The following is a 133,677-nucleotide window of genomic DNA, read 5'->3' as shown; positions in this document are numbered from 1 at the left end:
AGACACTGCGGTGAATCCTGTCTCCCACCTCTCCTCCATCAGCCACCCCCATCTGGAAAAGGGCCGCTTCTCGGGAATCATCGGAACCAAGGTTGCTAGTCCTCACGTGGTGTCATGAGGTCATGACCTCCTGGACCACCATCCATGTGCTTCCTCCTTCTTTGGTGATGTGCTCTGCAACTGACTGCTTCTCCCTTGGGGATCAGTTCTGGCCTGGTACTCTTGCCTGGAAAACCCCATGGACAGAGGAGCCTGGTGGGCTGCAGTCCATGGGGTCGCAACAAGTCAGACACCACTGAACGACTTCACTTTCACTTTTCACTTTCATGCACTGGAGAAGAACATGGCAACCCACTCCATTGTTCTTGCCTGGAGAATCCCAGGGACAGGGGAGCCTGGTGGGCTGCCATCTATGGGGTCGCGCAGAGTCGGACACGACTGAAGTGACTTAGCAGCAGCAGCAGCAGCCTGTGAGTGAAACCTGCCTTGTCTGGGTGCAGGCAGTCCATGAAACGAGCTATTTCAGGGCTTGACACATAGGCAGTCAATAAGTGGTCCTTGAGCTTCTGTCCCCATTCAACTGGGATGAATGGAGCAGCAGCTCCTGCTGGGGTGTGAGGGGGTGGGCAAGGGCATTAGACAGCTTTGTGGGTGCCCCCTGTTCTTGGGGTGCCCCTTGAGGGATACAGAAACCCACAAGACTCCATCCATCAGGCTGAGCCGTGGCTCACAAGGAGCTGTGGCTTTCTCTTTGACCTGGACACTCAGCCGCTCCTGCATGGTTGTCCATGAAGCTGCGTCTACCTGGAAGACTGCCCCTGGCCCCAAGAAGCCCCCTCCCATGTGGCCCTTTTCCTGTTCCAGGTGACTACACTACCCATGAGAGGTTATTTCTGAGCAGGAGACAGAGATGCTACACCACAAGTCTCATGTCCCAGATGAGAGGATCAATATATTCATCTCCAAGCCTGGTACCGAGGCCCTTACAAAGATACAGATGCCACCTTCAGGAAGGGTCCTTGAGTACACGAAGCAGCCCAGGGGAAGGGCACCCCCCTGGGGTCCCCACAGGGACTGTCCACCCAGATGTAGTGTTCCCTTTGCTCAAGACCTCACTCGGTGAGCCTGTGAGCTGCCTGGGGGAGGATGTTAATAGGCACCTCTGGAGGGGACATCCCTGCTGGGGGGTGACTCAGAGCTGCTCCGACACCGCCCTCTGAAGGGCAGTCACCTGGGCCGTGAGATGACTCACTTGGGTCCACTGAGAAGGCCTTCTATGTGCTTCAGCCATCATTCACTCGTGTTCCAGTCTTCTTGTTTGTTGCAGTGTGCTCAGTCGTGTCTGACTCTTTGTGACCCCACAGACTATAGCCTGCCAGGCTCCTCTGTCCGTGGAATTTTCCAGGCAAGAATGCTGGAGTGGGTTGCCATTTCCTTCTCCAGGGGATCTTCCCGACCTGGGGATAGATCCCACGTCTTTTGCTTCTCCTGAATTGCAGGCGGATTCTTTACCACTTGCATCACCTGGGAAGTAAGACTGCAAAGTTCCAGTCTTGCTCTTCCAATTAACAGAGGATGGGTAAAGCTCACTTGGATTACAACTGGAGGAAGGTTGGGGAGGATCACAACCCTTCACAGGGATGGCTGGAAAGGCAGTGGACAGGACACAGAGCCAAAATCATGCCCAGAGCAGGACTGGCTGAGGTCAGTGTCTCTACCACGCCTGAGAGGTTAACGTCTCCGATGGCCTGATGACCTCTGTCAGTTGCCTTGTTCAGCATCTCAAAGGAGCGAATTGGGCGGATCCTCCACCCAACCCAGTTTTGCCATTCTAAGTGCTTCTTCTCTTCCAGGATAGCAACACTTGCAATTATTTTTCCACATCTCTTGGAATTAAAACTTTGGAATCATGTTGGATTTTTAAATTTATCTTATCCTTCATCTCTGATTGAGTCTATTCCCCTTCTGCATCTTTGCTGACTCCACGATGATATGTACCTGGTTCACCTTGTCATCCCTGTGGATGACTTACAGGAAATCATCTCCTGGACCTGGGATCTCCAGGGTGGGGTCCATGAAAGAAATGGGGTGCAGGAAAAACATACTAGAACTTCTATGAACATGTATTTTAAACTAAGCATGTTATATATCGAATGTTAATATTTGATCTATAACGTCACTGTAAGTGGTTGCAGGCCATGTCACAATGTATTCTGAGGCCCTTCTCTCTCATTAGATCACTTTCAGAACATTTTAATACATTTGCATGAACAAGATTAAATGGATTTATGGGTTATGTAATCTAGTTTCAACTAAAACTCAAAAGTGGACAGATGGCCTTAAAGAATTTAAAAGCTTCTCAAAAAAGTAATTCCCCTAAATCACAGACAAACTAGAAGACTAGAGACATATTCCTAATTTGGAGGGGCTCTTCATTTTCCTCATTATCAATCTGTTAGCTATGATAAGAGCAATTAATAATCATCCCAAATAATTTGAAACATTAATTAAATTTCCTATTATTAATGATTGACCTCATTTTAAGTGGGTATTGTGCCCTTGTATGTTAATAGATGCCAATAGATTATGAACATAATTTGTGGATAAGTAAATAAAATTTGGGGGATATTTTAAAATATTTGGTGATTGAGTTCACAGTAAAAAAGTCTGGTTTCTAGGATCAATAATTCTTAAAGCTGGGGAGATTATGAACTCCTTTGAAAATCTGATGAAGGCTGGAGTCCTCTCTCCCATCAAAAAAAGAAAGAAAAAGACATCTAAGTCGGAAATCTGAGCACCGTTTTATAGCGTGATACTTTGAAGTCCATCCATGGGCCATCTGAGTTCCCATTCAGAGCTGTCCCCATTTGAGTCCTTCTAACCACCAAAGCCAGAATAACCATTCAGATTACACTTTTATCGGGTGGCACACTCCAAACTCAAGAATGGCTCCATTGTGGCAACTGCAGCAGTTCTGGAGAGTCTCAGTGGTTGTCAAATGAGTTACTGATGATTTGTGATTAATGATAGTTAAAATGCTGAAATTTGTGAAATTATTAGCAATAAATATTCCTACCACCTGATGTGAATAGCCAACTCATTGGGAAAGAAACTGATACTGGGAAAGATTGAAGGCAGAAGGAAAAGAGGGCGACAGAGGATGAGATGGTTGGACGGCATCACCGACACCCTGGACATGAACCTGGGCAAACTCCGGGAGATGGTGATGGACAGGGAGTACTGCATGGGGCTGCGAAGAGTCAGACGTGATTTGGCAACTGAACAACAACAACAACAATTCTTACCATAATAATTTCATCTCCACTGAGTGCTACTGAGTGGCAGGAATTTTGCACAAATAAGGTGCTTCGGCAGGAGGATGTCACATGTGGGATAATTACATGCCATGTTTGTCTCCTGGGAGAAAAGCTGAGGGTGGCTGTCCTCTTGCACACAGAGCCAATCCTCAGCCGGCCCCCTCAGTCAGCTCTCAGCAGCTCTCCCCTGAGACCCCCAAACCAAGATTGCATTTCATCCCCCAGAGAATGCTGATCAGGATCGTGGGCCCATAGGTGTTTGAAAAATGTCTGTGGCTTGACTGACTAGAGTCCTTTCATTTGGTGAAAATATATAAAATAGGATGTGAATAACAATTTTCTTTTTTATCTTTTTCCTTGTGAAAGAGAAATGCTACCAATACTCACTGACTGGCAATAATATCGTTTTTTCCCTCACATCAGATTTATTAACTATTAACTCGGTTTTAAAAATAAGTGACAGAGGGCTTTTCACTTCTAGCGATGGGGAGGAAGCTTACATCAAACTAATCCTCCTGTCAATAGCAATTATAAACCTCAAAAAAAAAAAAATTGCCCACTGATGAGTAATCAAAGAAGATACAGTCTGGAATGGATACAACCTTTGAATTCAGGGAAGTAAAAAAGGAAACATCTTCTTTCCCAGAGGACATTCTCCAGGCCTTAGGGTGCACTGGGAGTGGAATTCAAGAGTTACTGGACTGGGAATAGATGTGAGGGCCTGAGACTACAAGAACACCTGGCAAGTGAGGAGGAGATTCCAGAAAGCAGGATGCAGAGAAAGTGGAGCCTCAAGATCTGCATACTGACTTATGCAGAGTCCATGTCTGAGTCCTGAAGAATGTGTGTGTGGACTGAAACTCCAGGAAACCCACAGGGAGCTGGAAGCCTGGAAGAGCGGGCAGAGAGCAGCTGTGCAGTGCTGGGAAGACAAAGGTAGGAATTGAAGTCCCATCAACTAGAGGGCTTGGCGAACACTAGGAACCTTCCGCTGAAACTCCAGAAAGACCATGCCTTCAGAGTAAGATAACATTAGAGAACTAAGGGCTATGACAGGAGAATCAAAATACATGAATTGTAACAAAACCCAGAACCAAGTCTCTACAAGATCAAGGTGCTATGCAGGGTGCAGGTAACTTCACTACCTGATAGAACCAACTCAACACTCTCCAAAAGAAGACAACAGATGTGGAAATTAGCAAGGAGTGGTGTACAATGACTATGATAAAGACAGGCTGCCCAGGTGGTACTAGTGGTAAAAAGCCCACCCGCCAGTGCAGGAGACACAAGAGACACCAGCTAGATCCCTGGGTGGGGAAGATCCCTGGAGAAGGAAGTGGCTACCCACTCCAGTATTCTTGCCTGGAGAACCCCATGGACAGAGGAGCCTGGCGGGCTGGAGGCCATGGGGTTGCAAAGAGTTGGACAGGACTGAAGCAACTGAGGATGCACGCACACATGATAAAGATGAATATAATGGATGAAGAGATAGGGAATTAAAAAAGATCTGGGGATCCTAAAAATGAACACAATGGAAATTGTAGACCTGAAAAACACAATGCTTGCTAGTTAAAAAATCATTGAATAGTACTAGCAACATGTTGGATAATGCAGAAGAAAGGATTATTGAGCTTGAGGAATGGTCAATAAAATTGCCTAAACTGAAGGAAAGAGTGAAAAAGATATTTTAAGAAACCCAGGTTCCAGGGATCCAGGCTACCACAGAGGTCACTCGATGTTAACCAGGGCACCAAGGTAATGCAATGGAGAAAGGAAAATCTATTCTTTAGCAAGTGGAGCTGAAACAGCTGAATATCAATAGAGAAAATAAAGTTTTACCCTTAACTAACACCTTACAGAATAATTAAATTGTGAAAGATTTTAGACCTAAACTTAAAAGCTGAAACTGTAAGCTTTCTAGAAGAGAATGCAGAAGAACGTTGTGAAACCTGACAGTAGGGAAAGACTTCTTGGACAGGATATAAAAAGCTCAGTCGTGCCAGACTCTTTGCAGCCTCATGGACTGTAGCCTACCAGGCTCCTCCATCCATGGGATTTTCCAGGCAAGAGTACTGGAGTGGGATGCCATTTCCTTCTTCAGGGGATCCTCCTGACCTAGGGATTGAACCCAGGTCTCCCGCATTGCAGGCAGATGCTTTACTGTCTGAGCCAGCAGAGAAGCCCTTATAGAAAAGCACTAATCATCAAATAAGAAATTGATAGATTAGATTTTGTCACAATTAAAAATGTCTGCTTATTAAAAAACTTGATTACAAAAATGAAACACAAGCCACAGATGGGAGAAAATGTTCCTAATTCATGGATATGACAAAGCACTTCATCCAGAATGATGAAAGACATCCTACAACTCAGCAAGAAAAGATAAATGAGTCATCTAAATAATGGACAAGAGATCTGAAGACTGAACAGACACTTCATATAAGAAGGTTTACAGAGGGTGTGGAGACAAGGGAGTACTCCTATACTGCTGATGGGAAAGTGAAATGGTGCAGCCACTATGGAGAATGAAGTTTCCTTAAAAAACTGAAAGTAGAGCTACCATATGACCCAGCAATCCCACTCCAGGGTATATTTCCAGGAAAAAACAAACTCTAATTAGAAAAGACACAGGCATCCCAATGCTTGTAGCAGCACGATTTCCAGTAGTCAAGACACAGAAGGAACCTAAAAATGTCTATGGACAAATGAATGGATAAAGAAGATGTGGTGTATCTATACAATGGAATATTACTCAGCCACCAAAAAGAATGAAATAATGCCATTTGTAGCAATGTGGATGGACCTAGAGATTATCATACTGAGTAAAGCAAGACAGAGAAAGACAAATGTCATATATCACTTATATGTAGAATCTTAAGGTCATACAAATGAACTTACTTACAAAACAGAAATAGACTCACAGACATAGAAAACAAATTTATGTTTACCAAGGGGGAATGGGAGGAGAGGGGTAAATTAGTTTGGGGTTAACAGATACACACTACTATATATAAAATAAACAGCAAGGACATACTGTATGGCCCAGGGAACTATATTCAATATCTTGTAATAACTTGTAATGGAAAAGTATGGGAAAGGAATATATATATATATGCACACACATATTTATATACATCATATAAAAACTGAATTACTTAACTGTACACCTAAAACTAACACAATGCTGTAAATCACCTATACTTCAGTAAAAGTTCTTTGAAAAAATATACATAAATGACCAAAAAGTGCAGGAAAGATGTTCAACATCCTTGTCATTAGGAATATGTAAAGTGAAACCGCAGTGAGATCCGTTTGCATCTGCCAGATTGTCCACCATTGGAAAGATGGACAAGACCAAATGTGGGTAATGTGTAGCAGCTGGGACTCTCGCACAAGGCTGGTGGGAGTATGGCATTGTACAGCCAGTTTGGAATGCTGTTTGGGAGTTTCTTAGAGACGTAACCTACCCTGTGATCTGGTCATTAGACTCAGTGGTATTTGCCCAAAAGAAATGAAAAACATGTCCACAAAAAGACATGTGCAAGAATGTTCAGTGTAGCCCAAAGCCAAAAGCAACCCAATGTCCATCAATAGGTGCATGGATAAGCAAATTATAGTTATAGGGCAATAGTACTTGGGAATATAAACTAACAAACCCCTAAGACAGACAATAATGTGGATGAATCGCTGAAAAACGATGGTGAGTGAAAGAAGTCAGACACAAAAATGTGTGTATTGAATAGTTCTATTTATATGAAACTCTAGAATAGGCAACTCTAAGCTGTGAAGATAGACATGGAATAGTGATGGCCTCTGAAGGACTCATCTAACATGCTGGCAGAGTAATGCTCAACTTCTCCAAGCCAAACAGAACCATGAACAGCAAACTTCCAGATGTTCAAGTTGGGTTTAGAAAAGGCAGAGGAACCAGAGACCAAATTGTCAACATCCACTGGATCATCAAGAAAGCAAGAGAGTTCCAGAAAAAACATCCACTTCTGCTTTATTGACTATGCCAAAGTCTTTGACTGTGGATCACAACAAACTGTGGAAAATTCTTCAAGAGATGGGAATACCAGACCACCTGACCTGCCTCCTGAGAAACCTGTATGCAGGTCAAGAAGCAACAGTTAGAACTGGACATGGAAAAACAGACTGGTTCCAAATAGGGAAAGGAGTATGTCAAGGCTATATATTGTCACCTTGCTTATCTAACTTACATGCAGAGTACATCATGTGAAATGCTGGGCTGGAAGAAGCACAAACTGGAATCAAGATTGCCGGGAGAAATATCGATAACCTCAGATATGCAGATGACACCACCCTTACAGTAGAAAGCAAAGAAGAACTAAAGAGCCTCTTGTTGAAAGTGAAAGAGGAGAGTGAAAAAGTTGGCTTAAAACTCAACATTCAGAAAACTAAGATCATGGTATCCTGTTCCATCACTTCATGGCAAATAGATGGGGAAACAGTGGAAACAGTGAAAGACTTATTTTGGGGGGCTCCAAAATCACTGCAGATGGTGATTGCAGCCATGAAATTAAAAGACGCTTGCTCCTTGGAAGAAAAGTTATGACCAACCTAGACAGCATATTAAAAAGCAGAGACATTACTTTGCCAACAAAGGTCTGTCTGGTCAAAGCTATGATTTTTCCAGTAGTCATGTATGGATGTGAGAGTTGGACTATAAAGAAAGCTGAGGGCTTAAGAACTGATGCTTTTGAACTGTGGTGTTGGAGAAGACTCTTGAGAGTCCCTTGGACTGCAAGGAGATCCAACCAGTCCATCCTAAAGGAGATCAGATCAGTCCTGGGTATTCATTGGAAGGACTGATGCTGAAGCTGAAACTCCAATACTTTGGCCACCTGATGTGAAGAATCGACTCCTTAGAAAAGACTCTGATGTTGGGAAAGATTGAGGGCAGGAGGAGAAGGGGACAACAGAGGATGAGATGGCTGGATGGCATCACTGACTCAATGGACATGAGTTTGAGCAAACTCCGGGAGTTGGTGATGGACAGGGAAGCCTGGTGTGCTGCAGTCCATGGGGTTGCAAAGAGTCGGACACGACTGAGCGACTGGGCAACAACAACAAAGGGCTTTCTGTGACCTACTACTTTTAGATGAAGAGGGATAGTCCCAGAAAAGTGGAGCCAGTTGGTCACAGTACAAGGACGCATGTACACACTGGTCACAGTTCACAGAAATTTTGCATGCATATCCACATGCATGTCCAAGTGCACGCACACTATTATGTATAAATTATACAATTTTTTAAAAAAGTACTTAAAAATGAGGATGAAGGCCTTCCTTGAAGGTCCGTTGGGTAAAACTCCGGGCTCCCAATGCAGGGCACCCGAGTTAGACCCCTGGTAGGGGAAGGTAGATCCCACATGGGTGCTGTACCTGAGAGTCCTCCTGCCACAGCTAAGAAGTTCATGTGCTGCAGTGAAGGCTCCCTGAGCTGCAAATAAGACCCGGCTCAGCCAAAATAATAAATAGATAAGTGTATTTTTTTAAATGATGATGAGAAAACTAAACCAATGAAAACATAAGGAGGCGACAGAACAGAGCATTGGCCCCCTCTAAGTGTCGTATTAGACTTACGGTTACAGTGTAATGACTTTTGAAAACCCATAACCTGACTCATGGCTGACTACACACCACCTCGTCCAGGATAAGGAGGCCTGGACACATAGATGCCATGAAGGGGTATTTGGTGTCAGCCAGTTTGACCTCCATTTCCTGGGATTGTCAAGAGGTTGGAGTGGTTCCACCTACTTTTCCCCTATCATTTGGGGTGGGGTCTCAGATAGCCATTGGCATGCTGCTTTGCTGCAGAAGGGCCACAGGGAGCATCAGGACATGGAAACAACGAGGTGATTTTCCCACAATCCAGTTCAGCCCACTGTGGCTGTTGTGAAAGGAATCCCAAAGCTCACTTCCTTTCTTCCCCTCCTGCTAGTTCATCATGTTTCCTGTGGTCCTGTCTCCCTGTGAGCTTTTCTGTCCTTGTGGTCACTGAGCATCTGTAACCTGGGAGCAGGGCCAGGGAGACTCTGGCTGTGTTTGATCTGCCCTGTTTTCTGTCCCGTACTGCAAGGTGATCTGAGTTGTGGGCTGGTTCCTGTGGCGTATTTGACAGTTTGTATACATCGGTGCATCTGGTGAGGCTTTTTCTTTTCTGGTTTGCAGCCAAGTTTATTTTTTTAACTGAAGCACGTGGCAACCCTGGGCTTCCCAGGAGGCACTAGTGGTAAAGAATCCACCTGCCAATGCAGGAGACGTAAGAGACGTAGGCTCAATCCCTGGGTCAGGAAGATCCCTGGAGGAGGAAGTGGCAAACCACTCCAGTGTTCTTGCCTGGAGAATCCCATGGACAAAGGAGCCTGATGGGCTATGGTCCATAGGGTCGCAAAGAGTTGGACATGTCTGAAGCAACTGAGCATGCATGGTTGATTTACAATATTAGATTAGCTTCCGGTATACAACATAGTGCATCAACGTTTTTATAGGTTATACTCCATTTAATGTTATTAAAACACATTGGCTCTATACTCCTTACTGTACAACATATCCTTGTAGATTATCTTTGCTGAGTGTGGACTCCTGCCCCAAGGTCACAGGGGCAAGGCTGTGAACCAGAGCCCAGAGCCAAGGTCACCTCGGAAAGTGGCTGAGCCCCGTTATAACCATTGCCAGATCTTCACCAGCAGGCTTCCTGAATCTAAATTTGGCAGAAATGCCCACCTCAGTGATCACCACATGGCTCCCTAACCAATCACCTAATGCCAACCTTCTGGCAGGAATTTCCTTTCTCTTGAGGCTATAAAAATTGGCTACGAACCCACAAAAAGTGTTGCCTCTCCCTGGCCTGTTAGAAGGTTGGCCCACTGTACTTGCTGCACCCTGAATTATCTCTGCTCTTTGTTCTTAATAAACTCACCCCCTTCGGAAACTGTGTTGGGAGATTCTTTTCCAACCCGCGCTGGGACGGCAGGACAGGGAGGCACCTTGAGTAGGTCACTGGGTTTCTCCAGCCCTTACACGGACCAGTTAGCAAATGGAGCTTTTCCTCTTGAGGAATCACTGTATTTATGAGCAAACAGCATCCTTATCAGCTGCTCAACACCACTCCTCCCAGGTGGGGACTGAATGCACATGTTTCAGGTCTTTCTCATTATTTTAGGAAGATGCTCGCCGTATTTTTGGCAGTAGCTTTGAAGAGCGCTCTGTGTGCTGAATTTGCCAATTTTAAAATAGCACAAACATTTCCCCACGTTTTGGTTCTATTGAAGAGCGCTCTGAAGACTTTCTCGTGAGAAATTCACTGGAAATTTTGTCTACTTTAAGATAGCGCCAAACAATTGAGAACAGCCTGGAGCGGCCTGAGCTTTGCCTCGTGTGACCGTCTACCGTGACAGCGCTCAAGGGTTCCGGGCTAAGATGAAGCGCTCAGTGCCAGCACTCAGGCTATTTTAGGAACATAATAGAAAAATAGTTCGCCACTTACTCATTTGCAGTCTGTGCTCAAGTTGGAGTTCTTGATATCCACACCCCCAGACAAAGAGCGGTTTGTAAAATTTGTTACAAGCAGTGTCTAAAATTCAGCTTTGCCTCAAGCAGAACAAAGGTTATATGGTTTTATTCTTAGGAAACTTTTTTTTTTTTGGTTTGTTTATTCACAGTAAAATCTAATCACTATGCAAGTTAGCATCACTGGGATGATTAAATGAAATCACAACCTTGCCAAGTGCCCGGCAGAGTCCAGCCCACTGGAAATGTACATTAGTGCATCTACTGTGTGCAAGGCAACCAGGAAGAAAGGAGGATGAGCAAGACCCTGTTCCTGTCCCCTGTGGGTCTCAAGGCAGCAAAAGGAGGCCTAGACTAGCTCTGCTCCAGTGGAGCTTCTCACTGGGACAATCAGGCAGGAGCAGCACAGTCCTGTGGAGGCACTGGACTTATTCCCACAGGAAGAAGTGGAAACCTCGGAAAGCCCAGGCAGCGAGGTGATGAGCTGCAGCCTTGCATTTACACGGGCATCACGGTCACAGCAGGCTTCCCTAGAGGCTCAGACGGTAAAGCGTCCGCCTGCAATGTGGGAGACCTGGATTCTGTCCCTGGGTTGGGAAGATCCTCTGGAGAAGGAAATGGCACCCCACTCCAGTACTCTTGCCTGTAGAATCCCATGGACAGAGGCGCATGGCAGGCTACAGTCCATGGGGTTGCAAACAGTCAAACATGACTGAGCGACTTCACTCTTCACTTCACAGCCACAGTTTCACGGCCCAAAGGGCACAAGTGTTAAGCCCCTAAAGGTAGCAGGATGTGCTATCCCAAAATATGCCTTTTTGGTGTGAGGCTTATTCTGAGCTGATTGTTTTGAGAGACGGCAGACACAGGCTTCCCAGGTGGCTCAGTGGTAAAGAATCCACCTGTCAATGCAGGAGATGGAAGAGACGAAGGTTCGATCCCTGGGTCTGGAAGATCCCCTGGAGGACGAAATGGCAACCCACTCCAGTATTCTTGCCTGGAGAATCCCATGGACAGAGGAACCTGGTGGGCTACAGTCCATGGGGTCTCAAAGAGTCAGACTGAGCGCGCATGCATACAAACCCAGGAAAAGCCCAGCAAGCAGAGTAGGAGTTGCCCTCCTCCTTTCTTAAAATACTTGGATTGCTCAATTTTTTTAATATTTATTTTTATTTATTTGGCTGCACCAGGCCTTAGTCGCAGCATGTAGGATCATTAGTTGCGGCGTGTAAACTCTTAGCTGTCTCATGTGGGATCTAGTTCCCTGACCAGGGATTGAACCTGGGGCCCCTGCACTGGGAGCGCAGAGTCTTAGCCACTGGACCACTAGGGAAGTCCCAAAGTTGCCCTTTGGTAAGATAAATCTGCACATCTTAAGGGTGTCTCCATATATAAGGGGGGTCTCCCTCTCTGAACCAGGAAGAGAAGACGGCTGTAAATCACAAGAAACCCTTATCAGTGGTGAAGGCACCATTTAGATCTGCAAGCAAACCTCACCCCTGTTTACTTGCTAACATCCCACGACTGAATCCCCACCTTTCTGTTTTGTCATTAGTTAAGATGGGATTTGGAACTTCCCAGTTGGTGCTAGTGGTAAAGGACCTGTCTGTCAATGCAGGAGACATAAGAGATGTGGATTCGATCCCTGGGTCAGGAAGATCCCCTGGAGGAAGGCACCGACCCACTCCAGTGTTCTTGCCTGGAGGATCGCCATGGACAGAGGAGCCTGGCAGGCTACAGGCCACGGGGTCAGAAGGAGTCAGACATGACTGAGCAACTAAACACAGCACAGCACAAATATGTTACTAAACTTCAGTTTGCTTTTCTCCTGTTACTCTTTTATTTCAGGGGTCTCAGCCAAGAACTGGGAAGGAACCATCTGTCTCTCTCCAGGGAACCCCCCATCCTGTTACGCTGAGAAGGGGGCTCAGGATCCTTGCTCAGCCCCAGACCTTAGCTGCTGACCAAAGCCGCTGTCTGTCCTGACAGGACAGAGATGAGCTGCCCGCTCCCGGGAGGAGGGCCTCTGGCCTTGAGGAGGAGGAGGACGTGGGAGGCAGGGACAGGGCTGAGGTTGGGCTGGGGCCAGTCCCGGAAGGACGGACGGACAGCCTCCAGAACAAGCCCAGATAAGGGGACAAAGACATGTCTGTGCGCGGCTGAGAGCGAGCAAAGACGGGACCGACAGGGCCAGCATGCTCAGGTCTGCTCGTGTGAGTACAAGTGTATATATGTTTGTGTGTGTGCTTGTGTGAAGTACATCCCTAACTCTCCACTTCCCAGTCTAGAGCAAGACCTTGCTTTTGTCTGATGGTTGATAATTGTGTTGTAGGGAAAACCGTCCATTCAGATTACTGCAGCATATTCCATATTCGAATGATTTCAGTTCCTAAAGGAAACGGGGCGTCTATTCGCTCACTGATTCATTCATTCACGCGGCGCTTTCATTCTGAGCGAGGCCTTGCTTCAGATGAAAAGCCTGACTTTGCTTCTGTGGTTTTCATTCACCCGCTGGTCACTCGCTCACTCACCAGCTCAGTGAGCGTTTCCTGAGTGTCCTGCGGGAACAAGGTGAGTGGGCCTCCTCCACCCTTTGGAAGTGTCCGGGGCGAAGCCTTTTCTGGTGTCCTCGAGACACCCTCTCTCACGTTTGATCACAGCGCTTCCTGCGCTTGTTGCGGCTTCCCAGTTTCCATTCTTGCTGCAAAGAATCTCCCCGCAGACTTGCCCCCCGTTCGGGTCCTGGGAAGGCGACTTGCACCCTGCTGTGTTTGGGGAGGGCCACCGTGTGCTCAGGCCGCAGGACGTAGGGAGAAGGGCCCCCCACAGCGCACCTGGAGAAGCGAGACGGGGTCAGATCAGACACCTGTCGTCACCGGCGGGCCTTCCAGGCCGGCGGCTCTTCAGTGCACTGGCTGCCCGTCTCTGGGTGGGCGAGGGCGGGCGCTACGTGTTTTTGATGATTCTGAGTGTCTTTCATACTCTTGGGGGCTGACCCGTATACTCTTATTGTGCAGCTGACACGAATCATTTAATGTTTATATTGGTACTGAATTTGTGACATTTTCTTTGGCGTTCCTCATTCTGCAGTAAGCTCCCCGAGGGCATTTCTAGAGGCCCTTGTAGGTCTTGGCACAGTTCTGGGGACACGGGATGGGTTGTGATAGGAGCCGAATGGAGAATAAGTTTTGAGATCTATTGTGTAAGAGAAAAGATGTGTCCGCTGCATCTCGTGCTGGTCAGCCTGCTCTCAGGAGTCTATCTGGCTCTGGGAGGAAATGTGGGTGGGACACGGGCACAGCATCCAGAAGGGCTACTGGGAGGCCTGGGTGCTGTGGGGGAACCAAGCAGAGGGGACCGTGGGGGCGGCAAGGGCCGGGGGCAGGCGTGGGTGCAGGTCACAGGGCAAGCGGAGGAAAGGGCTTCTCGGGGTCAGCCCCTGAGGGAGGCTGGGACGCCGTGGCAGAAGCAGAGAGCCTCAGATGAACCTCCTGCCAAAGAGACCCCTGAGGAGGTGCTGGCCTCAAGCTGGGTGGGTTTCCCCCCATGTCCATTTCCTGGACCACTAATTCCAGAACATGCTAACAGGCAGTCCATGAAAAATGTGTCTGGGCCCCAGCAAATGGGGGACGTGCTGGTGTCAATGTGGGGGCTTCTGTGTGCCAATGTGCCTTGACTCTCCAAGAAGGGATCACAAGGAACCATCACTTCAGACCCATCTGACCTCAGATCTTGTCCTGGAAACACATCACACATCTAGAATCCACAGAGCCCACTTTGGAGATAACAGAGAACAGTGTGTCTGATAAGGCCGAGGCCAAGGGCCCTTTCGGCTGTGAGATTGCAACAGGGAGGTTCATCCACTGAGATGGGTGCTTTGCATGGCTGCCCTGTCCGCTCGGGCTGTAACAGAGCACGCAGATTGGGTGACTTATAGCAACGGCAATTTACTCCTCACTGTCCTGGTGGCTGGGAAGGCCAAGATCATGGGCAGCTTCAGTGTCTGGTGGGGTCTGCTTCCCGGTTCACTGTGTGCTCTCAGGGTGCAGGCGATGGGATATCTCTCTGCAGCCCCTTTTACAAGAACTGGAATCCTATTCGTAAGGGTGCTGCCCTCATCCCCTAGTCTCTTCCCAAAGACCGCACTCCTAAAACTATCACATTGAGGATTAGATTTCAACATGTGAATTTTTGGGGAGTACAAATATTTTAAAAAGTTAAGATTATTGCATCCAGTCCCATCACTTCATGGCAAATAGAAGGGGAAAAGGTGGAAGCAGTGACAGACTTTATTCTCTTGGGCTCCATAATCACTGCAGATGGTGACTGCAGCCATGAAATTAAAAGGCACTTGCTCCTTGGAAGGAAAGCTATGACCAACCTAGACAGCATTAAAAAGCAGAGACATCACTTTGCTGACAAATTTGCATATAGTCAAAGCTATGATTTTTCCAGCAGTCATGTAGGGATGTGAGAGTTGGACCATTAACAAGACTGAACACTGAAGAATTGATGCTTTTAAACTGTGGTGTTGGAGAAGACTCTTGAGAGTCCCTTGGATTGCAGGAGATCAAACCGGTCAATCCTCAAGGAAATCAACCCTGAATATTCATTGGAAGGACTGATGCTGAAGCTGAAGGTCCAATACTTTGGCCATTTGATGTGAAGCACTGAATCCTTGGAAAAGACCCTGATACTGAGAAAGATTGAAGGCAGGAGGAGAAGGGGACGACAGAGGATGAGATGGCTAGATGGCATCACCGATGCGATGGACATGAACTTGGGAAAACTCTGGGAGATGGTGAAGGACAGGGAAGCCTGGTGTGTGCAGCCCTTGGGGCTGCAAAGAGTTGGACACGACTGAGCGACTGAACAAGAAGAAGAAGAAGCATTCAGTCCATCAGAGCGGCTTTCTGAACAATCTGGAATCAGGATGCATTTTAGGTACATCTACCCTGAAGTGCTGAAACAATACAAGACAGATTGATTGACGAGCTCTGGAGTCTGCAGGCAGCTTAACGATAGTTATTAAAGTAACAGGCTGGAATGATTTCAATTTTTTTGAATTTTCCAAGACCAGATTTATGGCCCAGGATGTGATCTATTCTGGAGAAGGTTCCATGTGCGCTTGAGAAAAAGGTGAAGTTGATTGTTTTGGGGTGAAATGTCCTATAACACTCTCTGACATAAATCACAGCAAGATCTTCTATGACTCACCTCCCAGAATATTGGAAATAAAAGCAAAAATAAACAAATGGGACCTAATGAAACTTAAAAGCTTTTGCACAACAAAGGAAACTATAAGTAAGGTGAAAAGACAGCCCTCAGATTGGGAGAAAATAATAGCAAATGAGGAAACAGACAAAGGATTAATCTCAAAAATATACAAGCAACTCCTGAAGCTCAATTCCAGAAAAATAAATGACCCAATCAAAAAATGGGCCAAAGAACTAAACAGACATTTCTCCAAAGAAGACATACAGATGGCTAACAAACACATGAAAAGATGCTCCACATCGCTCATTATCAGAGAAATGCAAATCAAAACCACAATGAGGTACCATTACACGCCAGTCAGGATGGCTGCTTTCCAAAAGTCTACAAGCAATAAATGCTGGAGAGGGTGTGGAGAAAAGGGAACCCTCTTACACTGTTGGTGGGAATGCAAACTAGTACAGCCACTATGGAAAACAGTGTGGAGATTTCTTAAAAAACTGGAAATAGAACTACCATATGACCCAGCAATACCACTTCTGGGCATACACACTGAGGAATCCAGATCTGAAAGAGACACGTGCACCCCAATGTTCATCGCAGCACTGTTTATAATAGCCAGGACATGGAAGCAACCTAGATGCCCATCAGCAGACGAATGGATAAGGAAGCTGTGGTACATATACACCATGGAATATTACTCAGCCGTTAAAAAGAATTCATTTGAATCAGTTCTAATGAGATGGATGAAACTGGAGCCCATTATACAGAGTGAGGTGAGCCAGAAAGATAAAGAACATTACAGTATACTAATACATATATACGGAATTTAGAAAGATGGTAATGATGGCCCTATATGCAGGGCAGAAGAAGAGACGCAGAAGTACAGAACAGACTTTTGAACTCTGTGGGAGAAGGGGAGGGTGGGATGTTTCGAAAGAACAGCATGTATATTATCTGTGGTGAAACAGACCACCAGCCCAGGTGGGAGGCATGGGTCAAGTGCTCTGGCCTGTTGGGCTGGGAGGATCCGGAGGAGTCGGGTGGAGAGGGAGGTGGGATGGGAGACCGGGATGGGGAATTCGTGTAACTCTATGGCTGATTCACATCAATGTATGACAAAACCCACTGAAAAATAAAAAAAAAAAGAAAAAAAAATAAAGTAACAGGCACCGCTCTGCAGGGTAGCTGCACAGCTCAGGAGGCGCCCTTCTGCTCAGAGCCTCCTCTTTCCACCATGTTTGTCATGGTCCCCCCATCCCCCCCACCTCCTCCAGCTTCCTCAGCAGCTGACGGGTCGTGGGTGACCGTATGGGGAGTCAGGCTGGGGCAGGGGAGGGACTGACGGTCAGGCAGGGCTGCCCCCTTGTCAGTCCCAGAGCCATGGGCTGCTGTGAGTGCTGAGAGGTAGAGCAGCAGACAAGAGATGGGGGACACTCAGAGGACCCCTGAAGCTGACAGCTCTTCCCTTCCAGGTCTGGCTGCCCTCTGTTTTGTCAGACATGAGTAGATGTCTAACAAAATCCCTTTTATTCCAATAAGCTTGAGTTGGTTTGGTGACTTGGAACCAAAAGAGTGTTTTCAAAGTCTCCTTGTGAGTGCCTGCCGTTTCAGGCTCCGTGCTGGGTCTTGTCCACACCTGACATGTTAGCACTCACATCTTCACGTGGCTAAGGTCCAACTTTATTCATCGTTTACAGATGAATTGAGGTTCAGGGAGGTCGTGTGACCTGCGAAAGTCACACAGCCAGCAAAGGTCAGGGCCTCTGACGCCGGGGCTGTGGCTCAGCCTCTCTGCACTTGCCGAGCTGCACTCCCCTCTGCAGTGGGCAGGGCAGGGTGGGGGCCCGGTGGCCCCCAGACTGGCCCCCAGGGGGAGCAGGTGATGGGGGGCTCCAGCTTCAGGCAAGAGCCCCATTGCTCCGAGGGCTCCCCCAGACGGCATCCTGTCTGCAGAGCGGGTGGCCGTGAGGAGCCCCGCCCCGCTGGGGGGTGGGAAGGTGATCTCCAGGTGAGGACTCTTGCCTGGTCTCTGGGCTCTGTCACCCAGGAGGTGACAGCACCAGCTCAGCCCCTCGTTCCCCGCTGCAGCTCCCCCATCTCCACTGCCCCCTCCCCCTTCCCCCCTCCCCCTCTTCCCCTCCCCCACCCCCTTCCCACCAGCCCTCCCCCTCCCCCGCTTCCACTCCCCACCCTCTTCCCCTCCCCCATCCCCTCCCCACCACCCCTCCTCCTTCCCCCTCCCCCCACCACCCCTCCCCCTTCCCCCTTCCCCCTCCCCACCAGCCCTCCCCCTTCCCCCTCCCCCCTTCCCACCAGCCCTCCACCTCCCCCACTTCCACTCCCCACCACCCCTCCCCCTTCCCCCCCCTCCGGCCCCGCCCCGTCCCAGTCCAGCCACAGGGCATCTCCCCACAGTCCTGCCTGGCTCCCTCTGAACGTCACTGACAGCATCCTGGCTGGCCCCCTTGCCGCCTACTCCCTTGTCCTGGCTGAGAACATGGACACAATGGTCTGCAGCCTCTGTGGTGCTCATGCCACCCAAGGCTTCTCAGGTGTGGACTGTGACCCCTCTGATGAGCCTTGGCACTGGGGAAGGTCCGGGTGGGTGGGTGCTGGGGGAGGTCTATTCCAGAGCCTCGTCCTTAGGGAGGGCAGCCAGGGAATCTCAGCGGAAGCTGAGGAACCGCCGGGAAAGGAGGGAATCCAATGGTCTGTGGTTCAGACAACTCTTAGATTTAAGAATCCCACATCCCAGTCTCAGAAGGTAATCTAAATCGAGCTGAAGTCCCCGCTCCCGCCATCGTCCCAGTTTTGCATTTCCCCAAGGCTGCCTTGTGTGCCCCACGGCCGGCTGGGCAGGAGGCTGAGTAATTTCACCATCAGCATGAAGTGTAGCTAAAAGCAGCCGATGAGCTCAAGAACTGAGTAATTTCCTCAGTTCTGCCCTCTGGATTCTAGGTGCTTTCTGCATGTGGGTCTGCAGCTGAGTCAAAGGCTGTATTATCATCAAGCCCATTGAGAAGTATTCCCAGTTTGTCCTCCAGAAAAACAAACATTCTCAGCAGCAGTTTCTAGAAGTGTCTCGACTCTCCTTAAGTGAAGGAGCCTGTGTATGGAGCCAAGCTCCTAAGTGATAAACTGATGTTGAACCTATGTTAACTCCAGCACCCCAAGGCCCAGCCTCAGCTAGGCTTCACCCTTAAACAAACACAGTTCAACAACTGAAGGTAAAAAGTTATTCCAGGGGTGTTTGAGTTTTAGTAAAGGTGCAGGAGCTTGTCCTGGACTAACCTTCCCACCAAGAACAAGGATAAAATGTAAAACGGGCTTCCCTGGTGGCTCGGATGGTAAAGAACCTGCCTGCAATGCAGGAGACCTCGGTTTGACCTGGGTCAGGAAGATCCCCTGGAGAAGGAAGTGGCAACTCACTGCAGTATTCTTGCCTGGGAAATCCCATGGATGGAGAAATCTGGCAGGCTACAGTCCAGGGGGTCGCCAAGAGTCAGGCTTGACAGAGCCAGTGACAACCCAGAATGTCAAACATTGCTTCAGGACACTGGAGAGTGACTTGAGAAGCAACAAGTGGAGGGGACTTGACCCTTGAAAGCAGGGGAACTGCTCTGAATGAAATGCCCATGAGTGTGAGCCCTCGGAGGGCTCAGGGCGGGGCAGCTAGAACTTACAGGTCTGAGAAGTCAGAGGATGGAGTTTGGTGGCCAGGGTGGCTGAAAAGGAGTGGTGAAATTTTAGTTGCCGAGGGTTTTTGTTATGAATGGGTGTTGGCTTTTGCAAATGCTTTTTCTGCATCTACTGATACAATCGTGTGATTTTCCTTTCTTAGCTTCTTGATGTGGTGGATTGCGTTAACTAATTCTTGAATATTGACCAGCCTTGCATACATGGGATAAATCCCACTTGGTCATTGTGTACAACTCTTTTTATACATTGTTGGATTTGACTTGAGAATATTTTGTGGAGGATTTCTGCATCCATGTTCAGAAGCATTATTGGTCTGTAGTTTTCTTATAATGTCTTTTGTTTTGGTGTTAGGATAATGCTGGCCCCATAGGAAATATATTTCCATTAGGAAATATTTCCTCTGATTCTATCCTGATTCTATCCTCTGAAAGAGATTGTAGAAAACTGGTGTAATTTCTTTCTTAAATGTTTGGTAGAATTTACAAGTGAACTCATTTAGGCCTGGAGCTTTCTGTTTTGGAAGATTATTAATTATGGATGCAATTTTAAAAATAATAAATATAGTTTTATTCAGATTGTCTATTACTTCTCATGCAAGTTTTGGCAAATCATGTCTTTCAAGGAATTGGTCCTTTTCATCTAGGTTACCAAATGTGTGGGCAAAGAGTTGTTCATAGCAGCAATTATTATTGTTTAATGCCCATGAAATCTCAGTGATGTCCCTGTTTTCATTTCCAATATTAGTAATTTGCTTCTTCTTTCCATTTTTCTTAGCCCAGCTAGAGGTTTATTAATTTTATTAATCTTTTCAAAGAACCAGCTTTTGGTTTCTTTGACTTTTTCTACTGATTTCTTATTTTCAATTGCATTGACTTCCACTCTAATTCTTACTAATTTTTCTGCTAACTTTGGTTTTAATTTGTTCTTTTTCTAGTTTCCTAAGGTGGAAACTTAAGGTTATTGATTTTAGATCTTCTTTTCTAACATATATATTCAATGCTACAAATTTTCCTCTAAGCACTGCTTTTACCACATCCCACAATTTTGATAAGTTGTGTTTTCATTTTCATTTAGTTAAAAATATTTTCAAATTTCTCTTGAGAGTTCTATTTGACACATGTGTTATTTACAAGTGTTGTTTAATCTTCATAAATCTGGAGATTTTCCAGTTATCTTTCTGTTACTGATCTCCAGTGTAATTCCATGTGGTCAGAGAGCAGACATTGTACAATTTCTACCATTTTAAATCTGTTAAGGTGTGTCTTATGGCCACGAAAGTGGTCTGTCTCAGTGAATGCTCCATGTGAGCTTGAGAAACGCGTGCTTGCTGTTGTTGAATGGAGAGGTGAAATCTTGAAAAGCAAGGGAGCCCCCAAACACTGTACATTAATGCTCCTCACATCCACAGCAGTCCCCTCAAGAGCTCATGCGCAGGTGAGGTTGCCAGAAGCCCAGAGGAAGGCAATGCCTGATGGTTTAAAGAGCTGAGCAGTGATTTTCTCTGCTGCCCACTCACTGCAGGGAACAGTGAGCTTGGACTCTAATTTCTGCTCAATAGAGGGGCCTGGTGGACCCCTCAGACTTTCCACTTGAAACCCCAGAAGTTCTTGAGTTTAGGGGCAAAGACTGTGTCCCAGGACTAAGGTTCACCTTAGGACTGAAGGCAAACAAAAACAGTTTCCATCCCAACAAAGTGTAAAGCACAGCTTCTGCAGTTTAAAGAGGAACCACCAGTAATTTAACTGCCTTCTAGAATCAACTCAATACTTTTCACAGGGAAAGAATCCAGAGTCTCAGCAACACACCATTCACAATGTCTGATTCACAGTCATCCCCAGACAAATGGAGAATCAGGAAAATGTGACCGATGGTGAAGAAAAACACAGAAAAGTCAGTCATTAGAAACAGACCCACAAACCAGAACTGGTAAATAAGGAGCTTAAAATACTATGATAAATGCAACAGACAGTCTGTAGGGAAAGATGCATATCATGGGCAAAGAAATGGCAAATTTCAGGACACAGTCAGAGATTCTAAAACAACCAAATGGAAATCATAGAACTGAAACATACAATAAGGTACTTAAAAAAACAGTGAAGAAGAGAGACTAGAAAACATTAATAGTACTTCATTAATTCAAAAGGAGAATGACAGAGGAACAGAGAGAACAAATAGAAAACAAACAGCAAGGTGGTAGACTTAAGCAGAACTGTATCAATAATTGTATTAACGGTAAACAGGCCAGAGGCTAAACTGGAAGGCAGATAGGATGAAAAAGTTAACACTCAACTTTACGAGAGACACATTAAGCATAAAGGCAGGCTGAAAATTAAAGTATGGATGAGATATATTGGCTCATTTTCCCTGGTGGGGGATCCTTACCCATTTCCTTCCTGTCCAGTTGCATACCTCACCATCCACTTCCCAGGTCAGCCCCACGAGGCTGGCCTTGAGAGATGCCCGGTGGATGGCTGGGGGGATGGGAGGAGGCAGACAAGGTGAAGACTTCAGAAGGTATATGGTGGAAAGATGGGACAGGAAATGTGCTCACATCATAAATATTCCCCCATCAGAGACCGCACTCAAAACACTTATTTGTTTTTAAAGTAGATTCTGCTGTGTTGGCATTTGTATCATTTAAAAAATCATTTATTTATTTCTTTGGCTGCGCGGGTCTTTGTTCTGCACATGGACTTTCTCTAGTTGTAGCCAGTGGGGGCTGCTCTCTAGTTACTGTGCTTGGGCTTCTCACTGCAGTGGCTGCCCTTTCGACTCCAAAGCTCGGGCTTCATAGTTGCTCTGCAGCACGTATGATCTTCCTGGACTAGGGATCAAATCCATATCACCTGCATTGGTAGGTGAATTCTTAACCTCTGAACTACCAGAGAAGTCCCCAAATGTTTATTAATAAGTGGTGTAAGTGGAAGTAAAAACATTGTCCCCCTGAGACAAGAAATGAGGCCTTGGTTCTTAAGCCAGGTGACAACAACCTATGTTGTACAGGTGAATTTTGTATGTTTTATCAGGCATATTCATGACATGGCAACTCCTTGAACTGAATGAAGTGAGGTGAAGGGCAGTGCTGGTGAGGGGCAGTGTTTATCTCTGGTATGGGAACAGACAGCTCTTCATTTATCAAGCTTTCTTGTGTCTCTGCCTTCCTTGGTGGCTCAGCTGTTAAAGAATCTGCCTGCAATACAGGAGACCTGGGTTTGATCCCTGGGTTGGGAAGATCCCCTGGAGAAGGGAATGACTACCCAGTCCAGTATTCTTGCCTAGAGAATTCCATGGACTGTATAGTCATTGGACTCGTAAAGAGTTGGACATGACAGAGCGACTTTCACTTTCAGTGGTAAAGAACCCACCTACCAATCTAGGAGATGTGAGTTCAGTCCCTGGGTCAGGCAGATCTCCTGGAGGAGGAAATGGCAACTCACTCCAGTATTCTTGCCTGGAGAGTTCCACACACTATATAGTCCATGGGGTCGCGAAGAGCCAGACATGACTGAGCGACTTTCACTTTCACGTGTCTCCAGCCACACTGCCTCCTGGCCTGGGCGCACACACTGGTGGCATGGATCGCTTTGGTGGGGGTGGGGGGTACAGGCCCCTCAGAGGCCTGCAGGGAGGTAGGCTTGGGGCTACTGGGGAATTCTCAGGATCTAGAAGTCGGGGCTGGCACAGGTTTTAAGTAGTCGCATCCCTTGGCCCCATGGACTCTTCCTCTTTGACGGTGGGCACAGCCAGAAGAAGGCCAGAAGAAGGCCCTTGGGGAGTCACCCACAATCTGGGGTAGCTGCGGATAGGGGTGAAAATAAAGATTTCAAGTTAAGGGCTTAGCAGAGAGCCTGGTGAATAGTAGGTGCTCAGTAAAAACAAGCTACGTTGGTTTGTTACGTCTTCTAGTCTTTGTGGAATTGGACAAGGACTCTCCCCACTCATCCAGCCAACCATAGCAGACCCTGCACTCACTGGCGCCCCCTAGCGCACAGTTCCAGGCCCTCACGGTGACCCTGCACTCACCGGCGCCCCCTAGCGCACAGTTCCAGGCCCTCACGGTGACCTGCACTCACCGGCGCCCCCTAGTGCACAGTTCCAGGCCCTCACAGTGGCCCTGCACTCACCAGCGCCCGCTAGCGCACAGTTCCAGGCCCTCACGATGTGTGTACAATACTCCTGGAGCTCAGAAAGCCCTTCCTTCTCTTGGCTGTAAGTTTCTCATCCATCTGTCCATCCATGTGTCTGTATTTCCTCCTGCAGATACCCTTCCCGCTTTGCTCTGGCCAAGCGAGGGGCTCTCCTCTGCCTCCGCCCTCTTCCCCTCTCGGGCCTGGTCTGAGCCAGGGCGACCTCTCTCTGGATGCCGCCTTCCTCCCGTCCTGCAGCCCAGGGCGCCCCAGGGCAGCGCTTTGCTTCATCTGCGCCTCTCCCCTCTGCTCTGCCCAGCCTGGCAGGTGGCCACATGCCGAGCTGATTGTTGAGCTGAGGAATTTAACTTGGTGCTCAGAAACCCCTGTTGGAATTTTCCACTGAGATAAGCGAGGGTGAAGGTTTCAAGGTGAGGCTGGAGGTCATGCCTGCTTATCTCAAGGTCCTTAGGAGGAAAGAACAGTCTGGAAGATCTGTGTCTCAGATCTCTATCACACTATGAGGTTGATTCTTACCTATAGCCCTGCCAGGAGGCTCCACGGAAGAACGGGAGGCTCGCCTCCCCCACAGACGCCTAGGCACCTCTACCACAAAGCTGTGTGGATAATCTGGGCCATGGGGTTCTTTCACAAGGAGCAGGGGCTGGGGCAGGCAGTTGGCAGTGTTGGCTACAAGCCCTGATAGCTTCTTCAAAAATCTCACAAATGTTTATTCGGAAGTGGGTCAGGTATTTGCCAAGTGACCCCAGGAGGACACATAGGTGGAAAGTTACAAAAAGCTGATGTTTGAACCATCTCAGGATGTCAAATCCTAGAACCTAGAATCCACATGGATATTTGAGCAGAGACTGGAAAGTCAGTGGGCAGTGCTAATGGCATGTTCTTCAGTCAGTGGGTGGTTGGGCTAGATGGTCCTCAGGGGCCCTTTCAACTCCAAAATCCTGTAATTTTGCATTTCTTTTTGAAAGGGGAATATGCCTGTGTATGCCTGTATCTGTGGCCTGATTAATCGGCATGGCAGAAAATTTCCCTGTTAATGTCCATACAAGAAAGTTGATAAATGCAAAAACAGAAAATTAAAAGTCTGTATGGCCATATAAAAATAATATTAATTATGGTCACACAAGTAAATTGCTTAGACTTCCCAGGTGGCTCAGTGGGTTAAGAATCCACCTACAATGCAGCAGATGTGAGTTTGATCCCTGGGTTGGGAAGATCCCCTGGAGGAGGGCATGGTAACCCACCCCAGGATTCTTGCCTGGTGAATCCCATGGACAGAGGAGCCTGGAGGGCTATAGTCCATGGGGTCACATAGAGTCGGACATGACAAGCGATTGAGCATGCACGCATGCCATTGCTTATGTACAAGTTTTGACTAATTTCTACCACAAGCAGTGATGACTGGCGTGCAGGTCCCGGTGAGGTTCGCAGTCAGAAGGTCTGTGTTCTAAGTCTCCATCTGCCCACCAGGGACTTTGTTTGTGCCTAGGCCTGACTCCCCACACCCTCACAGGAAGGGCACCCCTGGTTTAAGTGTGGGTGCCTGGGGCTGAGATCAAGTCACTGAGGCTGGAGGGGAAGGGAGCTCTGGAGCCATCTGCTCCAACCCCTCACCTTAGAGATGAGGAATCGGGTGTCGGGAGCGGAAGTGACTTGCCGAGGTCTATGTGCAAGGAAACCACGGTTTTAGGGAAAAGACCCACCCGAATGGCAGCCGTGCAGGGTGACCCCAAGACCACAGAAGCGATGAGCCCCCAGGCCCTCCTGAGCATCTGAGTCTTGGCCTCTCGTGGCCTCTCGAGGTGAGAACAGGTGGGTTGTTTGGGGCTGGCCTGAGTCCAGGCCCCGGGGGAGGTTCTTTGACACCCACCAGTGGCTCGCTTTCGCTCAGCGTCACCTGGGGGGTGGGGGTGGGATGGGGGCGCCCCACCCTGTGTGCTTTAGCTCAAGTCCTGAGACAGCCAGGACTCCAGGTGGTTCCTGAGATTCCCACCCCAGGTGTCCACACCCCGGATAATCCCCTGTCCTTAAGGGTGCCCAGGACCTGGATGTAATGAGGCCACCCTGGAGATTAGGTTGCACTACATGGCAAAGGTGAAGAAGGCATTTTCACTGGTATAACTAGGGTCCCTCAGCAACTGACTCCAAGTTGAGGGAAGGGAGATTGTGCCAGGTGGGCCTGGCCTAATCGGATGAGACGGGGTGGGGGTCTGGAAGTCAGAGAGAGGTCCTGATGGCCTTGAGCAAGCAGCCACGTGTGAGAGGGCCTGGGGGTTCTGGCCAGGAGCCTTCTGTGGGGGCTTCTGAGAGGTGAGACTGGCTCCGACAGGGAGCTAGTAGCAAAAGGGGACCCCAGTTCTGCACCAGGAAAGACTGGATTTCACCAAGACTACATGAGCATGGGGGACCTTGAGTTTCAGAAAGGACAGCATCTTAACCGCAGCCTGTGAGACTCTGGGCAGAGGACCCCAGAGGCTGCGTCCAGACTCCTGACCCTTGGAACCTGTGAGGCTATAAAAGTGTGCTGCAACCCTCCGAGGTGGCAGTTGCTTGTTACCCAGCGACAGACGGGCACACAGGCCCTGAGCCCCCATCCACCCGGAGGTGCTGCGCTGGCCCCACTCCAGTCTGTGGTGGGAGCATTGTGGATTTGGGGCTGTTCCCTCTGCTCCCGGGGCAGTCGCTGGGGGTTCTAGGGCCATAGGTCACAGAATTCTAAATGCAGTTTTATTTTGTATTGATCATCCATGAGGCCTCCTCTGATGGGAAACGGAGGCAGGGATTCTCGAAATCAGTCCCATCCAGGGAACTTGCTCTCCGCGGGCCTGGAAAGACACAGGTCCCCATCCCCACCCCGGCGCTGGCTCCCGGCTGTCTGTGGCAGCGGTGAATTCTTCTGACCCAAATACTTCCTGCTTTTCTGGGCTACTAGTTTCAAGCACAACAAAGATACCCACAGCTCTGCAGCGCTGAAATGAGACTCACAACAAAGCTGAGAAACTCCGCGGAGGCCTGGGGCCAGGGAGGAGCGGGACTTCCGGGAGGTGCTCCAGCAGGTGCTCAGAGGCTCTTGCAGCGCCCGCGCCAAGGGCCAGGCCCCCTGCCCCAGGTGACCACGTGACCACGGCGCACCTTGCCCCCGGAGCGTCTCTGGAAGGGAGGAGGCCTGACCTTGGGGGAGGCTGCCTCTCACCTGTTTTCTGTTGGAGCCGAGCCTCTACCTGGCCCCCGGGACATGGCCACGCCCAGCCTGCCCGGGGAGGGGGCAGGCCTTCCCCATGACCAGAAGTGGGGGGGAAAGGGGGACCCAGGTCGGGGCCCTGGGGGACCCCGTGACGACTGGCTGTCAGGCTTGCTGGAAGTGACCAGGCCTGGGGAGCACGTGAGTCGGGGTTTAAACTCTTGAGTGGTTTGTAAGCTGTGTGCATGTGTGAGTCTGTGTGTGTTTGTACATGTGTGTGTCTGTGTGCACATGTGTGTGTCTGTCTGTGTTGTAATGTGTATCAGTGTCTGGGTGCATGTGTGTGTGTGAGTCTGTGTGTGTTTGTACATGTGTGTGTCTGTGTTGTCATGTGTATCAGTGTCTGGGTGCATGTGTGTGTCTGAGTGTGTGTTTGTACCTGTGTGTGTCTGTGTGTGCATGTGTGTGTCTGTCTGTGTTGTCATGTGTATCAGTGTCTGGGTGCATGTGTGTGTGTGAGTCTCTGTGTGTTTGTACCTCTGTGTGTCTGTGTGCACATGTGTGTGTCTGTCTGTGTTGTCATGTGTATCAGTGTCTGGGTGCATGTGTGTGTGTGAGTCTGTGTGTGTTTGTACATGTGTGTGTCTGTGTTGTCATGTGTATCAGTGTCTGGGTGCATGTGTGTGTGTGAGTCTATGTGTGTTTGCACATGTGTGTGTCTGTGTGCGCATGTGTGTGTCTGTGTTGTCATGTGTATCAGTGTCTGGGTGCATGTGTGTGTGAGTCTGTGTGTGTTTGCACATGTGTGTGACTGTGTGTGCATGTGTGTGTCTGTCTGTGTTGTCATGTGTATCAGCGTCTAGGTGCATGTGTGTGGGCGTGTGTATATCTGTGTGTGTTTGTACCTGTGTGTCTGTGTGCGCATGTGTGTGTCTGTCTGTGTTGTCATGTGTATCAGTGTCTGGGTGCATGTGTGTGTGTGAGTCTGTGTGTGTTTGCACATGTGTGTGTCTGTGTTGTCATGTGTATCAGTGTCTGGGTGCATGTGTGTGTGTGAGTCTGTGTGTGTTTGTACCTCTGTGTGTCTGTGTGCACATGTGTGTGTCTGTGTTGTCATGTGTATCAGTGTCTGGGTGTATGTGTGTGGGTGTGTGTATATCTGTGTGTCACGTGGGTTTGCAACTCTGTGTCTGTGTGTCTGTGCCTGGGCTCCCGTGCACAGAATCAGACGTGGAACCTGAGGGGCCAGGAGTGTGTGCTCCTGAGCGCCAGAGGTGTCCTTGCTCGTCTCCTGCGGCTTGCTAGGTCAGGGTTCCGGCAGGAGATTCCTGTTGAAAGAATCTCCTTTCATCTCTTTGTTGTTGTTTAGCCAGTGAGTCGTCTCTGATTCTTTCGTGACCCCCATGGACTGTAGCCTGCCGGGTTCCTCTGTCCATGGGATTTCCCAGGCAAGAACACTGGAGTGGGTTGCTCTTTCCTTCTCCAGGGGATCTTGCCAACCCAGGGATGGAACCCGTGTCTCCTGCTTGACAGGCGGGTTCTTTACTGCTGGGCCAGCAGGGCAGCTGGTTTAAAGAGTAGCCTCTGGGAAAATCCAGTTCAAGTCATGAATCCATTTCCAACGGATGACGGATCAGGACACCGACTGACCTCAGGGTAGACAGCTGCGCTGTAATCCTGGCACGCGGGGCGGGGCCAGCCAGGGAGAAGGTTGTGGGCAGACAGCAGACCGACCGTCCCTGGGACGGCCCCTCCCCAGGGAGGCTGGTTTGGATTTCCCATCCTCTTCTTTCTCCCTCGGTGGAGGGATGTGAGCTTGTAAGAAAGAAAAGCCCCAAATTGAAAGGTTCCAGAGGGTGTCCCTGTTGGCCTCAAGCATGAGCGTGGCCTTCTTGAGAATGCCTCTGCGTTTAGAGAGACTTCAGTCTCCCCAGTTCAGTTGACTTGCTCAGTCGTGTCTGACTCTTTGTGACCCCACGGACTGCAGCACGCCAGGCTTCCCTGTCCATCATCCCACCTTCATGAAATTCCAGAGGCTGAGTCAGCAGTCACATTTTCAATTCTGTCCCTGAACAGAGGGCTCCAACTTCTGCTAATCGAATGCTTATGATGTGTAATCACACAAAAAATCATACAGGAAAATGCTTGCTGCAGTCTTCTTTATTACAGAAAAAAAAAAAAAAAGAAATTCAGGTAAACACCTGGTAACAGAGAAATAGTTTAACGAACTGGAATCATTATAGCGATGTTATGTGGTCATTAAACACATTAAACATAAAAGCCATGTGGAAAACTACCCTTGATACAGGGGTAGCTTATTATTATTTTTTTAAATGTAGGATACTTAATTTTATGTTAAAACCATGGTTTGTTTGTAAGATTCTGAGAAACAAACTAGAAGAAAGTAGGCAACATCCTGTCCCTTGTATAAAGGGAATAGGATTACAGGTAAATTCATTTGTTCCTGTGGACAATTATGTGTTTATGTTTATAGCAAAATAATGTTTGTAGATAAAGAGGTGTGTCACTTGTATGTTTATTTATACTCCACCGATTTTGGTTAATTCAGACATGTTTTGGACTAAAGATTTTCTTGACTTGAGTTTTATTAATTTGTGCACATAAATAGAAAAGAAAACTCAAAGAGGTATCTTTTAATGCCTTTTAAAATTTTTTTCTTTATTTATTTTAATTGGAGTATAACCGCTTGACGATGTGATATTGGCTTCTGACGCTGGTTTCAGCTATGTGCACACATATATCCCCTCCCAGTAGCGCCTCCCTCCCCGTCACCCCCTAGGTCATCACAGAGCTGCGCTCCCCGTGCTGGACGCAGGTTCCCTCTACTGTCTGTCTCACACATGGTGGTGTCAATATGCTGGGGCTCCTCTCCCCGTTCATCCTCTCCTCTCCTTTCCCTCACTGTGTCCATGTGTCCATTCTCTCCATGGAGGTCTCTCTTCCTGCCTTGGAAATAGCTTCATCTGTACCATTTTTCTAGACTTCACATATATGCATTAATATATATTTGTTTTTCTCTTTTTGACTTACTTCACTCTGTATAACAGGCTCTAGGTCCAGCCACATCTCTACAAATGACCCTGTTTCGTTCAGCCTTTTAATGGCTGAGTAATGTTCCGTTGTACCAGGTGGGAACATTTAAGATCTCTCTCTTGGCAGTTTTCAAGTGTATGATACAGTATCAGCTCTAATCATTATGCTGCACACGAGGTCCCCAGAACTCACGAATCTCACAGCTGATGTTTGCACCCTTTGACCCACATCTCTCTGTTTCCCCCACCCCAGTCCCTGGTCACCACCACCCTACACCATTTCGCTGCATTTGGCCAAAGAACAGGTGGTTAATGAGTGAGGGCTTGCTACTGAGCTGACCCTCTTTAGGATGGTGAGCTCAGGTTGGTGGCTCCCCGGCAGGCTAATTGCACCAGCGGTTCTAGACGTGGATGGAACACGGGACCTGCTCCCTCTGAACGTGGTTGAAATGATGCTCGTGCCTGGTGAATACGGTGTGGACATGAAGGCAGCCTGCTCTGGCTTAAAAATTTTTTTTCTTTTAAAAAAAACTTTGTTTTATTGAAGGTGATCTACAATGTTGCATTCATTTCTTCTTTATAATAGAGTACTTCATTTATTTATATATATTCTCACACTCTTTTCCATCATAATGTGTCCCAGGATAGCAAATATAATTCTCTGTGCTATATGGTAGGACCTTCTTGTTTATCCTTCCTATATATACCAGCTGGCATCTGCTAATCCCAAACTCCCGATCCATCCCTCCCCCTTGAGCCTGCTCTGACTTTGAATCCCAAACCTTTGTCTTAGAAAAGCTTCTCGTCTCTCTGTAAGGTGAGGTGACGCTGGGCCCTGGAGGCTTCCTGCTCGGCTCCGGCAGAAGCCTGTGTGCATCTGAACTGTGCAGAGGCTCCGAGCCTGCTGCCCCTGTTCTTGATGGACACGGCCTGTCCCTTAGCCTCGGTCTCCTCCTCCCCTGCCATCTTCTGGGGCAAGCACTCCCTGCCCCACACACAGAGAAGCCAACACCATGGCACTGGATTTTGAGAAAAGACAGAGCTTTAATTAGAGGTTGACCAGCGAGGAGACAGAAGACAAGGCCCTCTCTCTGCAGTCCAGGGTTGGGGCCACATTTAAGGGGTTCGGGGAATTTTAAACTCAGAAACTAATTAGTTCATCTTAGATCAGTCCATTTAAGTGTTCATTGGAAGGACTGATGTTGAAGCTGAAACTCCAATACTTTGGCCACCTGATTCGAAGAGCTGACTCATTAGAAATGACCCTGATGCTGGGAAAGATTGAAGGTGGGAGGAGAAGGGGACGACAGAGGATGAGGTGGTTGGATGGCATCACCAACTCAATGGATGTGAGTTTGGGTAACCTCTGGGTGTTGGTGATGGACAGGGAGGCCTGGCGTGCTGCAGTCCACGGGGTCGCAAAGAGTTGGACACAACTGAACGACTGAACTGAACTGAAATCAGTCCATGTAAGTGACTTGTGCCCCTGGAAGTCGTGTTTTCCTCATTAAAGGACTTCTCACACAGTAAAGGGCTCTGATGCCAACACTGCTATTCTTTGCTTTCCATAGTCTGACGCTTCTTGGTTCAGGGTCATCCTGGAGACGGGGCTTCTGTCCCTCCCGTGCACGGTACTGTCTCTGCACAGTGACTCCAGGTTTGATTAGTCAGCCAACCTGTTTAAGGAGGCAAGACCCGTTCAGGTCAGTCAAGGTTTTACGTGCTGTTTTAGCAGCTTCATCTGAATGTAGGGTGATCCTAAAGGCAGTTCAGTTCAGTTCAGTTGCTCAGTCGTTTCCAACTCTTTGGAACCCCATGGACTGCAGCATGCCAGGCTTCCCTGTCTATCACCGACTCCTGGAGCTTGCTCAAACTCATGTCCATCGAGTCAGTGACCCAACTGTCAGTAACTTTCTGCTTTTCTTGCTCTCAGGCTGAGCTGCCTGGCAGAAGCTAGTCTCAGGGCCTGCTGGAGGCCCCGTCCTCTGGTTCTCTTTTTGCAGAGACTCCAGCCCACTGCTTGACAAGCCGCCTGGGGTAGGGCTGGCTATACAAGCTATGTCTGACATGCTGGCTTCTTGTAAGCCAATCCCAGGTTCACTTATGAGATCTTTATCAGGCACCTACTGTAATCTCAGTGCTTAGATAGAATCACCAACCCAATGAACATGAGTTTGAGCAAACTCCGGGAGATGGTGAAGGACAGGGAAGCCTGGTGTGCTGCAGTCCACGGGGTCACAAAGAGTCAGACATGATGTAGCAACTGAACAACAACAACAGCAATCTCAGTGACCGCTCTGCATTCAGGAGAGGTTACAGCCCAGCGAGAGAGAGAGACGATTACCATCAAAGTAACTGAATTAAGGTAGAGTTGGACACTGAGATCATTTCAATCAAGAAGAGGAACAGGAGCTGCAGGCCGGACGATGGCAGGGAGTGTTGTCTCTTTTATGAGCTGCTATTTACGGGGACTGGACGCACGATGGGGTGGGGGCAGTGGGTATCGGGGTGGGGGTGATGCAGGAGTGGCAGTTGTGAGAACAGACAGGACACTGCAGCTGGAGAGGGATCTGCGTCAACGTGAATGAAGAGCAGATGTAGCTGCTCCCGTCAGGCAAATCCCCCAGGTTATTTGGCGATATGGTTGCCAGATAAGCGGCTCTAGCAACCCCTGACCTTTGAACCTGTGTCTGTTTGTTATCTCTCCTGGGGCTTCAGGCTGCTTTCCAGACTCTGGTTTGCCCTTTGACCTGCAGAGCGGAGTTACAGGCATCATTTTAACCCTGGAAGGCCAGCCAGGTCGGGGGGCTCCCTGTTTGTCCTTAGTGTTTATTTTACTGTGTCTTTTTTGGGAAAAGTGTTTTAACTTATTTATTTATTTTTTTTGACCGTGGCACTTGGCATGTGGAATCTTAGTTCCTCCACCAGGGATCAAACCCATGTTCCCCGTCATGGTAGCTCAGAGTTTTAACCACTGGACCACCAGGGAAGTCCCTATTTTACTTTGCCTTTGAGTTACATTTCTACCCGTGGGTCAGGAGTCTGTAGCAGGACAGCTTTGAGTTCTTGCATGGGTGTGGGTTCTGGAGAGAGGGCTGGCCCTTGTAGAACCCGTCCCCTAATCTCAGACAGCTGTGAGTCTGGGGGCCACAGAAGAAGCTGCAGGGTGCCCTGGTGGGACGTCACCCACTGACACCAATAAGTATCCCGAGGAAGATGGGGTTCCAGACACGGTCTCCGAGAACGACTCAGCTCTGCTGAGTCCCTTTCCCCGGGGAGCTGATGGGCCTGTGAGCCCTTGTCTGCCAGGCATGGTAACTCCAGGCACTTTCTGCTTAGAAAGTCTTACTGGTATTTAGGACTCGCTCCTGTTTGTTTTGAAACTTTTATTCCAAATTCGATTGTTTTCCTCTTGTCCCCATGGGGCAGAGCAGGCCAGCCTGTGACCCTGGCTGCTTGCTGGGGACTTTGGGGGTTTGGGGTTGGGGGTTGCTTCCTACTGATCTCTGTGTCTTCCTTCCCTCTTCAGAATCCCTTCCCTTCCTACATCGAGATGGGAGAGGCTCTGCTCACAAGATGGGCTGGCTCTGAGGCGGATTTGGCCAATTTTCAGGGAAAGATTTTTCTAGAAGCAATGCAGACAATTGTTGTTGTTATTTAGTTGCTAAGTCATGTCCAACTCTTTTGTAACCCCATGGCCTGTAGCTCTCCAGGCTCCTCTGTCCATCGGATTTTCCAAGAATACTGGAGTGGGTTGCCGTTTCCCTCTCCAGAGGATCTTCCTGACCCAGCGTCTGAACCCATGTCTCTTGCATTGGCAGGAGAGTTCTTTACCACTGAGTCACCAGGGAAGCCCCAATTCAGACAATTTTGTTGTTGTTCAGTCACTAAATCATGTCCAACTCTTTGAGACCCCATGGACTGCAGCACGCCAGGTTCCTCTGTTCTTTGCTATCTTCTGGAGTTTGCTTAAACTCATGTCCTATGACGAGCTATGATGACATCCAACCATCTCATCCTCTGTTGTCCCCTTCTCCTCCTGCCTTCAATCTTTCCCAGCATCAGGGTCTTTTCCAATGAGTCACCTCTTCTCATCAGGTGGCCAAAGTATCGGAGCTTCAACTTCAGCATCAGTCCTTCCAATGAATATTCAGGGTTGATTTCCTTTAGGATTGACTGTATGATCTCCTTGATTTCCAAGGAACTCTCAAGAGTTTTCTCCAGCACCACAGTTCAAAAGCATCAATTCTTCAGTGCTCAGCTTTCTTTATAGTCCAACTCTCACATCTATACATGACTACTGGAAAAACCATAGCTTTGACTATATGGATCTTTGTTGGCAAAGTGATGTCTCTGCTTTTAAATATGCCGTCTAGCTTTGTCATAGCTTTTCTTCCAAGGAGCAAGTGTCTTTGGATTTCATGGCTGCAGTCATAATCCACAGTAATTTTGGAGCCCAAGAAAATAAAGTTTGTCACTGTTTCCATTGTTTCCCCATCTATTTGCCATGAAGTGATGGAACTGTATGCCATGATCTTTGTGTTTTGAATGTTGAGTTTTAAGCCAGCTTTTTCACTTTCCTCTTTCACTTTCATCAAGAGGCTCTTTAGTTTTTCTTCACTTTTCCCCATAAGGGTGGTGTCATCTGCATATCTGAGGTTATTGATATTTCTCCTGGCAATCTTGATTCCAGCTTGTGCTTCATCCAGCCTGGCACTTCTTATGATGTACTCTGCATATGAGTTAAATAAGCAGGGTGACAATATACAGCCTTTATGTACTCCTTTCCCAATTTGGAACCAGTCTATTGTTCCATGTCCAGTTCTAACTGTTGCTTCTTCACCTGCATACAGATTTCTCAGGAGGCAGGTAAGGTGGTCTGGCATTCGCATCTCTTTCAGGATTTTCCAGTTTGTTGTGATCTACACAGTCAAAGGCTTAGGCATAATCAATAAAGCAGAAGTAGATGTTTTTTTCTGGAACTCTTTTGCTTTTTCTATCATCCAACAGATGATGGCAATTTGATCTCTGGTTCCTCTTCCTTTTCTAAATCCAGCTTGAACATCTGGAAGTTCACAGTTCACATGCTGTTTAACCCTGACTTGGAAAATTTTGAGCATTACATTGCTAGTGTGTGAGATGAGTGCAACTGTGGGGTAGTTTGAGCATTCTTTGGCATTGCCCTTCTTTGGAATTGGAATGAAAACTGACTTTTTCCAGTCCTGTGGCCACTGCTGAGCTTTCCAAATTTGCTGGCATAGTGAGTGCAGCACTTTCACAGCATCATCTTTCAGGATTTGAAACAGCTCAACTGGAATTCCATCACCTCCACTAGCTTTGTTCGTAGTGATGCTTCCTAAGGCCCACTTGACTTCACATTCCAGGATGTCTGACTCTAGGTGAGTGATCACACCATCGTGATTATCTGGGTCATGAAGATCTTTTTTGCATAGTTCTTATGTGTATTCTTGCCACCTCTTCTTAATACCTTCCACTTCTGTTAGGTCCATACCGTTTCTGTCCTTTATTGTGCCCATCTTTGCATGAAATGTTCCCCTGATATCTCTAATTTTCTTGAAGAGATCTCTAATCTTTCCCTTTCAATTGTTTTCCTCTATTTCTTTGCACAGATCACTGAGGAAGGCTTTCTTATCTCTCCTTGCTATTCTTTGGAACTCTGCATTCAAATGGGTATATCTTTCCTTTTCTCCTTTGCCTCACACTTCTCTTCTTTTCTCAGCTATTTGTAAGACCTCCTCAGACAATCATTTTGTCTTTTTGCATTTCTTTTTCTTGGGTATGGTCTTGATCCCTGCTTCCTGTACAGTGTCACAAACTTCCATCCATAGTTCTTCAGGCACTCTGTCTATCAGATCTGATCCCTTGAATGTATTTGTTACTTCCACTGTATAATCCTAAGGGATTTGATTTAGGTCATATCTGAATGCTCTAATGGTTTTCCCTACTTTCTTTAATTTAAGTCTGAATTTGGCAGTAAGGAGTTCATGATCTGAGTCACAGTCAGCTCCCAGTCTTGTTTTTGCTGACTGTGTAGAGCTTCTCCATCTTTGGCTGCAAAGAATATAATCCATCTGATTTCGGTGTTGACCATCTGGTGATGCCCATGTGCAGAGTCTTTTCTTGTGTTGTTGGAAGAGGGTGCTTGTTATGACTGTATGTTTTAAGGCTTTCAATACAGTGTGAAATGCTAAAATGCTTTGAGATCCTTGAAACACTAAACATTTTTGTAAATAGGTTTTCTGGAAACTGTTTACCAACCAGTTTTAATCCATGAACCACACTGAGAGAGTGCTGTATCTCTCGGGCTTTTCAGAACATTTTTGGAGTAGCTATGGATTTTGCAAAAGTGAGAGGTGACAGAAGGAGGAAAGTGGGTCGGTACGATGACTGGCACACAAAGGCTGCTTTGCAGGGTCTGAGGATGTTCGTGCACATTGGCCCTGCGGGGCATTGGGGACATGCTTTCCCAGAACATCACAACAGACCTGTGTCACAGCTGTCGATCACTCCGATTTCCAGACGGCAGGTGGGTGCATAGTGGCCCAGGACTGGCAAGCCAGCTGCCTCCGACTTAGAACTCCATTCCGTTCAGGGCTGTCCATGTTTGGTCAGTGTCCCGGGGGTGGGCTTGCTGAGGTCATTTGGCATCAGACATTCAACCTCCTTGCATCACTGTCTCTCTGCAGGGCATGGCGCAGGTGAATGGGGTCCCTCGTCCTGGGGCCGCCCCGGGCCAGCCCTGCATCTTCAAGTTGGTTCTCCTGGGCAGTGGCTCTGTGGGCAAGTCCAGCTTGGCTCTCCGCTATGTGAAGAACGACTTCAAGAGTATCCTGCCCACTGTGGGATGTAAGTGATGGGACAGGGCACCCCTTCCTCAGCCTCCTAGTGGAGAAGCTAGAGCTGCTGGCCTGGGTGTGGGGCACATGGGAACCAGCCACCTGGGAATTTCTCATGCCCTCCTGGAGCCTCAGGAAGTGCCTGGTGCGTGCCAGGCACAAGGTCCTCTGTGGGCCGGCGGGCACGCACACGGAATCCAGAACTCAACCAGGCTTCAGCTCAGCTGGAGTCTGCAGGGAGGGAGTGAAGATTCCAGGGCTGAGTCTGGCCCTGAAGGGTTGGGTATGTGAGAGATTTTGTTGGTGGAGGGCGAGCCCAGATGAAGCATCTGCCCCCACGCTCTGCCACCCGGCCCCCTAGACAAGTCAGCCTCTCACTCTGGCTGGTTGCCCTCCCACTAAAGCTATTCCTTTTCTGCCCAGACTCAGTTTACCCTCCTGGCTTGGATTGGAGGGGGAAATGGGTGCTGTTGGAAGGGTTGTCAGGGAGGGAGGCCCCTCTCTCTGTGCTGCTTAAAGAGGCTAACAAGTCACAGCCTTCAGAGGGGAAGGACTTTGGAGCGTCTGTGGGCAATCAGCCTCCTGCACACCCTGTCTAGGGGTGAACCCCCCCCACTTCCCATCTGAAATAGGGAAACCCAACATGTACTTTGTGTCAATTCGCTTGGGAGGCAGCCCAACGTGTGGGAAAGACACCTAATTTGGAATTAAAGCTTTGGTTTGAAATTTGGACTCTGTTATGGAGAGTCCCTTGGACTGCAAGGAGATCCAACCAGTCCATCTTAAAGGAAATCAGTCCTGAATATTCATTGGAAGGACTGATGCTGAAGTTGAAAGTCCAATACTTTGGCTACCTGATGTGAAAAGACCCTGATGCTGGGAAAGATTGAAGGCAGGAGGAGAAGGGGACGACCGAGGATGAGATGGTTGGATGGCATCACAGACTCAATGGACATGAGTTTGGGTAAACTCTGGCAGTTGGTGATGGACAGGGAGGCCTGGCGTGCTGCAGTCCATGGGGTCACAAAGAGTTGGACATGGCTGAGCGACTGAACTGATACAAATACTGATGGATAAGCCTTCCATTTCTCTGCATCCATTCATTTATTCACTCATCTATTCACTCATTCATTCACTCCCTCTCTCACTTAGTAAGTACCTGCTGAGTGTGGCCTCTGCCCCAGGCCCCTAATAGGCATGGAGGATTTTCTAAATGTCAAGCAGGTACACCGACATAGAAACTTAACACAAAATTCAGTGCACAGTCTTTGGGGGCCCTCAGTCTTCTCAGGAGGGTGGTTCCTGCATCCCTGAGGCATACAGGGCGGAGCAGAGCGAGGGGCTGGTCATGGGATGGAGCCGTGGGGACAGGACTGGGGATTCAGACCCGCCGAGGGTGCACAGGGCAACCTCTTCTCCTTCAGCAGGCAAGCTGACACCACTCACCTGTGATACTGGACTGGGCCTTAAAAGAAAAAATACAACGAAGTGCTAAGTCTGGCCTCCAGGTGGGTTTTAGTCCAGAGTAGAGACCACAGAAGGAGCCCTGCCGAGCTGGGATATGGGGGGTCGTGTGCCTGGGTGTGAACCTGGATCTGGACAAGCCTTCCAGGCTGGTCCTTGCTGTCTCCGTCCCCTGAATCCGGATCCAGGTTCACACCCAGGCACACAGCCCTCCGTATCCCAGCCCAGCCGGAGGGTTGAGATCCGACCTGTGAACTCACAGGGCTCTGCCTGTTTATGTGAATAAGGTTATTTGGAAACAGAGCCCCGCCCACACCTGTGTATTCTCAGTGGCCCACAACCCTCTGGCTGAGGGGTGTGTGTGCGTGTGTGTGTGTGTGTGTGTGTGCGCGCGTATATTAAGTTGCTTCAGTCGTGTCCGACTCTTTGCAACCCCATGGACTGTAGCCCACCAGGCTCCTCTGTCCAAGAGATTCTCCAGGCGAGAACACTGGAGTGGGTTGCCATCTCCTCCTCCAGGGGATCTTCCCGACCCAGAGATCAAACCCATGTCTCTTTAATATCTCCGCCCTGGCAGATGGGTTCTTTACCCACACGTTTCAGTGAGGTCTCTGGAGGGGTGGTGACATCTAGCGCTTGTGTGCGGATTTGCCGGTGGAACCAGCTGGACCAGCTGGGCTTTGTGTGAAGCAGGGGAGCGGCCAAGGGTGCTGGGTTTCTCCCCGCCCCTCCCTGCTGAAGGAAACTTTGCTGGAGCCCAGGCGCCCCGAGGAGTCACCCACGTCCTGTTCCCTGCAACCCGGAGGCGGTTCATGACTTTGACAGAAAAAGGGAAGGCTGCAGAGAGGGCTTGAGTGAGCCGGAGTGGCTGTTTAATTAAATTAAAAGGTCAAAAAGCAAAACTTTTCCTTGTGTTAGCGTTTAGCTGAGGCTCCTTTGTATTGGGGGGCCACAATATGCAAGTTGAAGGAAAAACCCCAGTGAGTTCTTCAGTCACGCAGTGTCCACAGGGGGTCCGTTCAGCTCAGCAAGTGGAAGGCACGCCTGCTCCCAGGGGCTGGGGAGGGGCCGGAAGCGTCCCCGCCAGCCTCCTTGCTGAACCTGCGGTGGGGCCAGAGGAGGTCGGAGCCCCGCTTTGCGTCGCCATGAAGAGCAGCGTGCCAGGCGGCCCCGGTTCAGATTATCATCTGGTGAAAACGCGCCAGTGTGTCTTCTCCCCCTGCATGCCCCAAAAACGTGAACGGTTCCTGGTTCTTGGTCTGATCCTGCCTGCAGGCCCCGGCTTGTTGCCAATATCATTTTAGGCAAAATCTCCAAGTCTGCTTGCATATCTTGGGAGTTTATCTCTTAATCACTCTTAGTCTTTGCCTGTGAACAGGTAGAAAATGTGGTCAGCAGTTTTCTGAACAAGGTAGGTAATCCATGTGGGGTCTTTCTGGAGCCAGAGAGTCTGCAGGACAGGGGGTGGAATTTGGCATCAGTTACCAGCCCAGAGGGCCCCCTAGGGGCCCACATCTCTCTCTCTGTCTCCCTGGAGGCGAGGCGCTGTGGTCTGTAAACAGCCAGCAGCCTCTTGTACCACATCATTGCTCCACTGAAAACCCTGCCCACCCTGGAAATTTGTTAGGATTTTATTAAACACATTGATTTACACTCAACTATGAGTCGTCAATTTCAGAGTAGAAAAGGAAAATGTCAGAAGCTTAGACAGCTAAACAGAGGAAACAAACGTGAGTTTTATGCCCACCTGCCACCCGGCAGTGAGGGTTTTTAGGATGAGACCAAAATGGAACTCAGAAGTGTGATGTGACCTGACACAAACATGTGGGCAAAAGACTGCTGCTCCCGCCAAGGTGCTGAGGAGCCGGGAGAGGCGAGAGGGAGGCGCGGGAAGGGACGTCAGGTGCCAGACAGGCGCCTCCTCCCTTTTCTCATGGGTTTGACATCACGCTGGGAAGAGGACAGTGTTGACTCGTGGCAAAGGAGGAAGCTGGGCCTTCGAAGGTTTAAGGAAATCAGCAGAGTTCTTGCAGCGGATAGGCCTCCTTACGAGGCCCGAGCGCAGCCCTCACCCTCATGACGTCAACCGTCCTAGTGGAATTTCGTCCTACTCAGGTTTCCCTGGTGGCTCAGAGGGTAAAGCATCTGCCTGCAATGCGGGAAGATTCCTGGGTCGGAGAGGGCCCCTGGAGAAGGAAATGGCAACCCACTCCAGCTGGCAAAGTAGGTTTCACTCTGAGCCCTCTTCTCTTCGCTTATGGGTTGCTGCCATCCTGGTAAGTGGCTGTGTGTCTGCATGGCCTCTTCTTGTGTTTGCAAGGGATAGAGAAGGAGAGACAGAGAGAGAGACACACACACAGAAAAACAGAGAGACAGAACATGATGGGGGTGCATTCTTACAAGGGCACTAACCCTGTTTTGGGGGCCCCACCCTCAGGCAGACTTTCCTTGTAGCTCAGCCATTATAAAGAGTCTGCCTGCAATGCAGGAGACCTAGGTTCAATCCCTGGACCGGGAAGATCCCTTGGAGAAGGAAATGGCAACCCACTCCAGTATTCTTGCCTGGAGAATCCCACGGACAGAGGAGTCTGGCAGGCTACACAGTCCATGGGGTCGCTAGAGTCGGACATGACTGAGCACCTAGACCACCACCCTCAGGACCTCATCTAAGCCTAATCACCTCACGAAGGCTCCATCTCCAAATACCATCACGCTGAGGGTTAGGGCTTCAACCCACTGACTTTGGGAGAACACAGTCATTCAGTCCATAGCACCTAACAAGTGTATATGACTCCAGGCTTGTGGGTGAGCAGAATACAGGCCATGCAGGCAGAGGCCCCGTCGGCGGCTTCCGTTTAGGAGCCGACCCAAACTAGATTCCCGTGAGAAAGGTTATCTTCCCCTTTCAGTGCTAGAATCTGAGCCCAGACGTATCTCTTACCCTCCATCTGTAGTGGATTGAATTGTGTCTGCAACGATACATCCATGTCCTAATCCCCCGTACCTATGGCTTTACTGGGGAAGAGGGTGTTTGCAGACACAGCTAGTTAAGGCTATTCCTGGATTTCGGGTGCACCCTGAATCTCATGACCAGTGTCCCTGGAACAGGAGAGCACAGAGATGCAGAGGGGACAGCCCTGTTTTGGGGGCCTTATAGACAGCGGCGGGGGGGGGAGCACCTACAAGCCAGGATCACCCATCACTGCTGTCCCTACCAGGAGTCGGGAGGGGGCGTGAAGCAGAGTCCCTCCCAGAACTTCTGGAAGGAACCAGCTCTGGCGACATCTTGATTTTGGACCCCTGACCCCCACAACTGAAATAATACATTTCTGTCATTTTAGGCCATGCATCTTGTGGTCATTTGTTCTGGCAACCCCAGGACACTCACACGCTGCCCTTGGAGTGAAAATTTTCATTTCAAGCATGCGGCCACATCTGCCAGAATCTCCCAACAAGCCCCCGACCCAGCCCGGGTCTGGGCAGAGCAGCAGCTTCACCTGGAGCACCCCACTGGCTCCCCCGCAGTCTCTGGTTTAGTTCTGTATGTGACACACCCCATATGCTACGGGGCCAGAACATCTTTTTAAAAATAACATTTATTTCATTGAAGTATGGTCGATTTGCAATGTTGTCTTAACTTCTTCTGTACAGATAAGTGATTCAGTTGTGCACACGGATACATTCCTGTTCGTTTCTTTTCCATTATGGTTTATCACGCCACACTGAACATAGTTCCCTGCGCCTGCAGTGGGACCTTGTTGTTTCTCCATCCTGTATGTAAGGGCTTGTATCTGCTAATTCCAGACTCCAGATCCATCCCTTCCCATCCCCTCCCCCGGCACCCACAAGTCTGTTGTGTGTGTCTTTCTCTTTCATAGATGAGTTCATCTGTGTCATAGTTTAGATTCTGCATTAAGTGATGCCATGTGGCATTGGTCTTTCTCTTTCTGACTTACTTCGCTTAGTATAATAATCTCTAGGTTCATCCATGTTGCTGCAGATGGTATTATTCCATTCTTTTTTATGGCTGAGTAATATTCCATTGCATATATGTACCACATCTTCTTTATCCATTCATCTGTTGATGGACATCTAGGTTGCTTCCAGGCCCTATTGTAAATAATGCCTCTATGAACATTGGGATGCACATATCTTTTCTAATTAGAGCTCTTTTCTTTTCTGGATACATGCCCAGGAGTGGGATTGCTGGACCATATGGTAGCTCTATTTTTGCTTTTTTGAGGAACCTTCACACTGTTTTCCATAGTGGCTGCACCAATTTACATTCTGGGGACAAAACGTCTTGGTGTTACTAATTAGCTCCCTTAAAGTCACATCACTTGGAAAAGCTCTGTGAAGGGGAAAAGCAATCTTCACGTGAAAGGTAGATTGCCCGCGATGTCAAATGGAAGGTTTGGGGTAGCTCTTTCATTGTGTGTGATCATTAAGCAGAGACATGGATGCATAAAAGCCCAGGTGCTCACTGCCCCCAGGGGTGACAGGTGAGAACACAGACGTCTACCTGCAGTGAGTGTGTGCAAAGCACAGGATAGGCTACCACAGACTGCCCCCTGAGGCAGGGGCCCAAGGGCTGACACTCAAAGACCCCAGTGGGCTTGCTGGGAGCTGGGGAAGAGGAAGGTTTCTAAACAGGGATGTCAGTGGAGACGGGAGGTCGGGAGGCAGAGGTGTGGATGAGGCTGGGAGGTTAGTAGGAGGCCAGGAAGGATTTGGGGGAGGAGCTGGGTGACTGTCAGATGCATTGCTGGACACTCATGGGGACGTGCGGACCCCTGGTTGCCAGAGACCCTTCCATGCCACACATAGTCCAGAGGATTTGAGTAGGACCCTGGAGTCTATCTTCCTACACAAACCTCTGTGTAATCTACAAGCAAGTTCCTTGTAACTCTGCTTCTTCTGGAAACTGCCACCTTCCAGAAGAGGTGTTTGCTGAGCCTTGCCCACAGAGGGTGCCAGGGAGCTGTTTCCCACTGCTGAGCTGAGCCCAGGCTGAGCTGCGGATAAAGACCTGTTCTGCAGGCAAAGCTCACTCTGGGCTTGGGTTTCAGGTGCGTTCTTCACCAAGGTGGTGGACTTGGGGGCTGCATCTTTGAAGTTTGAGATCTGGGATACGGCTGGTCAGGAGAAGTACCACAGCGTCTGCCGCCTCTACTTCAGGGGCGCCAACGCTGCGCTTTTGGTGTATGACGTCACCAGGAAGGTGAGGCTCCCCTGGGCATGTCCCCGCCCTCCCAGGCATGAGGAGGCTACCTTCTGGAGGCATCATGTGACTGGCCTGTGCTGGTCCTTTATATTGAAATCGTGACAACTAGTGGAGAACCCTTCAGCGAGAGTTGGCCACCTCCTCCAGGAAGCCCTCACTGACCACCCCTCTTCCTGCTGCACAGTTGGGTTTGTGCCCCTCCGTGGTCCTCTTTCTGGAGCATCAGCACCCATCACTCATGATTCCTTGGGTGGGTCAGTTGGACCATATTTTACACAGGGTGGCCACCGACACCTGCCTTGTCTTTTCTGGGACGGCTGAGGAAGAACACCAGGTCTGCCTGACGGCCCTGTTTTCCTTTTTCAGGATTCCTTCTGCAAAGCGCAGCAGTGGCTGAAGGACCTGGAGGAGGAGTTCCACTCTGGAGAAGTCGTGGTGATGCTGGTCGGCAACAAGACAGACCTGGAAGAGGAGCGGGAGGTGACCTTGGAGGTGGGCCTGGAGACTGTCCTTATGTCTCAGGAGGGGAGATGGGAGGGACCCCAAACACACCTGACCATCTACTCACACAGCCACGCGTGCATACACAATTCCCAATTCAATTTCCTTTCTGCGCCAAGGTTTCGGGTCTCTCTTGGGAAGGTCAGACCCAGAGGTGGTGGCTCCCAGCTGCAGCGAGAGCCCTGAGCATCACCATAGGCCCCACACCCACCCTGGGCACCGAGGGCCAGCAGGGGCAGGCAGCCCTAGGAACGAGGAAGCCATGGCCCTCCCCGCCCTCTCCCCCTTTGCATAATGTGGGTTTCAGGTCTTCATCTTCGTGTTCAACACACTGTTCAAGAAGTACGTGCTAAGTTGCTCAGTCGTGTCTGACTCATTGAGACCCCCTAGACTGTAGCCTGCCAGGCTCCTCTGTCCATGGGATTCTCCAGGCAAGAATCCTGGAGTGGGTTGCCCTTTCCACCTCCAGGTTCAAGAAGGGGCAAATCCAAATTTATTCACTAGGAAATGAGCAAGGAACAGAGGACCCAGAAGCTGTAGTTCTTCTGTAAAATGGCCAGGAGCAGAAAATACGCTCAGGGAGGTGCCTGAGAAGTGCTGGGAGCCTGGAGCAGGGAGCACGGGGCTGTGTGTGTGTACGGGAGGTACAGGTGGTGTCTGTGTGTACAGGCGTGTGTCTCTGTGTGTGTGTATAGGAGGTATCTGTGTATGTATGGGAGAGTGTGTGTGAACAGGAGGTAAGGTGGTGTCTGTGTGTATAGGTGTGTGTGTCTGTGTGTGAACAGATGTGTGTCTCTCTGTATGAACAGGTGTGTGTGTGTCTAGAAGGTAAGATGCTGTCTGTGTACAGGTGTGTCTCTGTGTGTGAACAGGTGTGTCTCTGTGTGTGCACAGGTGTGTGTGTGAACAGGTGTGTGTGTGAACAGATGTATGTGTGTCCGTGTACACAGGTGTGTGTGTGTACAGGTGTGTATCTGTGTGTGCACAGGTGTGTGTCTGTGTGTGTACAGGTGTGTGTGTGTGAACAGGTGTGTGTGTCTCCATGTACACAGGTGTGTGTACAGGTGTGTGTCTGTGTGAACAGGTGTGTGTGTCTCTGTGTGTGCACAGGCGTGTGTCTCTGCGTGAACAGGTGTGTGTCTGTGTGCACAGGCGTGTGTCTCTGTGTGCACAGGTGTGTGTGTCTCTGTGTGTGCACAGGTGTGTGTCTCTGTGTGCACAGGTGTGTGTGTCTGTGTGCACAGGTGTGTGTCTCTGTGTGTACGGGTGTGTCTCTGTTTGCACAGGTGTGTGTGTCTCCATGTACACAGGTGTGTGTGTGTACAGGTGTGTGTCTATGTGAACAGGTGTGTGTGTCTCTGTGTGTGCACAGGCGTGTGTCTCTGCGTGAACAGGTGTGTGTCTGTGTGCACAGGCGTGTGTCTCTGTGTGCACAGGTGTGTGTGTCTCTGTGTGTGCACAGGTGTGTGTCTCTGTGTGCACAGGTGTGTGTGTCTGTGTGCACAGGTGTGTGTCTCTGTGTGTACGGGTGTGTCTCTGTTTGCACAGGTGTGTGTGTCTCCATGTACACAGGTGTGTGTGTGTACAGGTGTGTGTCTGTGTGAACAGGTGTGTGTGTCTCCGTGTACACAGGTGTGTGTGTACAGGTGTGTGTCTGTGTGAACAGGTGTGTGTGTCTCTGTGTGTGCACAGGTGTGTGGGTGTCTCTGTGTGTGCAGATGTGTGCGTGTAGGAGGTGAGGTGGTGTCTGTGTGTGGATGGGGGGTGTGGGGTTGGGTTCAGGAGAGGCTCTGGGTGGAGGGGCAGATGAGGGAAGAGGGTGCTGGGTGGCAGGGGGTAGGGAGGGGAGGGAGGCTGGAGGCAGGGGGCTGCCGGAGAAGCCCCATGCTGCCGTGGGGCTCGGTGGCAGAGACCCCCACGGTGGTGGTGGGCTCGGGGGTGGATCTGATGGGTGACTTAGGAAGAGTGCGGAGGCCAGGTCAGGCTGTGGGGGAGATGGGACTTGGGTTGGGAGATCCTGGGAAATCCAGGGAGGCCAGGGGTCCAGCTCTGGGGTGGACGGGGCCTCCTCCCTGCTCCACTGGGACCTCTGCCCTGGGCTCGGCCTGCTTGTGGGTGGGGGACCCCACGACTTAGACTGCACGGCACCCTGGGGCCTGGGCTGTTGACCCCGGGACCCCGGACCCCACCCTGGCCTCTTCCTCACTCCGAGCTCCCACTTGGCTGGGCCTTGGGGTAGGGGTCGGGGGGACAGATTGCACAGACCCCTGAGCTACAGGTGCCTCGGCCGGGCAGAGGCCAGGCTGACCAGCGGGTGGTGAAGCTTTCACAGTAACTTGGGGGCTTTTCATCTTAAAATAATTTCAGCATTACAAAACTTGTTGCAGAAATAGCACAGATAGCTACTGTCTGCCCTTCTCCCAGCTTTCCCAGGTATGAACGGCTTACTTAGATAAGCACAGAAAGTGAGAGTGAGTTTCTCAGTCGTGTCCGACTCTTTGCAACCCCGGGGACTATACAGTCTGTGGAATTCTCCAGGCCAGAACACTGGATGGGCAGTCTTTCCCTTCTCCAGGGGATCTTCCCAGTCCAGGAATCAAACCCAGGTCTCCCGCATTGCAGGTGGATTCTTTACGCTGAACCACAAGGAAAGCCCAGAATGCTGGAGTGGGTAGCCTATCCCTTCTCCAGGGGATAAACCGGGGTGCCCTGCATTGCAGGCGGATTCTTTACCAGCTGAGCTCTCAGGGAAGCCCTTAAGCACAGAATGACGAGCCAATCAGGAAACGAACAGCCACACAATGCTCTTAGCTCAGATTATATCACTTTTCCCGCTATGATCCTTTCCCTGGTTCAGGGACCTCTGCTCCTGGATCTGGTCACTGAGAAGTTCCCCACCCCAGTGGGCCTTGTCCCTCCTGCCCCGTTATTCTTTGAGGTCTTCCTTCCTGGCTGGCCAAGTTGTTCCTGGTTCATCTTGCCCTTTCCTGGCCCCAGCCCTGAAATCCATCATTTCCTGGAGGAGCTCTGGTTCCTTGTTTGGGGGAATGAATTTAGGAGCTAAGATCTATGCACTGGATGTTCTCATTCCATGGGCAGTGAGATAACCATGAACCCCATCCTGGGGGACCTCAAGGACAAACTGGCAGACAGAAGGCTGGGGACATGCAGTTTAGGGGCTAGAAGCCCACTGGACCAAGAAAAAACCCTCAGAGTGACCCACCTGGAACCCTCAAGCCAGTGGGGGAAAGGCAGATATTTGGGTTTCATTCAGATGACCAGGGGCTTCCCAGGTGGCACAGTGATGGAAGAATCCCCCTGACAATGCAGGTGACGCAGGAGAAGAGGGTTTGATCCCTGTTGGGAAGATCCCCTGGAGGAGGAAATGGCAACCCACTCCAGTATTCTTGTCTGGGAAGTCAAGCACAGACAGAGGAGCCTGGCGGGCCACAGTTGATGAGATTGCAAAGATTTGGACATGACTGAGCGACTTGGGCATGCATGCAGATATGACCAGATATGAGCCACCTGAAGTCACAAGTCTTCATTTGTACCAGGTCACGTTGTCCTTTAAAACACAAATGATAATGACCATCTCTGTGTCTGGGAAGGGGCTGAGAAGCTTGGGGCGGGGGAAGTGTAGCTCTGTGGGCCAGGTGAGGAGGGGTGGACACTGCTAGGTGCGATGCTGCAGGCCTGGCCGGCCCAGCCCCCGGGGCCCACTCAGCCTCAGGCAGGACCATCTGGGGCCCAGGCTTCTTCTGGGAGGGTCCGGAGGTGAGGGTCCTGCTCGGGGAGCCCCCCAGGTCCTCCTTCATGCTGTGTTCCCGTGAACACTCCTCCCCTTCTTGGCCACACAGGCAGCCCCTGGAGTTTCCCAGCCTCCCTTGCTCCACACAGCATCACTCCACGCAGGCCTGACCCCTGTGACACAGCAAGGAGGGGGAGCAGAGAAGGGCCCAGGGGGCTCCCACCAGGCTGGCCTCATCCCCCGTCCACGTCTCCTCTGTTCTCGCTTGCTTTCGGAGCCCCCACCCCAGATTCCATGGTGGGAGGGGAGCCTCCCTGCAGACCCCCCTGGGGGTGCCAGGCTCCCCTCCAGTGAGCACCACACCCCCTCCTGGCCCCACTGCCCGGTCCTGGCCGCCCTCCCCAGGAACCCCAGTAACAGGGCGGGAGGAATGGGGTTCTCCACTGGTGCAACTGTCCTGTGGCCTTTCTGGGTCTTCTCGGGACATTTCTGATGATTAATGTGGACTTTCCACGGTCACTTCCTCCAGGAAGGGAAGGAGTTTGCAGAGAGCAAGGGGCTGCTGTTCATGGAAACCTCGGCCAAACTGAACTACCAGGTGACCGAGGTCTTCAACGCCGTCGGTGAGTGACCAGCCCCGGAGTCGGGGGTGGGGGGGGGGCGCCTTCTTCACATGGGTCTTCTCTGGCCTCCTGGGGCCCAGCCGAATGTTGCCAGGGGCCCGGAAGGGGGACAGGAGTCAAGAGCGCCTGTTTCCTGGTTCCCGGAGAGCATGAGGCAGGGCGGGTCTCCAGGGGCTGCCAAGGGTGCAGGGTCTGCGCTGGGCTGGGGGGTTCCCTCCCAGCCGGGCTTCCCCCTCCTGTCGTCCGCAGCCCGGGAGCTTTCACGGAGAGAAGAGAGCAAGGAGGGCCAGAGGCGGCGAAGAGACGCTCCACTGACCCTGAGCGAGCGGCCCTCGCTGCGGGGCCGATGCTGCGCCCACTAGAAGCGGCCGCTCCCGGGGCAGCCGCGGGGAGCGGGTACTCCCAGCCCGCGCCCCAGCGGTCCTCCGAGCGAGCCACGGCCAGCTCCGTGGTGACGGCGGTGCTGACCCCGGTCCACCTTCGAGCCCGGCGGGTGCCTGAGTCCTCGAGGCGCAGGAAGCCGGCATTCCTTAGAATAATTGCCTCCTAAGCTCACGGGCATCGTTCGGGAGATGGTTGCGTGTCCGGGGGCACTCCGGAGGGCGCGGGCTCCGCTTCCCCAGTCGCCAGATTCTGCCTAAATGCCGGATGTCCTGGGGGTGGGCACGCTGACCCTGCCTGGAGGTGACCCCCTCAGCTGCTTGGCCACCAGGCACCGCAGAAGGAGATGATCAGAGGGCAAATCAGCCACGGGCACTTGGTGGGCAGGAGGCTGCCCTGGGTTAGGCTGGGGGGGTTCACCTGCTCCTGGGACAGGAGAGTGGGGTCAGCCAGCCCCACTGGAGCGGGCCCCGTCGTCACCGGACCTCTGCGAGGGTCCCTGAGGGGGGCGGCTGGGGGCGGGGTGGGGGCCCCACTGTCCGCTTCTGGGGTGAATATGGGGACAAGACGCTTGGGCCCATAGGCTTGAGGACTCGGATTTCCAGCGAAGGGATACCTTGTTCTGCTCCAGTGAGATTTTCTCCTAAAAGTAAACCCCTTTCTTGCACGTGGTCTCTGATGAGTTTGTAGGTGGGGGTTGTGACGCACGTCCCCCGAGGCGGGGCTGCGGCTGAGGTGGGCACAGGGCATCTTTCGGGTGCAGACACGTCTCGGGCTCGCCTGGCTCCTCCCTTTGGAGAGGCCCCCACGGCCCTTCTGGGAGGTGAACCTGCGGCCATGTGAAGGTGGTTCAAAGGCGGCTACTTGCTGGGGAGGTGGTGACGCTGCTTTCCCCTCTGAGACTGTGATAAGCAGGCGTGAAATTTTAAATAAGACGTCACCGTCCTCCTCCCCCCCCCCCAAAAAAAAAGTGGCTTCACTTTGTCAACTGTAAGGACCAACAGGACAAACATAAAGCGGCCTTCCCTGGTGATGCCGAGCCGCTGGACGTCCCCCAAACACGTGTTTCTTTCCTAGACAATTTCCCCATGGAACCTGGCAGCTTGCTGCTGCGGGCCCTGCGCTTTCTGACTGCAGTGAAGGTTTTTATACGACCGTTCGCTTGCAGATGGAGCGCGTGAGATGTGAGCCCTTGCGGGGTCAGACTGTCCTTGTGCTCTCTGTTTCCTCACTCAGGGTAGCAGGGCTGGGTGGTTTAGTTGCTACGTCGTGTCGGACTCTCGAGACCCCATGGACTGTAGCCCACCAGGCTCCTCTGTCCTTGAGATTTCCCAGGCAAGATCACTGGAGGGGGTTGCCATTTCCTCCTCCAGGGGATCCTCTGATCCAGGGATTGAACCCGAGTCTCCTGCGCTGCAGGTAGTCTCCTGCGTTGCAGGCAGGTTCTTTACTGACCGAGCCATCGGGGAAGCCGGCTGGCCCGGGACTTCCCACCAAAGGACGAGACCACTTTGAAGGTGGCGGGAGGCTGAGGTTGGCTCGGCCACTAGATGGCACTCCAGCCTCGAGGAAGCAAACCCCACTGCTCCAGGTCTAGAGAGTTGCTTTGCTGAACAATAGATGTCTTTCAGAGGAGTATCTGACCCATCCATGATGAAATAGGAAGTGGGGAAATCATGCTAGTTGTAGGATGCCCATATATGTGATTGCTTTCCTCCTATCTTCTCAGGCTAGAATTTATTGTTAAAGCACACTCTTTGACTCCTCACCACCTCCCTCCTTCATGCCCCCCCCTCCCCACGGGATGGGATGGGGTGCATGGTGACCCTGGAGCCTGGGGTCCCCATTGCCGGGTGTGATTGCCCCTTCCCCTCTCCTCCTCCCCCACGGGGAAGGTGGGGCTCAGCCCTGGGATCACCTGGAAGCCTCTGTAGACAGTATCCCTGAGCCCACCAGCTCCGTGTTAGATCTGTCTGCAGGGTGGCATGGGCCCTGGAAGGTCTAGACCCGCCCAGTGACCTGATATTCAGACACGGGGAGCTCTGTGGTGAGGGCAGGGGTTCTGTCCGTCTGTCTTTGCATGGGGCTCCCAGTGCCTGGTACGATTCTGGCATATGCCAAGCACTCAGCAAATGTGTCCCAGGAGAGGACTGAAGCTGTTTTCCCCAGCATTGTGAAGAAAAGGCAGGGTTTTTCTAGAAACAGCCTCTGCCACACCCAGGTCCAGGTGTTTCTGGAGCCTCTCTGTGTCTGCTTCACACACCTGAGCTCAGCCCGCCCTGGACCGTGAGGTCGTGGTGGGTGTGGAACCTGGAGGGAGATGAGTCCATGGGGTTGCGGGTGTTCCGGGCACAGATTCACTGGGGTAAACGGTCCTGGGGGAGGCCAGTCGGTGAGCTCTGTCCTGTCTGCAGCTGGGGAAGCCGCTCCAGCCTTTCTCACAAGCCAGGGTGTGTGTGTGTGTGTGTGTGTGTGTGTGTGTGTGCGCGTGCGCGTGATGTGTGCAAGCACGCATGTGTGCTCGTGGTGGAGGCAGGAGGCACAGCAGAGCTGAGAAGCAGCCTCCGGGAGCAACCCTGCTTCCTGCCTGTGGTCCTGACCTTTCCCCTCCCGCTCTGTTTCTAGCTCCTCCTCCATCTCCCCTGGAAGATTCCCCTGTGCCTGGAAGGGCTGACTCAGGAATCCATTCTTTTCCTTTTAAAATAGTCCCTTTTGGGAGGCCAAATTTAGAATAACTTGAAATCATCTTACCATTTGTAAGATGTTGAATGAAAAGAAAAAAAAAAAAGGAGGAAGGGGAAAAAAGGAGAAATACCTCCTTTAGAAGAATCCGCTCAGGAGGAAAGAATCAGAGACTCAGCATTGTGCAGCCCACGAAGGACAGCTGGTCTCAGCAAGGGTACCCCGGGGGCCCGAGTCCCTGGCTGGGAGCTCTTTAGGAGACAGGCTGCTGTCACCGGGTCCCAGGACTTCCGAAGAGCGTTTATGAGCAGACGGGAAACTGAGAGGGTCTTACAGCCCGCAAAGGGTCAGGCTCGGGTCCTGTCGGAGTGGGGCCCGGAGCCCACCGTCAGATACCATGCCGTAAGTCAGACACAGAGCGTTCATGCTTCAGCAATGGCCGAGTCCCACTCTGCCCTTGGACCCAACTGCTCAGATGACAGGAAATACAGGGCAGGATGGAAGGAGGAGGTCAGAGCACTTGGGTGAGCAGGAGCCACGTGCTGCCTGTGGATCAGCCTACCAGGTAACACGCCTGGGCTCTTGTAAGAGTCGCTGTCGTGACAAAATCAGATGACGGGGGACTAGCAGGAAATAACTAACCGTGACCCTGAATCTACACTGGAGTCAAAAAAAAGGGGGGGCAGCTAAGAGTTCCTTGCCTTATTTGGGGAGTTTTGAGTATGGATGAAAAACTCTATGATATTATGGAATTCTTACAAAATCTTAGAGGCATGATGATAATTTTGTGGTTATGGTGGAGATTGTCCTTCGTTTGAGGAGAAAGATGCAGAAGTGTCTAGGGGAAATGTGATATCTACAACTCACTTCCAAGGGGTAGAGAGAACAGGGGAGAGTGCAGGAGAGAAAGTAAATGCAGTGATAATCGTGGAAGCTATTAGTATTTTTATTGATTAACTCTAGTAATTTTCTGGTGGAACCGTTAGGGTTTTCTTTGTATAGTGTCATGTCGTCTGCAGACAGTGCGGGTTTTACTTCTTCTTTTCTGATCTGGATTCCTTGCCCTTCCATCTTAAAACAAGCGGAACCAAGCCCTTTCCTCATCCCTTTCCTTCACTTCTATCTCCCTCTCCTTTCCCTTGACAGACAAGCCTTTGAAACAATCGTCTTTACGGACTCACTCGCTATGTGATTCTCAGGCGGCTGGAATCGCCCACCATGATCCCAACATTGGATCATTATGATCCCCTCATCAGAATATTACTCTTGACCCACTTCCTCCTTTTTACATGTTCTTTCCTAAGGATTGTGGGCTTCCCTGATAGCTCAGTTGGTAAAGAATCCGCCTGCAATGCCGGAGACCCTGGTTTGATTCCTGGGTCGGGAAGATCCCCTGGAGAAGGGATAGGCTACCCACTCCAGTATTCTGGCCTGGAGAATTCCATGGACTGTATAGTCCATGGGGTCGCAGAATCAGACACACTGAGCGACTTTCACTGTCACTTCTAAGGGCTTGTTACATTTTCTCAGATTCCAGCTATTATAAGTGGAGGGTAGGGACTTTTCTGGTGGTCCAGTGGTTAGGATTCTGTGCTTCCAATGAGCAGTTTGATTCCTGGTAAGGGAATTAAGATACAACATGACTTGCAGCCAAAAAAAAAAAATTAAGTGGAGGGTACTAGGTATCATCAGAATATTTTTGAGCTTTCTTGTGTGTTTAAAACTTCCGTAGTAGGAGTTTGGAGAATACATAAAATCTCCCGTCTCCCCGACTCTCTGGGCTCAGAAGATGAGTTGCAGGGGCTGCCCTGACTGGGTACCAGGTGCTGCGTGGCTGGAATCTGGAGCCCTTTGCCACACTGATGTTTCCACGTCTGCAGCACCCGGGGTTGTGAGCTCTTCTATTTAAACTGCACAGCTGAGTGGCGTTTAGCACGGTTACCACCTTGGCCAAGTTCCCAGACACTTTCAGCCCCCAAGGAAGCCCTGTGTCCGTGGAGCCGTCCCCAGCCCCTGGCAGCCACCAAACCACTTTCCGTCTGTGGACTTGCCTCCCTGGACCTCTCTTACCAATGGAATCACACACGAGGGGACCTTTGGTGCCTGGCTGCTGTCCTGTTGCATCCTGTTTTCATGGTTCCTCCACGTGGTAGTGTTAGGAAGAGCATCACTCCTTTCCACGGCTGAGTAATAAGCCGTGGTACGTATGCATAGACCACGTTTTGATATCCATTCATCTGTTGATGGGAGTTGGAGTTGTTTCTACTATTTTTGGCTGTTGTGCTACTGGGAACTTTCCTACATAAGTGTGTGGTTGAACAGCGGTTCTCCGCTCTTTGGGGTGTGTCCCTATGGGTGGGAGGGGGCCATGTGGTCACTTTGGGTTGATCTGCTTTCCTGGGTTCTCCGTGCTTCCGGGCCAGGCCCAGCACCTGCCTGCCCTGGGAGGGGACTGGCCGCACTCCTGTTCCTTCCTGCACATGCAGCCTGGGGCGCTGCTGACCAGGTAGGAGCTCTCCTTGGGAGGAGACTGGCCTCTGCCCTCCCTCCGGCCTCCCTGTGGCTGGGGAGGGGGCAGCCCTGACCCAGCCCCATCCGGGCGGTCTGGGCCGGTTCAGCCTCCTCCAGCTGACCAGTGAGCGTGGACCCCCGCCTTCCTCATCGGGCAGGGTGGCCAGGCCGGGGTCCTGCAGGCTGGCTTTGTGTCCCGGCCCCTGCTCAGTGTGCACGGGAGTCCCAAGGCCCGGGGGGTTCCTGGGACCCTGCAGGCAGGGTGCAGGCAGGGGCCTGACGGGCCCGAGCTCTGGGTTCAGAAGCAACTGCCCACCCGCTCCTGGCTCCAGCGCTGGAGGGGCGGGCACACCTCGGGGAAGGGAGTTTACGCTCAAGGAGCATCCACACCTGTCGGCTGGTACGCAGGGGCTGTGCCGCCCAAGCTCAGGACTGAGGTGGGTGTTCCCAGACCCAGGTTCATGTGGGAACCGGGGCTCCCAGAAGGTGGGGACGGAGCTCAGTTGTCCAGTCAGTGGGCGTGTGCCCTGACACCAAAGCGAGCTCCGCCTGAGACAGGACACGGGACATTCCCGTGCGATTCGAAAGGGACGCAGGTGGGGTTGAAGTACTCAGACCTGGGAGTACTGGGCACAAGCACCCCGTTTCTTTTTCTTCCACAAGTACCAACAGGGAGGCAAAAAGAACTGCGGCAGAGAGGGGGCAGGTGAGGCCGAGGGGCCGTGATGCCCTCCCTGGGGTCCCTGCACGGCGGCCTTGTGCAGTGCGCAGCCTGAGCAACCGTTCAGGGCGGCTTCTGGGGGGGAACGTGGTATGGGCTGCACGTGACCACGGCCGTCCTAGCCCCCTGCTCACTGCCGGGTGCCCTTGGGCGAGTCCCGGAGCCTCTGGGCTGCTGGGCTCGGAGGATCCTTCTAGGCTAACATCCCGCGAGGGAAAGTACCGCCCGTTCTGTCACCACACAGACACGTATGAACAAGCCAGCTGCTTTTATTAGGACTGGAGGGAGGGTCGCTGGTGGTGGAGGAGGGGTCCGGGGCAGGCTCCTGCCATTACTCCTGGATGAGCTGGGCCATCAGCCGCCCCAGGAGGTCTCGGGAGGGCTCAGCGCCGCCTTCCAGAGGGAAGCAGGCTGGCACGCGCCGGGGGCCAGGCCTGGGTCCGTCCCCCGGGGCAGCTCTTCGCCGGCCGAAGCGGCCCACAGGCCGGATCCCGCGGCCTGCGTACCAGGCAGGGTTGATGTCGGGGGCTGCAAAGAGCGAGAACAGCGTGTGGAGGCCTGTGCCCTGGTGCGTGCAGCGCTGGTGGCCGGGCTGGGTGTGTGCTCGGCTCACGGCTGCCCGTCGCCCAGGCCGTGCCGGGACCACCACCCGCACTGGAGGGCTGCCTGGAGCGCCCATTTCTGGTGCTGGAATGGCTTCGGGAAACAGGATTTCAGACTCACACCAGGACACACTTCCCTTCCCTTCCTGTTCCCTCAACCCCGTTCTCGTGGGCATGGTGCACTCAGCCCCAGGTCACCCTGTGGTGAGAAGTGACCCTCCCTCGTGTGCTGGGCCGGGACCCTTGGGAGCAGGTCTCGGGGCCAGCTGGGGGAGGGGTCTGGGAAACAGGAGGCCAAGCCCCCAGCTCTGGGATGCTTAGCAAGGATGCCCCAGCTCGGGAAGTGGCCAGGCCCCCCTCTGACCCCTGGGGGCGGGGGCGGGTCGGGACACTCACTGCGGATCTCCATGGAGTGCTGGTGGGCTCGGCTGGCAGCCCCTCGCAGGGCCGGGCCCAGCAGCAGCAGGCAGAGGAGCCAGGCGCCCGCCACCTTCATCCCACTGGCTCCTCGCAGAGGCCCCACTCGCGAGGGTGCAGCCTGGGGGCACAGGTGAGCGCGCGTGAGAGCTCGTGTGCACAAAGTGGGGCGCCTCGGATAACGCCTCACACACTGTGTGTGTCAGAGTGGATGTGTGTGAGTGCGTGCACACATGCCTGTACACGGACACGGGTGTGCACAGGTGTATGGCAGGCGTGCATGGGGTTACACGCGTGTGCACGCCCAGCCGGGCTCCAGTGTGCGCGTCTCTGCTCTGCTGGGGTGGCAGTGAGCCCGGAACAGCAGGCGCGCCTGGCTCTGTGCACAGTCCCTCGCTCCCCCGGGGACCCAGGATCTGCTCTGTACAGTGAGCGTTCGATGAGGGGACCGTGTGTGTTGGCCTCTCCTGGGCTCCGTCGTGTTTACCAGGAGCCTCTGTCATCAGAAGGAACCTGGAGGGAACATGAGCTGTGGGTGCAGAGAGCTGGGCTGTGTTGGTCGTGCCTCGGTCTCTCTGTCTGTCCATCTGTGTCAGGGAGCCAGGAGTGTGGGAGGCCTCTGCTCACGGTGGGTGTGTACACTTGGCCTCGGCGGAGTTGGGGGGGATGGCAGAGGCGAGCAGGTTGGTGGGTCCCTGCCAGGAGGAGCCGGGTGGCTGCCAAGTGGAGGGACTGTGGCCCAACCTCAGATGTGACCCGGGGGCGGGGCCGGGGGCTGCCGAGCTGACCGTGCTCTGGGCGGGGGGGTGGGGTGGCGCCGAGCCCGACCATGCTCTGGGCGGGGCTGGGGGGCGCCAGGCCTGACAGCGCTCAGGGCCGGGCCCCGGTGCAGGGCTCTTTCCCTCCCTCAGCCCGGTTCCACCCTGCTCCCTGCCCACTGGAGAACGTCAGCTGACAGCCGGGCACTGTGGAAGGGTCTTCAGCCCCCCGTCCCTGCCAGGAGCGTTCACCACCCCCCGCGATCCCAGGTCCAAGCCGCTGAGTCTCCAAGATCAACCAGCAGCCCGAGGGGACCTGCCCTCACGCAGCAGGACAGCCCCGTACAGGTGGGGGAGAGCTGTGGGCAACAGAGGCACCCGGAAATCCACTTCTCACCCTGCTGGGCTGCGCCCGAAACAGCGTCCACCCGGCAAACCTGGCAACTCCTTCCGCAGGAGCCCGCACCTCTTAGAGCTGGCTCCTTTCCCCGCTCCCCCCTCCCCTGGCACTTAAGGAACCAGCCCAAGACACCAGAGAGCTTTTCTGTTTCGGGGAAGACCCCTCTGCTGACCTTGGCTTTCCAGCCTGTCCCTGGGCCCAGCAGAAAGTGAAAGCGTTAGTCCCTCAGTCATGTCCGACTCTATAACACCATGGACTGTATGCCACCAGGCTCCTCTGTCCCTGGGATTCTCCAGGCAAGAATATTGGAGGGTATTCTTAGGGTTAGGTTAGGGTAGGTAGCCATTTCCCCCTCTGGGGGATCTTCCCTACCCAGGGATCGAACCTGTGTCTCCCACATTGCAGGTAGATTCTTTACCGTCTGAGCCACCCGGGAAGCCCTAGCCCCAAGGAACGTGCTCTCCAACTGAGAGATTTAAAATGTCCACCCCTTCCTTTTTTAGAGACCCGTTGGCAGGAGGACTCCAACTTAGAGGAAATGGAGGTGTCGTCATGAAAGTGCAGTGATAAAGAGATGCTCCCAGACGGGCGGGGCTGTCTGCTCTCCCCCTGGCTGGGAGCCCCGCTGGGTGCAGGGCATCTTAGGAGAACCCTGGCGGAGCCTGTCTCCTGACCCTCAAGGTCCTGCCTCCTGAGAGCCCGGGGCTTGCTGTCTCCTGGCTGGTGGGACTCCTGGTCTGTGTCCCCAGCGGAGTTGCCTGGACGGCTTCACCTTTCGTTTCTACCATGATAGCCAAGTGGACAGGGGGCCAGAACAAGCAGGGTGGCCCTTGGATGCACAAATGGGGTGGGGTCCCCCCCAGAGCTGGTCCTGGCTGCCAGGACTGAGCCCTGTCCCGACGGGGAGGGAAGGGTGGCAGGGGCAGAGGGTGGAGCGTCAGGGACCCCCACCCTCTCCAGTGCCCCTCAAGCAACTCACCGAGGTTCCCAGCGGCTGGCGAGTGCCGTGGACTGGAGCGGGGACCCAGGTGGGGTGCGCTTGCCCCTTTTATGCGCCTGGGAGGAAGCAGCTGACCCGACCCCCTCCCTCCCTCTCCACCCGCCTCCCTCACTGGGCCACATCAGTAGAGTCATTTTCTTTTTTCTTCTAATTTTTTTTTAAAACTCTCATCACCGATGTGATGTGTCCTTTCCTGGGTTATATAATTTCATTTGGGCTGAGTGGTTTTAAAACACATTAGCTTTCCTTCTGCACGCTTTGGGCAGACTGCAGAGCCAGGCACCGCCGGCCTGGGTGCTCCGAGCTGCAAGACGGCTGACACAGAGCTGACCCTCCAGCCACCTCCCTCCCCCTTTAAGTCCCGCTTCCCATGCAGGGTCACCCGAGGAGGCCCGTCACAGCTGAACCACACCCTGATAATCCTTCCCTGGCCGGTCTGTCACCCACGTGCCTTTTACAGCTGCATTTATTACATACAGACCACTTTCGTCCTGTTTCTACCACTGAAAAACTATGTTTATTCCAGCTCTTTCCAGAGTCGTCATAATTACACTTTAAAGAAGTTTATTATGATTATGTGGTGAAGGGAATGGCAACCCACTTCAGTATTCTTGCCTGGAAAATCCCAAGGGCAGAGGAGCCTGGTGGGCTACAGTCCATAGGATCGCAAAGAATCAGACACGACTGAGCAATGAACACACACACACACACACACACACATTATGATTATAAAACAAATGTGTACATTTTTATAAAATAAATAACATATGCTAAGCTGCTTCAGTTGTGTCTGACTCTTTGCGATCCTATGGAGCGTAGCCCGCCAGGCTTCTCTGTCCATGAGATTCTGTAGGCAAGAATACTGGAGGCGGTTGCTGTGCCCTTCTCTAGGGGAATCTTCTTGACCCAGGGATTGAACCCGTGTCTCTTATGTCTCCTGCATTGGCAGGAGGGTTTTTTACCACTAGCACCACCTGGAAAGCTATGATTATAAAACAAAGACTTGTATTTCTATTATGAAATAAATAATGAAGAGGCTTATTTTTATTATAAAAGCAATTTACATATACTTGGATAGAATTTAGCACATACAGAAAAATAGGAATAAAAGAACACCCATGTTTCAGAGAAGTCAATCATTTATTCCATGTGATGTACTTCCTTCTCATAGGCTTTTCACCTGTATTCTGGGTAGGTTCATCGGATTAATGCATTTTTGAATCTCATTATTTCCATTTAACCATCATATCCTCAAGTAGTGAAAAAAATCTCTACACTTAAGGCTATTTTAAATAACTACACATTGTTTTCCATTTCACTTGGGCCTCATATTCTGAATAATGATAGGAGACCAACCAGTCCATCCTAAAGGAAATCAACCTTGAATTTTCATTGGAAGGACTGATGCTGAAGCTGAAGCTCCAATCCTTTGATCTCCTGATGCAAAGAACTGACTCACTGGAAAAGACCCTGATGCTGGGAAAGATTGAAGGCGGGAGGAGAAGGGGATGACAGAGGATGAGATGGCTGGACGGCATCACCAACTCAATAGACGTGAGTCTGAGTAAACTCTGGGAGTTGGTGACGAACAGGGAGGCCTGGCGTGCTGTGGTTCATGGGGTCACAGAGTCGGACACGATTGAGCGACTGAACAACATAGCAAAGGTCATTTACACGCCCCTGAGCATCATCCCGAAGAGCCCATGCTGGGGGGACCCCTCCCGGCTGCTCCCCTGGGATGTGAGCAGGGGCTCCGTGGCCTTTCCCCAGCCTCCATCGGACTTTGAGGAAAGTTCCAGAGCAGCTCCGGACCCTCAGAGGGTCAGGCGTGCTTCTCCTTCCCATGGCTGCGCATTCCTGGTGATGAAGGTTTTGTGGGAGGTGGGTGGGCTCCCTGGGAGTCTGGAGTGGAGCTTGGGGAGACAGGTGCTGGTGAGGGGTGTGTCTACGGAGTGTGAGGGGCATAGGAGGGGCCCGGCCCACACTCTGGCTGCAAGCTGAGGCCCCTGGGATGGAGTCCGTCCAGATCCCTGGGGAGCGCGGGGTGAGCGGGGGTCAGAGCGGCTCTGCTGAGGAGTGCTGCTGGAAGCACTGCTGGGGCCAGCCCCGGTCTGGAGGGGGCCTCTCCTCCTCTCCCTGCAGGGCTGCCCGGCACCAGGCCCTCGGGGGAGCGGACCCCGTGAGACCAGGGCAGCTGCAGGCAGCTTCCTGGGCAGAGCGTTGGGGGAGCGTGTGTGTGTGTGTGTGTGTGTGTGTGTGTGTGTGTGTGTGTGTGTGTGTGTGTGTGTGTGTGTGTGTGGCAGCTTCCTGGGCAGAGCGTTGGGGGAGCGTGTGTGTGTGTGTGTGTGTGTGTGTGTGTGTGTGTGTGTGTGTGTGTGTGTGTGTGTGTGTTCCTGAAAGCCTGCTTCTCTGGAGCGGATTCTGAGCAATCTGAGAGGCCATGTCTCGGGCTGTAGCCCTCGGTTTGGCTCAGATAGAGCCCCTTCCTATTCCTGTTGTAGACCGTCTATTGATTGCTTTACTTGGGGGTCCACCAGCGGGTGATGGCACCGCTCCAGCCTCTCCTGCCTCATCCCAGAGCAGAGCGCGCGGCCCTGCTGACAGAGCGGAATGATGCCCCCCACCCCGTGGTCTCTGGGGGCGGTCATCAGAGGACCCAGAGTGACTGAGCGGCCCTTGGGGAGCTGCAGGTGTCGTGGCAGCTGGTGGGGCACATGCAGGTGAGATGCTCTGCTGCTCTTGCTGGGACCCATGAGCCCCAGGGAATGCCTGCAAGATGCTTTGTGTTTGGAGGGGGAGTGTTCACGGGGCACTTGGGATCTTAGTTCACCGACCAGAGATGGAACCTGTGTTCCCTGTATTGGAAGCAGGGAATCTTAACCACTAGACTGCCAGGGAAGTCCACACATGACCTTTTCCAGAACAGGGTCTTTGCTTGTGTGATCGGGGTAAAGATCTTGAGATGAGGGGACTGTCCTGGAGAATCCAGATGGGCCTTAAATCTAACAATGAGGATCCTTGTAAGAGACGGGCAGACGGACGTTTGGGACAGACAGACAGGAGACACAGGGAAAGGGCCTGGGTGGTGGTGGAGTGCAAGACTAGAGGGAGGAGGCCGCCGGTGGGGGACAGCAGGAGTCTCCAGAGCCGGGCAGAGACCTCGGACAGCCTCCCGGAGCCTCTGCGGGGAGCCCCTCGATTCTGGACTTCCGGCCTCTGCCAGAGGATACACTTCTGCCATTCTAAGCTGCCCAGTTTGTAGCAATCTGTTTGAGCTGCTGGGGGCCCATCGAGGTCAGGCTGTGTGTGGTGTGTTTTCCAAGACACAATGTATTCGGTTTTTTGCTGAGATGGTGAGTGAATGGGAGATGCTGGCTCCTTCCTCCTCCCCTCATTCTGGCTCCTTTGGGCTTTCCTGGTGGCTCAGATGGTAAAAGAATCTGCCTGCCAATGGGTTGGGAGGGTCCCCTGGAGAAGGAAATGGCAACCCACTCCAGTACTTGCCTGGAGAATTCCAAGGACAGAGGAGCCTGGTGGGCTACAGCCCATGGGGTTGCAAAGAGTCAGACACAACTGAGCGACTAACTCATCACTTATTCCTCGATTCTGGCTCCTTCACCAAACAAAACTTGCAGTAATTATAGAACAAGAGAACAAACAAGGCCAGACTTTGAGAAGAGCCTCGGGAGGTGGGGGGCAGACAACCACCTGGGATGGATGGTTTGGGTGATGGTGGCAGTACCTGGGGTACGCAGGGAGGCTGGGATGAAGATGCAGAAGGTAAACACGGTCTGGTCCTTCCTCCCTACTTGGCGCTGCCTGGGATGATGCTTGCCAGCCCCCGCTGCCCAGGTCAATGCCACGGGCCCTGACCAGGGGTCAGCGCAGATTTCTTATATGTACTCAGCTCTGATTTTGTAGCACAGAAACCACCACAGACACAAGAAGCATAGGGATGTGGCCAGATCTGCTGGCCTGACCCAGACCACTGCAGTGGACAGCCTCAGGACAGAACAGGAGCAGAGGGGCTCTGGAGAAAAGGGAAGAGCTGATCCGCCTTGGACATCGTCCCTCCAAACTGACAGGACTGTGGGGCCCAGGCCAGGGGGCTGCCTCCTCTCAAGGCTGCCCGGGGCTGGAAAGGCAAGGTGCAGGGGGCTGGCAGTGGGGTGCTGGTGACCTTCCTGACGCCCCGGGCTGCCCCAAGTGTGGCAGCCAGCAGCCAGTGGTCCCGGGAAACTGGGTCCACAAGTCACAAGGATGCTCTCGAGAGGACAATCATACGCTGGACCACAGGTCACCCTGGAAATGAAAGCACAGCATCCATGCAACACATCCTGGTATAAAATAAACACAGGACGGCACTGAAGGGAGAGGGCTAGGAGGCCCGTGAAACCAGAGCTGCCATCCTGGAGTCAGCAGAGAGCACGTCTTTGGCATAAAAACATATCCCAGGGATGTCCCTGGGGGCCCAGGGGTTAAGGCTTCACCTTCTAATGCAGGAGGAGCAGGTTTGATACCTGGTCGGGGAACTAACATCCCACATGTCTCGCAGCCACAAAAAACCAAAACATAAAACAGAAGCAATAGTGTAACAAACCCAATAAAGACTTTAAAAGTGGTCCACATAAAAAATAAACCTGAAAGAAAAATCCCGAATCAGTGACACGGCTGCTGACGAAGTGGGAGGGCGGAGGTGTATGCAGAAGGCAGAGGCCAGCTTTTCCGACAGAACGTGAGGGAAGAGAGGGCAGAGCCTTGCCCGGAGCCCCGGGGAGGTTGGAGGTGACCTGAATGGGCGCAGCAGGGTGTGGGGGTGAGATCTGGGGTCAGCAGGACGGGCTGACGTTGAGATGCCGGAGGAAGGGGTGGCTGGTCTGTGCAGGGGACCTTGGGGCGTCTGGGCGGCAGACCATGGGCCACAGGCCCCAAAAGCCATGGTCCTGACAGGGAAGGAGAGGAGGCAGGAAGGGCCGAGGAGCCAGCACGGGACTGGGAGCACTCACATCCCTGATGACCTGGCCACGGCCACGGATGAACACAGATCCCTGGGCCGTGCGCACCATCAGGTGAATGAATGAATGAGTGAGTACAGCTGTGGACCTAATCAGAGACCCCTGCAAGGGGCCTTTGGAAAGAGGCACCAGTGTGTTTCCAGGTCGGAAGCTCTCTGCACTCAAGTTAGCCGTGGAGCGAAGTGGCCACTCTGGTCCTCGGTGGGCCTGTTACCCTCACCTCCAGGGCAGGGCTCCAGGCCAGCCAGGACTGCCTCCCCTGAAGGCTAGGAGCTCACGTCGACCTCGTTTTCTTTGTGAATAAGGAGGACTGCACATCACAAAGAACTGATCCTCTTCCACGTGCAGGCATCTTGAACCATTTCCAGCACTGAATTTAGGAGCTGCCTACGTGCAGCAGCTTTCATTTGGAGAAGGAGGATCAGCTCCATCTTTTCCACAAACCCCAGCACACTGCCAAAGCCCAGGTCACCTGGATCAATGCAGACACCGATTCTGAAAATCGCCCTGGAGCGGCCGTGGGCCAGCTTGTGGGCAACGTGGCCCCTGCAGGGACTGAGACACTGCGGAGTCAGTGGGGTGGGTTTGGAGCTCGTGGTGCAGAATCTGTAAGCTGTGGGGAGACAGTCAGGTCGGAAAAACATCTTAGTAGGCAAGGCTCTTGGGCATCACAGGTTCACCATCTCCTTTCAGTTACCATTGAACACAAGCACTGAGCCGCCGCGAGAGGGAAGTGAGGGCAGACCCGAAGTCACCTCGGAAGGCATTAGAGGGTCATGAGGTGGCATCCGGCCCAGCGGGAGGCTGCTTCACCCTCAGGGCCCCACTCTGCAGAATGTGCTGCTCTGACGTTCAAATAACCAGGTCCCCGTGAGGCCCCCAGCCATGCCAGGCAGGGGGAGATGCAGTTACTGTGCCCTAGGTAGCTGCAGAGGGTCCCAGTGGGCTCCCCTTAAAGCTGGACCGCACCCTGACTCCCAGACTGTCCGAGGTGGATGACTCGGAGCTCGTCTACGGATGGATGGCACGTGGCTGGCGGGTGTCACCAGCTGGTCCTCTGCCCCACTGGATCCCACCGCAGTGAGTGGCAGTGTTGGGTTGCCAGCCTTCTGCCCGCCCGTCCAGCGTGCCACCGGGGCCTCCCAGCAGGTGGTGTGCCCCGACACCCGGGCTGTGAGCGGACGCCCACCTGCTCCCCCCGCACGCTCTGTCCTGGACCACGGGGTCCTCTCTCCCAGCCTGTGAAGCACGGGTGAACTCGAAGACGAGGTGTGTGTGTGGAGATCTGACAGCCCTCCCTCCTTCTTATTCAGAGAAACAAGAGTCCAGTCACTTGTCCCGATGTCCAGGAGTGCTCACACATCCGCCCACGACCCGGCAGACACACTCAGGAGTACACAGACGGCTGGGGCGGTCACCGCGTCCTCTCCTGTCCATGCCGGTCATGAAAGCAGCATCAGGAAGCCAGCAGGGAGGGGGTAAAGGATCACACTGAGAAAGATCTTTGTGCTCTTCAGAAAGCTTAAACCACAGCGCCCTAAGGGAAAGACATACAGCCTAGATGCCTCTTATGAATCAGAGCAGCCACGGACCAGGTGGCCTTGGAGGTTGTCCATGAACTTGGGCGAAGAGCTGACAGTCTGAGAACTGCTGACTGCTCGCGGGTGGGTTTCCAACACGGGCTAGGGTCTCTTCTTCTTCCTCCACTGGGCTGTGTGCAGCGGAAAGTGCGGGGCAGAAGGCGGGACGCGGTGACCGAGGTGGAGGGGAAGAGGGTGGGTGTCCCGTCCTGGCAAACCTCTCCTCTTAGGGCTGGTGGGTCATCACGGGTTTCTGTGGAGCACACACACACATGGACACACCATATGCACAAGTGGGTGTGAGATACACAGCCGTACACACAGGCACACACAGGCAGAGAAACTCACAGGCAAGGGCAGAGGGGCACGGAAACACACAGGCGTGCACACAAGTAAAGACGCACTTAAGACACGTGAGTGTGTGCACACAGAAACACACGGGCATGCACACGGACACACACGCACGCACACGGGAGGGCACACAGCTGCTCACACAAACCCATGGACCTGCTGGTCAGACCCCGCTGGTTTTTCACTCAACCTCTCTCTGCCTCAGTCTCCCCACCTATGAATTTGGGTCCATGACACTGGCCCTCATCAAACAGGCTGTGAAGATGGAACGTATCTGACAGCTGAAAGCGCTGAAACACAGGAAGGTGTGTTCCCATTTGGAAGCACTTAGATTTTCAAGCCCCCACTGGCGATTTCATTATCAGTCTCCTGCAGGGAATGGCCCTGCTCTTGCCACGGCCCAGGCGGCCTTTGCCCGGCCCACGTGGGGCCGGGCGGGGAGCCTCGTCTGGGGTGGGCTGACGCTGGCTGTGTCGGACCCGTGGGCCCCACCTGCCTGCCCGTCTCCTAGCCGCAGGCATCAGCAGTGAGTGTTGTGAAATCCCTTGAAATGTGTTTAAAGATGGAGTCCATGGAAATAACAGAGCGGTCACTTTGTCTTCTTGGACAGCCAAGGCATCGGCTCAGACTTGCATAACCGGGATGAAGTCAGAATTGTTGCTGGGTGGTTGCAGCCGGCAGGTGGGGTGTGGGTGTGGACGGCGGTGGGGATCCAGGGTGTTCGGACCCTGATGGTGGCCACTGAGGGCTCCTGCCCACCCCTGGGCTGTGGGCGTGACTCTGGTCCGTGGGCTTGGGGGGGAGCCCCAGGTTCCTTCTGCACCGAGGTCCCTCCCAGGGAAGCTGGGGGACAGCGCCGATCCCGGCATCTGCACAGGTGGCTCAACTGCACGACCTTTACTGCTCAGGGAAGTCGTGCGGGGCTGGGTGGGGGTCCCCACTGCCTCGTGGGCCGTCCCCGATCCCAAGCCCAGACCCCCAGGGTGAGGCGATCCGCCCCCCATCAACCTGACACTCGGGTACCTTTAGAAATGTTTTACATTTTCCTTTAGATCTTCCGTTGATCTTACTTTTCTTGTGAGTTTATCCCAATTCTTTGAAGACTTCATGTATCAGCCTGACAGGTCACAGAAGCCGCCCAGGTGAACCGAGAAAACTTACCGCAAAGCTGTGGTTGGCGGCTCTCTTCCTGCCGTTGGGGTTTCTCTGGGTCAGGGATCCGCGGTACACGGACTTCCGACTGAAGGAGTCATCATCTTTGTCTTTGGGGAAAACAGAAGGGGGCTTGTTTATTAATCACATACTTAGCTCAAACAAGTGTGTTTGCCTCCTAAGAAATTTTAAAAGGAGCATGAAAACAAACGCACCATCCAGGATGAATGCTGTCATTGTCCTTGATGTCCAAGACATCAAGAAACTAACTGTGTCCCACGCTCTGTGTGAGAAGGTCTGGAGCTGTGCACCGTGCATGCGTGTGCGTGCTCAGCAGTGTCCGACTCTGCTACCTCACGGACTGCAGCCTGCCAGGCTCATCTGTCCATGGGACTTTCCAGGCAAGAGTACTGGAGGGTTGCCATTTCCTTCTCCAGGGCATCTTCCCAACCCAGGGATCGAACCTGTGTCTCTTGTGTCTCCTGACTGGCAGGCAGGTTCTTTACCACTAGTGCCATACTGTATATGTACAAATTATATCACAAGACACAGACACCACCACGTCCACCTTTACGTGCTTAAAGCAGAAAATCCCAGGGATCCAGGCATCAGCTCACTGCAACAGCCGCTGGGGGTGGCCAGGGGACACTGGGGTGTCCTGTGGGTGTCAGGGCATGAGACGTTGGGTCCCACGGCTCTTGTAGAAATCCCGAGCCCTGATTGGTCATTTTCACGCTCTCTTAGACCTGGGTAACGAGGGGAGCAAGTGACTCTTACCTTGGCTTTTGGGGTGATTGCTGAGCTTCCTCTTCACGAGACGGGGCACAGCCTCCACCTAGAAGAATGACACGTCTCTGGGTGTCACTATGTCCCTCTAATTGTTAGGGGCACCAAGAGGTAAATGCAAATTTCTCATCATTCAAGCAAATTCTGATAAATGAAGGTAACTGTCTTCCGTTCTTTGGCAATGTTAGAACTTTAAACAGTACTAAAATACATGTTATCAATAAATTACCAAATATAGAGAACATAAAAGAGATGTTTGTCTTTTGGAGAACTGCCAGTTTTGGGAAGGGACTCTCAAGAGTCTGTGATGTTGGAGAAGACTCTTGAGAGTCCCTTGGACTGCAAGGAGATGACACCAGTCAATCCTAAAGGAAATTAGCCCTGAATGTTCATTGGAAGGACTGATGCTGAAGCTGAAACTCCAATACTTTGGCCACCTGATATGAAGAACTGACTCATTTGAAAAGACCCTGATGCTGGGAAAGATTGAAGGCGGGAGGAGAAGGGGACGACAGAGGATGAGATGGTTGGATGGCATCACTGACTCAATGGACATGAGTGTGAGCAAGCTCCGGGAGATAGTGAAGGACAGAGAAGGCTGCTGTGCTGCAGTCCATGGGGTCGCAAAGAGTCGGACATGACTCAGCGACTGAACAACGATAACGCCCAGCACCCATGGCTGCTGGCCCGCACCTTCCCTTTCCTCGCCCTCTCCTGTTGCTTGGCTCTCTACTCTGGGATAATTCTTTCTGTTTTGCCTCCTCAGGGGGAAGCGAGAAGCAAACAGCCTGACTTCCCTGGAAGTCCTGCCAACCCCGGCCTCCTGGGGTTTCAGCCCGGCTGCTCTGGGGCTGTACCGGCAGGCTGGGGCGTCCCGCAACGCATCAGGGAGGTCACGGCCCTGAGAAGAGGGTGGGGTCGGGGCCAGGGGGCCTGCCTGAGACCCTCTAGCTCGGTGGTCTGTGTGATCTCCTCCCATCACTGCAACGGGGGTGGTGTCTTCCCCGGCTCACCACGTGCTGTAAACCTCAGATGGAAGGGATGGTAAAAATACCATCTTTACTGGGAAGAGTGACCCAGTGCCGCTGTCATGAGAAGCAGAAGCGACTAGATGGTTACTCGAGATCTCAGGGAGCTGGCAGGACGTGGGGCAGATGCCGCTCTCCGTGGGGCCCTGGGGCTGGCGCCGCCCCCCTCCCTCCCACCCCCACCCCGTGTCTTCCTGATGGGCAGGCTGAGGGGTGTCCCCACGCCCCCAATGTCTACCCTCTTGCTGCTTCCTGCACGGAGGCTCAGTGCTTCCCTCCCACAGCCTGGACGCGCGGCTCCCAGAGCAGGGCCATCCCAGACCCTGTGCCTGTGAATATGCATCCCCCCGTGACAAGTGAGCACGCGGGGGATATACGTCCAGCACGTGGTCCAGGCACAGGACGACTCCCCTGTGACCTGCGGTGTCTCCGGGGTTCCGTGTTACCCTGAGCCGGTTACCCTGCCGGGGGTTCTTCTCGCCGCCCCCCCAGCCCCTACCCCAGCCCTGCCCTCTGTCCCACCCTCCCACTCCCCTGCTGGGTTTTCCCGGCTTTTTTCCCTCCTACAGACACCCTACATCAAGCCTTGCCTCTGCGGGAAGCCAGCCTGTGAGACTCGCCAGGCTTCTTAAAGTCTGCATACTTCAGCTCCACCACCCACTGGCTTGTCCCGCTGCTAGAAAAGTCAGGCCAGTCGTTTACCCTCTCCCACCCCCTCGAGCCTGGGTGCAGTGAACACATACCTCGGCCTCATTCAAAGGGTCTGCATTTGGATCCATCAGACTCTGGCTAGATTTCCTGACAAGCCGGGGGAGAAAGATCTGGAGAACAAGGAAGGCGTCTGTGCGTCATGACAGCCTGTCTGACCTCCAGCCGCAGGGCGGGTGAGCAGGACTAAGGATGGATGTTCTTTCTACTACGCAGCCTGAAAGGCTGGGATGACCTGTCAGTCCTCCAAACACGCCACTCCAGGGCTCTGGGTTCAGCAGATTAAAACACGGAATGCCCAGCTGGCTTTGAGTTGCAGATCCACCACAAGCGAACAGTACCGTATGCACGCCCGGAAGAGTGCCCAGGGTGTGCTTATAGGGGGAAATGACTTGTTGCGCCCCTGAAGTGCAGGTTCAACTGGGGCATCCTCGCAGTTGCCCCTGGGCCAGCACCTGCCCCTGGGAGCACCTGCCATTCTTCTGCCAGATTTCCTCAGTGTGGTCTGTCTGGGGATCCCCGACTTGAATTGGGATGGATGCCACTCTCAGGTGTCTGTTGTGGGCGGATCTCCACCCTGCCCCTCGATCACAACCGCTGTGAAGCGGAGCTCTATTAAGCCCGTCCAGGCCCCCCCTCCCCGTAAAGCGCTCTTTATGTTAGAATCAGCAGGAACAGATGAAAAAGAATCCCACCCAGGTCACTGACATCAGGGGAGGGAAGAGGGAGGCAGCCGGTGGGGGCTCTCGCTGCCCAAGGCCACCCCGTGCCCCCCTCCCAGGGCTCCGGGCACGACCTCCCAGGGCCCCGAAGTCCCTCCACTCACCGGGAGGTTAGACTTCCTCTGGGGCTTTCCTGAGGGCTGCACGGTGAGCCCCGCTGCCCGCAAGGCTGCAATCCTGGACTCGATATTCGAAACCTGGAGGAAGGACAGATAGACGTCACTTGGAAGGCCCTTCTCAATGTTGCGGACCAGAAAGAGCAGCTGCTCCGGCTTCATCAAATTGACTAATATGACACTTCCCCTAAGATGGGTGTCCCGACCAGGGGCACTTCCTGGGGGACCTCATTTTCACCCATCTTTCATGGTCATCAGAAGGAGGTCATCGGGAGGTCACCCACTCCCAGGAGTGAGGAGAGTGGTTCCCACGGAAACCCCCAAAGTCCTGCTCTGGAGCCGACAGCGTGGGCTGCGCTACGCGAGCTCTCAGGGCCCTTCCCAGGCTTTTGGGGCCCCCACCATCTGTCTGGGGTGCCCTTCTGTCCCCGAGGAGAGTGGCGTGTCTCCAGGCCGCGCACGTTCCGGGTGGCAGGCCAGCCTGGGGACTCCGGGTTCACTTATTCCTTCTCATGAAGCAAACAAGTCTTGTCTCCCGAGCGGGGCGGGCATCGCGCGGCCACCCGCCTACCTGGCTCTCTGTCCGCTGCACCTCACAGGCCGTGGTGGCCACTCGGCCCTCCAGCTCCGCCAGCTCCGCCTCCGTGGTCCTGCTGGGCTGCTTGGGGTCCCCAGGACTCAGCGGGTCCTTTTCCCGGCTGGGCGTTTGGCCTGCAGCCGTCCACGCCTAGGACAGGGAAGCCCCAAGCGTGACCGCAAGCCGGACAGGCCGCGGGGCTCTCACTGACGCACGTCCCGTCCTGACGCTGCTTCTCTCTGCACTGCGGGGGCGGCCGGGCACCCGGGGCCTTCAGGGCCCACCAGGGGTTGTGGCTGGGCTGGTGGCTGAGTCACAAGCCGCTGGTCCCTGGCCCTGCCTCCCCGTGTCTCCTGCCGAGACCGCTCGGGGGACCTCACCTCCCGTGTGGCCCCGGGGTGGTCCTCGGCGGGCTTGCTTCTGCCCATCCCAGGCCCTGCGTCCGTGCCCTCCTCCTCCGTGGATGAGGCCCCTTGGTCACTGACGTGGCTGGTCAGCTCCTCCAGCTTTCTCTTGAGGGCCGCCTCTTCCGCGTCGGCATCGGTGGGCTCGTCGCCACCTGGATGCTGAAATGGACAAGCGAGTGGGCCTCACTCAGCGGGTCACTGGAATCACCGCGCTCAGAGGCAGGGCTCCAGGAGGCGCCGCATTCCCCGGCCCCCTGGGACTCGGCTGGAGCTGTGGTCTTGTCCATGCCCCAGGTGAGTGTGGACAAGGTGCTGCCCACCCCACTCCAGAACCAGGCAGATGGGGTGTCCTGAGGTCCTAACAGCATCCAGGTCATCGGAGAGGCACCGTTTTGAATATCTCTCTGTCCCCAAACTGGGCCCCCAAGCCATTTCCTAGGGCTTAGCATCACTGCTAAGGTGCCAAACCAAGACTTCAGCCTGGACTGTTTGCAACTGGTCAGCTGAGGCTCAGCGAGTTGGCACATCTGTTCTCTGGGTTTTCCTCTATCCCCTTCATGTTTAGACTGAAGCCCATGATGGCCGTGTGGCCTCAGCATCCCCCGAGGGCTCGGGGGTGGGGCCTGAACTTGCATAAGGACAGCGGCATTCATGTCTACCATCCACAGCACGTCTCTGCCTGCCAGGCTCTGTGCCCACGCCTCCTGTCGGCTTTGCAAGGGGAGTCAGAGTCGCAGATGCCCGCCTGGAGCTGAGACGTGTCCACAGCATATTTGTGACTCTTGTGTGAATATTGCAGGCATGTTTTCTATGAGACAGTCAGCAGCACCCTCGCCACGTGTCCCTTCTTGAATCTAGAGCCAGGGACGTTTGTCACCTGGCTTGGATGAGATTCATACAACCCAGAATGTCTACTTCTCTGCCTCAGCTGCTAAGAAACACCGAGGGAAATAGTGCTTATATCTGGCAGTCTCTGCTCCAGGCTCTTATCTGTGTATGTGCTTCTCAAAGCTAATTTTCATGGTGGGATTATTTGGTCATAATTGCTAAAGTCTCTGTTATAACTGCAGTTGTGGTTAGAGCATAAACAGGGGCTGGAAAAGAAGGGAACCAACACGTATGGATGTGAGAGTTGGACCATAAAGAAGGCTGAGCCCCGAAGAGTTCATGCTTTCAAACTGTGGTGCTGGAGAAGATTCTTGAGAGTCCCTTGAACAACAAAGAGATCAAACTAGTCCATCCCAAAGGAAATCAACCTGGAATATTCATTGGAAAGACTGATGCTGAAGCTGAAGCTCTAATACTTTAGCCACCTGATGTGAAGAGCCGACTCACTAGAAAAGACTGGGAAAGACTGAAGGCAGGAGGAGAAGGGGATGACAGAGGATGAGATGGTTGGATGGCATCACCAACTCCATTGACATGAGTTTCAGTAAGCTCTGGGAGTTGGAGATGGACAGGGAAGATTGGCGTGCTGCAGTCCATGGGGTCACAGAGAGTTTGACAGGCCTGAGTGACTGAAGTGAACTAAGGCTGCACCCCTGCATGCCTCTGAGTCTCCTGCACCATCTGCTGGGCCCACTGAGGCACAGGCTCTAGGTACAGCTGATGGCGGGGGGCCTGGATGGGGCAGGGGACCCTCCCACCCCTGGCTCTCTGAGCACCACACATGAGCTCACAACCCAAGAAATCTCAAGAGAGACCTGGGTGGGTGCCTCAACCTCCCTTAACAAAGGGGCTTCAGCTCTTTCTCCTCACTTGGCCGGGACCTGCCTGGCCCCCGGGGGTGACCTGGCCGCCAGAAACATGACTATGTCAGCAGGAGGTCCACAGCTGACACCTGCATGTCCGCTCACAGACCTGGAGCAGAAGGTGGGACTCAGTGGTTGGAAGATGGAGCTGCACCCGCCATCAGGACACTGACACCCACCACCCTGGGAGCTCCAGACGCCAGGCAATGGAAGGAGAGCTAAGCGCGCCATCGGAGACGTGGGCTGGGAAGGTAACTGGGAGGTCCGTGTTCTGACCACAGGGCTCTGAGACATCAAGCTGCAGCAGGAGCGGGCAGTGGGGCGCAGAAGACATGACTACAGCAGGAGAGGTGACATGTTCGGCGTCACTGCCGTGGGCAGTGGACCCATCACCGCTGATCGTGAGCCACACAGGAAGGTGGGCATTGATCGCACCAGGCTGATGGAACGAAATGGCCAGTGCCCCGGGTCACTGTGGGCCAGGAGGCGCCCAGGTAAAGACCTAAAGTGACTCAACATACGGCTTCCTCATCCCTGAGTCACCAGCTCTTGAATCTTGAGTCACAGTCTATTAGCTCCCAGGCCGGGGCAGAGGAAATCAATTCTTCCATTTTCCTCTGAGCCCAGCAGATATATTTTCCCTGCCATTATCTCGTCCGCGGGCTGCCTTGTCTTAAGAGGCAAATGGCACCAGCGGGCTGGGAAGACTCTTCCGCGTTGTTTTGTAGGTAATTAGTTTGATCTTCACAGCAGCGAGGGCCCTGAGTGGGCAAGTCTGCCCAGAGAAGAACATAAGCTGAGAAACTTAAGCATGAAGGTTTCGGGCAGGGGGAGCCTCGCAGTCACAAGTGGCTGCTGGCAATTGGAACCAGCTCTGGTTGCACTCTGTGTCATCTGGCAGGGCGGGGAGGGAGGCTCAGAGGACAGCCTCGTGTCCCCAGGGAGCATGGCCAGCATGGAACACGTGGCCAGAGGGTAAGAGCTGGACCAACCAGAGCCCAACACAGGCACGGTGAAATGCCACCTCCAGAGTGAAACAGAAGGGAGCGCACCCCTGATGGGCGTTCCTGAAGTTCTCATCCTGATAGAGACGGGCTGGGGGGCGCCGTGAAGCCACGGGGAGGCCACAGTCCTAGGTCCCGGAGGCGAGCTCCATGCTGCTCTCTGGGTGAGGACTCGGCCATCCGCCTCCTGGACGGCACAGACACGATGCACAGAGCACAATCCTGCTTTTCCACCTGGGATGGAGAGCCACTGGCCCCGTGCAGACACCTCCCCCCCCACCCCAGGGCACACCTGCCTCTCAGGCGCTCAGGAACCCAACGAGCTCCTGGCCTTCCCTTCTGCAAGAGCGGGAGTCACTCTGCCCTGCGTGAGCTCCGTGTTGAGGTAAATCACACAGGTGGCAACTCAGAATAAACTCCTAGTGTTTTCAGCTCTTTTGCAGCAAAATGTAAATGAACAACTTACAAATACAGTCCAGACACAAGCCATGGAGGAAAAGAAACTACTCTCACTTGATGCTGGTGAGGCCTTTTGTGGGGAAACTGAGTCAGTGTCTGGAGCCCAAGCTCTCAGGTCCCCAGTGCTCACCACCCACCACTCGGGGAAGGGTGCGTGCCATGGCATGCCATCTTAGCGCCTTGGAACATGCATCCTTGGTACCACATGCTATGCCATCTTAGGACTCCTCTAGGCACGAGTGGTTGTTTATACAAAGTCTTTGCTGAATATCCCTCACCCAGAAAGTCCTGACCATGAGTACAGACTCAGAGACAGACAACGGGTCGTGGGAAGACCATTCAGATTATTCTCGAGAACTCTTGCCCTCCCACGGGCACGTCTGTGAGAGCTGATTTAGAAGAGCTGCTCTGAGAGGTGAGCAGAGGCAGAGATCTTCCTCCAGGGCCCTGCAGCAGCTCCTCCATGAAGACCCTGGAAGGGTCGGCCCTGGGTCTTCACTGACACTCGGGGATGCTGCTGCCTTGGGAGGTTACTCTTGATCCTGCCCAACTCCCTGTTCATAAAGATGTGGAGGACACCTTGCAGGTGAAATGTTAGTTGGAGTAAAGAAAGTCAAGAGAAAGAAATGGAGAAGAATTCTGGAGACAAGGTACAAGCACGAAATTCAGGGAGGCGAGAAGGAGGACTGGTGTCAGTAGGGCTAACACCGGGATCTGTATTTTCCTGAAAGTCACTGAAGTTGCTAAATTAAAAACTTGCTGAAAATAGACAATTTAATTCTAGTCTTCATCCCATTGTCCCTGGGAACTGGGAACTGCTCTGCCAGCTGTGTTCTGCAGCCCAGGGAGGTCTTTGCCTGGGGACGTCTCTGCCCTGGGGAGGTCTCTGTCTGGGGAGGTCTCTGTCCTGGGGAGGTCTCTGCCTGGAGAGGTCTCTGCCCTGGGGAGGTCTCTGCCCTGGGGAGGTCTCTGTCCGGGGAGGTCTCTGTCCGGGGAGGTCTCTGTCCGGGGAGATCTCTGTCCGGGGAGGTCTCTGCCTAGGGAGGTCTCTGCCCTGGGGAGGTCTCTGTCTGGGGACGTCTCTGCCCGGGGAGGTCTCTGTCTGGGGAGGTCTCTGTTTGGGGAGGTCTCTGCCCTGGGGAGGTCTCTGTCTGGGGAGGTCTCTGTCCGGGGAGGTCTCTGTCTGGGGAGGTCTCTGCCCTGGGGAGGTCTCTGTCTGGGGAGGTCTCTGTCCGGGGAGGTCTCTGCCCGGGGAGATCTCTGCCTGGGGAGGTCTCTGTCTGGGGAGGTCTCTGTCTGGGGAGGTCTCTGCCCTGGGGACGTCTCTGTCTGGGGAAGGTCTCTGTCTGGGGAGGTCTCTGTCTGGGGAGATCCCTGTCCTGGGGAGATCTCTGTCTGGGGAGGTCTCTGCCCTGGGGAGGTCTCTGTCTGGGGAGGTCTCTGTCTGGGGAGGTCTCTGCCTGCAATGGTCTTTTCCTCCACCACCATACCCACCCCCAGGGGCCAAGCCAGTCACCCCCTGGTCTGAATCAAAGCCCACTTAGTGTCAGCATCTCCCCAGCTGTTCCCTAAATGCAGTGAGAGCCCCCGGGTTGCCTGGCACAGAGACGGCTCTTCCTGCAGGTCTCTTCAGGGCCTCTCACGCCCTGCTGCGCTCAGGGCAAAGGGTCAGCGGCACCTCTCAGGGATGGAGGTGGGAGGAGGAGGAATGCCCGGCCCCGGGTCGGGCGACACCTCCAGAGAGTATTACAGGAATGAGGGCCAGCTGGGCTGAGGGCACAGGCTCTGCAGAGGGAGACTTGCAGAGCTGAAGTATGCCACGCTTCTGCCCCACTGACGCTTTAGTCCAATCAAGGTTTTGAACACAAACCTGACACCGATTCAACAAAGGACCAGGCAAAGAAAGGCTCCTCCTCCAAGTCTGGAGCTCCACAGATCACCTTCCAGAGTGCAGTCACGAAGGGCCTGAGGCTGGAAGGGCCCCTCACCCATTCCAGGCCGGCTTGGACAGAGGACAGGCTGGCGCCCCACCCTCCCTGCTGGAGAAGGTGAGCCCCGGGCAGATCTCCTGCTGCCAGTGCTGGGGCAGTAAGTGGACACCGATGGGGGCAGAGGGCTCAGCAAAGGCCCGACCCGCTGGGCAGCCCTACTTCTCATTCCCAAGGCCCTGGGGAGCAGTTGGTAGCCTGTGACGCCAGGATGGATGAAGCACAAGCTGGAATCAAGATCGCCGGGAGAAATATCCGGCAGTGCAGTTATGCAGTTATGCAGTGAAGTATGCAGATGACACCACCCTCATGGCAGAAAGCGAAAAAGAACTAAAGAGCCTCTTGATGAAAGTGAAAGAGGAGAGTGAAAAAGTTGGCTTAAAGCTCAACATTCAGAAAACTAGATCACGGCATCCGATTCCATCACTTCATGGCAAATAGATGGGGAAATAATGAAAACAGTGAGAGACTTTGCTTTTGGGGGCTCCAAAATCACTGCAGATGGTGACTACGCTCATGAAATTAAAAGACGCTTGCTCCTTGAAAGAAAAGCTATGACCAACCTAGATAGCATATTAAAAAGCAGGGACATTGCTTTGCCAACAAAGGTCCATCTCGTCAAAGCTATGGTTTTTCCAGTTGTCATGTATGAATGTGAGAGTTGGACTATAAAGAAAGCCTAATCGTGTTGAAGGATTGATACTTTTGAACTGTGGTGTCAGAGAAGATTCTTGAGAATCCCTTGGACAGCAACAGATCCAACCAGTCAATCCTAAAGGAAATCAGTTCTGAATATTCATTGGAAGGACTGATACTGAAGCTGAAACTCCAATATTTTGGCCACCTGATGCCAACAGCCAACTCACTGGAAAAGACCCTGATGCTGGGAAAGATTGAAGGCAGGAGAAGGGGATGACAGCGGATGAGATGTTCGGATGGCATCACCAACTTGATGGGCATGAGTTTGAGCAAGTTCCAGGCCAACTCTTGTTGGACAGGGAAACCTGACGTGCTGCAGTCCATGGGGTTTCAAAGAGGTGTACATGACTGAGTGATTGATTTGAACTGAAAGGCTTTAGAATAACATGTTGTTTCTTCCTTTTATAAAAAAAAAATATATATATATATATACATATATATGTATATATATATTTTTTTTTTTTTTTCTTTTTTTTTGGCCACATGGCACGTGGGATCTTAAGATCCCCAACCAGTGATCAAACCCGAGTCCCCTGCAGTGGAAGGTCAGAGTCCTAATCCCTGGACATCCAGGGAATTCCCTAAAGACACAATACTTGATAGAGTATAAAGTAGATATTTTCATTAAAGGGGGCCAAGTACTGATACCTGCTATAATGCAATCAACCTCAAGAACACTGCTCTCAGTGAAAGAAGCCAAGAACAAAAGGTCACACATTGTATGATCGCATTTACATGAAGTGTCCAGAAGAAGCAAATCCACAGAGACAGAAAGCAGGCCAGTGTATGCGGGGCGAGAGGATACAACCTGTCCTTGGTGGTGACAAAAGATGGTTTGGAACTGACAAAGGTAATGTTTGCACCACCGTGTGAATCTGCTAAATGCAAAGTGTTTATTTTGCTAAATGTTTATGTAGCTAAACATTTAGCTAAAATGCTTGCTAAATGTCTATTCTGCTAAATGAGTTGTTTATTTTGTTTTTTAAAACTTTTTTTATTTACTTGGCTGTTCTGGGTCTTCCTTGCTGCACAGGCCTTTCTCTAGCTGCAGTTCCCGGGCTCCAGATCACAGGCTCAGTAGTTGTGGCCCATGGGCTTAGTTGCTCCGAAGCATGTGGAATCCTCCCAGACCAGGGATTGAACCCGTGTCTCCTGCACTGGCAGGCAGATTCTTCACCACCGAGCCACCAGGGAAGCCCTGAACTGTTCAATTTAAAATGGTTAACTGTATGTTATGTGAATTTCATGTCAATAAAAAACATATTTTGAAGACACCACATCTCTGTTACGTAGGCTTGCCAATCTTGTAGTTTAAAAGTTCTGAAAGCTTTAAGTTCTCAGAGGTGAACTGACGTTAAGGTAAAAAGACTTCAGACCCAAAGAAGCAACCAGAATGCGTTCTTTCCACCCCCCTTTACCTGGTTCTCAGATGTGGTCCAGCCTGTCTGTCTGGGATGGTGAGAGGCCACTCTCTGAGCCCAGATGCTTTCTTCATCTGAAGTGTCCACGTCGGCCAGATACTGGGAGGGCAGCTGCCCACTCCTGAGGATGTTTGGCCCTTTGGAGTAAGAATGTGGTTGGGTTACGTGGAGTGAAAACCTGAAGGCCAGTGGGCGTCTTATCCAATGACGAAAAATGACAGATCAAAGAGAATAGGGACGTGATTCTACTCCATTGATGATACGGGGCTGAAGATCCCTCAATTAAGGTAAGAATTGAGCAGAGACCTTGTCCCCCACGAGGAACTTCGGGGACAGAAGCCCCTGCCGCGGCCGGCACTCACTGGGAGCCCCAAGCGTGGGCAGCCAGGTGGCGCCTACTGTGGCAGACGTGGGCCCCAGGAAGCTTCCACGCGTGGACATGACTTTGGGAAGTCTTTCCACCTTAGTCTCTGGGGTGCTGCCAGACTAGTGATTCCCAGACTCGGGGCACGGGTCACCGATGGTGTGGCTTCAGAGGCTTATTCCTGGGCGCTGGTGCTGGAAGATCCCCCAAGTCCTCACCAGGAAGTACCCTCCGAGCTCCAAGTTGGCCTGGAGAGCACCACACACAGCCATGCTGGGGCAGGGAGGGGGTGAGCTCACGTGGGAGGACACACAGGAGCCCGCGTCCCAGGAGTCAGCGTCCACCAGCTGCTCTGAGGCCTGACCTGCCGCGTGGCTCCAGATTTAAGAGGCAAGGTGACAGAATGTGTCTTAGAGTCCATGAGATAGGGTCGCGAGTTGGTCAGCAGAGCTGGGCTTGGTTCTCAGGGCTGCCTGTGCCCCTGGGCACCTGCCCCAGCTCCACAGAGTCTGTCTCCCCCGCCCAACCCACTGCCCCCGCCATCCTCGTGCTGGGGGTGATTAGGGATCCCGGGAGGAAATGTGCTGGTCTAGTCTTCATCCAAAGACTCGGTCAATGTAGATTCACTTATCCATTGTTTGTGGGGAAATAAAAGTCCCCTCCCCACACCCAAACGCCTCCAGCACCTTAATGGGCGTGTGGATCATGAGATTAGAGTCCCCATAATACAATGAAAAGGGAAAGTGGAAAGAGGACCCATTTCCTGGCAGACACTGCCTTAACTACATTACCCCGGGAGCTGGCCCCTGCGGTGGTCAGGTCAGGCAGGAGCACACTGTGGCGGGCAGCCCGAGCTGTTCTGTGGTCTCATCGGCTCCATCACTCGGACACCTGACCCTTGACACTGACACTTGCAGACCTCCTGAGTCACAGCTGGCAGGCCGCCCGATGGACCTGCACCCTATTTAGGTCCCAGGTTTGGAATTGCCCCGTCCTGCGCTCAGGAAGGTTGGTCCAGGTGACCGGTGACCCTAGTCATTTCAGGGACACCTGCATGTCTCTATTTCACTCCCACTCGATGTCCCCCGTCACAGGCGGCAGTGAGTTGTGCGGCCAGTCAGGGGGTTGAGCTGGTACCTCTGAGGGTTACGGGGAGGCACCCCACCCCAGGGAGCTCCGGTGACAGGACCACACACACTGGACAATCCCAGGAAGGAAGGGGCTCCTGGCATTAGCCAGTGTCCCGGCAGAGATCGGGGCGGGGTGGGGGCGGGGGAGCCCGTGTGGAAGACCATGGTCAAGGGTACTTACCGGGAGTGGCAGTGACCCCTGGGCCTGCAGTGCAGGACTCCCCCGGCAGGCAGAGCTCTGAGAGCTTGTCTGGTCCGGCAGGCGAGAGGCCGACCCTCTGCTCTTCTGGATGAGGGTGGCACCCAGGGGCCCTGGCATCAGCCTGGTCCAGGATCCCGGCCTCCTGGGAGGTGGTCTCCTCTGCGCAGGGGTCATCTGTGAGGGCCTGAGCACAAGGGAACAGTCAACTAGGAACAGGCAGCTCCTTGGAATGTGGGTCTTTCCAGTCCAAGGACTGAGGGTTTTCATGCATCATCTGACCGACCAAACACAAGCCGCCCCTCCTCTCCATCTGAGCAACTCAACTCCCTTTCATTTCAAAGGGCTCTGGACTTGCCACCAGAGCAGGACCGTGGACCAAAGACCTGATGGGAGCCGGGTCCCAGCTCTCTGCCCTGGTGGGCACCCAGGGGTCCGTAGATCGCCCGCCCTGGGTGGACCCCGTCCTGGGCTGGAACCCCCCGAGCAGCCAGGGTGCTGAGATGTCAGGGCTCCCGCTGGGGTGCCATCACTCTGGGGCTGGGGTGCACCAGGGGTCTCCAGTCCCTCGTGGAAGGGATCCCGTGAGGCAGAGATCACCGCTTTTCCAGGCGAGGTGGGAGGTGGGGAGCCTCACACAGGTTGCCCAGACCAAGGGCACAGAACCAAGGAGCAGAGGCACCACACGGCCGGGCTCTCCCCGGCAGCCCTGCGGACGCCCCGTGTCCTGGTGTGATTACCAACAGCCTCTTCCACCTACAGGACTGGCCTAGTTTGGGCAATAAGGTACAGGAGCCCCGCGGATCACACCAGGGGTGCGGACACTCGGGGGCCCTCTGACTCCTCTACCCTGCACTCCTGAGTCACAGGGGCTCTGCCTTCATTAGAGGACAGACAACCCAGGCCCCCGACTCATCGGCCCCGCGTCCCTCTTTTCCAAGCAGCCCACCCAGGCTCTCCAGGACGGGAGGGTGTGAGGCTTCTGTATCCCTGCCCCAGTTGCCCACCCTTGCTAGACCTGCGGGGCCATCAGACTGTTTCCCAGAATACTGTCCTTTCCTGGGGCCTGAAAACCTGTCCCCCAGATTAACTCAGGGGCGAAAAGAGAGCCCACTGACCTGCAGGCTGTCCGTGGCCCCTGAGACCGAGGACAGGCTTGGTGGGGGACCGCAGGATGGATCGGAGTCGTCAGAGTCGGCCTCAAAGTCCCAGCTGTGGACGGGGAGGAGGCGCTTTTTCTGAGCAGGAAGGGATTTGGTGGAGAGGAGAGGGAGGGTCAGCCTGACGGCGGGGGCCAGGTGCCCCGAACTCGGGCAGCAGGGGGTGGGGGAGGGTGCCTCCACGGGCCCGTCTGCCTTCTGTGCTAGACATGAGCAGACCCCGAGGAGGCTCCGAGGGCCGCCCAGAGCCCACCCCATCACAGGATCTGCACCTGCAGCCCCTCTCAGAAGAGCAGGGGAAATACCCACTGGGCCTCTGAGGGCACCCGGCTGCTCAGAGGCTCTGGGGTCACTGGCCCGGGCTGCAGCCTTGGGGGGCAGGCGGGGCTTCCTGGGGTAACGGGGGGCTCCCGCTCCTCCCCCCTTGGTGAAGGAGGGGCACCCAGCACGGGGAGGAGGTGGGGAAGGCAGTTCCCAAGAGCTCCTCCACCTCTAGATGCTGGAGTAGAGCTTAGTTCCAAATCCTTCCCTCATAACGGCTTCCATCCTTTGAAGGTATTTGCAGGGGATATTTCAGACACTAGAGAGTGTTCCATGAGCCCAGTAAATAGCACGAGGGCAGTTTTATTTTCATAAGAAGATGTATGTGCTCCCCAGGGAGGAGCCGGCAGAACTGCCTGCCAGTGTGGCTCTCAGAGACCCCCTGACTCTCCAAGGGTCTCCACCCAACACCGCCCGCCCTGCTCCACCCCTCCTCTGATCCTCTTCTGTCGTCCCGCCCAGACCCCCAGAGGCTCTCTTTCCTGCCTTTATCACCGAAATAAGTTAAAAAATAAGCGAAAACAGGGCTTCCCTGGTGGCTCAGTGGCAAAACCCACCTGTCAATGCAGGAGACAGGGTTTGATCCCTGGTGGGAAGATCCAACATGCCACAGAGCGACTAAACCCAAGCACCTGAATCACTGAGCCTGGGAGCTGCAAGTACTGAGCCCATGTGCTGACGGTCCTGAAGCCCGTGTAGCCCGGAGCACGTGCTTTGCAACAGCAGTGAGTGAAGTCGCTCAGTCGTGTCCGACTCTTTGCGACCCCATGGACTGTAGTCTACCAGGCTCCTCTGTCTGTGGGATTTTTCAGGCAAGAAGACTGGAGTGGGTTGCCATTTCCTTCTCCAGGGGATCTTCCCAGTCCAGGGATCGAACCCGGGTCTCCTGCATCAGAGGCAGACGCTTTCTCATCTGAGCCACCAGGGAAGCCCTTGCAACAGCAGAGGCCCCTGCAGTGAGAAACCTGAGCACCGCAACTAGAGAGAAAACCCCGCTCGCTGCAACTAGAGAAACCAACACGCAGCCGCAAAGACCAGGCACGGCCAAAAATAACTAATAAATAAAATAAAGAACACAGTCTTCAAAAATATAAGTGAAAACAGGCATAAAACAAACAAAAAACAAAACTCCCCAAACAAAAAACAAACAGGGCTCATGGTTGGCTATAAACGAAAGCAAGAAAGTTCAGAGAGGAGAGCGGGAGGCGGCTGCCTCTCTGAAAGGTGCAAAGGCTGACTGGGGACCCCGGTGCCCTCAGGACCCATGAGCCGCAGGACTCTTGGCCGGATGGGCCAGGCTGGGCCAGGCTGGAGGTCCAGGCAGGCCCCTCCCTCCACTGCGTGCTCTGGGTTCCCACTGGGAGATGGATGCTGAGAGCACACCTGGATTTGGTACCCAGACATCTCAGAGACCGCAGAGCACGGCGAATTGGGCGGGTCTCCAGGCTCCTGCTAGGTTAGTTAGTGGAGGCACAGAGCCTGAGGTTTCTCAGGAAATCAGAACAGAGGCTCCAGCTTCAGGGGGGATGGGGTTGGGCCTGGGGGAAGACCTACTTGGCTGCCAAGGGGCTGGGCCTGGGCCGCTGTGTCCCCTTCTCCATCCTCATCAGTCTGCTCTTCCTCTCCACTTGGGTCTCCAGGCATCTGCTCAGGCCCACCTGCAGTGGATGCCAGCGTGACTCCACCAGGGAGAGAAACGGGGACAAACCATTTATCCACCCACCCACCCATCCGTCTGTCCATCCCCCTACCTGTCCCTCCACCCGCCACTCCCCCCCCACCCCCCCACCCCCCCACCTTCTGCTAACCAACCAGGCCCTCTGCTGGCCTCCAGAGCCCTATCAGAGCATCGCTTAGGGCTGGTCTGAATCACAGCAGGAAACCAGCACCCGGCATCACTCTGAACCACGGTCGCCTTCACTGACCGCCTCCTACGGATCTGAAGACACTGCGGTGCCGTGGGCGAAGGCGCCCTGGAGCTCAGTCACGTTCGGCCCAACAAACCTCTTCACTGGCAGTCCCTTCACCTCCTCAGCACCCGCCCAGGGAGGCGGGGGAGGCTCGGCCCCTGGCCCCCATCCCGGCCTCTCTCCTCCTGACCCGGGCACCTTCCTCACCGGCGTCCCCAGGACCACCCCCCCATCAGCCTGTTACCCCCACTGCAGCCTCATTTCCCCCTCTTTTCTCCTGTTCGTCCTGGCCTGGCCTGGGTTCTTCTCTTAAGACGCTACCAGGATGACCCCGTGACTTCTGGGGCTCAGTCTGGCAGCCTGGGGTCATCCCCCCAGCGCAGGGGCTGAGGGCACCCTGACATCATGTGAGCAGGAAGGCTTACTGCGGGGTCGGGCGCGCTCCGCACGCCAGCAGCTACGACGGAGAAAAGGCGCGGAGCGGACAGGCGTTCTCCGGGAGCCACCTGCCCGGCCGGGCTTCCTTTCCCGCCCCGAGCGCTGCCTGCCGGCCCTGCTCCGGGGGCGGAGGCGCGCCCTGGGGAGACGCGCCCCCCGCTCTGAGCCTCCCGCGCAGCGAAGACCCGGCGGGCGCCCCACCCGCTACCCTGCCTGGGCCGGGTTTCCGAACATTCGCTTTGATCCTTTCTTCTTTGTAAGTTTGAATACTTTTTTTAAGGACACGACTTGCCCATTTCGCGCTCGCTCCCGGCGCCCTTTCCTGCCCGCTGCGCTGACAGGTGCCCGCAGCGAGAAGGCAGCTGCCCCCCACCATCGCCCGGCCCGGGCCCGCCTCGCCGCCCGCCGCCCCACCAGCCGCGGCGGAACCGGGGCTTTGGTTGCTCCGCAGCGCCACCTCCCGGCCCTCGGCGGTGACACTTCCGAAACGGGCGGTTCCGCGTGGTACCGGCTCCCGCAGCTCTGGGCCCTGGCTGGGCCGTCAGAATCCTCCCGGCTTGTTACCTAAGGCGGGTTCCTGAGCCCACCCGGGTCTCTAGAAATAAGCAGTCCCCCCGCCGCCCCGACCCCGACCCCGGGGCGAGGCCCAGGTCCTCAGGGTTGTGATGTGGCTGTGGTTTCCCACCGTGAGCGGGGCTTGAGATTCTCAGATGCTGCGCAGGATGGCTTTCCCACGTTGCCTATGGTTCCTACGCCTGAGCCCTGAGGAGGGGGGCCGGACCACAACTCCTGCTGCAGGAAGACCCCTTGGCTGGCTGGCTGCTGGCTGGCCGAGCCGTCACGGGGGATTTACTGATAAGCTCCAGCCGAGATAGGGATATGCGACGTGGAGAAGCAACCCAGGGAGGAGGTGGGGAAACCCTCCAAGGATAGGGTAAGGGTGCCTCCCTGTATCCCCGCGGCACCCCTGGTGACACTGGCTGTCTCAGCGTGGTTCTCAGGAGGACCGCTTTACTCTTCAAAATGTCCTGGTTTTGGTGATTTAGCACATGCCCCCACAGCCCCCACCCAAGAAGGGCCCCTCACCCCGCAGCGGTCTGTTCCTTCGGGTGCTAAGGGCCATTACAGGTGAGGGTGCCTCTGGGTGGTCGGTGCTAAGTCAACAGCGTCCTAAGGGGCTGCCCTGGCGGTGCAGTCGGTTAAGACTCCAAGCTACCCATGCAGGGGGCCTCGGTTCGACCCCTGGACAGGGAACTAGATCCCTCATGCTGCAACTAAGGGTTCAGATGGCGCAACTAAATATCCCCTGTGCTGCGAAGACCTACGACCCCAAGTGCCACAACTAAGACCCTGCGAAACCAAAGAAATTCGAATAAATACGATAAAAACACAAATGAGTGTGCTGAGACCCCTCTGAAAGCTGTGCCAGGCCTGGTACGTGTGCAAGTGCCCTGGGGGTGGCCATGCCCAACTTCTGCATCCGCCCACTAACCCGGGGCATTAAGGAGCACAGGACACAAGGCGGCACCTCCCCAGGAGGCCCCGGGGAGACGGCCAGGCTGGGGCACACCAAGGACACCCTCAGTCTCAGGAGCGTGGCCCCTTCTCTGGGCCTGCAGGGGCTCCAGACCCCAGGGCACTGGCCTTGGGCCCCCAGGTAGAGACAGTCAAGATGCTGAGCCCCAGCCTAATAGCTCTCGTAGCCTGGAGCTGGTGTCAGAGCAGAGCCTGGGGCTCAGATGACAGGGGCAAGCCTATTGCTTCCTGAAAACACCACTCAGTTCTCCCCATTCAAGTTCAGGAGGAACTCCCAAGGTCAGGTAACCTCACAGCCTTCCCTGAAATATTGGTCAACCCAAATGGCTTCAAGGTGGACAACACAGGTGAACACACATTTAGTGTAACAGGACAGTCTGGATTTCAAGTTCTTCATGGAATAAATACTTGGAAAAGCCACTAATTGAGTTACAATCCATCTCTTCAAGTCTTGATAATCATCAGACTCAACGGGGAATGTTTGTTAAAAAGACAGAGTCTAGGCACCAAATTGGACGCCCAGGGAGGGGGCCCACTCCTTACCTGCTCCCCACAGCCGCCCGCAGAGGGATCGCGCCACCTGAGCGCTCCCGAAGCGCTTGAAGCGGGCTCTCACATGCCCGTAGTACCACTCCAGGGAGCCCACCTTCACGACCCTGCAGGCGAGGACACGGAGGTCAGGCCCACGCCCTGCGTGCGCGCGCGCACACACACACACACACACACACACACACATGTCCCTGGAAGGGACAGGCCAGGCCCCTCATCTGCAGGACCCTCCAACCTCCAGGTCCCACTCACCTGGCCAGGTGGCAGGGATCACAGAGCCAGCCTTGCTCCTCTGGGTGGGGGTGGCCGCAGCCTCTGCAGGTGAAGAGGTGGCAGTCCAGGCATTGCCTCTTGGGGGTCTCAAGGAGCCGGTAGGGCTGCAGGCAGCGGGCGCAGTGGGTGTTGCTCAGGTGGGCTGTGTCTGAAAGCAGCTCCCTCTTGGAGTTTTCCTTCTTAATCTTGCCCTTCAACCCCCTTTATTGGAAACAAGAAAATATTGAACCCCCTTGTTTTTGCAACAAACTTTAAATGTGTACACACACACACACACACAGAGCTATCAGATTCAGGCAATAGCGACCCCAAAGTCAGGTAATAACCCCACACGCAGGCCTTATTGTCCACAGCATCACCCCCACCCCACTCCAGGAAAGACCAGAAGGCTGGGTTCAAACACATGCCATCTAAGAATCAAAACACACTATGTTCATAGATGTGAAATTGCATTTAAACATTTCTGTGACTCTCTATGAAGTTACATTTAACCAGGCTGTGTGCCCATGACTTTCTTTCATTGCCAAAGGGGTGCAAACCATACAGATTCATCCTCACAGGAGGGGGCCACCCACCACAGCCTGCACAATCTCACGTGACTCAGTGTAACAGGAGGAGGATGGACAGAGGTCCTGGAGCCCAGGTTTATCCCCCAGCTTTGACCCTGAGCCCGGAGATTTTCTGATTCAAAGCCCACAGCCTGCAGGCTCCGCCCAGGCACCCAGCACAGCTGGACGAGCGTGGATTCATGGCCACTAGGACCCAGGGTCCAAGCTCCCTCAGACCACGTGGGGTCGGCAGCTCCGGAAACTAACAGAGATGGAGCCAGGTGGGATCCTGGAGCGGTGCACCCTGGTTGGGCCACACGGTTATCTAGAGTAAATCTGTTGCCCAGTGTCATTGTTTAAGAGGAAATTAGATTCCACAGGCCTCAACTAAGAGTTTACATGCTCTAAATAAAGATTCCCAGTGCTGCAAATGAAGATCCTTGTGCTGCAACTAAGACCCAGTGCAGCCAAATAAATAAACAGAAGAGGAGGTTAAAGGAGACAGAAAATCCAGGAGGTTCTGGTCTGGTCAGAACAGCAGCAGGAGTCAGAGGACAGAGTGAGAAGCCTCATCCAGTTGTTGGGGTGATGCTGCCTTCTCCAGGGCTTGGCTGGCCACACCCGGTCTGCCTCCCTGGCCTGAGTGAATGGTGCTGAACTGGGGACAATACTAGGTAAGTGGAGGTCAGGTGGGGACTGATAGTGAGAGTTGAGAAGCTTAACCCAGACCAGATTAAGGGAGCCATCAAGGTTCAGAATCACAGTGGTCCCACTGCTGCCTGAATGTGGTCAGTCCCTCAGTCGTGTCTGACTCTTTGCAACCCATGGATGGTAGCCCACCAGGTTCCTCTGTCCATGGGGATTCTCTGGGTAAGAATACTGGAGTGGGTTGCCATTCCCTTCTCCAGGGATCTTCCCAACCCAGAGATGGAACCCAGGTCTGCACTGAAGGCAGATTCTTTACCGTCTGAGCTGCCCAAATAATCTCCCTAAAAAGGCTACACAGAGAGTCCTAAGGGCAAAGTCAGACAGTATTTCCTCCTGGAGCAGGTTGAGCTGACTGCCCAAGTTGGTTCTCCAGAATAAGACTGAAGAGTCCTGGGAAAACCAGTTATTCACACCAGCAAGTGTTCAATACCAGCTTCCTGGTGAACTTGCCAAGTTGAACTGATTGGAAAATGTGCCCCCGACAATGAACACACTGCTCTTGTTCTGGCTGCAGAGAATGTCTGCCAAACGTAATATTTTTAGTTTTAGATGAGATCAAATTAATCCATTCTTAGCGACAAAAATTAGCCAGACACTAGATGCCATTGTCTCCAGAGAATTCCGCAGAAACTGTGGTTTCTCATGGGGATGCCCCAGTGCAGGGTGGGGGTCTAAGACAAGGCAGTGATTCTAAGGAGCTCTGGGAACCTCCTGATCAAACTAGGTGTTGGCTATGCTGCACTGAATTCCGTCTCCCAGCTGTGCACTAAAGTACTCATGAAGACAGACACAAAATAAGACTCTTATCTTGCCCCCCAAAACCAAGAAACACAGCCTACAGGTGGTAGGAACCTAAGTTACCCACTGACTGGTCTAGATAAAGCTGCACTGACAAGGTGAAGAAAGTGTCTGCCTCAGTCTTCACACCTGGCCCAGTGGAGCACCTGGGGCCCCGGGGGAAGGGCCTAGTCTTCAGGTCCACTCCTGATGTCTCTACTTCAGTCAGAGAACACAGAGGCCATAAGTGTCCCTCATTCTCCATCCAGGTAGGGTCAGACCCCCTGGGAAGAAAGATGAGGACATGGGGAGGTAGCAGCATCTCAGGATGTGAAAGTGAAAGTGCAGGGCGTGAGGTCCTCTTAAATAAGAGCTCAGAGTCCAGACGTGGTGGCTGGGACAAGAGCGCACCGAGTCCAGAAGAGGTGGGTGTATTTCAGTTTTGAGTTTAGGGGGAGCAGATAAAGATACTCTGTTTCAGACTCTTTAAGACATAACTTCTCTTCTGCACACCTGGAGAACAGGAGGGCGGGAAGAGGGGGACCCCATGTTGGTCCAGCAGAATAACACCAGAGGCCAGTCAGCCACAGAGAATATCCACCAATTTGAAGAATCCTGAGGGACCAGAGACAACCATAGCCTGCTTATTGCAAACATGGGGTTGACCAGATGTCCGTGCAGCCCAGCATGAAGCTGTGGGTCAAAGTCACTTTCAGGAATGCAGATGTTGAATGTGACGTACCACCAGAAACAAGGAAGACTTGAGGCCATCTGTGTGCTATGCTGAGTGGGCACACGAGGGAGGAGCAGGAGATAAAAAGAAGCCAGGCTGAGATGGGAAGACCACAGACCACGTCCACTGAGATGGTGAAGGCTGGGCTAAAATGAAGATGGAAAGGAAGTGAAGCTGGCGACAAGGAGAGGAACAGGCAGAATGTCAAGTCCAGTGATTCAGAATAGTGGTTCTCAAAGTGTAGTCCAGGGGCCTCCAGGGGTACCCCAGATCCCTTGATAGGGGCCACAAGGTCAAAAGTCTTTTCACAATAACACTAAGGTTTGTTTTTTCTGCTCTTGGGCCCCTGGCCTGGCCGTGCAAGAGCACTGGTGGGTGAAAGTTCTGGGGTCTCAGAACAGATCAAGCCAGAGGAACAAACTGTCCCTCTGCTCTCTGTCAGAAAGAAAAGGAAAGCATGTCTTGATGAAGTGTGTCTTTAATTGAAAGTATGTCAAGTGGGACTTCCTTGGTGTGTGAGGCAAGCAGAAGTAATGCCATGGCAGGCAGCTTAGATTAGGAGCAAGCCTTCCTACTTCTGGGTGGTAAGATCATCAGGCCACCTGGATACAACCAATCAGCTTTCGCTTAAACACTGACCACTGTTTGCCGATTAGGAATGGGGTGGAAACCCCTGGGAAAGTCCTGCACGAGCGAAAGTTTTGACCAAAGAAATTGCTTTGCAAACTTGTAACCAATTCGCTTAAACCAACTACCAACGGCGTGTGCTCACCCTATAAATTTGTGTAACAGCTTGGGCTCGGGGCTCTCTGACCCGCACCACTGCGTTGGATGCGGCAGGAGCCCTGACTCGAGTCAGCAATAAACTTCCCTTTTTGCGAGTTGCATTGTCTTGGAGACCTTCTCTCTTCCCGCTCGGGGATTCGGACATCGGGCATAACAGGTGGTCCAGTGGTTAAGAATCCACCTGCCAATGCAGGGATCACGAGTTCTTCATGGGTTGGTGAAGATCCCACATGCCACCAGGCAACTAAGCCTGTGTGTGACAATTGCTGAGCCATGAGCAGCAACTCCTGAAGCCCGCCTGCCTGTTGTCCAGTCACTCAGGTATGTCTGACTCTTGGCAACCCCACGGACTGCAGCATGTCAGGCTTCCCTGTCCTTCACCATTTTCCAGAGCCTGCTCAAACTCATGTCCATTGAGTCAGTGATGCCATCCAGCCATCTCATCCTCTGTCACCCTCTTCTCATGCCCTCCATGTGTCCCAGTATCAAGGTCTTTTCCAATGAGCCGGCTCTTTGCATCAGGTGGCCCAAGTATTGGAGCTTCAGGTTCAGCATCAGTCCTTCCAATGAATATTCAGGGATGATCTCCTTTAGGATGGACTGGCCCTAGAGTTCCACAACAAGAGAAGCCATCGCAACGGGAGGCCCTCACACAGCAATGAAGAGTAGCCACTGCTCGCTGCAACTGGAAAAAGCCTGCATGCAGCAACAAATACCCAGCACAGCCCAAAATAAACTAATTAATTAATTAAAGAGTATGTCAAGTGGTGGTACTAGTTGCTGGTGACAAAACCCAGGCTTTCAAGCTCAGAGAAGACTTTTGGAAAACTTTTATGTCTCTGCTTCCCTGAGCTTCAGAGTTGTTGTCACAGAGAGGTTTCTGATGAGATCAGCAGTGATAATGATGAATGTGATTGCTTTGGTTATGTGTAACGAAATGCACTGACATCGGGAAAGTCTACACAAGTGTCCACATGTGGATAGAAGAACCATTCCATGTGTGACACAGACCAGTGGATTTTAATGTAACGGGGAAAGGAAAGTTCACTGACATGGTTTCAGATTCCACACTGCAACTTTAAGAAACTACCAGTTACAGGGTTTTCATGTATTGTCAGAACATAACATCCATAATCATCTGAAAAGGCTCCTCCTTCTTTTTCCTATCTCATCTGTATGAAGTCAGATTTTCTTCAACAACACATTTCAACACCCTGAGTGCAGAGGAAATATCAGAATTCAGCCACCCCTGAACATGCCAGACACGGAAGGGGTTTTCAAAAAGCACAGAACAATGCCACTGTTCTCATTTGTGCTTTTGTTTTGGAAACATTTATTTTTCATAAAATTTTTATTACCTTATAAGGAGGCTATTGTTCTTTTTTTGTTGTTGTTGTTAGAATCTTTTTTTTTTTTTTTGGTTAGAATCTTTTTTTTTTTTTTGGCTAGAATCCTTTTTTGTTGTTGTTGTTAGAATCTTTTTTTGTTGTTGTTATTGCTATTGTTCTTTTAAACAAATGAACAACTACTTTTTAAATGCCCAGTTTCAATTTTTGATAGGTAAGTATAGACAGATATAACCCAGGTAAGCAAAACCTCTTTGGAGTTTTCAAAAATTTAAGAATCTAACGGGTCCCTCCGGGCAAAATGCTTGAGAACCACTTATTTTGAAGCCACACATTTACTCTCCTGATGCAGAGGAAAGGGCTGAAGAGACAGGAGTGAGGAGAGAAGATGAGGGCCAGGGCAGAGAAGGGCACACATCTGGTGGGTAATTCAGGCACACCTTGGAGTGACTGTGGGTTTGGACCAGACCATCACAATAAAGTGAGTATTGCAATAAAGTGAGTCACAGGAATTTCTTGGTTTCCCGGTGCAAATGAAAGTTATGTTTACACTATACCGAAGTCTAGTAGGTATGCAATAGCATTATGTTTGAAAAAACAATGCACATATTCTAAAGTACTTTAGTGTTGAAAATTGTTAACCATCTTCTGAGTCATGTTCTGTTTGATGGTGGGGGAACAGTTCTGTGCTGACGGCTGCTGACACATCAGGGAGCTAGTTGCTGAAGGCTGGGGTGGCTGTGGCAACTTCTTAGAATAAGACAATGAAGTCTGCTGTGTGGATTGACTCCTCCTTTCACCAACAGTTTCTCTGTAGCATGCAATGCTATTTGACAGCAATTTACCCATAGTAGAACTTCTTTCCAAATTGGAGTTAATTCTCTCAAATCCTGTTTCTGCTTTACCAACCAAGTTTATGAATATTATAAATGCTTTGTTATCATTTCAACAATCTTCACACCATTTTCACCAGGATAGACCTATATCAAGAAACCGCTTTCTTTGCTCATTCTTAAGAAGCAACTCCTCATCTAAGTTGTACCATGAGATTGCATCAATTCCCTCATGCCTCAGGCTGTACCTCTAATTCTAGTTCTCTTGCTACTTCCATCACATCTGCAGTGGTTTCCTCCACTGAGGTCTTGAGACCCTCAAAGCCACCTGTGAGGGCTGGAATCAACTTCTTCCACACTCCTACTAATGTTGATACTTTGACTTCTTCCCATGAATTGCAGCTGTTCTTCATAGCATCTAGAATGATGAATCTCTTCCAAAAGGTTTTCCACTTATTTTTCCCAGATCTATCTGAGGAATCACTATGTATGGCAGTTATAGCCTCCTGAAAGGGATTTCTTAAAGAATAAGACTGGAGAGTCAACATTCCTCCTTGAGCCATGGGCTGCAGGGTGGACGTGTGTTATGAAGTATGAAAACTCTATTAACATCACTGTTAATCTCCATAAGAGCTCTTGGTGGATGTTTCACATTGTCAATGAGCAGTAATATTTTGAAAGGAATCTTTTTCTGAGCAGTGGGTCTCATCGGTGACCTTAAAATATCCAGTGAACCATATGGTAAACAGATGCGCTGTTCATCCAGGCTCTGTTGTTCCATTCATAGAGCACAGGCATAGTGGATTTGGCACAGTTCTTCAAGGCCTTGGGATTTTCACAATGGTAAATAAGCACTGGCTTCAACTTAAAGTCACCAGCTGCCTTAGCCCCTAACAAGGTCAGCCTGACCTTTGGCACTTTGAAGCCAGGCATTGATTTCTCCTCTCTAGCTATGAAAGTCCTAGATTGTACCTAAAAATCACAGTTTTGGCAGGAGTGTGAAGGAGGCTCTGAAGGAAGGTCTGGTTCCTTGTTTTTTCCAGCTTCTAAAAGGCACTTGCATTCTTTGGCTCATGGCTCTTCTTCCATCTTCAGAGTCAGCAGTGGAGGGTTGAGTCCTTCTTATAATAAATGACCCTTATACATTGTCCTGTCTCCCCCTTCCTTTCATTTATCAGGCTCTTTGTGATCACACTGACCTACCCATTAACCCAAGATTGTCCCCCCGCATCCAGGCCTCTGACTAGCAGCCTTTATTGCACCTGCAATTTTTATTCCCCTTTGCCACATAGCTCAACATACTCATAGATTGGGGGATTAGGAAATGGGCATGTTTGGGGGTTTTTAATTCCACCAGGATTCAGAGGGGAAAGTGTGTGAGCAGAGATCTTACTCCCAACTGAGAGATTTCAGGTATGAAATCCCTACCTCCTGTCCTTCCTGAAAAAACAACTTGAAGATGTGCTCCAGAGGACCGGAAATCGAATCTCAAGTGTGACCCTTAAGAATGAGTGCGAAACAACCAATGAGGCACAGAACTGAGGGACAGTAATATTAAAAGTGTGCCAACCAAATGAAACATAAGTGTCAGAGAGAATTGCTGAAAGAGGACAAGCGTCAAGTAGTAAGGATCAAAAGAAAGTCCATGATCTAAGCTCCTGACTATACGAATAAGTGTCAGGAATTACAACGAGGAAAATGGAAGCTTGCTGAAGTTCAATGGTTTTTCCAGCAGTTCGTGTACGGATGTGAGAGGTGGACCATAAAGAAGGTTGAGCCCTGAAGAGTTGATGCTTTCAAACTGCGGTGCTGGAGAAGACTCTTGAGAGGCCCCTGGACAGCAAGGAGCTTAAATTAGTTAATCCTAAAGGAAATCCACCCTGAATATTCATTGAAGGACTGATGTTGAAGCTGAAGCTCCAAAACCTTGGCCACCCAGTGCGAAGAGCTGACTCACTGGAAAAGACCCTGATGCCGAGAAAGATCGAGGGCAGGAGGAGAAGGGGCAGCTGAGGATGAGATGGTTGGATGGCATCACCGACTCAATGGACAGAAATTTGAGCAAACTCCAGGAGATCGGGAGGACAGAGGAGCCTGGAGTGCTGCAGTCCATGAACGTGCAGAGAGTCAGACATGACTGAGTGACTGAACAACAACAACAGCAAAGTTCTTTGAAGTCTTCTGAAGAGCGTGAGCAAACGATGAAAGAAAGGATAAAGAGGAATTATACAGTGATGTGTGAACGACAGACCGCTGAGAGGGAGCCTCACCAAAATCTCGTAAGTGATCTCAGACCAAAGTTAATCTCTAGGCTTTGCTGGCAGCTGACTTCCTGGTTCAGCTTCTGTGTTTTCAACCCTGGAGCTGTCTGTCTGTGGTGCTAAGTGGCCCAGCAAAGGGCAACCTCAAATTCCTCATTATTTATTTATTTTTAAAGCAAGTCATAGTTTGCAAGCCATGTCTCACGCCAGGAGATCTTTCATGGATAATCTCAGGCATTTGGGTTTGTTTGCAAAGATTACAAATCCATATCACCATCTGTTTGCCTTTCTGGGGACGGTTCACAGCCTAATATTTGACTTGTGGGCTGTGTCCTTAACACATAAAACAGTGTTCTCTGTAGGAAAATCCGGGTCCTCACCCAGCGATAGGAGTCACCCCTGCATTCTCATTTACCCCTTTCCTTTTTAAACATGGGGAGTTCTGTGCTTTTCTAATTTAGAAACTTCTCTATCATTCTAATTTTAAGACTTTCTTTATAGGTCAAAGATATAACTCATTGCCATTTTGGTTAAAACTTTCTTCTAATTTTTTAAAAAATTAAACATTAGTCTTTTTAAATTCAGATGTACATATTTAGTCAATACTTATTGATATGTTGTATTGTGATTTCTACCTGACTTGTCACATGTAGGTTTTTCCACCTCAAGATTAGGTACATGCTTACCTATATTTTCTTCCAGTAATTTTCATAGTTTCATGCTTTACATTTTTAATATATCAATTAAAAATTGAACTTAGGTCAAACTCCCTCCCCTAGTCTTGCACTCATGGTTAACTGTCCCAACACACACTCAGCTTTAATTAATCCTTCCCTTTCTCACTGATACGAAATGCTGTCCTTGTACCGGAAACTGTTACACATACTAGGTTGCATTTTAGAACTTTCACCTTGGTTCGCTGATTATTTATATCTGTGAAAGGCCCATGTTATGTTCATTAATGTGGCATTAAATACTTTTTATTGTCTCATGGAATAAGGCCCTGCTTATTAGTCTTAAATTGCTGTGTCTTGCGTCTTCATTTTCTATAATATTTTTTTCATATTCCCTCCAATACCTTAGGAATTTGACACTAATTCCTCAAGAGCCAACATCACTGCAGCATTCTTCCCATATAGAGGATGTGATATCACTTGTTACAATTTACAGTTTTGGTATGTTGTTTAGTGATGTTTTATACTATTCTTTATATGGCTGTTACATACTTCTTTTTTTTAATTGGAGTATAATTTCTTTACAATGTTCTGTTGGTTTCTGCTGTACAATGAAGTGAATCAGCCATATGTATACACACAGCACCTCCCTTTTAGACGTCCCACCCATTCCTCCATCTAGGTTATCATAGAACACTGAAGTGAGCTACCTGTGTTATTCAGCAGGATCTCACTAGCTATCTATTTTATACATGGGAGTGTATTTATGTCAATCCTAATCTTCCAATTTACCTCACCTTCCCCTTCCTCCTTAGGTACTTCATTTTTTTTTTTTTTTAATAAATAGGATTTTTCTATGTATGTTCTAATTGGTTACCTCTGATGTCTACAAAGGGGACACTGATTTTCTTTTATATTCTTGTATCTTATATAGCTAGACTACTAAATTCTCTCTTTTTTAAAATTTTGTAGGTAACTATCTTAGGTTTTTATCTTCTGCAGGTAACAGTTTTGGATTTCCCTGTCCATTGGTATACCAATTATTTTGTTACCTTCTCTAATTGCATTGGCTAGCACTAATAGAACATGCTAAATTGGTCATGATAAGTGGCAATGAAAGAAATTTTCTTGTTTCTAACATTAATATATCATGATGGCTATTGTTTGGAGCATTTTTTCATCATGTTAAAAAAGTATCCTTTAATTTCAATTTTATTACTTAAAAAAATAATAAAAAATAGTGTGATACCAAACATTCTTCCACAGTACTGAGATAAGCATAAGTTTTGTCTCCTTAGCCTGTGATGTCCAATACCATTTCAGCGATGATGGAAACGTTCTATATTTGTCGGTCCAGTGTGGCAGCCACTGCCCATGAGTATGGCTATTGAAAACTTGACATACGACTAAGGAGACAGAAGAACTGATTTTTAAGTTGCATTCAATTAATTTAAATAGATATACGTGGCTAGTGACTTCCATTACAGCCTTAGGCATATTAAAATGGTAATTTAACTGAGTTGTATTTTTCCTCCTTTATCTTTGTTAATATAGGGTATCAGAGTGACCCTAAGGAACATTTCTTTCCTGGTCTGAAGCAGTTTAAATAGCTTAGGAATTCTTTGTCCTTTGGGTATTCGAAAGATGAAAGATCTGACAGGGCCCAGGTGCTTTCATGGACTTTGAGAAGACATGTCTTAGGCAACTTATTCCTTTAATGCACCAGAAGGAAGAAGAGGAGCCTTCAAAGTAAGCACAGAGAAAAGCCAGGAAGGTGTGGGGAAAGGAACACCCAGTACAGACACGGGATTGATGAGGAAGGCATGGCCCTAGGTCAGGGAAGACTAGGGGCTGAGAAGGGGCTTCGATTGGGCCCTGAGGGGTGGCTGCCAAGACAGACCACTGGAACATGAGGCAGATGTAAGGATGTGCGGCGCTTGGATCATTTGAAATTAAGGAAGCAAGATGTGCCAGCATTTAGCAGGGCGTTAGGGCCAAAGGAAAGGCTTTCTGTGGTTTTGGTTTCTTTGTTCTTGCTTTAGTTTTGTTTGTTTCAATATGGTGCTAGACCCTACTGACGTTCCAAGCAGAAGCCAGAGGACAGAACGGGAGTAACTGAGGCAGCTCCAGGAGCCGGGAGCAGAGGAAAGGTTCAGAGTACCGGCTAGGACCCGAGAGGGAAGACAGGGTGGACGTGAACACGGTAAGTGCAGGGATGGGGGAGGTGATGCCTGGTAGCCTTGAGCCTTCTGTGAGGAAGCAGGCAAGCTCATTCCAAGGCCCCGGGTCTTGGAGGGGAGTGAAGGTTTGATGAGCTGCCTAACGATTTCTGTGTGTTTTGGGGCTTGGGATCCTCTGGAGTGCAGCACAGTGTTCTGAGGGGAAGCCAAGAATAACGTCACACTCTGTACAGTAAATACCCCACTCCCCAGTTGCTGGTCACACAGACCAACTTCAGGGAGAGACTGTATCTGCCTGGGGCTAAATCAGAGGCTCCACGGCCTCCCCCTTCCTCTTAAATTCCCAAAACAGTCTGCAAGGAAAGCTGTTTGGAAGCTCCACAAGGCCTCTGTCACTCAGGAGCTAGCCTCCCAGGGACATCCTCCTGGTGAGTTTGGAGGGGAGCTGTCCGAGAGGTCTACCAGCAGGCCTGGTGGTCCCTGGAACAAATGTGCTCTATGCGGGACATCTCGTTAGGAGGCTCACAGCAGATACAGACCTTCAACACCAGCTGGCATCCGTCTTCCCCACGGGGCCACAAGTGTCCTCCACAAACGGCAGGAGGTCAGGCCTGGCCAACGGGTCAGAGGCTTTCATGTCGTGGGGACGGTCTACCGGGCATTGGGCATTAGGGTCAGGGCCTGGGCCAGCTCACTGGTCACTCACTTTGACAGGGGAAGTCAAAGCAGTGCTGGTCCTACCACGTGCGAGAGGGTGCCAGAACCTTCTCCCAGGCCCCGTCCCAGTATCCCTTACGGGGGGATGCTCCCACCTGGGGAGAAAAACTGGACAGCAACCTTCTGTTCACTTTGTAAACACGAAATGAAACGCGTCTTTGTTTGATGGTTTCCTAGTTGGTGTATTTGGTGAGTCGACCTTGCTGCCGGTGAACCAGCCTTGAGCGCGCACACTGTGTCCATCTGATGTGTACTCAGGATGGGCAAGTGCCTTGCAAGTAATGAATGTGTTTGGTTCTCGGTTTCGCAGTTTTTCCCCCTCTATTGACTTTGTTCTCTCAATGACCTTGCTAAGGTTTTGAGCTGGCCCATCCATTTGGCTTCTCTTTTGGAGCGTATCAAAGACATCAAAAACTCATCTGATTGCTGTCCATCTGAAACTGAAATAGCCTAGTAAATCAACTCTATTTCAATAACAATTTAAAAAGCCCTGCTCATCTGAACAAGCCCTGAGCTGCTCAGTTTGTCATAGACACCCACTCAGCGCTCAGCTGAGGGCCAGTGCCTGCTCTCAGGCTGCTGTTGATTCAGAGATTAGAGACCCAGGAACTGGGAGCGTCCATGAGGACCCCAAGGGACCGTGCAGAAACCCCAGTGTGCTACGGAGACTGGCATAGTGTGGCTGCAGGAGATGGATGGTTAACATTGAAATTGTTTAAATGCAGAGATTAACGTTGAGACGAGGCCAGGAAGAAGGAGGTTTACGGTTTTTAAACCGTCTTCAGTTTCGTACCAGACTGCTGGTATTTTAGCCAAGGCACTCTGCAGAACCAGCGTCAGGGTCCAAACACCAGTCTTCATTCTGAGCTGTGCCTTTCCTAAGTCTCAGCCCCGCCGGAGTGGAGCGTGAGCCCGTGGGCTCTGGCCTCACGGAGCCGCACGACCACATGCCTGAGTCCTGCTCCCGGGGGTCAGGGGGACATGGGGAAAAGGCCTGTCACAGGCAGAGGCGGCTTCAGCTCTTGCTGCTCGGATAACCAAGGACACCTGGCAAGAGACAAGCACCTCGGTGTTTCCACAGGCGCCCTCCACTTGACCCCGCGGCTTAGCTCTTCCAAATGTATCACCGGTGGCGGTACGCACAGGAGGAGCTAACACAGGAGCACGTCCGGGGCACCAGCATCCTCGCTCTACCCTGGCATGGATTCTCCCAACCACCGCCTCTCCGCACGCGGACACTCCCAGGGACCACGTCCTGCGCTGTTGTATTTAATAAGCTTACCCCTAATCGTCACATGTCTGGCCGAGAAGACACTAAATCCTGAGCAGAAGGCTTCAGGGACTTCTGAACGAGGCTGTCACCCTGACCTTAGCTGACTGACCAGGGACCTGACCTGATCCAAGGGCCCCCAGGAGAGGGTGCGTCAACAGCGGGATCCTTTGGAGACTTCACTTCCAGCAGTAGCTGGAGGCTACGGGGGGCAGTCTCCTCTTTGCAACATGAAATGACTACAAGAAATACGGAAAGTAAGGGTGATGAGGGTCAGAAGGTTGTGGTGCTCCCTGTAGGCAAGAAACAGGAATTTCTACAAAACTACCTGGGCTCTGGACAGAGGGGGGCGCTGATGCCCTCAAAGGTCTCCCTGGAGAGCTGTGATCCCCTCCCCCCCCATCGATCTGTGCTTCTATAAGGGCATGGAATGGGAGGGTCTGAGTTGCCATTAAAAACAAGACTGACAACAGCTGGGCTGCCTGGGGCTGTGATCCCCAGACAGGAAAGACCAGGCGGCCTCTATCACTAAGAGCATGTGGCCCTGGCCCCAGGCACAGCCTCCAGGTTGAGGCAAAGAGAGGAGACAGGAGGCAAGGTGGGTGCCTGCCCCAGCCAGCACTGGGATGACGCCCAAGGGTGGCTCTGGGCCCTGGTCCTGGGGTCCCGGCAACTGATGGGAGTCAGGGCTCCAACACCAGCGGGGTGAAAGCTGCTTCGTAATGAAAACCCAGGGGGTGTCCTGCAGCCTGGGACAGAGCAGAGGGGAGGACGGCTGCAGAGAGGCAGCAAGAAGCCCCCTGGTGCTGCTCTGGACCCCTCCCCACCATCACCAGGGGGTGCTGGGCTTCACTGAACTTGCTTCACTTGGCAGCTTGTCAACACCTTGACTCCTGAGCTCCAGACCCAGGAGAGAGTTGTGTGCCTGCTTTAGGCCGCAGGGTTTGGCGTGATCACAGCAGCCGCGGACTCTGCAGGTGGACACTCCCACAGTCCTGTCTCGCTGGGCTCCCGGCTGGTGTGTGTGGGGCCGCCCTGTCCCCCTCGTGTCTAACGGGCCGCCCAGGGTCCACAGATCTGTGTCCTGGTTCCCTCCGCACCTGCTCTGCCCTCAGCTTCCCCGGGTGAGGTGAGGATCCCTCTACACCCACAGTTACTCAGGTCCTGACTCTGGAGTACTCCATGACCTCCATGCCCACTCCCTTAAAATCAAGACCCCACAACCAGCCCTTAGGCAAACTTGTTGGCTCCCCCTGGACAGCTCATCTGACTGCTTCTCAGGAGTCCGCCGGTGGCAGAGCAGAATCTGGGTCTTGCTACTCCCTTGCCTAAAGGCCTGCCGCCACGCAGAGAACAACCAGTCCACGTCCTGCTTGGGTCCTTGGCCCTGTGATTGCCTACACTCCACCCCAGCTCTGACCTCCTCTCTGCCCTCCACCGCCAGGAGACTTTTAGGCCTTTCTCTTGGCCACTTCCCACCCGCCTTGAGTCTTCACTTAACGTCTCCTTTGCAATAATAGGCCTGCCAACCCACAAAATACCCCGAGGCAATAAGGGAGCCCAGGAGACAGCTAAGCCTTGAGGTTTGGCAGAGGAAGATGCAAAGCAGAAGAACAAATAACGCCAAGGGGGCTTTAGCTAAGCCCACAGGAGAGACCTGCAAGGTGGCTCTGGGGCTCCACAGTGAGAATGAGGTGGCCCCCACTCTGCTGGGAAGAGGTGAAAGTCCGCCTTTGTTCTGAAAGCCCTTAATCCCGGCTTCTGGGTGTTGCAGATCAGCATCGAAAGTTTCCCTCTTCATCACCTTTATTCATGCAAGGCTGTGGTCTTAGCATTAGGAGAGACTGTCACCCTGGCGCCGGATCAAGTTGAAATAAAACTATTCGGGGAATGTCTGACCATCAGGAAGGAAGTCAGAGCTCCTTGTTTTAGTTAAGGGGGAACTGAGGTCAGAAAGCATGTGACTTTCATCCAGTGTCCTCCACCAAGTTACTGCCATCTGCCCACCCAGAGACCCCCAAGGGGCCGGCCCCTCCAGAGATACTAGGGCCACGCTGCAAGGGTCCCGCCACACACACTTACTCTAGCCTTTCCTCTTCTTTCCTTCGAAGGTCGAAGTCCCGTTGAACCACCTCCCAAACATGCTTGGCCTCTTCATCCGTGAGCTTGGAAAGATCCAGTTTCTTCCCCATCGCGGCTGCTCGTCAGGGTCACACCTGGAGTGACACAGGGCCCAGTGGTCAGCCCAGGAGGCCCGTGCGGGTGCCGGCCGAGTCACAGAGGAAGAGGCAACGTGGAAAACACCGATTTCCCAGGAGCTGGAACCTGGGTTAGGACGTTTTTGAAAACAGGCAAACGTGTGTCTGGAAACACGCACAGTCAAAATAAGTAAACCCATGCGTAGAGTCCCCACAGCTCAGAGTCAGAATTCAGATGACACTGTGCCCTTTCTGGACCCTGCAGATCCCAATTCACACCAAGAGGACAAAGGAAGGAAAACTCAGCTGTCACAAACCAAGAGAAGCAGAACTTTACCATCTTGCTCGCTACTCAGGGTGCGCTCCGTGGACCAGCAGCATCTCCCGGAACCTATGAGAAACGTGGACTCCCAGGTCCCGGCCCTCCTGATTCAGAATCTGCGTTCCGACAAGGTCCTCAATGGGTCCTCCACCTATCTCCCCCTCCCCCAGCACGCCCACCCCCGAGCGTGTCGTCACACCTCCTAACAGCTAGCGGAGCATCATTTCCTATATCGTGATGGCGGCGACCTCCCCCTGGCACTCGGGGACACATTTGTGCCCCCACCTCTCTGGTCTGCGGCTCATGGACAGCAGGCCCTTGGCCAGGGACGTGGCAGCTGCACTCAGTCCAGCTCTTTTCTGGCGGGACGGGGTTGGGAGGCAGATTCTGTTTGGGTGACGGGATCTTGGTGGGAACCGAAAGTTCAAGAATCTCTGTGTGACTTCAGTGAGTCTTCACGAAGGACCGAAACCTGCTTTTCAGGAACATCAGAGAAGGGACCCAGCCTGTCTGGTCTCCCTGGGAAGCCTCAAACACCAACCAAAGCCTCAAATCTGCTTCTGAATTCTGAGCAGCATCTCCATTCACTGACGCTGACCTCCTGAAAGTGATCTCTGTGCAAATGCAAACACTTGCTCTGTGCTAGAAAGCCAGTTTGCTCTATAAGAGATTAATTATGAAGAGTGACATTTTCGGAGTAACACTCAGATACCACTTAAAATGAAAGTGGCTACAGAGATCCCGTGGCTGTCAAACTATGCCTTAAAATAGGAGAAAAACAATTTCTAATTTTTTTTTTTTGCACTGATCCTCTCAATATTTCCAAACTCAAGCACTATGATGTGAATGCTGTGTTAAGAGGATGCCCTGATGGGTCAGAATCATTCAAACTGTTTTCTTTACAGTTGAATTGAGATTTTTGGATGTGAAAACATTAAACCCAAACTGATTCTTGATGCTTCCCCAGAGCACATAGTTTCTGTTTTTCTTTAAAAAATGAAACAAAAAGTCATTTGATGGATGACTGGGGTTTATTCATTTTTGCTTTTTACTTGTCGTTGAAAAAATTCTGTCATAAGAAGAACATTCATTTGAAATTCTATTTTCAGAGCAGATGAAAGCCGTGACTATCAGCTGAGTAGTCAGCATTCTGTCTCCTCTCCTAAAGGAAAAGTCACAGTTTCAGGCTTCATTTCAAGAAACTTAACTTGCGAGGTGTGAGGGAGAAAAATAAAACAAAAAGAAACCAGTATGCTTTTCCTGCCATGCAAGCTTAACTGTCTTAGAGTGGGTCAGTGACCGATGGCCCATGGATGAACGACCCACTTGGGGTCAGAACCCCTGCCTGGAGGCTCCACACCCAGAGGACGCACCCCCCACCCCTCTCAAGCCTGTCTCTTCTGTCTGATGCTCCTTTCTAACAAGGATGGCACTTGGCTTCCCGGCTTAAGACAGCCAAGTCGATCGCAGCCTGGGGACTGGCGATCCTGGACCAGAGAGTCACCTCCAGAGAGGGGGCTGCCTGCCAGGGATGGGGTGGGGAAGACACCTAGGCTGGCTGCCTGCTGCCGGAGTGAGGCCAGGCAGAAGCTGCTGAGCTGTGAACAGAGAGCACAGGGCACAGTGCTTCAAGGGAACCGGGGCTTCGTGACTTTGCACTAACTCGGAGGTTCCAGGGGTCACCCTGAGTTGTTAAGTGACAGTGTTCGTGTCTCAGTTGTGTCTGACAGCTTGTGACCACCCCCCTAACACACACCATGGACTGTCGCCCGCCTCTGTCCATGGGATTCTCCAGGCAAGAATACTGGAATGTGTAGTCACTTCCCTCTCCAGGGGATCTTCCCGACCCAGGAATCAAACCCGGGTCTCAGGCACTGCAGGCAGATTCTTTATGGTCTAAGCCACCAGGGAAACTGATGAGTGTTCATGATGCTCTGTTTAATGAAGCCAGGAACGAGGTAATACAGAGTTTGAAAAACAAGCATCCCATGTAGCTAACCCAAGAGCGGACTGTCGATACTTCATGGGGTAGACATAATCCGAAAACTTTTACTCTGGTGCCTGTTTTTAGCTCTGGTCCAACTTCTGGGTGAGCAGGAGGTCCTGGGAGAGGAGGGGAGGAGAGTGACTGGAAACTTCAGATCCGCCCCATTCATAGGACGCTATGCCATGCAGCTGGGAGGTGATGCTTCCCAGGGAAGCAGGTTCCCGGGACAGCCAGGGGTCAGCAGCCTGTGGTCCCCGACACGGGGCGTTATTACAGTGACCAACCTTCCCATTCAGTGAGTTGATGAAGTACAGAAGCTTAAAGCTTTGAATTATTTTTGTCAGTTTATTTCATTGTTGGTGGTGGTAGTGATGGTGGGTGGGCAGAGGTGGTAGTTTAAAGCTTATTTTTTTCCATCTTGGACCTAGTTGGTTCCAGCTAGCTTTTTTTTAAAACTTTTTATTTTTCATTAGGGTGTAGCCAATTAACAAGCAATGTGATAGTTTCAGGTGAATAGCAGACTGAGTCATACATATACATGCATCCTGTCTCCCCCAAACTCCCCTCCGATCCAGGCTGCCACATAACAGTGAGCAGAGTTCCTTGTAAAATACAGGTCCTTGTTGGTTATCCACTTAAAATATAGCAGCGTGCACATGTCCATCCCAAACTCCCTATCCATCCCTTCCTCCTATCTTTCCCAGGGCAATGGTACGTTTGTTCTCTTTGAGTCCAATTCTGTTTTGTAAGATCATTTGTATCATTTCTTTTTAGATTCCACATATAAGGGATGTCAAACCATATTTCTCCTTCTCTGACAGACTTCACTTAGTATGACTATCTCTAGATCCTTCCATGTTGCTGCAAATGGCATTATTTTAGTTTTAATGGCAGAGTAAGATTCCATTACTTAATCGACAAAGGTCCGTCTAGTCAAAGCTATGGTTTTTTTCCAGTAGTCATGTGCGGATGTGAGAATTGGACCATAAAGAAAGCTGAACACTGAAGAACTGATACTTTTGAACTGTGGTGTTGGAGAAGATTCTCGAGAGTCCTTTGGACTGCAAGGAGATCCAATCAATCCTAAAGAAAATTAACCCTGAATATTCATTGGAAGAACTGATGCTGAAGCTGAGACTCCAATACTTTGACCACATGATGCAAAGAACGGACTCATTGGAAAAGACCCTGATGCTGGGAAAGATTGAAGACAGGACAAGAAGGGGATGACAGAGGATGAGATGGTTGGATGGCATCACTGACTCAATGGATATGAGTTTGAGCAAACTCCAGGAATTGGTGATGGACAGGGAAGTCTGGCATGCTGCAGTCCATGGGGTCTCAAAGAGTCGTACACAAGAGTGACTGAACTGAACTGAATATTCCATTGTATATATGTACAATGTTTTCTTTATCCATTTCTCTGTTGATGGACATTTAGGTTGCTAAAGCTCTTTAAAAACTATCTTTAGAAAATAACCTTAAACTGAATGGAGAATATGTTTGATTTCAGCAACCAAAGTGGATAAACCAGAAGACATTAGCAATTGGGGGCTGTTAGCATCCTCCTGGCTTGTGTCACACGGGTACGCTGATGGGGGCGCTTGGGATGTGGTAGAAGGTGCCAGGTACTCTGCCAGGTACGGCCACGTTTAAGGACCCTGGATTCATGGAGGGGACAGCCTTTCAGCCATGGTCATCTCTCCCACCACTCCCCACTTTGCTCACCAAGACCCTGGTCTTTATCAGGTATCCCTCCAACCACCACAGTCGGGGGGGAACATGGGAGCAGAGGACACGCCTGACCCACAGAAGGGACAGGGTTCTGACCTGCCCTGGCCCGGGGGAACCTCCCAGGGTGTGCGTGCTGGGGAGGGCAGACTCACCAGGCTCTATCTGCTCCTGGTTCCACTTGGGTGTAGATAACGCCTAGTCATGAGCTTCCTGAACAAAACACTTTCAATTTGTGCTTGGTCCAGGGCTCAGATTTAATCACATTGTTAATCTTCAAGACTGTTAGTCATTTATAAGTTATAATGGAGAAAAGAGAATGTTACATAGAAGTTAATGAGTTGGAAAGAGACAGTGAAACCGGTTTTACAAAGTGGATAGCCTGAGCCCAGATCACTGCATTTCAACTGTGGCTCATCTGTATCTGTTAAAGATTTGAGTTCATATTTCGACCCCATTAGGGGGGAATATGGGTGGGGGTTCTTCCTACACACAACTTGGGTCGGAGGGGCCCCCCGAGCCTGGGAACAAAGGCAAGAATGAGTCGTCACCTCCTGAGCTGATAAACTTTCCAGCAAGCCCAAGTTCCTCTTCAATGCCCTACTGACGATGGCAGGAATGCTCTCTGACTCAGAATCAGGTGAGTGACCCTTATCTAGAAAGGTACAGGCACATTCTTGGGGGAAGGCCCAGGTGCTAGCCAGGGGGGGCTCTGCATTAACCCTTTGAGGCTGTTTCCCAAATGCTGCCTCAGAGCAGGATTGTGTGGTTACTTCTGCAGGCAGGGCTGGCTTCCCAGACACGCGACCAACTCCTCAACCTTTCTCAGCTGCAAGATGAGCACATTTCTACCCTGGAGGTAGCCCACCCCTGAAAGTGCTCTGAAATCAGCCCAGCAGCTCCAACCCTGCCGCTTGCCTCCCTCCTGCTCCATCTCGCCGCTCTCTCAACTCCCTGGGGAGCTGCTGGAATCCTTGTTTCTACACAGACATCCTTCCACACTTGCAGGAAGTGCAAGTAGCACTGGCTACAGACTCCGGAACAAGGTCGGGGCCCCAGGTGATGCTGCGGGACAAGGACGCCCTGGGCGTCAGGGGCTGGGCTCCAGTCCCGGTTCAGGCACCAGCCGGCCCCCATTGGACGAGGGACCAGTCTACTTCCCCTGCGGGTCTCAGCGTTCACAGCTGTACCATGACTTCTCCGGACATCTCCAGCCTTGGGTGATGCCAGGATGTTGGAATTAGAGGGAGGGATCATAGGGTGGGTGCAGGGGAGGGGAGCCTCATCCTCCAGAAATTGCTTCTGCAAAGAATGAGACAGGCAGCCCCCAAACGCTGACCCGATGGTAGGGGCGGGGGCCCCCATGAGCCATCACCACGCTGCCATCTGAGGGCACCGAAACCACCCTTCCGAGTAGCCTGCGGGGCTCTGGCTCCTCTTCACCACCACCCAAGCCTCCCCCTGAGCTGGCCTTAGCATTTCAGTCACTAATGCCTTAATCAATAGGGCCCCTTGCCTGCTAGTTTGTGCGCCTGGGCCGGTCCTCAGTCACGCCTGCGTGGCACCTACCAATGCGTGCAGAGTCTGGACATAGGGGGAGCGCAGGGACCTGTGACTGGTGCTTGGATTCTAAGGCGTGAGGCCCTGGAGACCCAGGCACGGGGCTTCTGTCCGAGAAAGCTGGGTCTTGCTGAAGCCTAGTGGAGTGGCCGACAGAGGGCTAGATGGTAAAAGATGGACGTGACTGGCTGAACCCAGGTGCCAACGCCGCTGCTCCACCACCATGGGCTTTAAGCCTGACTGTCTCCCTGGGCTTCATGGCCATCGGCATTGCTGCCTTTGCATCTAGTGGGCGAGTGGGGGCCTGCCACCCCCCTTTATCACTCCAGCCTCTCAGAAAGAAGTATGTAACTAAGACAGGGAAAAAAAAAAACACATAAAAATGTAAAGGTCCCAACTGAAAATGGAGTGGGGTTCTTCCCAACATGTGGTTAAGGTGCACAGGACGCAGGTGTCTGAGCCTGGGAGACCCGAGGGCCTTTGTAAGCAGGTCTGGCCTAGGCTTCCCAGGTGGCGATTCTGGCACAGAGCCCGCCACGATGTGGGAGACGCCAGAGACAAGTGTTCGATCCCTGGTGGGTCGGGAAGGTTCCCCGGAGGAGGGCTCAGCAACCCGCTCCAGTATTCCTGCCTGGAGCACCCCCTGGACAGAGGAGCCTGGCGGGCCAAGTCCATGCGTTCCTCACTTTCTGGCTGGGGCAGGGCCCTGGGGCTGGTGGCCACTCCCTGACTCCCTTCACCAGCAGACCCTTCCCCTGGCCCCGTGGGCTGGTCTGGGGGCCTGTCAGCAAACAAAATTCCAATAAAAGTGGGACTGTCAGGGGCCCCAAATCCAGGACACCTCCTCCCCTGCAGGGCTCACCAGGGCTCTCTCTCTGGCAGGAGTCGCTCCCCAAACAGCCTGAGTGACGGGCCCCTGAGTCTCCTCGGAGGGCCAGGCTCAGCCCGGTGTGCAGGGCCATCGCCGACAGGACTGCCGATGGAAGCCGATTTGCGCAGAATGGGCTCCCAGACTTCCAGTTAGGCGCTCCAGGTGAAGCCTGGCTTTGGGGTTCGGTGGGGCTGGGGGGCTGGGCGCGTCCTCCTCATCGGTCAGGAGGGGCCGAGGCCTGGGGGGCTGCTGGGCCATTTTTACACCGGCGGGGCTGCAGCCAGCCCCCCCCCTCCCCCCCCCGTTCTCCCTGAACTCACCGACTCCGTTCCCGGGGTGCCGGCCCTGGCCGGCGGGACTCCCGGGCTGCCCGCTCCGGTCCTGCCAGGGAGAGCGAGGCGACGGGCCGGGCGTCGGGTCTCGGGGCTCTGAGGCCAGGCGGGCCGATCCGGCCGGGCAGGGCGCAGGGCGGCAGGAGGGCGAGGTGCGGGCGCCCGCGTGGATCACGAGGCCGCGCACGCCCCGCCCAGCTCCGGGAGCCGCGAGCACCTCCGGGTGCCGGCGGCGGGCGGGGCGGGCACCCGGGCGCCCGCGCGGAGGCGCCAGCGCCGGGCAGAGCCCACCGCTCCTCGCCCGCAGCCCGCTGGGCGGAGGAAGGCGGCGGCGGGGGCGGGGGCAGGGCCGGGCCCGCACCTGGGGAGTCGGGCAGGTAACGCGGTGGCCGCGGGGGCCCCCTCGTGCGGAGGAACCTGGGCGCCTTTCGCGCCCTCGGAGCGCACGCCGCTATCTGACTTAATTCCCATCCCAGCTCTGCAGTTTACTCTGCTATTCGCTCGGGCTTTACAGAAGGGACACGGAGGCTCAGGAAGGCGCCTTCCCCAAAGCCGCCGGCGGGTAAGGGGGACTTTGGAGGGAGAAGCCCCGGCGCCAGGATCACCGCCGCGAGGAGGGTGCCGAGACCTCGCCCGTCAAGAAAAGTCGGCGGAGTCAGCATCCGCGCGCAGACAGGACAGGAATAGACTGGAGGATGCCCTGGGGGGCGATCAGAGGGCAGCCACTGGGTAACCTCCTCCTAGCGCCTGCAGCGGCTTCCCTCTCCACGAGCTCAGTGCAGTCGCTCAGTCGTGTCCGACTCTTTGCGACCCCTTGGACTGCAACACGCCAGGCCTCCCTGTCCATCACCAACTCCCGGAGTTTGCTCAAACTAATGTCCATTGAGTCGGTGATGCCATCCAACCATCTCATCCTCTGTCGTCCCCTTCTCCTGCCCTCAATGTTTCCCAGCATCAGGGTCTTTTCCAATGAGTCTGTTCTTCGCATCAGGTGACTCAAGAGCACCTCAAATCCACAGGGCCCCAAGCACCTCCAGCAGCTCCAGCCCACCGTGCCCGCTTATCCTTCCCAAATCCCCTGGACATTAAAGGCGTCACCACCTTCCCTCTCCCTTCCGGACTAGGGCGCATCAGAGCCAGGCTCGCCTTCTCCCTCTCACTTACCTGAAAGAAGATCAAACAAGAAGTACATTCTTACCCCCGGAATCTACTTTTCCATATCTGTGAAATGGGGATACCAACATAAATAAATATGTAAATAATCAGTGCTATTAGGTGAATGGATACTAGAATATCTCCATTTTACAAAAGAGGAAATTAAACCTTTCAGGATTACTGTGACCTCACATTGGATAATTTATAAGGCGTTTTCAAAAGCCACACAGCTCTGCTCTGGTTAGTGTTGGTCGTCTGCCGTGGGAAGCACTGTAAGTGCATTTGGGTATTTCTGACCCCCAGGGTAGTAGCAGCTCTGGCCAAACACCATCCACTGTGTGTGCGAACCCAGAAGTAGGGAGCACTGACACTTAACCCAGAGTTTCCAGAGACCTGTGAACAATTCTTATGTTTTTCATGTCCTTACCATAAACTTTATAATTGCTTGTAAAATTAACAGATTCCTTAAAAGTTGCTATCAGAACTGTAAACTGCTTAAGGCAAAAGTTAAAAATTTTTCTTTATCTTTCATCTATTTTTTAAATTGATTGATTAAATTGATTTACAACATTGTGTTAGTTTCAGGTGTTAGTTTCACAGCAAAGTGATTGACACATATATATTGTTTTTCAGATTCTCTTTACATTATAGCTTATTACAAGATTTTGAGTACGTTCCACATACTATACAGTAGGTCCTTGTTGTTTATTATTTCATATATAGTAGTGTGTATATATTAATCCCCAACTTCTAATTTATCTCTCTCCTCCTCTCCTCTTCGGGAACCATAAGTTTGTTTCCTATGTCTGTGAGTCTCTTTCTGTTTTATAAAAATGAGTTCATTTGTATCCTCCTTTTAGATTCCACATATAAATGATATCATACAATATTTGTCTCTCTCTGTCTGATTTTCTTCACTTGGTTTGATAATCTCTAGGTCTATTCATGTTGCTGCCCATGGCAATATTTCATTCTTTTTTTCTGGCTGAGTAATATTCCATTGCATATACTACCAGTTCTTTTTTTTTGTAAATTTATTTATTTTAGTTGGAGGTTAATTACTTTACAATATTGTAGTGGTTTTTGTCATACATTCACATGAATCAGTCATGGGTGTACATGTGTACCCCAGCCTGAATCCCCCTCCCACCTCCCTCCCCATCCCATTCCTCAGGGTCATCCCAGTGCACCGGCCCTGAGCGCCCTGTCTCAGGCATCAAACCTGGACTGGCGATCTATTTCACATATGGCAATATACATATTTCAATGCTATTCTCTCAAATCATCCCACCCTCACCTTCTCCCACAGAGTCCAAAGTTCTGTTCTTTACATATGTGTCTCTTTCACTATCTCGAGTATAGGGTCATCGTTACCATCTTTCTAAATTCCATATATGTGTATTAATATACTATATTGGTGTTTTTCTTTCTGACTTACTTCACTCTGTATAATAGGCTCCAGCTTCATCCACCTCAGCAGAACTGATTCAAATGCATTCTTTTTAATGGCTGAGTAATATTCCATGGTGTATAGGTACCACAGCTTTCTTATCCATTCATCCGCCAATGGACATCTAGGTTGCTTCCATGTCCTGGCTATTATAAACAGTGCTGCGATGAACATTGGGGTGCACGTGTCTCTTTCGGATCTGGTTTCCTCGGTGTGTATGCCCAGCAGTGGGATTGCTGGGTCATATGGCAGTTCTATTTCCCGTGTTTTAAGGAATCTCCACACTGTTCTCCATAGTGGCTGTACTAGTTTGCATTCCCACCAACAGCTTAAGAGGGTTCCCTTTTCTCTGCACCCTCTCCAGCATCCATTTTTTGTAGACCTTTGGAATACCACTTCTTCTTTATCCATTCATCTGTAGATGGACGTTTACGTTGATTCCAAGTCTTTGCTATTGTGAACTCTGCTACTGTGAACACTGGGGTGCATGTATCTATTTGAATTAGAATTTTCATTTTTTCCACATATACACCCAATGGTGGGATTGCTGGATCATGCAGTAGCTCTATTTCTACTTTTAAAAGTAACTTCCATACTCTTTTCCATGGTCTTTAAATGTTTTCTACGCTTTTGTGCTTGTTTATTTAAATTACTGGGTTTTTTAAAATGTGCAAAGCTGACATGTGATGATATATGATAAAGATATATGGTAAAGAATATAAACAGTATAAAATGAAAAGTCAAGCTCAACCTTATTCCCCCTTCCAAGCCCATTTCCCCAAAGCAATTATTAGCAGTGGTGTCTGTGTACTCTTCCCGATTACTGTGTGTGGTTAAGCATGTGGACTCTGGAACCAGCCGCAGGAGCTGGACCCCAGCTGTTACTTAACCTCCCTGAAGCTCAGTTCTCCATTCTACATGGTGGGGAATAGCAATAGGATCTACACGGCAGGCTTGCTCTGAATCAATATATACAACGTGCTTGGATTAGACCTGCCACAAGGTGAATATTAACTGCTATTTGGAAAAGACCGTGATGCTGGGCAAGATTGAGGGCAAGAGGAGAAGGGGGCAAAAGAGGATGAGATGGTTGGATGGCATCACCAATTCAACAGACATGAATTTGAGCAAACTCAAGGAAGGGAGATGGTGAAGGACAGGGAAGGCTGGCATGCCGCAGACCATGGGGTTGCAAAGAGTCAGACATGACTTAGTGACTGGGCAACAACAATTAGTATAGACCCGATTCATTCTTTTTAATGGTCGCATAGTAACCTTTGCCATGAGTTTACTGTCATTATTTTACTACTGTCCTATTGATGGACTGTTAATTTTGGGTTTTTTGCTATTTAAACTACTTCTGCCATAAATATACTACAGATAATATTTAACATTATTGACATATACATATTTAAAGTGATGTATGTGTGTGTTAGTCGTTCAGTTGTGTCTGACTCTTTGCGACCCCATGGACTGTGGCCCACCAGGCTCCTTTGTCCGTGGGATTCTCCAGGCAAGAACACTGGAGTGGGCTGCCATTTCCTTCTCCAAAAAGGCTGATGAAAGTGTGTAAAATCAGGATGATACCTGTACTTAGCAGCACGGTCGCGATAAAGCATCACTGAGATCTGAGGACGTATTATCTTAGGAGTTCCTACTTTGGCCTGAGTTAGCTTGAGACACTCAATCACCCCAGTGTCCTAAATCCATCAACAGGAACACAGATGCTCTATTTGTCATAAATATCTATTAAACCTTTTAAACTGACAGCTAAGCCATGCCGAATTAAGAAGAATCTTGTGGTATATAAGTGATATATAAATGTAATTATATGTGATATATAAAAGTGATATATAAATATAATTATACATACCTACATATCATTGTACATACAGATGAAAACAATCATATCTATCCATCAAAGTCTTAAAATTAAATTGCTGACTCAAAGGATATATCCAATTTTTAAGAGAAAATTCTAGGCTAGCATTTTAAAAGTTTAACTTGTTGAAACAGTCTCAAACTAACAAAAACGTACAAGTATTATACAAAGACCTCCTCCCTGCAATGTGTAAGTTGCTGACATGATGCTTCAGTGTGTGTTGTACAAACAAGGACAATCAACAAAATTTCAATCCAACCATCAAAACTCAGTAAATGATAGGTTGCTATGTATAATCCTGAGAACCCTTCCCAGTTTTGTTGTTTGTCTCAATAATATCCTTTATTTTGAAGGACTCGGTTCTGAATATCTTGATTTCTTAATTTAGCTATTGAGGGGGAAAAGGGCGGGACAGAGAAGAGAGGAGTGGAGAGACAAGCTTGGTGGCCGCTGGCTAGGATCTTGGGTTGCTTGTTTCTCCTCCTCCCAGTATTCTTGCCCCGCCCTTATCTTTGGGGCCCTGGCCCCCTCCTCCACTCGCGAGCTTCTCAGGGGCCCCAGTGGGCCCTGCTGGTACTCTCTGGCTCCCTGACTTTATGCCTCTGCCCTTGTATCTGTCCTTCTTTGTTCACTTGCTTGGAGTTGGCTTTCTTTGTCTAAGACTATGTGGTCCAGTCCTGTCTCTTAGAGAAAACTGATGCTCGGAGAGGGGTGGCGTACACCCAAGGTCAGACAGAGGGGAAGCTCACCTCGGCAACAGGGAGGCTTGTATTTATAAAGCCGTCGCAGACCCTCAAGGAGCTAGCCCGTGCGTGGACGCCAGGGGGCAGTAAAGGGCCCCTCCCCACCTCCTTGTCTCAGAGTTGCTGTCCGAAGATGCTGGCTTCTCAGATTTGAAGTGGACTGGACAAGCAAGGTGTGGTGGCTGTCTCATCCATGCCAGGAAGATCAGCATGGAAGGTGGGTCCTGGGGGAAGGTCTTTAATACCCCTGTCTCCGGGGGTAGCTGGGCAGCACGTCCCTTTGAGGGCTGGGCTGGGACTCTCCTCATCTCTGGTGGTGAAGAGGGGACCCCAGGGGAGGGGAGGACCCTGGGCTGCTGGGGAGCATCCTACAGGGTCTGGAAGTGCCAGCTTCCCCCGAGAAGGCAGGTGGAGGATTCGTGCTGAGAGGCCTGTGGCCCCCTGTCCCCTTCCTCGGGTCCCTTTCAACTGCACCAGCAGGCAGCAGTTCAGTCCCCCCTGCCTTCTCCCCTGTCTGAATCCTCTGGGCTAGTTTGCCTCTGGGCCTCCCGGGACATCTGGATTTTTGAACTGAACACCCAGAAAGTTGAACACATGTAGAGTACCACCCCCAATCCCAGGCATGTTCTGTAAACTATAAGTGAAGTTGTTCAGTCGTGTCAGACTCTTTTTGACCCCATGGACTGTAGCCTACCAGGCTCCTCTGTCCTTGGGATTTTCCAGGCAAGAGTACTGGAGTGGGTTGCCATTTCCTTCTCCAGGGGATCTTCCCGACCCAGGGATAAAACCCAGGTCTTCTGCATTGCGGGCAGATGCTTTACCGTCTGAGACACTAGGGAAGCCACTCTGTAAGCTATAATTTAGAAGAAAATACATTTAAATGGTACAGTTCAGTTGCTCAGCCGTGTCCGACTCTTTGTGGCCCCATGGACTGCAGCACACCAGGCTTCCTTGTCCTTCACCAACTCCTGGAGCTAGCTCAAACTCATGTCTGTCGAGTCGGTGATGCCATCCAACCATCTCATCCTCTGTTGTCCCCTTCTCCTCCTGCCTTCAATCTTTCCCAGCATCAGGATCTTTTCCAGTGAATCAGTTCTTCGCATCAGGTGGCCAAAGTATTGGAGCTTCAGCTTCAGCGTCAGTCCTTCCAATGAATATTCAGGACTGATCTCCTTTAGGATGGACTGGTTGGATCTCCTTGCAGTCCAAGGGACTCTCAAGAGTCTTCTCCAACACCACAGTTCAAAAGCATCAATTATTCAGTGCTCAGCTTTAAATGGTGCAAATGAACTTATTTGCAAAACAGAAATAGAGTCACAGATGTAGAAAACAAGCTTATGTTGCCAGGGGAGAAAGCAGGGAGGGGGAAGGGATAAATCGGGAGACTGGGACCAACACACACACAATTCTATATATAACATAGGTGACTAGTAAGGACCCTCTGTATGGGGCGGGGAACTCTGCTCAATGCTCTGTAGTGACCTATGTGGGAAAAGAATCTAAAAAAGACCGGGTGTGTGTGTGTGTTTAACTCATTCACTTGCTGTACACAGGAGGCTAACACAACCTTGTACATCAACTGTACACCAATAAAAAGTTTTACAGAAGAAAATGTGTTTACATCAGATACTGAATGATTTTCTTTCTTTTATAAATCTGAAAAATTGCGGAGAGTCCTGCTTTGGAAAGCGTTCCCCTGGCCTTGTGCTTGTTCTCCTGGGCAGGGAACGCCTGACCCTCTTCCTGCCGGCTCTCCAGTGCACGGGGCCCTGTGACGGCCCTCCACCCGGGGCAGGGCACACAGGGGCCCCTGAGCTGTGTGTCTGGGGTCAGAACCGCCCCAGGAAAGCGCCCGTCTGCTCTCCCAGGCCCCGCCCTCCTGCTCTCTAGCTCTGGGCTCCAGTCCTTTCTGAAATGATGTCCCTGTCCCGCTCGCTTGTGTAAGCCCCACTCCATCAGGGTCTCAGCTCAGCTGTCCTTCCCTCAGAACAGCATTTCCTGACTGTCCAGCCCTCCGCACTATGAGACTCCCCTTTTCCCTGCACGTTCCTGCAGAGCCAGCCTCTTGGTTTACCCACCACATTTGTGAGGTGGTCTGGTAATGTCTTTGCTCCCCTGCTCTAAGCTCTGGGAGCTCCAGGTCTGGGATGTTCAGTTTCCGTAACTGCTGCCGTACAGGGGGCTACCTTCCTTTTTGGAAGACTGTGTGGTTCAATCCTGTCTCTTACAGATGAGAAAACTGATGATCAGAGAGGGTGTGACATACACCCAAGGTCACACAGCTCTGGGAGTCCCAGGACTGTGGGATATTCTTGCTGAAGTACACGGTGCTTGGCACATGGATGGCCTTTGATAACTACTTGTTGAAATGCTGCTTGACAGTCATAATTACATATTTTGAGGATGCTCTTGATTTTAACTTTGACTGATGAGTGTTTTCCAAACAGAGCCCTGCCCCCACTGCCCTGGTGGACTGAGCTCACAGCACCTTCCCAGGGAGAAGGGTCTGTTGGGAAGAGGGATGGTGGGAAGGCGGGTGGCAGGGATGGGAGAGGAAGGCCTTCTGGGGCTGTCACTCCCCTCTTTCTCTCACCCTCTGGAGCCCTGGCCGTGTTTTGAGACACCAGCCCCCAGCTCAACTCAGCCCCTCCCCTGTCTTGGTCTGAGATCTTCCTAACATTTTCTCCCTAGAAGGATGTGTTGGAGGGCACGAAACAGCCCCATTCTGCTCAAAGCTGCAGGGGATTCATTTGCCTGTTTCTTCCCCATGTACAAGTGCTCGTTTTGGCAAGTTGCTTCCTCCTCATCTGAATACATGAGGGATTGATTTTGATAAGTGCTGAGAAGGAGCTCTAATGAGCCACACGAGCCAGCCAAGAAGAGGGGGAAATCTCCTGAGGAATGAAACCCTTGACTCTAAAGCCATCAGGCCATGTGGGATTTTGGGGTTTTGGAAATGTCAGGTCATGTGAAGCTGGTGGGCCCTTGCCTTTCCCTAAAATAGCTGAACTAGGAGCTTTCACTGTGAAGGATTCAGGAACTGAGCAGAAATGGTTCAAACTGAAGGAGAGGAACTGAGGCAATTAAGTTTTATGCTCTGTTCTCAGAAGACCTCCCTTCTGGAAATCATAGTCGTGTTTCTGAAGGGGAGAAGCATGGAGGGAACTAGCCTGAAGACCTACTGCGTGTGCAGTGAGCACCGTCTGGGTGCCTGACTTATATAATCTCGATTGCACTGGGTGCCTGACCTTTACACCATGTATTGTATTACACAGGTACCTGATTTAGTTGGATTGTGCAGTTCAGGAAGCTAAGACACTTGTTCAGGTTCATGCAGTTGGAGACAGGAGATCAGATTCAAGCCCAGGTCTGAGTGTCTCAAAGCCTAGGCTTCCAACTGGCGGGGGGCAGACTCTCCCTACAGAGGGGGTGACCTGCCCAGTTAGTGCCCCGCCGCCAGGAGCAGAGAAGCTGTGAACGCAAACACAGAGCCTCTCTGTTGGTTCCTGCCAGGGCCCATGGGGGGCAGTGGCCCGGTGAGCCCCTGAGCGCACCCTGCCCTCATCACCCCCAGGCCCAGGTCCCCACACCACGGTGTGAGGGTGTCAGTTCCTTCCCGTGAACCCGGCACTCAGGTCCGGAGTCCCAGAATGACCTGATTTCAGCTTCAACAGCGTATGAGTGGCACTTCACGTTCAACTCTCAGACGAATGTTCCGGGACATTTGCAGTGTTGCTAACGACCTTCCCTGCGGGGAAGTCAGTCACAAGACCTCTTGCTGGAGCCGCCGCCACCCTCACCCTCTCTGTCTGGTGCCAGCACAGGGCTTGGGGGTCAGAGCCAGCTGGAACGCGATCCAGAACAGGAGTGCCTTCCAGCAGCGCCTCGCCCCATGGCCAAAGCCCGCTGCCAGCTAAGAAATGCGCCCCCACCCCACCCAGCCCACGAAGCCTCCCCGCCCTCTCCCCCAGCCCCCTGCTCTCTGCCATCCTCGTGTTATCTGTCCAGTTACCCACATCCTCCCCACCACCTGAACCCCATACCTGGTTACAATTTCCAGCTTCCTGATCCCACGAAACCTCACAGGCTTGCTTGTTTTCTGGAACATAAGTGATGCCTTCCATTCAGGGTGGAAACTTGATGTCAAACTGGGCTTTCAAGCCTTTACTTTTTTTCTCCTCCACCTTCCAAACTGGCTCAAACTCTACCTGCTTTAGGGGCCAAGCTAGGTCACTGGTTTTGAAATTAGCTTTGTAAGTGTTATTTGGGGTTTCTGGAGACACTTGCTTAGAATGTTCATGTTTGAAATCATTTAAAAACAGTAATAAAAACCCAACATCCTTGGGAAACAGAGCAGCAGGCTTGGGTCTCTGTCCTCAGGGTGGGACATGAAAGCTGGAATGTTGATCATGGTAGTGTTTGCAGAAACCCACGTTTCCTGCCACCTCCGGGCAGACTGTGCTGATAATCAGGCAGAATTTAATCGTGGAGTTGCCACCATACGGTTTCTAGATAAAACACAGGATGCCCAGCTCAATTTGAATTTTAGATAAACAATGAACAATTTCTTCTGCATTAGCTTGTTCTAAGTGTTTCATGGAGCATACATACTCATACTAAAATATTATTTGCTGTTTATGTGAAATTCAAATTTAACCAGGCATCTTGTACTGACATCTGGCAGATACGTGCCAGTGCTACAGAGGGAACCCCCTGAGTATGTTTTATATGCTAACATCAGGGTCTTGAGAGGAAAGTGCTGGCGTCCTGTGACCTTAGGATGGGGACATTTGGGTGGATGAGTCTAGGCTTGAACACCTAGATTTCCCAGAATGCTCTGAGCATAGCGAAGCAGCCCTTTTAGATGCTGGTACCCAGGGATGGGAGGACTTTACTGGGGAAAGATGTCTTACAATGGGACACTTGTCCTCAAGATGTGTCCTCATCTCACCTTATTTCCTCTAGATTACTAACAGGGGCCAGGTCTCAGCAGAGCCTAAGTGAGAAGATAAAGTTCCTGCTCTGGAAACAAATGAACTCCTCACCAACACAGTGACAGGTCCTGGCCAGTAGGTATCAGCAAGTGACAGAGTGAAATGTGTGGATGTGAACCTTGAAGATACTGAATGGAGTTCCCTGGTTTGCAAGAATGCTCCCACGTGCCAGGAGTGGACTTCCTGGCAAGGACACTTAGAAATTATTTTAACACAATGCTTGTGTCTTTTTTGTAAACCCACTGACCCACCCCAGCCTCCCCAGGTTTTCAAGGGGGTAAGAAGGGCTCTGCAAGCCTTGAGCATGATGTAAATGAGATGCAGGCACTGTGATTGTCTTCCTAGAGTATTAAGTAAGAGCTTAGAGGGCTTAGCGAAGTAAGAACATGAGATTGGATCTATCATGTAAGATTGTGTTCAGTCTCTGATGCCTGTCACAGTATCGTCCTCAGGAACCTTGGCCATGCTTGTTCAGCACATGGATGAGCTTTTTCTAGTTAGACCTGGTGTCCTGGAAGTGGCAATCCCTGTGGATGCCCAGGTAAGACTTACAGGCTCCAAAAGTTGGAGTAAATCCTATAAAGATTCAGGGGGATGCATCTTGGGTAAAGTTTTAGGGGGTCTAATGATCTAGAGTAAGCTGGAAGGTGTTCTGTAAGGGAAAGGCAACTTACTCACGTTGGGGTCCCTACCACAGAGACAGAGCCACCCACTGGGTGAAACTCCGTAGTTTGGAGGTGACATATACCTCACTTTGGAATACCACTACAATCCATTCAGCAAGTTTTTCTGAAGCCTGGCAGGTTTGAGTGGGGCTCAGAGGATGGGAGAATTCTGCCGCAGGTTTGGGCATTAATGCAAGCTTCTCTGGTTGGTCAGGGAGCCAGAGGAAATAAGATGGGAAGACTGGAGCCGGAGGGACATGCGTGTGAATTCTGGAAGTGAGCGCCATGGGCGAATCTTGTATCTCAACTCAGTGTCCAGCAGAGGCTGTCTCCAGCAGAAGGGACACGAGATGGGCAGACACACTGGGAGCCCCTCCTGAGGAGGGCAGCCTCTGTGCTCGGCCTCCTTAGTGTTTACATGCGTCCTGCCATACAGTCTCCCTCTCACCCCAGCTGGTCTAGCTGCTTCTGTTGCCAAACATCTGATGCTAAGCCCTTTATTTGGTACCCTAACCTGAGACATTAGCAGTCCCTGGGATTGGTGTGTACTAGGGGTTGCCAGGAGTTTAGAATGTTCAATTGAAAAGGATTTAGGATTTTGGTCCTGGAATAAGTTGCATAGATTCAACTTTCCCTGCTCATCTATCCTAAAAACAAATAGATACTCTGGAAATTATTCAACAAATGATACAAGGACTCTGAAAGATGGGTGGAAGAGGGTGGATGGGCCAGAGATCTCATGACTGGAGGAAGGACCACGTGGTGAATTCCACGCAGTTTCCTCTGATCTTCTGCACAGCCCTGGGGTGGGTGCCGGAGAAACTGGCAATGAGAACCTCCAAGAGGCATAGATTTTAAAAACACCAAATCTAGAAAAGTCTCCCTTCTCTGGTTAAAGTACTGGGGAAGGGAAAGTCCAACAGAGACTTGATGAGGGGCTGCTCTCCCCACTCAGCAACCTGGACCCCAGCAGGCATTCTGATCTGTGAGCCGCAGTGACAGCACCCAGGTCACCCCAGCGCCTCCACAGCTGGGCCCCTGGACAATCCATCTGCCCACAGCTGTGAAGCTGTTACCGAGCCAAGCTTGGGTCCACTTGCCCGTGCTCACTAAAGCCAGTCTACTGACAGGATTGTGGTGAAGGAAAGAGCGAGGTCTATTGCAAGAACCAAGCAAGGGGTCCGGGCAACTCATGCTCAGAAGCCCTGAACTCCCCGTTGGGTTTCAGTAAAACGACTTTAAACACCAGGTGAGGGAGTGGTGTCCCAGGGTGTGTGATTAGCTCATGCACAGTTCTCTGATTGGTTGATGGTGAGATAACAGGGTGATGTCACAGGGGTGAACATAATCCATCCTTTGGCACCAGTAGGTCTGGGGCTGCAAGCTCATGATCAGCAGGTAGTCAATTTCTTCTTTTTGGGGGAGGCTTTAGCATCTATAATACAGGTAATATGCATTGGGTACTATTACCTAGGTACTTCTTTTTTGTGCTTGCATGCTTAGTTTTGTCTGACTCTTTGCAACCCCATGGATTGTAGCCAACCAGGCTTCTCTGTCCATGGGATTTATTAGACGAGAATACTGGAGTGGGTTTCCATTTCCTTCTGCAGGGAGTCTTCCCAACCCAGGGAGTGAAATCATGTCGCCTGTGTCTCCTGCATTGCAGGTGGATTCTTTACCCACTGAGCCATAGGGGAAGCTTTACTTCTTTTTAAAATTTTATTTATTTATTGACTTGGCCACACTGGGGTTTAGTTGTGGCATGTGGGATCTAGTTCCCTGACCTGGGATCAAACCCAGGGACTCCTGAATTGGGAGCGTGGAGCCTTAGCCAGTGGACCATCAGGGAAGTCCCTACGTAGATACTTCTGAGAGGAGCCATAGCAGAGGATATGGGGTCGGGTGTGTCCCGGGAAAACAACACAGGGTCTTGCTCTGTTATGAAGCCTTGTGTATCCTTGCCCTCCACTCAGTGGCATAGGGAGACCCAGGCCAGTGGTTTCTTCCCCACCACCCTGAGGTTCACCCAGTGATGGTACATGGCCCAGAGCAGTGCCTCCTGGCCCCACAGACACCACCAGCAGAGGCTAAGTGGACCGAGTGGGACCCCCAGCAGCACAGGAAGAAGGAAGACCCATGGGACTCAGTGAGGACTCAGGACACTAAAAGGTCCTGAACTGAAGCCCCCCAAACTAGGCCAGGACCTACACCTCAAGTAAACAGATGACTGCTGCTAAAACCGAAGATTTTATCAGGATGGCGTATCCTAACATAATAGCCAAAATGTCTCGGATATAATACAAAATCACTGGTGCTACCAAGAGCCAGGAAAACTCCTGGATGTGAAAAGACAGTGGACAGAGGCCAATACTTAGATGAGTCAGATGTCGGACTTACCTGGCACGGATTTTAAAACGGCTGTCATATATCGGGGTGGGTCCAGCTTCACTGGGGTTGAGTCCAGCTTCATTGGGGTGGACCCAGCTTCTTTAGGGTGGGCCCATATTCACCCCTGAAGAAAGAAATGGCAACCCACTCCAGTATTCTTGCCTGGAGACTCCTGTGGGCAGAGGAGCCTGGCGGTCTGCTGTCCAAAGGGTCGCACAGAGTTGGACATGACTGAAGCAAGTTAGCATGCATGCATGCATTGGAGAAGGGTATGGCAGCCCACTCCAGTATTCTTGCCTGGAGAATCCCAGGGACAGAGGAGCCTGGTGAGCTGCCGTCTATGGGGTTGCACAGAGTCAGACACGACTGAAGTGACTTAGCAGCAGCAGTCATATATCAATGTCAGTGCTTTAAAATCAATGTCAGAAAGGCTTCAATAATCAATTATAATTCATGGGTTTATAAAACATTAATACTTGGAATCAAGAGACCAAAGTATCATCTACTCACTCTGGGATTGTGGAGATGATTTTCAACCTTACTGAGCTTCGATTTCTCTGTCTGCAAGATGGAAGTAGTATGTTTTATCTGGCAGTGAGATGAATCATACAACAACACGCTGGGGACACTTTCGGTGCCTGCTCAACAACCATATCCCTTCTACACTGTTCTCAGGGAGAGAAGAGATGCTCCTGGCTGAGATTACACAGCTTTCCAGCCTCCCTTGCAGCTAGGATGGACCACAGGGCACACTTCTGGACGGTGGAGATGTGGGAGTTGCTGGAGAGAGCGTCCCCTCCAGAGCAAAGCGGGAAAACCTCACTGGGGTAAACCCTGTGCGTGTTGTGCTGCCCCTTTCTTCCCACCTGGAACTTGGATGTGAGGTCTGGAGCTGCAGCAGCTATCCAGCAACCAGGAGGAGAGGGGTAAGGGTAGAAGGCCTCCCTGCTAAGGCTCCTGGAATGGAAAGATGAGCCTGGAGCATTGAGGGCATGGCTGGTGCTCCTGGCATGCAGTAACCTCTAAACTCCTTGTTTTGGGGAGAAAACAAACACCCAGTCTTGAGGCCACCGTTGGGTTTTCTGAGATTGTAGCAGAATGTGCTGCTGATTTAATGAGGAAGGTGAGGAAGGGAGTGTTAGTGACAGCTCATTCAGAGCCAGGAACTATTCTGAAGGTGAGATAGTCCTTTAGTCCTCACGGCTACCCTGGGAGGTCAGGGCCAGTTCTGTCCCCCTTTCAGGGGGTGTGAGTGCCTGACAAGGATACAGTAAGTAGTAGAAGGAGGGGAGGAAGGCGGATGCCCCACTCTCCTTGTGTGGCTCAGTGAACTTGAGTGGTTAGTATTTCTTTGTCTTTTTTATGTTTGTGTGAGACACACTGGCCTTCCTCCTGCTCGGCCTCTCTTTCTGCCTCCTCCCTGCATCCTAACCTCCGGCCTGTGGGTTCCACGCGCGCACGACGTCCTGTTCTAAAGCAGGCCGCAGGGCAGAGGCGGTCAACCCTCTAAGGTCCGCTGAGGCTGGCCCGGGCTCTTGCCTGTGAGTCCTGCCTCCCCACCTTCAACACTGGACACCTTCCTGTGCTCAGAGAGTGTGAGAGAGCTCTGGGAAATTGCTGGCAGCTCCGGGCGCCCACGCAGTTGGAAGGGGGGTGCCCTTGCAGCGGGATCCCCACAGTGGGAATGAGGTCCCATCTCACCCTCACTAGTCAGGCTCCCTCCTCCCCACCCCACGTCCCCCCCACGCCCACCCACACCTCCATCTGGGCCTGGCTGGGGCCTCAGAGGCGTTCCATTTGTGGCCAAAGAGATTCATTCAAATGCATAATTAAAGACAGGGACGCGGCTTCTGCTGGAGGGTGGGCCCTGCACAAGCATGCAGGCACCCTGCCCACCCTCACATATCTGTCCCCTGGAGTGGGGCCCTCGGGACTCCCTCCGTTCCAGCCCAGCAGGGGCCAGTTGGCAGCAGGGAAGCCCAGAGCTCCCCAGGGCCTCCTGCAACCCTGGGGGGCACCCCTCTCTGATGTACTCACTCCCCCTTGGGACACAGAGCCCCCACCTCCTTCCCGCCCTTTGACTAGGAGACCCTCATCAAAACCTCACAATTGCATCAGTGATGACTAGGGCCTTCCAGCCTAGAACATGGGGTATATTACCCCCTCCCCACAGTGTGATTTGAAATAAAGCCAGGCCAGGCCAGAGAGAAGTCCTGACAATTCAGTGCCATGCCCCACCTACTGCCCATCCCCAGCCAAGAGCTTTTACCTACAGTCATTACTTGAATGTATTTTATTGTTTTGTTTTTAGTATTGAGTTTAAGAGAAATCTCATCTCTTGGTGTGCCTGCCCTGCTTGGGGGGTGCCCAGGCCCCTGGCTCCTGGGGAAGTCCGCTCCCAGCGGACTCTCATTCATGACTGCAGGGACCCAGACTGGCATCACTTTGCTTCCCACCCTCCCGGCCCAGTGCTTCCGGTTTAGCTGAGGGAGCCCCGAGTCCTCCCGGGCTGGGAGAGGGTGGGGCGGCACCAGAGCCGGGATTTTCCTCCACCCACACATCCCGGGTTGAGACCCCTGGCCTGGTGCCCATCACAGCCCCTGGACCTCGGGGCCAGCAGAGGCCTCCAAGGGACCCCCCACAGCGCCTGGGGCTCTCCAGCCAGGGCTGCCCTCGCTCTCCATTCCCAAATGGCAGCTCCTGCTGGGAAGTTGCTCCCAGCAACTCCCTTCTGGCTGGAACCACCCAAGGAGCCCCAGTCCCTGCCCCCGGCCCCACAGGGCAGACCCGAGGGGCGCCGCTTCCGGCCACCGCTGCAGGGCAGGGTTCAGCAGGGGAGCAGGCCGAAGGCGGGGTGAGAGAAGGGGCCAGAATTATCCTAATTCTTGGGAGGAGGACGGGTGGGACCTTGGTCGACTGTGTCCCAGGAAACAGTAGGAGCCCATCCGCGAAGGTTGGCAGCTCAGCTGTGTCACGGGTTCTGTGGTTCCTGGCGCGGGGCCGGCCACTGAGGCTGTGGGAGCATGTGTCCTGGGTTCCAGGGCGCTGAGTCAGCGCTCTGCAGAGACGCCGGAAAGCCTCCTTCTCGTGCTCTGCACCCAGCACCCACTACCCAGGGAGCTTCCCTGGAGGGTGGGGTCCTTGCGGGTATCACTGCTGTGATGATCTCTGAGGCAGGCGGCTCTGGGACCGCCGCTCCCTCTCCCTGCGGTTTGCTCCACTGCTCTGTCTTACAGCTGCTCTCTACCCGCCGGGCCATGCACCCCACAGCTGATGCTCAGCGCCTGCTTTCTGCAGCCAGGGTCTGGGCAGGAATCAGCCAGAATGGATGCTTCCCAGGGCCCCCCCGGGGCAGAGGAGTGGGCAGGGATGAGGGAACCAGAACAGGAGGTGGACTTGGCCCTGGAGCTGGTCACAGTGGAGGTCACTGTGGAGGTCATAGCGGAGGCCATGGAGGAGGCCACAGCGGGGGCCATGGGGGAGGTCATGGGGGTGATCATGGAGGAGGCCACGGAGGAGGCCACAGTAGAGGTCACCACACAGGTCATAGCAGAGGCCATGGGGGAGGTCACAGTGGAGGTCACTGCAGAGGCCATAGTGGAGGCCATGGAGGAGGCCACAGTAGATGTCGCCACAGAGGTCATAGCAGGGGCCACGGGGGAGGCCACATTGGTGACCACAGGGGAGGCCACAGCGGAGGCCACAGAAGAGGTCAGAGTGGAGGCCATGGAGGAGGCCACAGCAGAGGCCACAGCGGAGGCCACAGAAGAGGTCAGAGTGGAGACCATGGAGGAGGCCACAGCGGGGGCCATGGGGGAGGTCATGGGGGTGATCATGGAGGAGGCCACGGAGGAGGCCACAGTAGAGGTCACCACACAGGTCATAGCAGAGGCCATGGGGGAGGTCACAGTGGAGGTCACTGCAGAGGCCATAGTGGAGGCCATGGAGGAGGCCACAGCAGAGGCCACAGCGGAGGCCACAGAAGAGGTCAGAGTGGAGACCATGGAGGAGGCCACAGCAGAGGCCATTGCCACGTTGGGTTTTAAGGTGGGTGAGAGTGTGTTTTCAGGCCCGTGGAGTGTGGAGCTGTAAGAGGCCGTGTCACCAGCTCTGGGGGGTGGCACACCCAGGGCCACTGGGGGCAGGGAGGGGACAAGGAGCATGCTCTCCAGGCCTGGCTGGCACCCCTCACTGGCTGAGTCTGCTGGGAAGCCAGAAGCAGGCAGGGCTGCAGTTGATGCTGGCCAGAGAGGTCAGGGTCTGGGACCCAGAGGGTGTGGGGAGCCTCTGGAGGGGCAAACAGCTCCCCGCCGCCGACCGTGGGCTGGCCCCGCATGTCCCTGAGTCCCCGGCAGCCCTTTCTGCTTCTGGGTCCCTCAGAGCGGCAGCTGGTGGTGTGAGAGGCTGCAGAGCCCTCCCAAGTCTGCCGGTCCTCTGGCCCCAGGGCCCCTCCCCAGGCAGGCGATGTGAGAGGAGATCCCAGGGAGGACAGAGCCCCCCACCCCTCTGTCTCCCGCGTCCCACCTGATTTCATTCCCAGCTGCGGGCCGGGCGCCCACAAGGCTGTCTGCAGAGCTGGCGTCCAGCACACAGCTGCGGGGCCAGTGAGTAAGCGGGTGCTGAGTCCCACTGCGCATTCACAAGGAAAGACCACCCCTCGGGAGTGGGGAGGTGACCTCGGGCTCCGCGGGGGCTGGGGTGCAGCGCCGGAGTCCCCAAGGCGCTGTGAATGGAGCGCTGCCCTGGGCCTCTGTGCCTGGGCCCAGCTGCCCGTCAAGTGGTGACCGCCCGATCTAAGAGTGGCTCCCGGACACGGAGCCCCGGTGCTGGGTGCAGCCCTGCGCTGGGTCACTTAGACAACGTCACTCCGTCCCAGGGCGCTCCTGTGGGGTGAACACTGCTGCAAACACCCCCGCTTTACCGATCAGCAGACTGGGGCTCAGCCAGGGTGAGTGTCCGTGGGGTGACTCTCCAAAGGTTGCTGGGCAGCGCGGTGGGGCTGGGTCCCTCTCAGGTCTGAGCCGCTCCACCAGGAAGGCCCCCTGGGCCACCGGCGCCCCCTGTGCTGGTCCCGGGGAGATTGGCAACTGAGGCCAGACTCTGCTGACCCGCAGCCTGGCCCTTGAGTGGAAGTCAGGCATCAGCATGTGTCTCTCCAACCTCTCCATCACCTTTCCCTTCCAGACCCTTCTCTGACCCTTCACCACAGACCTGCCCCCAGCACCTTAGCCTGGAGGTACCCCGTGCTTAGGTGTATCTGACTAAGCCAAGACACAGCCTAAGCCTAAGACTGAGGGACGGGGAGGCTTTGTCCTCCCTGGAGGGTCATCCCACACCACCTGTCTGGGAAGGGGCCCTTGGCAGCTCAGTTTTGTCCAACTCCTTGCTACCCCATGGACTGTAGCCCACCAGGCTCCTCCCTCCATGGGATTCTCCACGCAAGAATCCTGGAGTGTGTAGCCATGCCCTTCTCCCGGGGGTCTTCCTGACCCAGGGATTGAACCTGGGCCTCCTGCATTGCAGGCGGATTCTTTACCATCTGAGCCACCCTCACCCCGTCCAGTAAATGCCCCACCTCTCTGCAGAGGGAGCGTCTAGCATGTACATCTCCCCTGCCCACTTGCTCGGTTTCCCCTGGCCTCTCTTCCACGGCTCCCTTGGCCTTGGAGTGTACCAGGCTGCCCGCCCTCCAGGAGCTCAGGACGGAGGGCAGTGGCCACTGACTCACAGGTCTGTACCTTCTGGAACTTCATCCTGGAACCTAGGAAAGAACCCTTCAGGCCAGCCTGGGTGGGACTCCCTGGTCCACAGGCTGGTTCCTGCTGCCCTCTGATGCCCTCTCCTGGCCTGAGTGGGTTACTACAGCCAGCCCTGCCCACCCCGGGGACCCAGAATCCCCAGCCCCTGGTCTCAGTCCCACAAGAGCCCTCTGTCCACCTGCCCTGGCCTGGAGCCCACGCAGCCCCCCACCCCCACCACGAGGAGCTTTGGAGGGGGACTCTCAGGCTGCCCCACCTGATCTCTATGAGTGACTGAGGCACCTCTACAATCACAGACTTCTCCGGGGCAGACCTAGCAGCAAGCTTTAGGGTTTATATTCTTCTGCTCAGTGGCTTGCCACGTCTGGAGGTGTCTGGTTTCAACTCGATGGTCTTTGGAGTCCTAGCATATCTATGCTTGGTTTCACAGGCAGGATGACTTCAGACGTCTGGAGGGTAAAGCCTGCAACGGTCCTGCCAAAATGTCTTTTGTGTGAAGCCCGGAATAGATGTCGCCGGCCGGGAAGTCCTCCAGCCTGGGGGCGTCCCACATCTGGTGGCTGGAGCCCTCCGGGCATGTCCATGTGTCCCTGCACACGATGAGTTTGGACCCTGATGAGGCAGCTGGGCAGTTCCGGCCCCAGGGGGCGCACCCCACCCTCTCCACTCGCAGTCAAGGCGCCTGGGCGCTGAGCCGGGCTGGCTGGATGAGACGAGCTTGCCCTCTCCTTATGGTTCTTCTTGGATCTTGTGAGTTTTGATGGAAGCAAAGGGCTCCCTGTTGTTGGCCCTTCTAGAGGGTTCCATCACTGTCCCACTGGCCTGAGTTAAAGAGACATCACTAGTATGAACACCTTCTTCCTCCCTCCCTTCCTTCCTGTTTCCTGCCTATGAGTCTGCTTGGGCTGCTGTAGGAAAACGCTGCAGACTGGGTGGCTTAAACCGTAGCCATGACTTTTCTCCCACTGTTGGAGGTTACAAGTCCAGGATCAAGCTTCCCACCGGCTCGGTTTCTGAGCACTTCCTTCTCGGCTGGCCGATGGCTGCCTCCTCGCTGTGTTGTGTCCTCACGTGGCCTTCCCTCTGTGTTTGTGTGGACACAGAGGGAGAGAAATCCGTCCTCGCTCCTCCCGTTCTTATAAGCACCCCAGTCCTATCGGATGAGGACCCCACCCTTATGACTTCAGTAAACTCTCTCCACCCCCTTATGAGCCCTGTCTCCAAATACAGTCACATGGGGCCCAACATATGAATTCTGAAGGGATGCGAACATTGAGTCTACAGCACTATTCATTTTGGTAAGATGAGAATAAAACAGAACACTCAAATAATTTACCCCTTTCTGGAAGCCTCAGGTAAAATTGCCAAGGTTGCACTTACTGTTGGCTGAGACAGAAAGCTTCGTCATGTGAGGATCGAATATTAGGGAGCATCGGTGTGAAAGTGTCAAAAGAAAAGAAAGAAAGTGAAGTTGCTCAGTCGTGTCCGACTCTTTGCAACCCCATGGACTGTAGCCTAGGGGGCTCCTCCGTGCATGGGATTTTCCAGGCAAGAGTACTGGAGCGGGTTGCCTTGCCTTCTCCAGAGGATCTTCCCAGCCCAAGGATCGAACGCGGGTCTCCCGCATTGCGGGCAGATGCTTTACTGTCTGATCTACCAAGGAAGCCGCCGGCTGTCAGTGCAGACACAGACTCAGGGCAACCCGTACAAAGCATCCCTGGGCCCTGCTTTCAGCGTGTGTCCCCCGAGAGCGGACGCTGAGCGTATCTGATGCAAATGGTTTGTTTTGGGAGGCCATTCCAGGGAAGCGCCTGTAAGGGAGAGGGGAACTGAGGCAGGGGGCTGAGGGCATTGAGTAGGTCACCAAGTCAGTTTCACCACGGGCGATCGGACCAGGGCCTGCTGGGCGACGGGGAGGAGGGGCGTGCCTGCCCAGAGTCATCCCAGCCCGGGCGCAGGACGCTGACTCTCCATCCACCGACTCAGGCGCGGAGCTTGCGGTTACCTGAATCACTTTCGGTCACAGCACCAGGTTCAGAGAGCCCGTCTGCCGTCATTCCTGCCGGGGCTCTGTGCCTCTGCGGTCGGTCCAGCCCCCAGCAGGGGCGCCACTGAGACTCCCGGCCCTGTGCCCAGACCTCCAGGGCCCGGTGGCCACCCCTCCCCCACGCCCTGCTGAGCCGTTTTCACCCCCTGCCCCTGCCCAGGTCCTCACCCCTCTTCACTATAGGGTCTGGGGTTAGGGGCCATCTCTGCTCACTGTACCCTAACTCTGGCGGGATCTTCAAAGGATGCGGGGAAATTCAGATACAGATTTAGTTCAGATGACTTCATTTTCTTGAAAACGAATGCATTATGATGTTAGGGTCATCATTATGTTCAGTCATGTCCAACTCTTTGCAACCCATGGACTACAGCCCACTAGGCTCCCTCTGTCCATGGGATTCTCCAGGCAAGAGTCCTGGAGTGGGGCGCCATTCCCTATTTCCGGGGATCTTCCCAACCCAGAGACTGAACCCCATCTCCTGTGTCTCCTGCATTGGCAGGAGGATTCTTTACCTCTAGCACCACCTGGGGACCCCAGACGTTAGGGTCACTACAGCGCTGTGGTAATTAAGACTGTTCTGTATCGACAGGGAGATCAGTGGCTCAAAGTGGAAAACGAGAGAGGACTTCCCTGGTGGTCCAGTGGTTAAGACCCTCTTCTGTTTTTGAAATTTATGAAATTCTGCTTTGTGAATCAGTTCATTTATATCATTGTTTAAAATTAGATTCCACATATGCGTGATATCATATGGTATCTGTCTTTTCTCTGTCTGACACTTCATTTAGTAGACTCATCTCTAGGTCCAGCCATATTGATGCAAATGGTATTATTTCATTCACTTTTTATGACCAAGTAATATTCCATTGTATATATGTACCACATCTTTATCCATTCCTCTGTTGATAGACAGTTAGGTTGCTTCTATGTCTTCAACTGATGTTTGACTAAGATGCAAGGGCACCAGTCCAGGAAGGACAGCCTTTTCAACAAATGGTCTTGGAGCAAGGGGACATCCAAAGGCAAAGAAAGGAGCCTCAACCCAAGTCTGACATGTTTTACAAAAAGTCAGTTACACCTGGAGCACAGACTTAAAGTATAAAACCAATAAACTTTTAATGAAAAAAGAGTATTTTAGACCAAGGGTTAGGTGAAGTGTTAGTTATTTGACTTCACAACAAAAGCACTGTCTGTAACAACAACAACAACAAAAAAAGGATAAGCCAGAATGTACCAAAACTGTAACTCTTGCCCTGTGAAAAGCTCTGTTAAGAGGATGGAAGGAAAAACTGCATGCTGGGAGAACGTATTTGCAAACCACATGGTCAACAAAGGATTCATACCTGGGGTATATAAAGCATTCAACAGTGAAAAATCCCCCAAACAATCCAATTAGAAAAAGGGCAAAAGTAACAAACAGACATATCACCCAAGAGAGTACACACGGCAAATAAGCCCGTGAAAAGATACTCGCTGTCGGTGGTGGTGGTGGTTTAGTCCCTAAGTCGTGCCCGACTCTTGTGACCCCACGGATTGTAGTCTGCCCGGCTCCTCTGGCCATAGGATTCTCCAGGCAAGAGTACTGGAGTGGGTTGCCATTTCCTTCTCCAGGGGATCCTGACCTAGGAATCAAACCTGAGTCTCCTGCACCGCAGTCAGATTCTTAATCTACTGAGTTATGAGGGAATATCATTAGTTTTTAGGCAAATGCAAACGAAATCCACAGTGACATATCATTACTATGAGTGGCTGAAACAAAAAAGTAGTGGTAACACCAAATGGAGAAACTAGATCGTTTATACTTACTGCTAGAAATGTAAGGTGCGATAGCCCCTTTGGAAAGGAGGGTGGCGGTTCCTGTAAAACTTAACATGCCCTGTAGGGCCTTGCAATTGCATGACTGGGCATTGGTTCCAGAAATTTGAAAATGTATGCTCACACAAAAACCTGTATATGAATGTTCATAAAAGCTTTGTCTGTATCAGCACTAAACTGGGAACAGGTCAGCGTCCTTGGAAGTGTGAAAGGTTAAACGACTTTAAACTGTGGTACAGTTGTGTGATGAAACACTTCTCAGCGTAAAAGGGACGGACCACTGGCATGTGTCACCAGCTGGACTGATCTCAAGGGAGTTCTGCTCTACGAAAAGAGTCAGTGCCCAGAGGTTACATGCTGAGTGACCGGGTTTAAGTAGCCTTCTTGACACGGCAAGTTTACGGAGGGGAGGACAGATGGCCGGGCTTTAGGATCGAGGAGAGAGGAAAGTGGCTGTGGCTGAGAAAGGCATCCTTGTGACGGAGCCGGTCTGTGTCTTCACTGTGATGGAGGTTATAGGATTCAGGACGTGTGGGAAGACTGCATGGCACGAATCTCACACACACACACACACACACACACACACATGCATCTGCACAAGTGCATGAAACTGGTAAAGTCTGAATAACGCTGATGAATCATATCAAGGCCAGTTTCTTGGTTGTGACACTTATTATCGTTATGCAAAATGCTGCCCCTGATGGAAACTATCTCTGTTTTACTTCTTACAACTACATGTGAACCCACAGTGACCTCAAAGTAAAAAATTAAAGGAAGTGAATGAGTTAAAAGAGATACGAAAACTTGTATGCAATGTTCATAGCATAATTGCCCACAGTGGGAAAGCATGCAACTACTTGTCAACAGGTGAGGGGCTAAGTCAAACAGGGTCCTTTGTACCGCGGAATGCTAATGACCCCTCAATAAAAAGTGGTACACTGATGGTAGCAGAGCGGCCGGAGCGGTTCTCACAGACACGCTGGGTGAGAGAAGCCAGACGCAGAGGACATGGAGCATTTACACAACGCAAGCTCCAAAATGTGACGTAGGTAAGAAGCTGTCTGGAGTTGAGGGTGGGGGTGAGTAGAAGGGGCATGAGGGGTCCTTGTGGGGGATGGAAATGCTCTCTGACCTCACTGAAGCAGTGGCTCCATGGTTACACGTGTCAAAACTCATGAAAAATGTACTTAATGTGCACAGGTGCGCACATTCATCAGGAATCATGATCTGTTCACCTGTTGATGGATATATATATATATATATATGACATATATATATATACATGTGTGTGTATGTGTGTGTGTGTGTGTGTATACGTAAAGCTGAATCACTATACTATATACCTAGAAACTAACTCGACATTGTAGATCAACTAAACTTCAATAAAATTAAATAGGTACATATTCACCAAAGTTTATTTTTTGCTCTCCTTTAATATAAAATATATAATTGAAAATGAGGATTTTCTTCTGCTTCTGGGTAAATTCACTAGAAATGTTTCTCTCGTACCCACTAATTACATATTAATAGAAAGAAAAAAAATCATTGAAATATCTACTTGGAATGAGTGTGTTTGGGCATAAATTACATATGACTGTAAAGGATAGGCTTCCCTCAGTCTGAGCAGAAGGTTTTTGGCTCAGTGGTGGAGCTGGTCACAGACGTCAGTTTTAGAGTATAGTTGGGCTTCCCAATGGCTCAGTGGTAAAGAATCCGTCTGCCAACACAGGAGATAAGAGATGTGGGTTTGATCTCTGGGTCAGGAGGGTCCCTTGGAGGAGCAAATGGCAACCCACTCCGGGATTCTTGCCTGGAAAATCCATAGACAAGGGATCCTGGTGGGCTACAGTGCATGGGGTCGCAAAGAGTCAGACACAGCTGAGCGTGTGCACGCGCGCGCGCACACACACACACACACACACACACACACACACACACACACACACACACTTCCCATTTTCCAATTGACAGCTGGATGAGATTTATCTCTTAAAATATTCCTCTGCATTCTGAGGATAATTTAACTCATCCCAGCTGGGCCCTAACCCGCCCATCCCCTGCAGCTCATGTGATTAATCATCCATTTAAAAGTTTCTGTGGAGAAGAAAGTTTTGGCTCTGGGGCTACACACATCAGGTTCTTGGGGTCGAGCCCCCATTCTTACTAGAAAGGGGTTACTCCAGGGTGAAATCAAGATGTAATTGAGGCAAATTTTTTTTACAAAAGAGTAGCTTGCTGTGGCCAACGTGGAGGTGAGCCACTTGGATTTCCCTTCCAGAAAGAACTTGCTGGAAAGCTGGAGAGTGAGTTTGTTGGCATCCATTCTGGTGCCTGAGCTGAGGCTCCTCCTGTGGGCAACTCTGGACAACTCCGGGTATAGTGAGGGGGTCAAGGCCTGGTATTTCTACCCAGCGCAGGAAGCTCAGCGGGCCAGCTGGTTCCAGCACTGCTGTCCAAGCACTCTCATGATTGTTCCCCTTCTTCCTCCCTGCTGGTGTCTGAGGACCACCCGCCTTGCCTGTTCCCTTGCTTCCTTCCTTCCCAGGCATCATCCACAACATGTATCTACGTATCTTGCACTCCACTGCTGGCATGGCCAGTGTCTCCCAAAGACTGCAAGTCACACACTTGCCAACCTCTTATTTCAACCAGAATCCAACCAAGACCATGTTGGTTATTTCAGAGAGAGGCACAGTGCAGAAAGTGTTTCCACAAATGGCAGGAAAAAGGTAAGAAGCAGAACACAGTAATAAGGCAATTAAGACATTACCAAGAGGAGAAAGCCACTCTCCCCTTTAGGCCCAGAGGGATGACAGGAGGAGGAGGTGTTGCTTGAGCCCAAGATTTGGGGCCATCTGGTGGACACTGGTGTCATTTCAGGCAGGGCAGATAGGAGCTGGGCTCCCGGATGGATGGATGGGCAGTCCTCTGTACTCAGGTTGGCAGCCACGTAAAATGGAGAGGGAGAGAGAGAGAGAAGTAGAAGTGCCCTGACTTCTCCCCTGTCTGTCTCCCCCACCGGTGTTTTCCTCTGTCTAAACCCATGTAGAAACTAGAAGACTACTTGCCGTTGTTTAGTAGCTAAGTTGTGTCCACTCTTTGAGACCCCATGGACTGCAGCACACCCAGCTTCCCTGTCTATCACCAACTCCCGGAGCTTACTCAAACTCACATCCATTGAGTCAGTGATGCCATCCAACTGTCTCATCCTCTGTCATCCCCTTTTCCTCCTGCCCTGTCTTTCCCAGCATCAGGGTCTTTT

General features: G+C 52.1%; 3 protein-coding genes across 8 annotated transcripts; 1 reads left to right on the top strand and 2 right to left on the bottom strand.

Annotated features, from left to right (window-relative positions):
- The first annotated feature begins 12,948 nt into the window (after window positions 1-12,948).
- On the top strand, window positions 12,949-58,051 carry RAB17 (RAB17, member RAS oncogene family). Of its 4 annotated transcripts, none has more exons than XM_065930784.1 (6): window positions 12,949-13,065; window positions 36,858-37,017; window positions 43,541-43,692; window positions 44,062-44,187; window positions 48,477-48,570; window positions 48,820-49,464. In XM_065930784.1, exons 1-6 carry the CDS (start codon window positions 13,048-13,050, stop codon window positions 48,930-48,932), a joined length of 663 nt encoding a protein of 220 aa, XP_065786856.1. In that variant the 5' UTR covers window positions 12,949-13,047; the 3' UTR covers window positions 48,933-49,464. The 4 variants fall into 4 exon arrangements, with proteins under 4 accessions (XP_065786856.1, XP_065786866.1, XP_065786847.1 ...); XM_065930794.1 differs by lacking the exon at window positions 12,949-13,065 and adding an exon at window positions 26,902-26,972; XM_065930775.1 differs by lacking the exons at window positions 12,949-13,065; window positions 48,820-49,464 and adding exons at window positions 27,110-27,298; window positions 57,546-58,051.
- On the bottom strand, window positions 55,197-55,963 carry PRLH (prolactin releasing hormone). The gene is made up of 2 exons (XM_065930750.1): window positions 55,864-55,963; window positions 55,197-55,393 (listed from the first exon to the last, which is right to left on the bottom strand). The coding sequence occupies exons 1-2, from the start codon at window positions 55,961-55,963 to the stop codon at window positions 55,197-55,199; spliced, it is 297 nt and encodes a 98-aa protein (XP_065786822.1).
- A 4,617-nt stretch (window positions 58,052-62,668) lies between the features above and the next one.
- MLPH (melanophilin) lies at window positions 62,669-107,746 on the bottom strand. Of its 3 annotated transcripts, none has more exons than XM_065930715.1 (15): window positions 107,509-107,746; window positions 100,602-100,735; window positions 85,666-85,887; window positions 85,408-85,520; window positions 82,535-82,659; window positions 80,618-80,737; window positions 79,482-79,686; window positions 77,804-77,943; window positions 70,458-70,643; window positions 70,072-70,227; window positions 69,489-69,581; window positions 68,698-68,775; window positions 66,918-66,975; window positions 66,150-66,250; window positions 62,669-64,890 (listed from the first exon to the last, which is right to left on the bottom strand). In XM_065930715.1, exons 2-15 carry the CDS (start codon window positions 100,709-100,711, stop codon window positions 64,864-64,866), a joined length of 1,734 nt encoding a protein of 577 aa, XP_065786787.1. In that variant the 5' UTR covers window positions 100,712-100,735; window positions 107,509-107,746; the 3' UTR covers window positions 62,669-64,863. The 3 variants fall into 3 exon arrangements, with proteins under 3 accessions (XP_065786787.1, XP_065786797.1, XP_065786807.1); XM_065930725.1 differs by having other exon boundaries at window positions 82,535-82,638; XM_065930735.1 differs by lacking the exon at window positions 70,072-70,227.
- Between the last annotated feature and the right edge of the window lie 25,931 nt (window positions 107,747-133,677).

The sequence above is a fragment of the Muntiacus reevesi genome, chromosome 1 (genome assembly GCF_963930625.1).
Source record: "Muntiacus reevesi chromosome 1, mMunRee1.1, whole genome shotgun sequence".
Lineage (NCBI taxonomy): Eukaryota > Metazoa > Chordata > Mammalia > Artiodactyla > Cervidae > Muntiacus > Muntiacus reevesi.
Note: the sequence above shows the minus strand (reverse complement) of the source record. Positions and strands in the feature narration are given on the sequence as shown.

Coding starts and splice junctions, on each gene's coding strand:
- RAB17 (XM_065930764.1), top strand. CDS start 27,152: ATGGCCACGCCCAGCCTGCCCGGGGAGGGGGCAGGCCTTCCCCATGAC. Junction 27,299..36,857: donor TGACCAGGCCTGGGGAGCAC/GTGAGTCGGGGT, acceptor GTCTCTCTGCAG/GGCATGGCGCAGGTGAATGG. Junction 44,188..48,476: donor AGCGGGAGGTGACCTTGGAG/GTGGGCCTGGAG, acceptor CACTTCCTCCAG/GAAGGGAAGGAGTTTGCAGA.
- PRLH (XM_065930750.1), bottom strand. CDS start 55,963: ATGAAGGTGGCGGGCGCCTGGCTCCTCTGCCTGCTGCTGCTGGGCCCG. Junction 55,394..55,863: donor GCACTCCATGGAGATCCGCA/GTGAGTGTCCCG, acceptor CGCTCTTTGCAG/CCCCCGACATCAACCCTGCC.
- MLPH (XM_065930715.1), bottom strand. CDS start 100,711: ATGGGGAAGAAACTGGATCTTTCCAAGCTCACGGATGAAGAGGCCAAG. Junction 85,888..100,601: donor AAAGAAGAGGAAAGGCTAGA/GTAAGTGTGTGT, acceptor TTTCCAATAAAG/GGGGTTGAAGGGCAAGATTA. Junction 85,521..85,665: donor GATCCCTGCCACCTGGCCAG/GTGAGTGGGACC, acceptor CCTCGCCTGCAG/GGTCGTGAAGGTGGGCTCCC.